The following is a 144,179-nucleotide window of genomic DNA, read 5'->3' on the forward strand; positions in this document are numbered from 1 at the left end:
ACTGTGAGACAGTAAATTCCTGCTGTTTAAGTCAACTAGTCTGTGGTACTTTGCTGCAGCAGCCCTGGAATGCTAAGACAAAAGCCCTTCCAGATCTCGCTGCAACTGTCTTCTATAAATTCATTTGCTTCCACTCCCCTTCCTGCACCCAGTGCTCCAAGCCAATTAAATGACTCTGTCTTCCCCATACAAGCCTCATACTGCCCTACTCTGTGCCTTTGCACACGCTGGTCCTGCGGTGTTTCGGTGTTTTGGAATGCTCCCTCTTCTTTACCCCAACATGCCCCCAAACTTTGCATTCTTTCATGCTTAATAAAAGAGCCCCACTTGCTCCATCAAGCCAACCCCTCTACCTTCCATCTCCGTGCCACTTCTTCCTCTTCTGAATCCTGTAATATTTTATCTGTCCCTTTCTCATGACAAACCCTTACTCCTTTTTTTTTTGCCTTTTTTTTTTATTAAATTCAGTTTTATTGAAATACATTCACGCACCATACAATCATCCATGGTATACAATCCACTGTCCACAGTATGATAACATAGTTATGCGTTCATCACCACAATCTCTCTCTGAATATTTTCCTTACATCAGAAAGAACCAGAACAAGAATAAAAAATAAAAGTGCAAAAAGAACATCCAAATCATCCCCCCATCCCACCCCATTTGTCCTTTAGTTTTTATCCCCATTTTTCTACTCATCCATACACTAGATAAAGGGGGTGTGATCCACAAGGTCTTCACAATCACACTGTCACCCCTTGTAATCTACATTATTATATCATTGTCTTCAGGAGTCCAGACTGCTGGGTTGGAGTTTGGTAGTTTCAGGTATTTACTTCTAGCTATTCCAATACGTTAAAACCTAAGAGGTGTTATCTATATAGTGCATAAGAATGTCCACCAGAGTGACTGCTCGACTCCATTTGAAATCTGTCAGCCACTGAAACTATTTCGTCTCATTTTGCATCCCCCTTCTGGTCAAGAAGATACTCTCAGTCCCACGATGCCGGGTCCAGATTCATCCCTGGGACCTTACTCCCTTTGAGTAGTTATTTATGTTCATGTCTCAGTTCTCTTGCTAGACAGTGAGTTCCTTGTAGGCAGGGGCTCCTATGAAATTCATCTGCCCCTCTAGGGCATCCACAGAGCAGGAGCCCAGTCATTGTTTGTCAGCTAAATGACTTAACTCAGCATGGATCAAAAGCTGTAGAGTTTAATGCTCTTGGAGTAGTGTTTAATGAAGTGTGTTCCAAGGATCATTTACTCGGAATTGGAACAGGAGATTGTGGAAAATGCAGATTCACGTACCCTGCTAAGACCTACCTGGCCAGTTTGTGGGAGGTGAGGCCTGAGGATGTGTGTTTTAAGTAAGATTCCTGTAGGATTCTGAACTTTGAGTGCCTCTAAGGATTAATACAATAAATAAATTTGGCCCAGTTGGGGATTGGCTCCTTACGGTAGGAACCCAGAGAGTGAGGTATGATGGGGGGGATTTTTATTCCACTGATGCTACCAGACAGTTCATCTGTATCAGCTTGAGAGTTGGAAAAGGTAATTTGATATAATTTGGAGGGAGCCCATCATCTAATGCAGAAAAGCCTCCTAAGTCAGGGAGAAAAATGCACCCTGGGGCAGACAGGGTTAATTTGTGTGTTCCCATCACCTCAAGGTGCTGCCAAGGATAGAGTCTGGGTTAGGAGGAGACTATGTTAGAAAATTCAAAGGTCATAGGTTTACTTCACAGCTGGCAGTTCACTTATTAGTAAAAAATTTATTTTAAGTGAGTAAAGCAATCGGGCAAATTTAGCCAAGTCTTAGAGCCAGGATGAAAAAGCATCTCTGCTGGGATGCAAAAGAAAGCACACAGCATTCAAGCAAATATTTTAAATGCTTATAAATTTTTTAATAAATATTGGAAATGAATTTCTGTGGACTTAAGTTAAAATAGCCATTGGATAACTAAGGAAATACTCTTTATTCTTCCAAACTTACTCTTCCAGGTGATTTTAACCAAGTAAAAAAACCACCAAGAAATAAAAAGTAACAGCCCTAACTTCAAATAAAATGAAAACTACTTTGTCCTTTACATAAAAAGTCTTTCCCTGAAGGAAAGTGACATGGTGTTTGGGGATGTCAAAAAAAAAAAAAAAAAAAAAAAAAAAAAAGGCAAAGGGGTCCTTAACCAAAAGGGGGAAAATAAATAAAACAAAATAAAGTTTCAGTGGCTGAGAGATTTCAAATAGAATCAAGAGGTCATTCTGGAAGTTATTCTTATGCATTATATAGATATTCCTTTTTAGTTTCTAGTGTTTTAGAATAGCTGGAAGGAAATACTTGAACCTGTTGAATGGTAATCCAGTAGACTTGATTCTTGATGATGATTGTATAACTTCTGTATAACTTTATAACTTTTATCATGTGACCATGTGATTGTGAAAACCTTGTGACAGACACTCCCTTTAGCCAGTATATGGACAAATGAGTAATAAAATAAAAATATATAACTAATAGGGGGATAACGGGTATGAGATATTTTGGGTGCTCTTTTCTATTTCTGTTTTTATTTTTTCTTTATTTTGGAGTAATGAAAATGTCCTAAAATTGATTGAGGTGATGAATGCACAACTATATGATAATACCATGAGTCATTAAATGTATATTTTGGATGGTTTATATGGTATATGAATATATCTCAAAAAAATTGCACTAAAAAAAGGCAAAGGGAGACAAATACTTTTGAAAGGGTTTAACTGGGCTGCTGCTAATATTTAGAAAGACAGAGAATTATGAGTTGAGCTGCAAAGAAAATGGCTCAAGGTTCTATTTTCAGCCTTTCAACAGGTCACAGTCAGTTAATCAGGGCTGGTAGCAGGAGGTAGCTCATCCTCCAGCTGAACTCATTGTCCCAGGTTGTTGCACTAAACAGGAGGCTCCAGGAATCTTCCTGGGGTTTAAGTAGCAGGTAAAATGGTCTCTAGGGCCCGTTTTTCTAAACACTATACTCTTTTTATTTTCTCCTTTTAATTTTCAACGTGGTGTCCACTAGGAGAAAATTTACCCGGCTGGGTCACTTAGAGTCACTGAGTTTCCATCTGGCCAAGGGCTGTGCATCTTCCAGACATGCAAAAAGCTCCCTTTTAACTCTGAGCACTAAGAGGGCCACTGCAGACTTATGTTTGCCAAGAGTCCCAGGAACCCTTTCAAGTCTTCTTTCTATATGGTAGAACAGGAAAAGTGGTTGGAGTTTCCCTAAAGGTTTCACTGACTTGGACGGCCTAACTATAATGTTTACTTGTGTGTGTGTGTGTGTGTGTGTGTGTGTGTGTGTGTGTGTATGTGCATGGCTCCCGGGATATGTTGTATTTATTTTCTCTCCCTCTCACATCCTGGGCCAATTTGCTGTATCCAGATTAATTGCATGTTGTCTTTGTTATTAATCTGGAAATTGGGCCACCCCGGCAGTCTCAGATAGAGTAGTTCAGCTCTGGTTTGTTGTGTGAATGTTTTGATCAGGGGCACAAAGTCATCTTCCTTCTGAGGCTTTCCAATTGAACATGCTTGCAGGACTGACAAATTCAGGTTTTTCCTGCTGTCTTCAGGACTGGGCCATTCATCTTGGAAAAGCAAGCTGCATGACACACATTATGCATGGCTAACAAGACTGCTAGATTCCCTTTGGGTCCCTATCCCTTGTTCCCTGGTGGGGCTGGGTGCCTGATGGTATGTGGAACTGAGGGCCCCATTTGATGTCACCTCTCTAGCACTGAGATCAGCAACCATAGCTTAGTACTTGCACAAAGTCAATGCCGTCCTGTGATGGTTAGGTTCATGTGTCAACTTGGCTAGGTGATGGTACCCAGGTGTCTGGTCAAGCAAGCACTGGCCTAACCACTACTGCAAGGACATTTGTGGCTGGTTAATAAACCAGAAGGCTGGTTTATTAAATCATCAGTCATTTGGCTGCAACTGTGACTGATTACGTCAACGAAAGGCGTGTCTTCCACAATGAGAGAATGGAATCAGCTGGATTTAATCCAACCAGTTGAAGACTTTTAAGCGAGACAGATAGAGGACCTTCACTTCTTTGGCGAAGCGTTTCCTGAGGAGTTCATCGAAGTTGCCAGTTCGTTTCCTGAGGAGTTCATCAAACATCTTCATTGGAGTTGCCAGTCTTCTGCCTGCCCTATGGAATTTGGACTCTTGCACACCTACAGTTGCACGAGACACTTTTATAAATCTTATATTTATAGATATCTCTTGTTGATTCTGTTTCCCTAGAGAACTTTAACTAATATACCTCCTTTGATCAGCCTCCTCTGGGAAGGATTCAAACCAGTTCCTATTTCTGAAGAACTTGCATGTATAGCCTGGCAGTGTCACATTGACTAATAACTGTTAAAACAGAAATAAGAACACTGGATAATCTCCCATGAAGAGCTCTTCAGGAAAAAAAATATACACAACACCCAGTAATGACTTTTATAGTCGCTTAGTCTCACCTAAGTCCTTGGGGCTTTCAAATTTATGCCAACCTGCATTAATGTCTATCAGCTTCATTGAGTATTATAGCACAATGAATGCTATAATACTCACTCCTCCTTCCAGCCAAGAACACTAAGCAAAAGTCTTGCCTTCCCTCTTCCCCATCTTACTTCCTCCTGCTTGGCTCCAGCTCTCAATCTTGTCTTGACTGCTGTTTGTTATTTGCTGATGGTAAGGTCATTGGATCAGGATATTGGCTGGTTTAGTGTCTGGAAAATAATTTACCAAAGTAATACCACAAAGGTTATTTTCTGTTTGGAAGGATCAAGCCAGCGGGCCATCTTAGCATCACTAACAACAGTGTTATGTGTCTCCTGACATAGTATGGTGTGAACTATACAACATCCCCTCTGATGAGTCCAGAAAAGAAATGTTTAACTTGAATCTAGTTAAACTTTTGGATCATATTTCTAGTTTACAGGTGATAAGGTGATAGGAGAACAAGCTGAATGACAGACCACCTAATGAAGCAACAAGGCAAATAAACCCAGAAGATGGGACCTCAGCCAGACTGCTGGCCTGCTCTCTCCAAGCACTCAGTGATGTGCAATAAGAGAGTGCTCTCGACTGAAAGAGACCTATGAACATAACAACCAGTTACCATGTGTGGTCCTGGATTTGGATCCTGGTTTGGCTAAACTAGCAACAGCAGACATTTCAGGGACAAGGGGGTAATTTGGAAGGTATTAGATGAGAAGAAAATTGATTGACATGGAAAGCTGACTCAAAAAGACAGGTACAAAAGAATATACAGAATGATCTCATTTTGGTAAGAAAATACATATGTATATCTGTGTTATATGTGTTATCTATATTTATGCAAGCTATACATGCAGAGGGAAAGTGTGGAAGGACAGACACATAGGTTTTAACTATGGTCATCTCTTGGGGATATGAACATGAGGTTTTAATTTTCTTTCGTTTTTTCTTATTGACATTTGCTAAATTTATAACACTGAAAGATACTGCTTTTGAAATCACAAAAGTTTTTTTGAAAAACAACAATAACAACAACAAACAAACAAGAAATGCCTTTCCAGGCTGCAGTGATAAAAAGGGACCTTAAAGTCTGGTCAGCTCAGCTGCTTGTGGGCCAGCAGGAAGGATGTGCAAAAACCTCCCGGCCATCCCCAAGCCTTGTCAGAGACCATAATTCTACAGCCACATAGTCCTACTTTTTTTTCATTTTGAGGAGCAGGTGAACGATTTAAAATTCATCACAATATAATTGACTGTTATTTTGGTTTGCTAAAGCTGCTGGAATGTAATATATCAGAAATGGACTGGCTTTTAACAATGAGGATTTATTAGCTTACAAATTTAAAGTTTTAAGGCTGTGAAAATAATGAAATTGAGGCTTCAACAGGATGATACCTTCTCTGAAGAAAGGCTGCTGGCATCTGGGATACCTCTGTCACAGGGAAAGGCACATGGCTGGCATCTGCTGGTCCTTTGCTCCTGGGTTTCATTGCTTCCAGCTTCTTGTTCCAGCAGCTTCCTCTCTGAGCTTCTGTGCATCCTCTCTTAGCTCTCTGGGCTTTTTTTTTTTTTTTTTTTTTGTCTTTTATATCTCATAAAGGACTCTGGTAAAAGGATTAAGACCCACCTTGAATGGGCTGGGTCACATCTCAGTTGAAACAACCTAATCAAAAGTTCCCACCCACAATAGGTCTGCACCCGCAGCAATGGATTGAAAGAACATGGCCTTTTCTGGGGTACATAACAGCTTCAAACCAGCACAACCGTGCAGAGTGATTTCCCACTGATGGTGATTTTTGGAAAGGAGCGAGGAAGGGGGTGGGAACTTTTGGGATGGAGGTGCAGGATGTTCACAGGGAGAGCTTGGCTCTACAGCCCATTTCCTGCTCAGGCTGAGATGATGATTGATGGGTTCTGGAAGGGAAGCCCTGGCCCTGCAGGCCTCTTCTCCCAGAATCTTGAAGGCTTTGCTCTCCACCTGGCAAATTCCTTGGGGCCAAATTTATCAGTGCTGATTTTCCTTGGTTGGGAGGCATACCACTATGTAAGAGGCAAATAGATCTCACACAGCTTTTCTAGACCCACCCAGACATTACATATTTTATGCTGAAACAGTAACCAGAGGGTTCTAGGAGCTAACCAATGAGTCCGTTCTCCCAGGCAGGTTAGTGACACTGATTGACACTAATTGACAGTTTCTGCATATTCAAATGAATGTTAACACAGGTGTGCAGTGAGGAGGAGGCAGGGAGGGCAGAAATGGTGCAAGAGTGTTGGCAGTGGCCTCCTCTCTATTGAGTCTTGATGGCAAATGTAGGATAAAGACAAATCCGAACAGGAAGAGAAGAACTAGAGTGGAAAGGAGGCTGGCAGTACACGAGCTTTAACCATGGTTTGCCGGGTGATATCTGCCTGGTAGGAGGGAGGGGGAAAGGCTGCAGGTTGACTCTGTGCCTCAGTGGAATCGCCTGGGCACACTGCCCTCCACCAGATCACCTGGCCTGCCCGCTGAATCCCGGGAGCTTGAGGGACCAGTGGCAAACCTGCTTCCATTTAGATTCCAGTGTAGATTATCGCCATTATCTACTTGGCGTAAGACTGATGTTTCTTACAGAAGAGCCCTCTTTGTGAAAGGCTGTTTGTTGTGTTTGATGGGCCTTTTTTTTTTTATTTTTTTAATCCTCAAGAAGTGTAAGTTTAAATTACATGGTTAAAAAAAAAACCTAAATGCATTCAAAAGTCAAACTATCAAGGGAGAAGACTCATGTTTATCCCTGATGAGTTTGTTCAGCATCATGTGCTGGATCATTCTCTGGCAATACAATATTCACCCTGATTATTATCTGTCTCAGCACAGCGATATTAGCTAACACTGTTGAATTCCTTTTGGCCACCGTGCTAAGATATCAAGATGTCGAATATGTTAGTTTGAACCGTATAATTTTGGTAGATCAAAAATGGCCAGATGGTGGCAAATTCTTGTGGTTCAACGAAATAAGTGGCCCTTTGCCCTAGAGAAACTTAGGCATGAGTGGGGAGACAGAAGAAGAGGAATTTATCAATAAATACAAAATTATTAAGAACTAGAATTAAGAAGTTTTATTTTGAAGTCAATAATGTAAGTGGTAGTAATCTTTTAAGGCTTTTCCTGATGCAGTGAATCTTTTCCACCAGACGCACCATATGGCATAATTTCTAAGCCACAGGGGAAAATCAGCCCAGTTACTAAAACTCAGCTCAGTTTTACCCCCAAATACTATTATCTGCCTTGACTATCCACCTTTATCCTAAAAGATGACTCTGTACGAATCTTTGGAGGTTTTCCAGAAACAAATTCATCCTCACAAGACCAAGATTTACACCCATGGTAGATATTTAGAAGAACATGCTGAAACACTGAAGCGACCCCCAAAGAATAATTAACATGTGAGTTGCTACAGCTCTGGAAGAAGTATGCAGCTTCCCAAAGTGACTGCTTTGGAGACACAGGGCTCAGTTACCTGCATGAGTTCTGGTTGTGTTTCTTTTAAAATAAGACACATTACTTTATAATCACACCCGTGAGAGAGGATGGGGGTCTCTGGGGTCCCTGGAGAGGCATTTTGTTCCTTCTGCTTGAATTTTCTTCAATTGCATGACCCAGTTGAGCAGCTGTGACCAGGCAGATTCTTTTTCAGGTTCCAGAGAGACTTACCCCTCACTCATCCTTTAGGTTATCTTATTATTATTATTATTTTCAATTTTCAGGATTTCACTGCTGTAGAAATCATGATGCGTCTCGGTTTTTGTTCGAACTGCTGTTGTTTTTCTAGCATAGAACAAAGCTGAACTGCTGAACTGGATTCTGTCCCTCCTTGCCAGTGGTTTTCTACTCTATCGAGTCAAGGAAAATCATGATTTTCTTGGCACAATTAAATAAAAGATCAAAAATAGTCCACACTATCCTGAGAGTCAGATGACAATAGTTTGGGTCTCAGTTCTGAACTCACGTGCTGAGTTATATTGGGCAAGTTAATTAACCTCTCCTAACACCTCTGGAAAATGAGGGCATTAAAGTAGATAAAAAGAAAATTGTGGCTCTAAAACAGTAAGAGTGTATATAAAAATCTCAAGTATAGTTAGGTTATTACTTAAATACATATATATGTGTATATATATGTATATATATCCTTAAACATTCATTTTTCTTTTCTGAAGGGTAAAAGAGAATATAGCTTGGAAATGGTTAGGGTGATAGTAAAATCCAGATTTTAAAATGTTTGTGGTGGTTGAGTTCTGTAGAAATAATTTAGATTTGACTATACTTTCTGAGATGTTTTCATCCTTTTAAGAACATATTATAGTAAAAGGTTTCTGGGGCTCCTGGAAGGTTGCTGCCAGCACCTAAAATTTCTCAGTTTAAGAATATTTGAGAATTGGGATTCATGCAAACAGATAGCTGTTTGTGTTGGAATAACTTCATGGCCACCTTGAGATTCCTTTTTGTATGTGAAGATTGATGAGGTGTCTTCAATGAGAGTTGAGCGAGGAGGTAGAAGAATGGTATTCGCAGAACTTTTGGCACTGGCTTAGGTCTAGACTGATGTTAATGGAACATTTTGCTTTGTCTTCTTGGGCATCAGACCTCTGTCAGTGCCCTGGCCTGGGCCAGAATGAGGAGATTTGCTGTGGAGTGAAGGATGGGCTTGCGTGTCCTCAATGAGGGTATCTCGCCACCTTGTGGCCAGCTGAGGACTTCACATTGTGCATTGTCCCCCACAGTGTACCTTAGGCTGAAGGCAGCCAGAGAAGCAGGATGCAACAAGCATTTCCAGGGCTTGGATAGTCAAAGCACAATTCTTCTGGCTCTGTTCTCTTCTGTTGATCACGGAATATTTTCCTGCTCCCCAGCCTCAAAGGAGAGGCAGTATTCCTTCCACTCTTTAAGAACCCTCATATAGCAGATGAGACGGCAGAAATGAAGCACTTGGGTAAGAGAGCTTAAGTGTGGGAAATGTCCAACCTTGGTTCTGCTCCTAAATTGATCCTGGCGAGCCTCAGATCTGGGGTTGAGAGGCAGGTTCTCCCTGGTTCTGCAGATTAAACTGCTCATTCTTGGGAAGACTAACCTAACTCATCTGACCCTTGCTTCCTTACCCATAATTACTGATGGTTATAGAGTTTTACCAGGTACCCTTTGGGATTGATCAGCATCCCGGTGTGGTAGGTATGACATTTATCCTCATTTTACAGATTTACTGAGTTTTGGAGACTTTAAGTAATGTTTCCAAGGTCATATCGGTGGTAAACGGTAGAGCTGAGACCCAAAACTAAGTAACCTAATTCCAGCGTCCCTACTCTTAAACCCTCTGCCCTGGGACTGCAAAATGAAGTAAAAATACCTACCCTACTGCACACAGAGGCAGGTCTAAAGATGAAAGTGTTTTGTAATGGAAAATATCTACACAAATGTTGGTTGACATTTTATCATCATCATTACCTTTATTATGCCTGCCACTGAGATTATTGCTGATGGCAGGCAAAAAATTTATATTCCCTAAATGGAAGAGAAGAGGAACTTCTTGGAGGGAAATAAACAGAATTGATTAAAAGGTTATTTGCAATTGCTATTAATGATATTCTCTAATCCTCTCATTTTCCCATTTGCTGCACAGTTTCAAATGAAGCTGATCTTAATTAGAGATTCCATTTGTGGGGGAAAAAGACTTTGTTATGAATTCAGCATATAAATGGAAAGGTGCTTTGAACCATTGGGGAGTTAACAGCTAGACTTGTGTGATAAAACGTTCGAGATTATAACCTGTAGCTGACTGGCTGAATTGGGCAACAAATTTAGATTAAAGGGGGGGTGGGATGGAAGGTTCAGAAATCCTCTCTGATGGATAAAGAGGCCTTCATGTTGTTTTCTGTTTGGGTGGGATTCAAGTTACTTGGACTGAATAGATATCCTGCAGCTACCCACCCATCACTCTACGTTACCAATGTAACATGCAGTATTTGCACGGCAAAAATAAGTAATGCTTGGGGCAACAAACAGCCCCCAGTGTACCTTTCTTTTCTCAAAGCCAATGCTGGGTTATAGGAAAGAATACCTTAACAAAACCGAGCCACACTGAGAGATTTCAAATGGAGTCAAGAGGTCATTCTGGAGGCAATTCTTATGTGATATATAGATATCCCTTTTTAGTTTTTAGTGTATTGGAATAGCTAGAAGGAAATACCTGAAACTGTTGAACTGCAACCCAGTAGCCTTGATTCTTGAAGGCAACTGTATAACTATGTAGCTTTACATGGTGTGACTGTGCGATTGTGAAAACCTTGTGGCTCACACCCCCTTTATCCAGTGTATGGACAGATGAGGAGAAAAATGGGGACAAAAAGAAATGAATAATTGGGGGGGGGAGAAAGGGTATGAGATATTTTTACTTTTATTTTTATTCTTATTTTAATTTTAATTTTTGTAGTAATGAAAATGTTCAAAAATTGTACAATTTTTGATGAATGCACAACTATATAATGATACTATGAACAGTTAATTGTACACTTCAGATGGTTGTATGGTATGTCAATATATCTCAATAAAATTGCATTTAAAAAAACACAACCTAGCCACAAGGTATAAATCTGATTTGGGTAGCACGTACCACTCATTTCTATCACCGCGCCCTAACAAACCTCCTTCCTCAGGCTAAGGTGAGATGACAAGAGACCCAGGAGTGACTAGCAGGTCTTTTGAGGGCAAGATCCTCAAAATGCTGTAGAAGCAATGGACCAGGGATGGGGGTCCATTAGTACGCATCTCACTAGAGATCTTGAAAATTTATCCCTGAGGCGCCAGGGACGCCTGTCTTGCTGTCCCCGGCAAAAGTAAAAGTATTGGTGTGTTGGAAATGACTTTGGTTCCCCTTTATGAGAGGTAGACGGCTGATATTCACTATTTTATATTCATAATGGGACACACAACCTGTAATTTAAATATTTACATTTTTGGTCCCTGTGTTTTATGTATAAATGTGTGCTCTGCATAGCCAGATTTTGTTCTTTCTCTGTCTTACATATTCAGAAATACGCAGGAACTACGAGTGGGAAAATCACACAGTGAACTCCTCCCCCTTCTACACATACACACTTTTTAAAAACTAGGTTTTAAGTAACCTATAAAATTTAACTTTAAATAGCATCAAGGGTGCATTGAAGGAGAAGATTAGTCACAAAAAGGAAGCCTGAATGGGACATGTAGAAGGGGGGACATGCCCATTTCTCATTGTTGGTAGTGGGGCTGAAACGGACATGGGTTGATTGCATAAATATTTGGCTTTTTAAATCATCTTATCCTCCCACTGATTACCTCTCTAAGTCACTACCCAGCTAGTGTTCATGAGAGATGGGGCGGGGGGCGGGGGGTGGGGGGTGAGGAGGGTAGACAATCTAGTTTACCACAGGGCAATTTCAAATTATCTACACTTTGATTCTCCCCCAAAAACATCATGAAACATGTTTCCACTGTAAGGAAGCTGTTGTGGTTGTTCTTAATTACATGATGGGTGTCTTCTTGATGAAGACTTGGGATAAAAATTAATTAAAAAAAAGAAACCTTATGGAAACAGAATTGTGTCCTTACAAGTTTTATTTTCACGTTAACCACCAGAAGGCTTGAAATCCAAATTGCAACCCATTTACTTATGGTGTAAAATGCTGTCCTCCTGCCCTTCTCCACTGTCTTCTGGGAAGTGGCCCTCAGACCCAGTGTACACAATTTAACATGTGCCTCAGTGATAATGATTTGATGTGGGGCTCTAAGCACTTGCAATTTCGGCCACCTGACATGCCAGGCACCAATGGGCATGGAGAAAGCATTCCTAGTTCCCTCCTCACCATGGCAACCAGTGCATACTGCCCTGCAGCTCTCAGTTTCCAGGCTGACAACTCTACAGAGTCGCCTGTGTCATAGTAACCGAAAGCCACAGTTGTCTTTGGCTTCCCTCGCACCCTGGAAACACAGCTTTCAATCCCAGGTCTTGGCTTCTTCCTCTCTGCACTTTCCTGGATGCAAAGCTCTTTGGATGCTGGGAATTGGCTGGCAGGAGAGAAACGGGATTGGGGGGCACGGGGTACCGTGAAGGAAGGATTCTGAGGCACGTAGTGGTGGGAGATGTTTGTAAATTGGAGCTGTCAGCTGGATCAGCAGGAAATAAGTATGAATCTTAGGGGAAGGGAGTGCATCATATTCACAAAGACAGTTTAAAAAATAGACCAGGAGGTGGACTGCAAGCTCTTCACTCTACGTGCAATATCAGGACACAAAGAAAATCAATCATCCATTGCCATTGCGTGATTTTGGGGGTTTATTGTGAAGTTAGAACTAGAGGGAGAGAAGGATGGTAGCCTTGATCCCCCCCCCAACATTTTACTATATAAAAAACATTCAAGTACAGCAAACCTGAAAGATTTTTAGAGTGAAACATACTACCTATATTCTACATTTAACATTTTAAGACAGCATTTATCAAACAGTACAGGCTAACTTGTTATATCTTCCAAGTAGATAAAATCTCAGATACTTCACGTTTCTCGACACATTTTATGGTACATAAAAATAACGTCAAGGTAGAGTAATAAAACTGAGAAAGATTGCTTAATCACATTTGCAATTTTTAAAAAGATACTAAACAGTGTTGCTTAGAGCATTATGCCACTTCTAAGAATATATTTCAAGGAAAAATACCCATAAATTTCTGCACAGACTTGACCACAAGTGTTTATTGCAGATTTGTTGAGAATCATGAAAAATGAGAAAAATGGGAGACATCCAAAATTTCCAATTAATAGAGTATGGGTTAAATTATGGTCCAGCCATATAATGGAACACTCAATAGCCCTTTTTAAATGATGATGGGGAAGAATATATAACAACATGGAAATATATAACAACATGATATGTTAAGGGGGAAAAAAAGCTAACCTCGAAATAAATCACAGTAGTGATCTCATTAAAAAAAAATTATGCCCCCCCCAATGGCTGTACAGCACAGATTATTACCACTCATATTTTTTGTGATGGGTTATGGATAGAGTTTTAATTTTCTTCATAAGAGTATGAGTATTTTTGTATGACAAAATGCAATATAATTCCTTTTGCAATAAAGCACCATATCAAAGCTATTATGTAAAGGTGTACAGACCATGACCCCTTTCCTGAGTCCCTTCCAATCCAGTTGCCACGGTCCTTCATGGGATGCTGGGGGTGCTGCCTCCAGAATGAAATCTGCCCACACAGTTTCTCAGCCAGGTCCCGGGGAAGCTGTCTGGATCGTCCCTCTTCCTCACTATTGCTGTGTTGGATCTGTGCCACCCATACACCTGAGCTGAGGCACTTAACAACCAAAGTCTTTTTTTAAAAAAATTGTAAAAGCCCGTAAGTTGAATAAAATTCTCCGCGGGCATATTCTTCCCTCTAATGCCAGGGAGAAGAAAGCATTTAAGGAACTCATTTCATCCTCATGTCATTTAGGAGGTCAGAAAAGAGCATCCCCCTGCCAATATTAAGTTGATCGAATTCTTTTCGAATACTTCAGGAGACTTTGAGAAAATAAAAAAAACTTTCTTATGTATCCAGCTGCAACCCCCAGTGAGCACATTGCGTTCTGCACATCATGCTCCTTGGAGGACTCTGAAGTCTGTTGCTATGGAAACAATATTCAAGGCAGGCTGTGACAGAAGGACCTCTCCCGAGTCCCCAAGAACATATTGTTTCCTTCTGTTTGGTTCTGTTTGGTTTAAGTAGATGCAGAAGCCCTCATTTTCTGAATAACCTGTTTTCTGTCTCCAGGCATCGATGCATGAAAGGCCAAAGAGAGCAAATAATTTTCTACTGCCTGAGATGTCCCTCTCAGAATGGGTGGCAGGTTGACTTTCGTTGGGTGGATTTTAATGAAAATTAGGGTCTTTGTTTAGCACAAGTGCTTTTAAGAACTGGCCAACCTTTCCCATAAATGGCATTAAATTGATATGGCTCCTAAGTAATAAAATTTTTCAGCTGATGGCTGCTTCTGTACCTTTCAAGCTGCTGGGACAAAAGTCTATTATGGGATGATTATAGTTCACCCTGCAGGTGCATCAGGCTTTCATATAATACTTTTCAAGGTACCACATGCTTTTTGCATTTCTCTTGTTTTCATTTCCCTGTGCTATAGCACTGTGAGGTCAAATGCTAGTGTAACTCTTGGCTTTTCTAAGTCTCCAATATTGATTTTTCATAAAATGCCATACAGTGAAAGTGCCATTATTTAGTGTGTTGAGGAACCAGCTAATCAACTTCCCATTCAACCAAGTGTTGCCTTACGGAGCTCTGGCTTCCCTGTTATTCCTTCTGAGGTCCAGTCATCACTAATCTTCCAGTTTGTGGCCCGAAGCCAACGATCTTGGAAATTCTTGTAAAGAATAAGATAAATGAAGAGATTCCGCAAAACGATGAGGGAGAGAAAGGGCAAGAAGGAGCAAACCACATGCAGGTAAACAACATGGTCTTCACATCTCCACATTCCAACTCCTATTTCCTAAACTTAAAAAATTGGGAAACACTTAAAGAACATGTGGCAAATAGAAGTTTCTCTCAAAAGCATGTATTGTACAAAAACTAAAAACTTAAATGTCCATCAAAAGGAGAATATAGATAAACAAATTTTGGTATATTTATTATAATGGAATTCTGCTCAGCTATAAAACAGAATGAACTACCAAATAAGAGTCAAATACATTAAGTTTAATGAGAAAAGCCAGACACAAAAGACCACATACTATATGAAATTCTTTGTGAACCATTTATCAGAACTAATCTATGGGGGAAGAAGAATCACACTTTTCTGAGGGTATGGGGTTTGAGACTGACTGGGAAGGGGCACCTGGCAACTTTCTGAGTTAATGGAAATGTTCTACATTTTAATTTGAGTGATAGGCACATTCGGGTACCCATTTGTCAAAACTCATTAACCTGTACACTTAAAATCTGCACATTTACAGAACATAAATTATACCTCAATAAAAAATTTATAGCCATTCTCCTAGAGGCATTCTTCTGAGTACTTTACATGAATTGACTTACTTGTCAAAACAGTATGGAGGGACTTGGGCAAGATGGCGGCATAGAGAGAAGTGGAAGCTAAGTAGTCCCCCTGGAACAACTACAAAAAACCAGAAACAACTAGTAAATAATCCAGAATAACTGTGGGGGGACACACGAGACCATCCATTCATCATACACCAACCTGAATTGGGAGGAATGCCCGAGAACACAGCATAAAATCTGTAAGTAAAACCTGCGGAACCAGGTCGGGAGACCCCCTCCCCCATAGCCTGAGCTGCAAAGCCTCGTGGTGCCACAGAGAAGCTCTTTCCCAGCAAGCGAATACAGCTCAGCTGAGCTCCAACTGGGGATTTAAGTAGCGAGTGTGAACTGCTCACTACAGGTACGCAGCCCCAAAAAACTGACAGAGGCTTTGGGTGACGACTGACCTGGGAGAGCCAGAGGGTCACCTTGGACTGGGTCTGAAGGGGACTGTTTCTTTTTTGGCTCAGTGGAGAAAGCCCCAGTCATTTTCAGCTTCCAGGGCTGTGACTCGGGGAAGGGCGGAGACAGCACAAGCAGAGAGAGAGACCATTGAAATGCTAATGACCTCCACCTGAGGGGTCTGTCTTCTCTAGGAGGAAAGGGGTGGGGCCCTTCCATTCAGAACCAGACCCCAGAGCCTGGGGGAACACGGCCATACCTCCTCACACCAGTCAAGAATTATAGGCTAACAGGCATCACCTGCTGGGCAGAAAAGCACAGTGACCTGAGGCATCACAGGGTGGAGCAATTTTCTAAGACACACTGGCAGGGAAACCAGATACTGAATATTTCTTCCCTCTGGGACCTGAGCCTGTTCTGGTCCGGGAAAACCTGATTTGGATAACCAAGGAAACCATGCCTAGACAACAGAAAATTACAACCTACACTAAGAAAAACAAAGTTATGGCCCAGCCAAAGGAACAAATGTACACTTCAACTGAGATACAGGAATTTAAACAACTAATGCTAAATCAATTCAAAAAGTTTAGAGAAGATATTGCAAAGGAGATAGAGGCTGTAAAGGAAGCACTGGACATGTATACGGCAAAAATCAAAAGTTCAAAAAACCTACTAGTAGAATCTATGGAAATGAAAGGCACAACACAAGAGATGAAAGACACAATGGAAACATACAACAGCAGATCTCAAGAGGCAGAAGAAAACACTCAGGAACTGGAGAACAAAACACCTGAAAGCCTACACGCAAAGGAGCAGATGGAGAAAAGAATGAAAAAATATGAGCAACGTCTCCGGGAACTCAAGGATGAAACAAAGTACAATAATGTACATATCATTGGTGTCCCAGAAGGAGAAGAGAAGAGAAAGGGGGCAGAAGCAATAATAGAGGAAATAATTAATGAAAATTTCCCGTCTCTTATGAAAGACATAAAATTACAGATCCAAGAAGCGCAGCGTACTCCAAACAGAAGAGATCTGAATAGGCCTACGCCAAGACACTTAATAATCAGATTATCAAATGTCAAAGACAAAGAGAGAATCCTGAAAGCAGCAAGAGAAAAGCAATCCATCACATACAAAGGAAGCTTGATAAGACTATGTGCAGATCTCTCAGCAGAAACCATGGAGGCAAGAAGGAAGTGGTGTGATATATTTAAGATACTGAAAGAGAAACTGCCAACCAAGAATCCTGTATCCAGCAAAGCTGTCCTTCAAATATGAGGGAGAGCTCAAAATATTTTCTGACAAACAGACAATGAGAGACTTTGTGAACAAGACACCTGCCCTACAGGAAATACTAACGGGAGCACTACAGGGTGATAGAAGACAGGAGTGTGTGGTTTGGAACACAATTTTGGGAGATGGTAGCACAACAATGTAAGTACACTGAACAAAGGTAACTATGAATACGGTTGAGAGAGGAAGATGGGGAGCATATGAGACACCACAAGAAAGGAGGAAAGATAACGACTGGGACTGTGTAACTTGGTGAAATCTAGAGTATTCAACAATTGTGATAAAATGTACAAATACATTCTTTTACGAGGGAGAACAAGCAAATGTCAACCTTGCAAGGTGTTAAAAATGGGGAGGCATTGGGGGAGGGATGCAATCAGCATAAACTAGAGACTGTAACTAATAGAATCATTGTATTATGCTTCCTTTAATGTAACAAAGGTGATATACCAAGGTGAATGCAGATAAGAGTGGGGGATAGGGGAGGCATGTTAGACACTTGACATTGGTGGTATTGTCTGATTCTTTATTCTACTTTGATTTAAGGTTATTTTTCCTTTTGCTGCTTCCTAGCTGTCATTTTTTTGTTTCCTCTTTCTTTTGCCTCTCTACCTTCTTTGACTCTCCCTCCTGCCTTGTGGAAGAAATGTAGATGCTCTTGCTTAGTATGAGCAGAATGTTCCATTAGGATGAACTTAAATGTTTGGAAATGAACAAGGGTGTTGGTAGCAAGATGTGAGAATAACTAACAGTGCCGAATGGTTTGTGAATGAGGTGGAAAGGGGAAGCTCAGAGTCATATATGTCGCCAGAAGGAAAGTTGGAGGTCAAAAGATGGAAATGTATAAAACTGAATCCTATGGTGGGCAATGTCCATGATCAACTGTACAAATACTAGAAATCGCTTCATGAACCAGAACAAATGTATGAGAATACAATTAGAAGTTAATAATAGAGGGGCATATAGGGAAGAACTATATACCTATTACAAACTATATACTACAGTTAGTAGTATTTCAACATTTTTTCCTAAACAGTAACAAACGTACTATATCAAAACTAGGAGTCAACAATTGAGGGGGGTTGGTTAGGGATAGGGGAGGTTTAGAGTTTCCTTTTCTTTTTTTCTTTTTTCATCTTTCACTTTATTTCTTGTCTGGAGTAATGAAAAGTTTCTAAAAATTGAACAAAAATTAAGTGTGATGGATGCACAGCTGTATGAGGGTACCCAGGGGCAAGTGATTGTACACTTTGGATCTTTGGATAATTGTATGGTATCTGAACACTCTCAATAAAAATGAAAAAAAAAAAAACCAGTATGGAGGAGGAGGTGTTATATTTGCATTTTACAGATGGGGAAACTGAGGCAGATTTCCAAGGAAAATTGGAGCTAGTGACTAGTGGAGCCAGGATTTGAACACTGGCAGTTTAGTTCAAAACTCAGCTCTTAGCTGCTGAAGTTTATTTCCATTCCTGTGAGAAGTGGCAACCAGCTTATTCTCCATTTCCTAGAAAAGCTTTTCCAAACGTGATAGCACAAGGCTATATCAGCAGAGAGAACCTGGCTCCCTGAAAAAATCCTTATTCATGTTGGGTTTTGGGATGCTTTGTGATTCCAGTTAGCCTCAATGTTGTCTCTGCTACTAAATTGCAGATGATCAAGAAGGCCGATCTCCTGAATTTTCCATTTGTTAATTATTGTACAGCATAGTTAATGTTATAGTAAGGATGAGAAAAATTATGTATTGCCAAGAAATAGAAGGTCAAAGTGCTTCAAGCATTGGCTTGAAAGGAGAGCCGCCCACTCAACTCTGATAGCTAACTTACTGTATTATCACATATAGAGAAAAATTAACAGATACGAAACTGCGGACTGTGACTAACTATGGGACATGAGATTGGGGTGGGAGGAATATTTCCCCTTTCTCATGTATGCATTTGCATATCATTTGCAATTTTTATGGGTATGTATTTTTGATAAGACATTTAAATTTTTTTTTAACAAGTGATCAAATTAACTGTTCCTGCTTATTTGAAGGTTAGTTATTTTGCAGCATGCATGCATTCATTCATTCACTCATTCATGGAATAAACAAATATTTACTGAGTGTCTACTAGAGGCCAGGTACTAAGTTGTGAGGATACATAGGAACTACGGTAGCCTGGTGGTCAGACGGACATTTGGCAAACCATTATGGAATGAGATAGGTTCCCTGAAGTTGAAGAGATTTCGATTAGACTAGAGGGGATCATACCAACTCTGCTTTTAGCTGTAGTAACCTATTGGCTTGGTGGCTCTACATGGCAGGAGGTGGGAAGAGAGGAAGCTTTTCTGAATGACCTAGGGTTCTTCAATCCTATTATTTTATGACTATTCCTGGAAGCATGCTCAGTATATAAAAGATGTAGGACTTTCTGCATATATGATATGTTTTGTAAGACATCACTTTTTTTCCTAATCCTGTATCTTATGGGAGTTGCGAGAGCTAAATTTCAAGGTGGTCATTTGGGTATTTTCTCTGTTTTCTGGCTACCAGCTGTAACCCTGATACTATTTACTGTCTTCCTGTTTTGTAAAAGGCTTAATGTGTGAGAGGGGCTGGCTCCATGCAGATTCATTGTTGAAATTCTAATCTCTTGAAATGAAAATGCAAAGTAGTCCACTAAGGACCAGTGTTGAAAGTAAACACTGTACACATCCAGGGGCAGTCAGTTTGCCTTTGTTATATAAAGGAAAACATAATTATGATCACAAGCTTGTGCTGTTTTTAGAGCCAGATAGATAAAGAGTGGTGCATGTAGACCTTTCTTCCTGTTTGAGCTTGAAACAAAAATTTTTATTAAGCCACAGGCTGTAGAAAGTAGCTTTTCTCATGTTCCTTATGGTTCCTTACCATATGGTTCCTTAGCACCGTATTGTACACCTGTACCAGACACATTTGGACCTTGAGTCCTGTATTCCTGTCTGTTTAAAATGTGAATGGCCACCTCTGCTTCCCCCACTCCAGTATTTTCGGGGTAGCTTAATCCTTCCTAGCACACTGTGTCCTTTCTGGCCTTCAAACCTTCTTTATAAAGCATGTCTGGTTTGGGAATTGTTCTGTAATTGAAAGTCAGCCTTCACTGGGTGAGTCGTAAGCTCTTCCTGGTGTCCTACCCACGTCATTAAACTGTAAAAGTATAAAAGCAATTAGTTGGAAGCATTTGCAAAACGAATGCATGTGAGTAATCTGCATTGTTACAAAGACCTTGCCACTTACACCTACCTGCTTGGATTTGTTGATTTTACCAATGGGAAAAAGGAAAAGAAAAGAAAAGAAAATTCTCCATACCCCATACTCTATTCTTGGCTGAGAATTTGTTTATAGCCAGTTTCTGGTTTAAGAAGAAAAGTGCCATTTCAGCCTCTTGTCTCCTTTTGGAAACCAATGGAAAGCCACAAGGAGAAGTGGCAAAGAAAACTTCATCTTCATTGAAATTAAGAAACACTCTTATCTGGAACCATAATACTGTGTTTGAAAAAGGTGAAAACTGTACCAGTGTGATGGTAGATGCAGAGAAGTTAGGGGACTTGGAATTTCATGGGCAGGCTAGATAGACTGCAGGATTCTCCAGAGCCGATGTCACAGCCATGTCTTGAAAGAAGGTCAGAATGCGTAGACTGATAGCAACATGCTCCAGAACTCAAGCGTGTCAGGACTGAGTGATCTCAGACAACTGAGGAAACACACATGCCACTGCCGCCATCTTTGCAGACTATGGGTGGGTGGGTGAAGGGTACACTGTGTATGTGGGAGGACCATAAACAGTCCTCTAGTTTGTCAGCTAAAAGCGAGTAAATTCATCACCATGGACCAAAAATCTCCATCAAGTGGGTTTGCTGGGAGGAGGGACCCTTCCAGCTAGCCCACAGCCGCCATGACAGGATATTGATGAAAAGTTTTCAGGAGACAAGCCAAAAGTGCTCATTAGCCTGGACCTTACCCTTACTATCCTTTCTCCTATAACTCAGGAATAATACCCCCCTCCTCAATTCAAAGATGGACAGTATTCAAAAAAAAAAAAAAGGAATCAGCATAGGACTTAAGTAAACACGTTGTATCACACATACACTGGTAGTTGAACAAAACACACTGGAAAGATTATGCCACGGAGCAAGTGAAAATGAAGACAACACAGTTCTCCAAGAAGCAATCTGGCAGCATACGAGTACCAGAAACATTTCCACACTTCCATTCATCTGGGTAGTCATCCTGTAGTCTGCCATTAGTACTTGAGATATAGCTTGAGCAACTGAGGAACTAAATTTTTTTAATTAAATTAAAAAGTGACACTTTATTTAGCTATCGGAAACTTTTAAGTATGTTTGGAACAACTTAAGTATGTGAATCTACTTTTTAACTGAAAATTTTAGGAAATTTAAATATACATGGAGCATCTCCAATGAAAATTTACTCTGATAAAATACACACTAGATTTTTGAAGACTTAGTTTGATGGAAAAAATGTAAACTATCTCAATGAAATGACGATATTTCATACATGTTGGGTTAAATATATTATTAAAAATGTTACTATTTTACCTGCTATTGTTGCTATTAGAAAATTTAAAATTACTTTTAATATATATTTATATATATTATATATATTTAATATATAGTGACTTGCACTATATTTCTATTAGACAGTATTTCTCTAGAAAATAAAAGCACCAGTGTGTAAAGATATGTGCAAGCATTGTTCAAAATTGCAAAAATATGAAAACAAAGTGAATACTTGTCCATAGGGGAAGAATCAATACATTGATACATGATACATCATAGGCCTTTATGAAACCTTTAAGAATGGATTGAAATTGCCAGTGGACTTGAAGAAGGAATAACTGGATAATATTGCTGTTGAAAAGTAAGTTGCATGGAAATGTGAATCCCTGTTTTGTAAAACTACCACCCCAATCCTTAATAGCTGTATATGTTTGTACAATGTGATATGAATATGGGGAAAAGCACAAAAGGCCACACATCAGATTATTAACCCAAGTGAACTGTGTGTGATGGGCAGGGAACAAGGAAGGGAAGACTCTAAACCCCTCTCTCCCCCATTATGTATATTATCTCATTTATATAGAATTGTATACACCCACACACAGCATGGGAAGGGGAAGGATAAAGATAAAACTATATCCAGTGACTTACAGGAATGTCCATTGCCAAGTGAAAAAAAAACAAGTTGAAGGTGATATTTAAATAGACTCACTTTATTTGAATATGAACAAATTCCCTACATTCTTATGTTTGCAAGGAGAGAGGTAGAGACGCTAGTCAATTAACATTGATAATCTCAGGGGTACAGGACTGGAAAGAGAGATGGTGTGACCAGGGTGGGGAGAAAGAGTTTTCACTTTTAATATATATGTGTAATCATCATCTTTTATAACCAACAGCTATTATGTCTCATAATTTGAAAAACCTCAAAAGGAAAAAACAAAAACAAGACCACAATTAAGTTTTCCTTGAAATAAAAAAGATGAGCTCAGAAAACAGCTACCCACATTCAAGAGTAGTGATGAAAAAAACAGGCAGACTCTAGAAATCAGTTGGCCCAAAATTTAGACTAGAAACAGCAAAAACAGAGTCTCTTGGAAACAATCAGGGATATGGAAGACAGACTTCAAAAGATTAAGCAAAATTGAAAGAAAAAAAGCAAAGAGTTAAAAAGGAATAGATGGGGAAAAATAGCCATAGCAGACAAAGGAGAACCAACACATGCAAAATTGACAAGAACAAGGGGGAAAAGACCTGCAAATATATTTTCTTAAAATAAAATCTAAAGACTTGTGTTCCAAGAAAAATTTATATGAATAATATTTAGAAATATCTTAGCATAGTGTACTTCAGTGATAAAGACTCCTTTGGGTATCTGTCTAACCCTCTCCTTCACCACCACCACCACCACGCAAAAAATATTTACCCAAATATTTAAAAAAATTACTCTCACACATGCACAAAAAGGAAAATATAAAGAAAATAATTTACTTAAGATATTTCAAAACCTTTTTCACACTCAGAATTCCTTGTGACTCATTTTTTGACTCTTGAGTCAATGGTGTTTATATTTTCTCACACAATGTTGTTCTTATGTGCTATCAAAAGCTTTGGTGATGAGCATTTCATTAAAAAAGCAGTCCACCATCGTCTCTGGAATTTTCTTTTGTGCTGCTGATACCCATTAAGCCAGTTTGATGCTGATGCTTTCCTGGTATCAGCAGAAGGTTTTTGGCTCTCAACCAGGATGTAATTTCTTCTTCAAATGGTCCTTTCATGGCTTTTTGACCAAAACATCGAAAGGTAGCCATTCTCCAGTCCTGTCACCAGGAATATAACCTAATTTGCATATGCATAGACCATGGCAATTATGCTGCATAAGAGGTTGACTCCTTGAAGGGAGATATGGATATCATGTACCCTTGTGATAGATCACATTATTTCTTCCAAATATTCATTATCTCCCACACCCCCAGCCTGTGAGAGGATGATTTAAACACCGTTGAACTTATGCTTGTCATTAGGACTTGTTTTGGCCAATGGAATATAGTGGAAGCAGAGGGTGCCACTTCCTAGCAGAAGCTTTGGCAGCCAGGTAGGTGGTTCCCCACCTTTTTTTTCTCCCTGCCATTAGACCAACATGCCTCACCTAGGCACTGCTCCTTTAACCTGGGTCCTGTAAATGAAGAAAACATGGAGCACAGCCAAAACCAACCCTCAATAAACCTGTAATGCGAGTGAAAAATGATCTTTGCTAATATGCCACCAAGATTTTGGAGTTGTTTGTTACTGTGGCAAAACTTAGCTTGAACTGACTAAGAGAACTCTGTAAGCTCAAGGGATCTAAAACCTGACTTGGGTATGGCCAGTGCTCTACTGAAGGACTCCTGAATTCTGCAGGTCTTCCCAAAGGCAGGCATGAGTAGGTGACTGATGACTGGTCTTCCTCCATGTGAGATTAAAGTTCAGTCTATTTCGGGCCAGCCAAGCTGAATACAGAATGAGCTCACCTGAGACATGTTTAAAACGGGCCACTCTGGACTGCTAAGATACTCATTCAGCACACTAAGTTGGTGTGGCTGAGTCATAGTGAAGTTGTTGGGAGTTGTCATCTATATCTGTGTTCTGGTAAAATGCCCTGAAATTCCAGAGCTGGAAAACATTGCTGGGACTGGAGAGGACACTTCACTTTGGGACATCATAGTAGTTCCCAGTGGGGAAAGGATGGGAGGGAAGGGGAGAAGGTGCTGTTGATCTGAAGGATCCATTCCTGTTTTTCTTGTTTCCTTCCAGTTGAAGATGATTCCATGATGGAGTTATCAATCTATGGAGAAATAGCTTTTCTTCTCCCCAAAGCAAGAAAACTCTGCATCTGTACTCAGAGTTTCACTGGAGAAGAGGCTGAACTCAAACTCTATTAGGGATCCAACTGCAGTTAAATGTTGATGGATTCAACAATTTGCAGCAGCCCTTCAAAGAATACAGGCTGTGGTTTTCTCCTGGGATGACTGCACTGGGACCCTTGGCAACAGTGCTGGTGGAAAAGCAGAATGAAGCAGTCAGTTGATTGAGCCTTAGGTGAGGGAAATGGTAGATAAAACATGACACATAAAAACCAACACAGGGCAGGAAGCTGATTTTTTCCCTCATATTCTGGTTAGGGTGGCTCAAGGACAGAGACACCAGGGAGTTAGTTTTGCCTTTCCAATTCTGGATGGCCTCAAGGACTTCCCCTTATTCCCTTCTGATTAAGCACTGAATGGAAGCATTGAATCAATCTTAATAAAAATACTTTCACATTGAGGAGGGCAGATGGGGTGGGATATATTCATTTTGCAAATCAAACTCTACCTGGTGGAAGTGGCCAGTATGGGTTACAGGTGGCCCCTCATCTAATCCAGCCCATCGCCATACTGTCAGGATGAGCTACATGGCCAGATCCCCTTGAAACGGAGGAGTAGAGGGCGAGGGTCGTGGTGAAGGGCGTGGGCTGCGGACAGACAGACCTGAATTTTGTATCTCGATTCTGCTTGCACTAATGTGTGACTTTAAGCCACACATTAAGCCACACATTTAAGCTAAACCACATTTTAGCCCCCTAAACCTTGGTTTCATCAAATGCAAAAATGTAATAATGCCTAACTTATAAGGTGGTTGCAAGTTGAAGCGTGCCAACTCATACCAGGTGCTCAACACACGGCTGGGCATGTAGTAAATGCCAAGCAACGCTCGTTAGAATTGTGGTTCCTAGTCTTATGTGAGGAAATTAAAAATGAAAGGTGCTTAGAAATGGCATGCAAGTTCTGGCTTTATTTAGAAATGATAAAAACAGGTGTGCAGAGTCTCTATGTCTGATTTTTTTTTTAACAATGGAGTATCATTGAAATAAAAAAAATTCAATACCTGCTCAGCAGACTTTGGCAGCAAGACACTATTTCGGTTGTGTTTCTAGGTAAACTGGAGTTGAAGGCAGTGCCTAAAACATAATGGCAGTTGTCCACAGGAGTGCTGGTAAGCATGCCTAGAAATGGAACAGAATGCCATTTATTAATTAACACAGTCACTGAACTCCCCTTTCTGTCCTTAGAATCTCCACCACACCACACTCCATCCGTTTAACTTCACAGGATGCGTAACAGCAGATCTGACTCTCAGCTTTCTGAAGCATCATATGCTGCATGTGTAGGTTGGAGGCATCAGCCCCTGAAAGCTGTGGGCATGTGGAGACAGGATGCAAAGGATGGGTTGCAGTACCTGCAATGCAGGCTGTCATGAAGCAGGCGATGGTCCCCGCAATCAGAGCTCTCATTGCCCCTGAGGCGATGTCCCGCTTTCTGGAAGGAGCCAGGGATGCTAGAAAACACGGAGGTATGAGAGGACTGCTGAGGCTATTGATTAGGAGTCCAAATTCCCTGCTCCCTGCCTCTGAAATTGTTCTGGGGCTGTGGTCTCAGGTGAGTTTACTTTATTTCATTTTATTTTTATTTTTAAGCTTAGCTGGAACATTCATGATCCAAGAGCTCAGTGATGAGCTCCACATCCAGAGAGGCTCTCTTTGGCATGGGAGGAAGGAAGAGGGTTTTTCACACCAAAAGGCCAGAGGCTTCCATTCTCCACAGACGAGACAAATCCTAAGTTTCATCCTAAGCACATGATAAGGCATGACAAGGCAGATGAGTGCAAGGATGGATCCCAAATATCCGCAACTCATCTGTCACCATCTACTTCTTTGCCCATGGTAAATACTAATTGATCACAGTATTTTTCCCTTGAACTTCCATTGGACCTCAGACTCCTTCTCCAGGTGGCCATGAAAAATCTATTGGCATGCAAGGGGGAACCTATGTGTTATCCCAGTAGAGCAAATTCTTCCCGAGGTTAGCTTGGGTGTTGATAGGAAAACTGTATTGCAGAACAGGGATAAAAAAAGAAAAGACCCAAAAGGACTTGCTGCTGTTGCAACTCCTTTTTTCCTGACATGACTAAAATGACAGAGCAAGATGGAGATCTGAGGTATTTTTAAGTCATATCTGTTGTTAAAGAGCATTCTTTTCACTTACTGAGTCCGCCGATCACTATTCCGAGGGAACCAAAATTGGAAAAACCACAGAGGGCATACGTGGCAATTGTCTCAGAACGAATCTGTAAGCAAGCACAGACCAACAGATGTATACATGATCTGACCCAGCTTAATAAATTCAACATCCTTATTGGTTCCCATATGCTGACAACAGAATTAATGTTAACAAATAAATGCACAGTGCTTGGTGTCAAATATCTGTTTCTCCTTAGACTCTTTTTTTCCCATCTCCCCTTGAATTTTGAGGGTGGGTGGAAAGGGTCAGTGGGTGGATTCCGAGAATTCTTATACAAAGGACTTGGAATTGGTAGCCTTGGTATGTACAAATGCTAATTTTTGCTCAATGATAACTTCTAATATTCAATACAACCCGGCCAACTGCTAAATTAATGTTCTAGGCACTGTCCTACTAGGTGCTGGAGATACAAAACTGGTCCCAGAAAGTATTCACATTACATTAATTTGGCAAGTGACTTATTCAGAATATAAAGAACTGTTATAACTCAATAATAAGAAGGCAAAACACTCAATAAAAAATGGATAAAAGATTTGGATACTTCACAAAAGATGAAACTAGCCAATAGGCACATGGAAAGATGTTAAACATCATTAGTCACCAGGGAAATGCAAATTAAAACCATGATGAGTTATCACTGCACACCTACTAGAATAGCTAAAATTTTCAACAACCGACAATACCAATCCCATGGGTGAGGATATGGAACAACTGGGACCCTTACACATTGCTGATGGGAATGTGAAGTGACACAGCCTCTTTGTAAATCAGTTAAGTTGGTTTCTCATCAAGTTAACATACATTGCCTGTGTGACCCAGGAATCCCACTCTTATGTATTTGCCCAGGAGAAATAAAATAAAATCTATCTGTCTATCTATCTATCTATCTATATATATATACATATATGTAAAAGACTTGTACATGAATATTTATAGCAACTTTATTCATATAGCCCTGTGCCAGTTTGAATGAATTATGTCCCCCAAATGCCATTAACTTTGATGCAATCTTGTGTGGGCAGACGTATTAGTGTTGATTAGATTGTGATTCTTTGATTGAGTGTTTCCAAGGAGATGTGACCCACCCAAATGTAGGTGATAACTCTGATTAGATAATTTCCATGGAGGTATGGCCCCGCCCATTCAGCCTTGATTAGTTTACTAGAGCACTATGTAAGCTCAGACAGGAGTGAGCTTGCTACAGCCAAGAGGGATGCTTTGAAGAATGCACAGAAGCTGAGAGAGTAGGTGCAGATGAGAGACAGTTTGAAGACAGCTGTTGAAAGCACACTCTTGCTATGGAGAAGCTAAGAGAGGACGAACGCCCCAAGAGCAACTGAGAGTGAAGTTTTGAGGAGCTGCTGCAGCCTAGAGAGGAACATCCTCGGAGAAAATCATTTTGAAACCAGAACTCTGGAGCAGGTGCCAGCCACATGCCTTCCCAGCTAACAGAGGTTTTCCGGATGCCATTGGCCATCCTCCAGTGAAGGTACCCAATTACTGATGTGTTACCTTGGATACTTTATGGCCTTAAGAATGTAACTGTGTAACCAAATAAACCCCCTTTTATAAAAGCCAATCCATTTCTGGTATTTTGCATCCCAGCAGCATTAGCAAACTGGAACAAGCCCCAACTGGGATGCAACCCGGATATCCCTCAAGAGGTAAATGGATAAACAAATTGTGGAATCCATAAAATGGAATACTAGTCATAATAAAAAGGAAAAAAAAAACTCATTAATATATGCAACAATATGGTTGCGAAGTGATTCCATTTATATGAATTTCTAGAATAGGCAAATGTAATCTACAGCAAAAGAAAGCAGCTCATTGATTTCCTGGGACTGGGTTAGGGAGGGGCATTTAATAAAATGGGACATGAGGGAATTTTTAAAGGATGCTGTAAATGTTCTCTATCTGGACTGTGATAGTGGTTACACAGGTGACATATTTGTACATCTAAAAGGTACATCTAAAATGGGTGCATTTTTATATCTACATTACATCTCAGTAAAAAGGATATAATTCAAAAGGAATTATATTAGTAAAAAAGAAACTCATAGATATCAAAAGAGCTTTCTTGCAATCTGGCTGTGGTGCATGCTTGCCTTTCTCTGTCCCAGCTCTGTTACCACCCCATAGGAATATTAGTACTCCTACTTGGGAGTGGGAGAATGAATAGCCCTTTCTCTGGACAGTGAGATGATGGAAGGCAGAGCTCATAAAAGTGTGAGCCTGGCCAGCTGGCTCTATTTCAATAGTCAGGAAGCACTGCTCAGGCCAGATTGTTCTTTCTCAGGTAACTTGCAAAGGTACCCACCCAATGAGGGCAATCATTCTTTTTCCCGACATCCTGAATCTATGATTTGGCTCAAAGAACAAATGAGGCAAACAGAGGACCTCTCTACATTCTAAAGTAGATGTGGTTTTTTGTTTTTTTTTTCCCTTTTGCTAGCTACATTTTTTTAAAGCTCACATGCAAGACTCAAATGGTCATGGTAAGTTTTTTGTTGATTATAAGGCCCCTCTTCTTTTTTCAATGTTTCTGAGAACTCCTTTGTTGATATTTTCAATTGTGCATAGAGCGGGCAGGAAAAAACGAATTCAAGTACTTGTGCCGTCTCCTGTACTTGGAAAAGCAATTGCTTCCCTCTGCTCATCCCCAGCTCACTCTAGTGCTTTTCATTTCGTTCAATTGGCTTCAAAAGCAGTTCAGCTTATTAAGGGACTGTGGGCAGAGGGATGGCAGGGAAGGCTGACATTCCGTTTCCTCTTTCTGAGGATCTTTGAGAAGGGGATGCACAGATGTGGCCATGGACGGTTTTGTAAGAACAAGAAGAAGAAAAGGAGGTTGAAATGAGGACTTCGCCCGTAAATATGCAAGAGGGCATGATAGAAAGAGATGCACTGCACTAGAAAATTAATACATCCCACAGCTCTCCTTGCACCTGAGCAAAGATGCCAGATGCACAAGAATAGTCACTGTGGTAGTACTTAACAATAGCAAAAGATTGCTCACCAACATGAGAGGTTAAAATAAATTATGGTACCATTCATAAAATAGATTCCTTACAAAGAATATATCAGAGGATATGCAAAGACATAGAGACAGAAAGTAGAGTGCAGGTTACTAGGGGCGGGGTGCAGGAACAATGGGGAGTTAATGCAAAATGATTGTAAGGTTTCAGTTTGGGATAACAGGAAATCCTAGTAATGGATGGTTGTGAGGGTTCTGCAACATTGTACATGTGATTAATCCCACTAAATGGTATGCTTGGGAGGGGTTGGGATGGGAAAATTTATGTTGTGTGCACATTTCCACTATTAATAAGAAAGAGATACTGGAAAAAAAAAGAAAAAAAGAAGAACCCTATGCCATAGGCACTGATCTGGAAGGGCATCCAAGATATGTTATTAAGAGAAAAGAGTAAGGTGAAGAACGGTGAGCATAATAGGCTCCAAGGAGAGGAATAGGGTGGAGAGAAATGGGGAGGACATTTCCCTCCATAATTTTTTGTATCTTTCTATACCATGGTAGGTATGACATGCAAACAAACAAAACAAAATATTACCTTTACCCTAAGGAGAAGATAGAGTAGTAATGGGCTTATCCCAGTTTCATGCTCCATATATAGTCTGACCTCTTATCTTAGATTTCCAGTGGAGCTCAGCAATGGACATAGTTTAGTGGATATCAGTGGGGTTTTTGCCTCATGACCCAAATCTTACACTTCAGTCATGTGGCACTTTTCCCAGGAGAATTCCGGGACATGCACGCCACATCCTAGTGGGGAAAGCAGAAATTGCAGGGACTCACCCCCACCTTGCGTATAGGAAATCACGAATCTGGAGAAAGAAAACGCTTTTCTGATTGTCACTCAGTAACAGCAAGCCATTGAAATCCGATTTCAAAATGTCCTCTGTACACCTGCCTTGGGTTGGGCTCACCCCAAACCTTAATCAGCGCTACACTTCTTTCTCTACCCTCTTAAAAACCTTTTCACACAACAGCTTAGCTCTGCCAGAACTGCGAGCTTGCATTCGCTCATTAACAAAATGGTTTTCTCCTGGCAAGCAGCAGCAGGGGACAGAAAACATTTCATTTAATTTAGCCTATTGTTTACTTTTGGCAGGGAAGCTAACCAGTCTGTGGTGGCATCCAAACAATCCCCACAGGGTGGTGAGTTGAAAAATGAGTCCCTGTTCATATCGTATGTGTGGGACAAAATGCCCCCAACCATGTAGTAACCAGGACCCTCGTGGAGCACACTATGTTATATGTGTGCAATACGTGGGAGTAAATTTGGAGGTTTGATTTTTGAGAGGTTGGGAATGATGATGGTGAGCTGTCTCAGAACCTTGAACAGCATACTTTTCCTGCCCTTTCCTTTTAACATGGAATTAGTGCCTGGGACATTGATTCCAAATGGATTATTTCAGTGAGTAATGGTGGTGATCAGAAATGTTTACCATCTCTCTAAGAGTTTCCATGTGTGCCATTTCTGTCCTTCATAAAAAGTTGGAGACTCGGCTGCAAATTTGGCCTAAATGTGGCCTTTCATTTTTTTCCCCTTGTCCCATCAAAGCCCTGGTGTGCATGAGAACCGACTTGAAAGCTGTGACCCTGAAGTCCTGACCAAAGTCTAGGGTGCCAATTTTCCGACCACAGACCCTGAGCTTTGTCTTTACCTCCTCTGCTTGGAGAGGAGCTGTTGTGCCTCATTCCTTCAAGATGTCCTGGCACCCTGTTGTATTTGGGCAGATTCTCAGTGTTCACAGCATGCCTTTGGGTGGAAGGAGGATAACTACACGATCATTAGACTGTGAGCCCCATGAGGGCAGGAGCCTCGTGGATTTGTCAATACCATGACCTCAGAGTCTAGCATACGGCACAGAGGAGGCAGTTGAAAAATACTTGCTTCTTGACCGATTCCAGTCCCAGCTTCATATGATTCTGCCTGTGTTCACAGTGCTCAAAAGCAAATGATCACAGGGGTAAGGATGGACTGGGTGTCTACACATGGATGGACACGCATGGATACACATATGGGCACATGTATGGATGCACGTGGGCATACAGATGGACACGGGGAGACACACATGGACACAGACACATACACAGATACGTTCATGGACACACAAAATAATTCCATTTAACTGAAAATTCTGAGGTGCTACACACAATGAGTTATGCTCTTGGAACAATGAACTCCATGAGACCAGGGATTTGGGGTCTGTTTTGTTCTCTGATACATTCCAGCTACCTAGCATAGCACCTGACACAGAGTGGCAACAACTATTTGATGAACGTCTGTACACAATGGTATATGAAAAATCAAAATAGTTACTCACCGATAAATATTGCTGTTCACCATTCACAAATTTGGGTCCAGCTGCTTCCCTCAAATTGATCAATTTTGAGAGGTGCTCATAAGCCACAAATTCATTGAAGAATGTCTTATAACCTATGAGTTTGGCAACCATAAAGCTGTCTTGAGAGTCCACTCCCATCATGAATGAAAAGGGCATGAAGATGTAGGAGCATATTATCTACAAAAACCAGAAATGCATACTTTATTAGCTGTATGGAGATTTGCTTCCAATGTTTCTGTTTCATCCCAGCTACAAGATTGTTCTTGCCTTGTCATGTCCTTTTTAGGCACAAAAATCCCTTCACATTCTCTTCCCATCTGTATTGATCAGGAGTCAAGGTTAGAACTGGGTCATTTGGAGTAAACTGGAAGCTTGGGGATGGGGTCAGGAAAGAATGAATGGGTATGGGGTGGGGTTGGGGGACAGGGAAGGAGTTGATAGGAGGCAGAGAGAAGAGGGTGGGAAGATGGGAGGTTGTTATATAGTAAGTTTGGACAATGTGTAAGAGTGCCTAGGTAGTTAGGGAAGGCTGTTCACAAACCTATTTTATTTTTAAACAAAGATAAGACAGAAGCAAAATGGATGGCAAAAAAAGTAATAGAATTATACCTCAAAACTCAGCTGTGGGTAGTCAAACATGCTGCCAAACCAGGACAGGGCTGAATTGACAAAAGACAGCAGAGCCAGGAAGGCAATCAGATTCACAGCGATGTTTGCCACCAGACCAATGGATGAAGACGCTCCCTGCGTTGCAGCTTCTAGGAGATTTCTTGAATCACTTTATTGAAAAAGAGTAGTTCCAGAATCACCAAGGAGTTATCAGTGGATGGACATCACAGGTGCAGATGCGGGATAATCAGAGCTCAATCAGAGGAGAGACAAGCTCTCAGGCCAATGACTTGGTCAATTACTCACTGAAATTCCGTGCAATCATGATGGGGTTTGCAACTGTTGAATTTAGGGGGTGGTGGGCATATGGGTGTCTGTTGTATTACTATTTTAATCTGGGGTAATTTATAATTTTAAGAATTTGGGAGAAGAAAAAAATGTTCTAAGTTTTAACATTATTTTTATTAAATATTAAATATCATATACATTAACAGAACAAGAAAGGCCTGGTATCCATCGCCTAATTGAGGAAATGAAATGCCATCACTACATGTGGGTCTGCCTACCGGCTCTTCCTTAATCCCAGCCCTTCCTTCTAATTTCAGAGGTAGCTGCCTCCCCAGAATTTGTTTCGTACACCCTTTCTTTCACAATTTTCCTACATTTTGTATCCCTAAATAATCTATTGTGTAATTTCACATATTTTTAACTTTACAAGGGGAATCACACTATATATATATTCTTTGGCAATTTGCTTTTTCACCCATTGAATATTATATGACAATGAAAATGAATGAAGTCCACCCACACTCAAACAGGTGATGAATCTCAGAAACACTTTGCTTGATGAATTCTGTTATTTAATGAAATCCCTTTGAACAACCTAAGTCTCTTAGTCTTTTCTACCTTTTTTCTTTATTTTCCAGAGAGAAAAATAAAAGAACCAAAAAGTGGTTAAGGATATCTATATCACACCCTCTCTTCTCTGAAAAATAGGTTCCTGGACTTCTTTTCACCCTATTGTATCAGAAGCCTCCAAAAATGGATATTCCCTGGCTTTGCAACAGTCTTAAACCAACGCTCAATGAACACTATGCTGTATTTACAATGAACTTTCTTTACAATGAACAGTCAAGGAAATGTGCTGATATAATGCCTTCCAGGTAACAGAAAGATTTTCCTCAGGGATTGAAACAAGAATTTTTTTGGTGACATCTAAATAATTATCACAGGGAAATTAAATTTGCTTTAATACTACTCTCCACTCTGCTTTCTTTGAATTTATACCGCTTCCCCTCAGCCCAGATGGTCATTAAGCAGGTGAACATACCCCACTCACCCATTTTCCATTTTCATGGCATTCTTGACGGTTATTTTAGGAGTTTCTGTCTCAGGCCAAAAGAGTTTAGCAATAGCCAGGGATGCAGGTGCTGACATAACTGAGGCGGTTAACAAGTGGGAAGCTGAGACCTGGAATTTTGGAAGAAAGAAAACAAACTTAGGCTTAAGCTATTCTGTTGTTTTCAGAAGGATATGGCCCAAAAGTCTTACAGGAGGAGAGGTGGGGCAGGAATTGATTCTACACCAGAGAATACAGTTTCTTGGAAGGTTTGGCCAAGAAGCAAGCATAATCTGGGGAGTCAGAGGGATAAGGGAGGAATTTGTATTTATTGACCCTATCCTTCAGGGAGAAGCACAAAGCCAAAATCTGATTATTTCAGAATAGAATTAATCCTGCATTGTAGGAACCTTTAATGAAGACTCCTCACTCTCTCTGTTGTCCTTCTGAATGCTCAAGTCATCCCTAAAGGCCATATTTCATGACCTCATTGCTATCTGGGGGTGGGGTGGGGACTGGGGTGAGACCTCATGGTCTGCCTGCTGGCATGGACAGACTTCTTTCCTTCCCTCTTCCTACAGATTCAAGGCCAGGAGTGAAGTCCTGGGATGAAGCCCACCTATCTTATAAGAAATCCTTATCCCCTGAGTCACAATGAGTGCCCTGGGTTATTAAACTTCTCTACTGGGGGTTATATTTAGGTGTGACTTATGAGCTAAGTGCTTGGGGGCATGCACTAGTCATTACACCAGAGAGCACCAGCTCCCACATTTGGCTGTACATTGGAATCTAAAGAGTTTTTAAAAATACTGATGCCTGGGTCTTACCCAAAGAGATCCTTACTTAATTACTCTGGGGGGTTGCTAGGCATTGGAATTTTTAAAAAATTCCCCCACATTTTTCCAATGTACAGCAAAGTTTGAGAACTACTGCTCTAGATCAGGGGTTGGCAAACTTTTCCTGCATAGGGCCAGACAGTAAATATTTTTGGCCTTGCAGACCACAGCTGCTCAACTTTGTAGCACCAAAGTCAGTATAGATCAAAGAAATAGGAATGGCTGTGTTCCAATAAAACTTTAAAAATAACAGGGGGTGTATGGTATGTGAATAAATCTCAATAAAACTGCTTTTTAAAAAGAAAAAAGGAAAAAAAAAAAAGGGTGATCCAGATTTGGCCTATGAGCCATGGCTTACCCACCCTTGGTCTGGATTGTCTTTATTCATGTCAGGAGTTTTTGTTTACATATTTAAATGTTCTACCAGAGTAACCTCATCACATGATTTCAATCTGCTATGGTTGGCTATATCTCACATTCAGATGGCAGTGGTATAAAAGTGAAGCCCAGAAGCTCCTCGGGGCCACTAAATTCAAACACCAAAGCAACTATGACCAACTGTAGAGGAAAAGGGACACTCTCTCTTGGCTCCCCTTTCCTCCAGAAATAGGAAAAAAAAAAAAAAAGAAATAACAATAGCAGAGAAAGAAGAGGTTGAGTTATCCATATGTTAACTCCAAAACATCCTTACCCCAAAAGAAATATATGCTCCTAAGACGCTTCCGGCAATGGTGGAGAACCCGGCGGTCATGATGGCATGGAGCTCGGACTTGGTGACGTATGGTAAGTAGGGACGGACCAACAGTGGAGACTCAGTCTGGAGACAAAGAAGGGCAATTAGATTAAAATCTTCACTTTTAAATCTGAGGGTATGTGTGCCAGTTTGTATAATTATGTCCCCCAGAAAAAGCCATATTCTTTAATGCATTCTTGTGGGGGCAGACGTATTAGTGTGGATTGGGTTGGAACCTATTGGTTCTGTTTCCATGGAGATGTGACCACCCAATTGTGGGTGATGACTCTGATTGGAAATTTCCATGGAGGCGTGGCCCTGCCCATTCAGCAAGGGCCTTGATTAGTTTACTGGAGCAGTATATAAACTCAGACAGAAGGAGCAAGCTTGCTACAGCCAAGAGAGACACTAAAGAATGCACAGGAGCTGAGAGAGGAGCTACAGCTTACACAGACATTTTGAAGACGGCTGTTGGAAGCTGATGCAGACATTTTGGAGAACGCCATTTTGAAAAGCAATCTGGGAGCAAGCAGATGCCAGCCACATGCTTTCCCAGCTAACAGAGGTTTTCTGGATGCCAATGGCCTTTCTCCATTGAAGGTACCCTTTGTTGATGGACACTTTATGGCCTTAAGACTGTAACTGTAACCAAATAAACCTCCTTTTATAAAGGCCAATCCATTTCTGGTATTTTGCATCCCGGCAGCATTAGCAAACTGCAACAGTATGTCTGGCTCCTGTTCAGAATTCCATTTCCTAAAGCAGTGGTTCTAAGTGTGGTTCTTGAACCAGCACCATCAGCATCAACTGGAAACTTGTTAGAAATGTAAATTCTCAGACTTACTGTATCAGAACCCCTGGGGGTGGGGCCCTGCAATCTGAGTTTTAACAAGCCCTCCAGGTGATTCTGATGCATGCTCAAGTTTGAAAATCCATCCTATTGATGTGTGAGGATAAAGGGAAATCAGGGACTTTAGTGTTTAAAAAATACCAGCAATAACAAATACAGGGGCCCAGAGGCTCTTTTCTGATTGAGAACCAGACCCCTCTCTTCCCCTCTGTCGGGGAAGGAACTAGAGAAAGTGTAGTTATAGAGGCTTGAATCCCATTATGGGGCACAGGCAGTCTGCAGTGTGGGCCTCTCCATAAATAATAGCTGTACTTTTAGCATATTAATCACGAAATTGAGTACCACAGAAGCGTGTGTGCAATTTTACAATTTTCCCCTCATTATTTATAATTGTTCTATAAGATTGAAAGTGTTGAGCCTCGATTTATGGACTCAATAGAAACCCAGTCCACGAGCCCTCTTACTCCACAGGTAGAAGTAATCAACTCAAGATGGTGCCCTAATTAGTCCTGAGAGATTTTATGACTGTAATTATAAAGATTTCAACTTGGAAGAAGTATGGGCCCTGCTCTAAAGACTTATGCTCGAATCTAGTGAACAGAGCAGGGCTTGCCAGCAAGGCTTAGCTCGCCTGGAACAGTTGTAAAACTGGGATTTGAGGCCACATATTTTTTTGGGTGACTTCATTTTTGCTTTGCATCCAATTGCAAGTATTTGCAATTGGTTTCCCAGGGGTGTGACTCCATTCTGACCAAAACTACATATCCTGAGTGATGTGTACCTTACTGCCACTTCTTACTTATCAAACCCCTAGAAATGTTGCTATTTTGAGGAACCCACTTTGGCATCATATCTCTTTATTTAAATGGGGTTCAGGTAAAAGGGCATTATTCCACGTGATGGATTAGAGAGGTGAAAATCACAACCTAAAATCTCTTGAGAGTTTACCTTTAGGCTTAGTAAAGTCACACCTTTGGCCAGTTCAGTAAATTGAGAATGAGCATTGAGTATTTGTCTAGCAGGGGTGTTGGTGGAAAGCCATTCTTGGTCTCCTCCACTGCCACAAACCAAATTCTAGGTCAGCATTACACTACAGAATGTGAAGCTGCCTGTGGCATGTTGGCAGCTTCAAAATAAATGGTGAACTAACTCCATTTGTGTGGAAGTGCTCCTAACTCTGGAGGGTTGTCAGAGACCAGCTTTTGGCTTGCTTAGGGAAGTGGGAATGGTAGAGTGGATTTATAATCCAAGACCTGCTCACCTGCCCTAGGAGGGTTCAGAGGACACAGCTTTCACCATGATTGTGAGAAATAAGTTCCATAAATTCAGAAAAGCTTTGTTGAGAATCTACACATGAGAAGCCCTATGCTTGGATAAGAATATTCAGCCCCCTTCTTTCTTTCAAAATTTTCAAGAACCCAAATTCCAGAGCAGCACACTGAGGCTCTTAGAAGGGATGTCTCTGTCTGATCAGGACATTGCCAATATTGGGGCTCCTTATTTTGACACATTCATCTCTACATTAAAAGAAATGGCAACACCCTCTCTCTCTCTAAGCCACCTTGGCAGGTGATCTCACTGCCCTCCCCGCTACATGGGATCTGACTCCCAGGGGTGTAAATCTCCCTGGCAATGCAGGACATGACTCCCGGGGATGAATCTGGACCCGGCATCGTGAGATGGAGAACATCTTCTTGACCAAAAGGGAGATGCAAAATGAAATGAAATAAAGCTTCAGTGGCTGAGAGATTTCAAATGGAGTTGAGAGGTCACTCTGGTGGACATTCTTATGCACTATATAGATGCCACTTTTTAGGTTTTAATGTATTGGAATAGCTAGAAGTAAATACCTGAAACTATCAAACTGCAACCCAGTAGTCTTGACTCTTGAAGATGATTGTATAACAATGTAGATTACAAGGGGTGACAGTGTGATTGTGAAAACCCTGTGGATCACACTCCCTTTATCCAGTGTATGGATGGATGAGTAGAAAAATGGGGACAAAAACTAAATGAAAAATAGGGTGGGATGGGGGGGATGATTTGGGTGTTCTTTTTTACTTTTATTTTTTATTCTTATTTTGATTCTTTCTAGTGTAAGGAAAATGTTCAAAAATAGATTGGGGTGAGGAATGCACAACTATATGATGGTACTGTGAACAGTTGATTGTACACCATGGATGATTGTATGGTATGTGAATATATTTCAATAAAACTGAATTTAATTAAAAAAAAAAAAAGAAATGGCAACACCATAATATATTCTTATTCTACTTTCTAGAAAGAAATGATCAATTTCAGTGGGTGTTTTCTGTTTTTTGATATTACGACTCACCTGTCCGATAAATATATTGCCAGCAGCAACTACAGATTCAATAGGAGATGATCCCATAGTAACTAGCATTACCCATCCAACCTAAAAGGAAAAAGGGGCAAAGTCAGTGATGAACAATTTGGATAACCAAACTGCAAAGCAGGGATAAAAACAAAAACAAATATTTAGTGAAATATTGAGGCTTTCAACAATTGTTGACAGGCCAGTAATGGTGCTAAGTGTAAGTATATCTTACCTAGTTATAGAGTGGGCCCATCAAATTTTCCCATTTGAGCTGTAAGTCTGAGTTATCATATGGATTCTGAACATTATACAAATGCATTTCTATAAATATATTGTATACAGGTAATACATACTAACTGCTAACAATCAGTACAGGTTTTACTGCATCTCAAGCACTATTCTAAGCCACCAACCCAAATTAACCCATTTCATCCTTATAATAACCCTTTCAGGGAGATCTTATAATTATACACATTTTACAGGAGAGGAAACTGAGGCACAGAAAAATTTTTGCCCAAGGCCACTCAGCTATTAAGTAGTGGCTGAGCTGTAATACAGCTGAGATTGGCCTTTTCTACTGAATTTGCAAGAACGAGGTTTATGGTCCCACTTTGGCACCAGCCTTCGAAGGCCTCTCCTTTCTTTTTGCACTTACATGTGGGTGTATTGTTCTGGAGGTAGAAACTGACAGCACATTTTGTGTCCTGGGGTCTCTTTCTGGAATTCTGAATTCTGCTAGTATTCTGATTCTCTCTCTCTGTTTATACATTTTCATTTATTCACAAGAATCAAAGGAGGGTTGTGGCTGCGCCGAAGCCCTTCGTGCATTGCCCTGCTCTCGTTTGCATACACAGTAGCTTACAAATTTTCTAGTTTTCTCATCTAACTTTTAAGCACAGGGCTGACAGCTAACATGAGTCAATAAATACCTCCTTTTTTAAAATTTTTATTATTTTTTTAAATTGCATGCTTCTAAAACTCCCTCAGGAGTACCTCCCAGTGCTGTACCTTTCTAATGATCCACTGCATCAATCCAAGGTAGTACAGCATTGACATTACAGTGCTGAAGAAAACCACAATCGGCAGGACCTGGAAGTGGTGGGGGCGAGGGAGGGGGTGGGGGTGAGGTACAGAAGGAATCGGGGGTTAATGTTCGCCCATTTCTGGAGAGAGATGTTTCAGCAGGTTCAGATTGGGTCTCCTTCTGCCTGCCTCCCCTTGTCCCTCTAAAATGCCGTAAGAATACTCAATGACACTTTCATCATTAGGCAACATCCTCATTGATAGTCTCTAGTTCTTAACTGTTCTGGATAAGCTTGAATATATTGCATAGTAAATGGCATATATGTGTGTATATGTTTTCCCTCTCTCTTGGCTATAATAAACTTTTCCTACTGTAGTGCCTCGCAGAAAGAATGAAGCTTTGGGGGAATCTGATAAGTAGGTCAACAAACTGTTCTGATACTAAACAAATGCGGCCTTCAGCATAATTAGCAGGATAACCTTGGTCAAGATTAATTGTGAGCCTGCCCTCCCCACTATGTGGGACCTGACTCTCAGGGGTGTAAATCTCCCTGGCAATGCAGGATATGACTCCCGAGGATGAATCTGGACCCTGCCTCGTGGGATTGAGAATATCTTCTTGACCAAAAGGGGGAAGAGAAATGAAACAAAATAAATCGGTGGCTGAGAGATTTCAAATGGTGTTGAGCGGTCACTCTGGAGGGCATTCTTATGTACTATATAGGTATCCATTTTTAGTTTTTAGTGTGTTGGAATAGCTAGAAGGAAATATCTGAAACTGTTGAACTGCAACCCAGTATCCTTGATTCTTGAAGATAATTGCATAACAATATAGCTTACGTGGTGTGAATGTGTAATTGTGAAAACCTTGACTAATATGAGTGAATGGGGGTATGGGATGTTTTGTGTATTCTTTTTTACTTTCACTTTTATTTTATTCTTATTTTAATTTTTTTGGAGTAATGAATATGTTTAAGGGATGATTGTGATGAATGCAGAACTATATGATGATACTGTGAACAATTGATTGTACGCTGTGGATGATTGTATGCTATATGAATATATCTCAATAAAACTGCTTTAAAACAAAACAAAACAAAAATTAATCGTGAGCAACCTCAGATCCTTATCTGCCACAGGGAGAGATTCCTGGGAACTGCCTGGATCAGATAAAGCAAAGCCTGTCAGGTGTTTCTTACACACTGCCTCCTGCAGAGTAAACCTTCATTCTTTCATCTGTAAAGATAATTACTATTTTACCTGTAGATTTCTGAATCACTGAAAAAGTGGTTACATTTTGGAAATTGCTTTAGCTCCATGCTAACAAAAATTGTCTTTTTCCAGATCCTATTTCCTGATGCTCTTTGGGGGCCTTCAGAGCAGCCTGTGTTTCTGCAGGGAGCAGTTTCCAGCTGCCATGGATCACATGGAGCTATGACTTGGGTCCCTCCCCACCCCCAGCCCAGTGCCCCCCACTTACTCATTGTTCCCTAGGTGTATCTCAGAGACAGATGCCTCCAGAGGCACAGAAGGACCAAGGATGATTTGTGCAGGATCTAATTTAGAAAAGCCCATTTAAAAAACATGGATGTATTAAAAGAGATTTTGTGTCATCATTCAGAGCTTACTCATGTGCCTTTTATTGACTTTAATGGGCAGAGTCTCCCTGAAAGGTTGCAGGAGTGATAGGGGCTCATCTCTTGGATTTACCACAGGGATCCTGCTTTGGCATGAAAGGAAGGAGGCCACTGTTCTGGGGAGGGGAGCCTGGGGACAAGAGGGGCCCAGCGCAAGGCCCTCGAACACCGGTACAGTCTGGATAGTGAGTTACTGCTTTCTCATGACTTTGGTGTTTCCAATTCTGAATTCAGTTCATGACATGAGCTCATTTTGATCTCAGTGTAAAACCCTTGACCTTTCAGTGATGGCTTAATTATTTCAGCATTAAGGTATCAAATCAGCAGTTTTAAAAAAAATGATTCAGCATAAAAGTTGGCCTAAGTGAAGCTGGGGTAATTCAGGTAAATGTGGAGTCCCTAAGAAATGTAGAAGTGTAGGGACAATAACACATCACAAAAAGGAAAATTGAAGACAAACCCAAATGCAACTTTCAGACTCGTGGGCAGGTATTTGTAGGGACTTCCCAGAGGAGGGCGAGCTTCCCAGGGACTGTGGGAGCCGCGGGAAGGAATCAACCCTGCTCAGGCAGGAGGCCAGGTAGCTTTTTCTCTGCAAGATAAGGTCCCTCCTTTGATTAGGAGAGGGGCCTGCCTCCAGGCCTGCCAGGCAAAGGCTGTGCTGAAGCAAAGATGGGAAAGGGGCAGAACACTTGGGAAGGTTTAGCACAGATGATTCTGGAAGAACAGAGGTTTGTGGGGTGGGGGTCGGGGGCCATCACCACAATGAGTAGAGAAGTGCTTCTGACACCTTCATTTTGCTTGTCTGTCAGTTAAGTAATGTCCGTTTTTGCAGTTGCTTGAATTCTTGAGTATTTATGGAAGACAGTGACTTCCAACAACAGGAAGAAAACTTGCTCCATTTCTCTACTTAGAGATTCAGGGGAGCAACTTGGAGGTACCTTGTAGAAAGTTTTGGATTTGAATCGGCAGGACTTATTCTAGCGCAGCTATTCTCAAACTTTGAGTCTTAGGATACTTCTATGCTTTAAAAAATTACTGAGGAACCCAACAAACTTTTGTTTATATGGGTTAAACTTATGGATATTTACTGTATTATAAACTAAAAATAAGACACATCTAAAACATAAGAATTCACAGTACGTATTTTATTAGCTCTCAGAACAATGATGCCATAGAGCTTCTGGAAAATTCTACGGTACACTCATGAGAGAAGAAGTAACATCTTACGGTTGTCGTGAAATAGTTTCGACCTCAGAGACCCCTAAAAGAATCTTGGGAACCCTCCTGGTCTCCCTGGGACACACTTTGAGAACTGCTGATCTAACTGTCTCTTTGCCAACTGTCTCCCAACTACCTTAATAGGATCATTTAAAGATAAATAAACAAGTCAAAATGATTGCTCTGAAACTTACAAAGAAAATTCCCCCATGTTCATTATCCTTTTTAATGTAAAAAAAATCTATAAAAATAGTTATGGTAACTGATCACATGGCTTTCACATATCCAGTTGATTTTTTTAAGCAGTTTTATTGGGATATATTCACGTACCATACAATCCATCCAAAGCCAGTAGATTTTTAATTGTGTATTTGACTGGTTGATCTTTTCACCCAATTATTTGAGTGGTGTCGAGCTGCGTCTCTGACATCTGAATGCACCCCCACATACACCATCTCTGCCTCATTCGCCATCTCTGTCGCTCTCCCATCAAAATCTCATAGACACAGGCCTGTTTGTCTAACCAAATCACCACTTTCAACTCATGAGGAACAGAAAACGAGTTCCTGGATTTTCCACCTAAGGCTTTGTTACTTAGGCCAACCAGACAGAAATTACAGGCCTTTCTCCCTGGGTGATTTCAGGTCCCTGTCAGGCAGTGCTAGATGGATGGAGGGAGGCACTCAGACCTGAGCACCCCTGGGGTTAGGGTGACCAGATGTCCAGGTTGCCTGGGACTGAGGGGTTTCCCAGGTGCAGGACTACCATTGCTTGTGAACCTGGAAGACCCTGGCAGCCATATGTTTATTCATTGCCAGGTACACAATTTTCTTTTCCTTGACCTTGCTGACACTATCACACCATAGCCAGTGTTTCCCCTTAGAGCCTTTCCTGATGAGGTGATTTTTCTTAAGTAGCTCATGTCCCCTGAAAAGTATTTGAAAAATTTTTGACCTTTCTATATTTCTCCTAATGCTATAGTAACCAAGTTAAATTTTGAAATGCCAGGCAATTAGTTATATGCCTGGTTGTTGGTCAGTTAAGATCTACCTGAACATCTAAAGAGACTGAGAAGCTGCTGAGAAGGCAGTGACTACAGAGGAAAGGGGTTGGTGTTACCTTAAATGCAAAGAAGTGGTCTGTATATTTCTCACCAAAAACAAATGAAGCGCCAGCATCAGTGAACCCCAGGAAAATCTGAGTTAAAGAAAGAAAAAGAGCAGGACACTAAAATCATTCAATCTTACAGTCCACAGGATACCCTAGGCTCAGCAAAGGGTAGGGACCCAGAAGACTTGTGGGAAAGACTTGAGTTAATTTTCTCAGTTTGACCCCTCCAGTCAATGGAAGGGAAGTGTATTTTTAACTTTACCTGCATTCAGATTTTCTGTTGTTTCTGACATTTAGTTTGACTCCAGGATGCTTAGGAATAAGCCAGTGTAGTAATTTGTACCAGCAAGTTATCGATGGCACATGGGTAGCAATAGTTACCACAAGATGCAAAGAAAGCCTATTTCTCTGTTTGGAGGAGCAGTTTAGAAGTGTGACATTGAAAAGCTTTGGGTGGGATAAAGGGGAAAATAGTGATAGGGGAGTGATGTAGCAGATGATAGCAGTAAGGGGTGGAAGTGATATTGATAAACTAATCAGATTAACATATTCCAACTAAACAAAATTATTTGTCTAACTCACACTATAGGATTAAAATTTGGATCAACTAATGGAGACAAATAAACCTATTTCTAACATGTACTGAGAATTACATCCAAATGTTGAAAGCATTATAAAAGCAAAGCGTTCTTTTGAACCAAACTTACCTGAACTTGTCTGCCCAACCAATCGAAAGCCATAAATCCAAGTTTAGTCCTCAGAATTAAGAGCCCAAAAAGAAACTGTAAACCAATTCCCCAAAAGATAGGTCTCCAGTAAACCTATGCAGAAAAATTAAGAGATCCTATATTAGAACAGTAATGCTGAACTTGGAATAAATGCTCAGAGGATCACTGTTTCCTTGGAAGCAAATGCATGGCCTAGAGAGCCTTCTTGAATGTCTCCTGTGATCCGTTTGTGGGGAAGCCAAGGAAGTCATGAGCAGAGAATCCCATGACATATCCCACCTCAAAAACTCAGCATTGTATGCCCTCTTCATAAACCTGAATTTGAAGCCTTTAGACCCATCAAAGTATATATTAAAAATCAAGAGTAAGTAGTATAAGAAAAGCCATAAAGTTGGAAGGAACTGGTCTTCCTGGTTGACCTTATAAATTATTTTCCGTTTGCATCCAGGGTTTGTTGATCTGACCATTTGTAAATGAATTAGGTGTTCAACCCTGTTCAGGGGCTCTCATTTCACTTTAAAAGGAATCAATGAACTCGAATGCAGATCTTGGAGTACAGCAGTAATGGCCCATTATCTCCTTTCATTTTTGGACCTGAGATGAGTGGCCTGTAAAGGACTATGGGAAGGAGGCACAAAAAACAGAGGTGTCCCACCCAACACAATTTGGATCATATTAGGTCTTGGATCAATGTTTTTTTCTTAGGTCAACCTTTCAGCCAGTAAAATCTTCTAGAGTGTGCTATTGTGAGTTGCGTATGGAAGCTCAATGTCTCAGAATTCTTGCCCATTTAGTGGGTTACAGCTTGACAGAACAAGGATGAGAATCCGGTTCAGTATGAACAAAGCGGTTTAATGATATTGAGGACAGAGTTTTGGGGTACACAAGTCCAAATTGCAAAGTAGAAATTTGATAAACTGCAGAATCCAATGATAGAATACTAGATTATTTTCTGGTCTGGGGGAATCTGGAATAAAATAGACGAGTTTCCTTTGTATGTGTGTTTGACGGGGCATACTGTGTACATGAATAGAAAGAAGGCTTGACAGGGGAGGAAAATCCTACTGGTTGGGTAACTGGAAAATTATTGAGAGTGAAAAATGTGAGAGTAGCAGATAGTATTCTGAAAGTTCGGCAAGAAGGCTACCCTAGCCACTTAAAATATCCTAACAAGGTAAGAAATTATATTGAATAATAGTTAAATTCTCTCACAATCATTTTTTCAAGCAGTTTACACAAGGGAAGAAAAGAAAGAAAAAAAGATTGATGTCATACTTACTCTGGTTGGATGCTTGGAAAATAGAAATACCAGGACAATGTACATTATAAGCCCACCAAAAGACACCAGCTGCTGTTGGCCCAATTTGGCCGTGTCAAGGATCAGCCAGAGAATAACCCACAGGATTAGTGAGATCCAAATCACCCTAAGAGAATGGGAAATGATGCATTGTCATCATTTCTTGTGCTAGCTTGAAAACCATAATCAAACTTAATCTAACAAACAAATGATATTAACAAGAGTAACACACTCCCACACTAGGAAGTTGTGCTTCCAGAAATTGCAACAGACCCTCTTTGGTTGTGGCTATAAAAGCCAGCAGTCAAAGAATTAAGCAACATACCCCCCTTAATCCACCATTTGATTTTTTCCTTTTCTAAGAACAAGGGAAAGAAGATCCATTAATTTTTATACATAATCCTCCTACCTTGTGTGGACTACTTCAAGCACAGAATAGCTGTGCTCACTTTCTAACTGTTCTGGGTTTGAGGTCTTGGCCATTTAGCACAAAGGCAAGTCAATTCATATTTTACATATTTTCCCTACAGGATGCTTTGTTGTATATAGACTTTTATGCTTGAAAACCATGGAATAAATCATAAAAGAGATAAGTAGATCTGATTGCATTAAAGAAGTCTTGGGCATGTCAAAAAACTTCACAAACAAATTGCTAAAAATGCAAGAAAGAGGATGGGGCATTCCCAACTGCAGCTAGTAATGAGCGATGCCCTGGTGTAGATTCACAGGTAGATGGCCCCTGAGATTGACCCTGGGCCAGGGTCAAGGATACATCATGAGGTCAGAGAGGAGAAAAGGTATTCAGAGAGGGAAGGCAGTGGGGAGATTTCTTGGAGAGCTACTGGGAGTCCTTACCTCCATTTTGGGGCTGGGTGAGGTATTACCTTCTTCCCAAGCCTAATGAGAAATGCTCTAAGGGAAAACTTGAAATATATTCTCTACACTCGGAGAACCTTATCTGAGCCTAAGAGAGCTAAATTGGACTTTAAACTGGGGTCTAACTCCTCTTGGGGATTTTAGTAGACTTGCTGCTTTAATGGCAGAGACAGAGAAGGTGCTGTGCTTGGAACTGTACTTCCTGAGTTTACCAGGGCCAAGGATGTGTGAGGATTCCTGACGGAGCCCAAGTGGACCACACTGGGGAGAACTGGTTCTGGGTCTTACCCAACAGGACCTCCTGGTGGAAGAGACGGGCTCACAGAAAGACGCTGAGGGAAAAGCCCCAAGCAGCTACTTGCAGGAAATGGGGATCTGGTAGGAAAAAGTCTGCTTTACTAATTCACAGGTCCATCCTCCCAAGGAGACCAGCCTCACACCCAGAGGGCCTGACTTCTCTCCTGGCTTTGAATCTGGTGGAGGAACAGGTAACAGAGAGAAGGGAGAAAGCAAGCTTCCTCCTGAGAGCAGAACTAAGCTGGAGAGGAATTATGGAACATTTAATCAAGTTCACAGTTTTCATTATTATATGAGACTGGTCTACCTAAATATTAAAAGCATGTCACCAATTAACTAAGAGTGAGCAGAAAGGTCATGGGCTTCTAACATTTTTATACAAATGGAAGTAGATAGCTCCCACTGGATGAGATAGAAAGAATGATGGGTGGGGAAAAAAATGCAGTTGTACTTTGAACACAGTCCTTGATCATGATTTTTCAACATACTGGTTGCACAAAAAAGTGTTAGTGTTCCTCAACATCAAAGCAATTTTTAAAGCCATGCAAAAGTCAGGGACAGAAAGTGGGGGTGGGGGTGGGGGGAGAAAGGTTTATGTACAGAGATGTTCATCACAACATTTTAAATAATAAAAAAACTTAAATAAAATAAACGGTCAACCATAGACGAACTATCAATTTAAAAAGTAAATCCAAGGTTGACTATATTCCATGATTCCCATTTTGAAAAAAAATTTTCAAGAATATGTATAACTTGTATGAGAAAAAAAAGGATGTTGTAAAAAAAGTGGTTGATCTTTACAGACATGTTGCCAGCAATTTCCATCCTTTGTCCTTCCAATTTCGTAGCTAACTTTCCTAGTGAGTTAGAACTGAGTCTTTATAAACAGGTTTTGAGATTAAGTGGCATTTGGGCTACTGTTCCCCATCCTATGCCAGCACAGACATTATCTGTTGCTCATAATCATTGTCTTTACACTGACACATTGGAAAGCTATAAAGCCATTCCTGCTTATTACTTAACAATTGCTTCTACTTTTTAAATATTTTTATTTAGCACTTGTAGGTTTACTGAAACCTCATGCAGGAAATACAAACTTCCCATATATCCCCCTCCCTCACATGTACTTTTCCCTCTTAATAACATTTTGCATTAGTGTTAATGCCTACTTCTTGATATATGGGTGCATAGCTTTCTCTCCATTTTTGGGTAATATTTTATCATTTGCTAGCACTTGAAATCCAGGTAGTCTATAGGGACAATGGAACACATTGCCTTATTGCCTTGGCTTCCTGTTAGTAAAACAAAGGCATTATTACAGATTATTTGCTAGGTTATAAAAAAGGCATTATAACAGATAATTCCCAGATTATTCCTCATATGCCCTAAATGAGCAACCAAGTTCAGAACAAGTTTTGGAACAGGTGTTAGAAAAGACTAACATCCCTCTCAAATGGAATAAAAGAACCAACTGTTTTTACCACTTTAGCCAGAACCAATGGCCGTCAAGAAGCCTTTTACTGGGCGACAGGAATGCATCAATTCGGTCTTCATATTTGGCCATCAGGTAATCCCAGATAACAAAGAAGATGATAATCATGGTGATCACAAAAAGAGGAAGGGCTCTGTGGAAGTCCAGCACACAAGCTGCAATCACCACACTCAGGTAGCCTGTCCAGGAAACAAATGCAAAACTGAGCATCACCAATGCTTGGCTGGAGACCAGTTGGCAGCCATCGATCTGGCTCATGCAAGGGGAGGTTTAATCAAGAAACTACTGAATGCAGGATGATCTTGATGTGGGCATTGCCCTAATATTCTCACCATGAAAGCTAAGAGGGCAGAGGGCTAGGTCTTTCCTCTTACAGATCTTTCTGTGTTCTTGAATCTTGATGCTTGGCCACTGAGCCACTCACTTCTTACTAATCATTTTTTTCCCTAGCATTCAGGCTGTCAGAGAAAGGTTGCTTAAGCAACCCCTGGCAAAGAAGAATTGTTCTCCTGATTTGCAGCTCAGATTCAGCTTAAACTTGAGTAGAAAAATGAACCCACCAAAGGACTTTCTCTAAAGATTGTCGCTTTCTGAATTTGTATTCAACAATTCACCCTGTTACATTCTACCTTAGCCGTGAAACAAAATGCCTCAAAAAAAATTAGCCACTGGATCATAAATAGGACAGAGGATGTAGGTGTCCCATCACAACCCAAGCTCAGAAGCTTCTCAATTACTTCTCTGACTCTCTAGATGATTCAGTGCAATCCAGGGGAAGGGGAGATCTATTTTCTTTCCACAGAAAACCCATACTTGGGGGACCCCCAAAAAGAGATATTTGTTATTCACCTGCTAATAAAATGCCCCAGATGATATACCGAAGGGTGGTTTTATGTTTCCTAAAAAAATCACAAACCTCATCGTACTTCTTTTCCAGGTATCTGTAACAACACAAAAGCATAAAGGCAGACAGAAATAAATATCAAAAACATGAAATTGAATGGTATGCTAAGGCTGGATTCCGTGGCTGCCTTGATGAAACAAACAACAAAGCACTAAGCCCTGGGGTTTATGTCCTATGGAGAAGAATGGGAAACATCATTTCATTTTATACTGAAACCAGCCGTGGCCTGGATCAGTGTCTACTGGTTGCGTATGCTAAGTCCTGAGGGGTTATAGAGATGCAGAAAACACACAGAACAGGGGAGACGGATGACTCACCAGAAGAAGAAACAAATCACTGGAGGAGAGTGTTTCTAGCTAGTCTATAAAGGCCTCCAGTAGTTTTCAGCCAGTGGTTATTAAAAGATAAAAATTCACCCAACTCTGTGATCCCCCCTTGTTCCATTAAGTTCTAGCAAGTTGGTGGTTCCCTATCGGTGATTACCATCCTCCTTCATCTGAGACTGACAGACGTCACTGGGTATTTGAAATGTAAAGTAGAATTCCTTGGATTTGTAATGGATTGTACCAATGATTGTAATCGGTTTCTTTCTAGAAGTTCTGGAATCGTTGGCATGTTTTTGTTTCAGTTCTGGGCTCTGTTATACGGTAGGCGGGTAACGTGTGAGCAAAGTGTGTGTCTGATCATGTCTTCTGGAGGGGATGGTGTCCCCTGCCCCCAGGGGTGAGTCTGGAAGGGCCATAGGGCTGAGCCCATAACCACTGTCCTCTGCGTCTCCCGGGAAGCACCTGGTCTTCTCTGTGTCTGAACTGAATCCCGGCTTCCGGGCAGGTGCATTTTCCCTTAATGCTGCTTCTAATGGAGGCCTCTCCTCTCTGTTTTCACTCGAGGCTTGGTGCAAGGGATTCACTTGCATATTTAGTCGTTGCCATTTCGTGGCCATTGGTCAGCATTTCTAAAGCAAATGCTTTTCATTACATGCAAATGATTCCCAAACTTCAGGCACCTTTCCTACTTAATTGCTTAGCTGGGAGACCTCTTTTCCCTTTGGTTAGTGCCCCCCATTCCCTTCCTCTCCGGACATGCCCACATGTTCAAGTTGGAGACTACTTCAGCTTTGGGGCACAGCTCAAGCCCCAGCTTCCATAAAGCCTTCTTAGATCTCCTCAGGCAAAGGCATCCTGCTGTGCTTTATCCTTCCTGTCTCCTCTCTGATTGTATTTGCTATGGACCCATGACTGACTAAACCTCCTGGAGAACAGATGTCTGTGAACCTTACAGCAAAAGTATTAAGACTTTGGAAATTACGGGCACTCAACAGGCATTTACTGAATTAATAAGATAGATGAGATGGGAGTACATATTGCTTAGCTGGAAGAGTATTTTACAACCATGGGTTGGGATCCAGTAGTGAGTTGTGAAGTCCACACAGTGCAACATAACCATCATTTTGGGGAAAAAAAAGCAACTATTAGTGTGCATCCCACATAGTAATGATAGGTATTATTTCATGAAACTTTTGCTTTAATATACGTGTATGTGTGAATATGTATACTGAGAATTAAAAACACTGCTCTAGAAGATACTGAGGGCATAAAGTGCAGTGAAGGCTAACTTTTTCATGGTCTAACTTTAGGAAAGGCTAATGATGCTTTTATCCTCAGTGTTGAAAGTAGCAGGGGTAGAGGGTGACGTTTAATAGGGCACTTCTGTCTACTTCGGGTTAGATTTATCAGCTTTTTAAATTGCAGGGGATGTGTATAGCCCATTACAGCAATCAGACTCTGCATAAAGTAGCTGGAAATAGCCCATTTGGTTTTCTAGACTGCAGGACTCACCTCCTGGTGGTGGTTTCAGTTCCATTAACATTAAGTGTAAACTGAGTACGTCTGGCCACCCAAGGGAATTTCTCAGCCCACAGGGTTGGAGACTCATAAAGTAAAATGAGGGATGAAACTAAACTCAGGTTTCTGAGATGGTAAATATTCTTGATGATGTATATGTGACAAGAGCTCCCAATCCTAATTTTGACCAATTGCAGAGATGTTTTCTAATACATCAAAATAAAGTGTCCCAGAGACACAGAAATTTAAATCAAATTTAAATAGGAGTTTAGAAAATGGACAAATACTGTTGTGTTATGGTAGAGTACCAGACAATCTGGGATTAGGAATCAGAATCAGAAATTTTGGCCTGACTCTATTCCTCTCTAGTTGACTGGGCTTTTTTCGGATAAGTCACTTCTCTGAGCTTCATTTCCCTTGCCTGAAAAATAATAATCTTGCCTCTCCTGCTTCATGGGGCTATAGTGGAATACCTTCAGGTATGCTGGAATTTAAAGTACATTGAGTTTTGAGAGACCAGTTGCTTACTGCTTGACACTCAGAAGGTGAGCTAACTTATCTTTGAATGGACTGGAAAAATTGGTTGGTAATTTATGTCTTTAATTAGAAGACTGTCATGGGTGAATTCAAATCTAGCAAATTGGGTTCCCAGGACAGCAGCAGTTTGAATTTGCCACATTGATTATCCTCTAGATCGATCAATTTTCCAAAAATGGCATTCGGTAGGTAGCGGGGAGGGGGATTGGTGGTGGTGACAATCTCCAATACATCATAATAAATGTTAAAAATTATATGAGAGTAAGACAAAGTAGCAGACCCAAACAGGAGGCAGATGTGGTTATTTCTCTGGTTTAAAAATGGTACCCCTTTTGATGTGTGTCTTGGTCGTCCTCCGTGTCTTCTCTATTTTTTGGAGGTTCCTGCTCAATGGCAATGGTACATTCTTCTCCCTGGAAATCAAACATAGGAACAGAGATGGAATGACAGCCATCCAGGGTATAATACACCCTGATTTCTTCTGCTCAGAATCTTGGCAAAGAACTTTCAAAAATTCCTTCTAAATGATTATGAAAGAAGATGGCTTCTATTATCTATTGCACAGACACTTTTCCCCCCTTACAAATCATAATGCATTCAGGGTCCCACTTTTCATCTCCTTCTAAAGGAGTCATTGGTATTTCTCCTTTTCTTGGAGAAGCAGGCTCATATTTTACTTTCTGCTCCTGCTCTGCCATCATCATTCAACTCTGGCTCTGTTTTCAGGCAAGTGCTAGATGAAGTTAAGACCACAGGCTTCATAAATCTCTCTTTTGACTCTGCCAGCACCAGTTTTGGAAGGACGGAGATCAAAGCTGTTTTTATTTTCCTGGCTTGGTCTGCAGATGTGAACACTAACTCAGCACCATCAAGGACTGAAGAACATCCCCTTGGGACCTAGGGTCCTTCCATCAGTTGGGCTAAAGTGGAATATTTCCCTTACTCAGCTAACCCCAACTCTCATTAACTGAGTGACTTATATACTCGGACCATGTTTCGCGGGCAATCCGTCCTTCTAGGTGCAGTTTGAGCTCTCAAATATCATGACCCGTCCTGTTCCCAGGGTTTCTTATCTCCCTCCATTTTGCAATAACGTCTCAAGAAATAGGTCCAGCTATTGTAAGCAGTAGCAAGGGAAGAGGAAAGTGTGCAGATGTGTATCTGCTTGGAACATATGCTAAGAGGGATAATGCCAAATCTCAGCTTCTGTTTCCTGTCATACCCTGCAAGGTCTCTGATTCTCTTTACTTTTAAAAAAATAAAAGATCATAGAAATAAATCATGGACATATCTCCACTTATAGTCCATTAATGCCAATCTCCATTATACTTCTTCCACTCAGACTATCTTCATTTTCTGGGGCTGGACCCCAAGAATGAGGAAGGCAAGCGAGACCAGTTGGGAGAGACAATAGCTGAGCCCATGCTGCAGGTGTGACGATGAGCCTTATTCATCTTCTCTGTCTAACACAAGCTTGGCCAATAGTCAAACATCGCTAAATATGGGGGTTAAATGGTCATAGTTATTTTCTTGCACTGACACTGCCCCCCAAATTATCTGCTATTTGTGGAATATCCAGCATTCCTATTGTTTTCTTTTTTGTTTGTTGAAGAAAATTGAGTGACATGAATAGTTTTACAATACATTAAGTGAAATAGATAGATGCCAAATAATATGCATAGCATGATTCCAAGATAGGTGACTCATGCATGTAGATGTATGTTTGCATAAAAAAAAAATAGTGGAAGGCTATATTCCAAGATTTTAGGCACTTTTTTTTTTTTCTGGAATTACAGATCTTTTTAAAATTTTCCAAATTATACTGTGATAATTTTCCAAATTTTCTACTTTAAACAAAATCTTGCTTTTATAATGAGAAAATTCCTCACACTAAATGGCACCATAATAGGCACCCAGAATTACTTTTAAAGGATGATCTATGCGGGTGATTTGCTCACGTTTTAGCAGCAGAAGGTTTTCTTCAAATGAAATCCTACCCACATGTTCAATATATAAAAGGAATAAAAGTAGCATTGTGACATTGGGGGTAGGCAGGGGAGCAGAGACCCTTCAATCTTATTCGTAGGTTTCATGAAGGAGCCCTCAGTTATGATGGAATCCAGTTTAGAAACACATCTTAGAGCCCTTCTTTCTTGTCTTAAAATTCAGATGTATTTGTTTAAGCCAGTGCTTTTTGCCTTGGGGAGCTTGGGAATCCATAATAATGAAGTGCTAGAGAAAGCCTTGGTTCTGAACCCGTGAGGGAACGTGCAGGACAGATGCATAAAAACAAAATGTCTTTGTTTGGGCATATGTGTTTTCTTCATGACTCTGCTTTGCAAACTCATAATTACCATTTAATTCATTGCTCAGAGCGCCAGCTGAGAGCCATGCTTCTATTCCTACCATTTTCAGGTACCTTGTTGCCCAGCGGTTACCATAGTTACAGCTTTATGTGGCAGTGGCCCAGCCATACCTGCTTGGTGTTTTCTTGCTCTCTGTTTTGCACAACTCTACTCCTTAGTGAGCTGTTGTTTACTGAGGTGTTCTTGTTTTCAAGAAAGTCTTCATCATCCTAAAGAAAAAGTACAGATTGGAAAAATAAAATGTTAGAGCAAAAAACTGAGAATGTTCCATCAATGAAAGATGGATTTTTTGAGGGATATGAGGTACGAGTGTCCCTGAGTCATCTGATTCAGGTAATAACCAATGAATTCTTTTGTTTTGTTCTGATAGGAAAGCTCTGTGTGGTCCAACTTGAAGAAGAGAAGAGAGGACAACTGAACTTGCCTAGTCTGTGTAACTTTCCATGAGCAGAGCTGGATATGCTATCATGTGGGATCCAATCTCCTTTCTACATCACATATCAATTTGTAAAGCAAAATGTAGTAAACAGGCTGGATGACTTTATTCTTAGAGATTGGATTTATGAACTTTTCAGAATGAGTTTCCTCTGGTTTGAAGCACTATCTGGTATTCCTAAGCATAAGGAAAATGCCTTCTTTCGTGAGTCTAACTTGGTTTTACTTGAAGGGACTGAGTGTGGTTTGCTTCTGCAGGAGTGTCTGGAGTTCCAAACTTCCAGATGAGAAACACACCCAGCTCATTTCCCTTCTATTGTTTTTGGGGGGCCTAACTTTTCTCCCATTTCATTCCAACTAGCCTTTTTACAGGGTACTAAAGTGCAAATAAATCAACTCATAAAGGCTGTCAGGCAGGTTTCTACACCTTTTCAGGAAATGTCCCTTGCTCTCCCTATCACCTGAGAACTTGACTGTCTTTAGAAAAAGAACAAGTGTATGACTTTCATTTTAAATTTAAATGAAATGCTGGTCCCAAGCATCTCAAAAAACAATTCCAACTTTTAGTTCATTCTCCATTTATTGAAACATCACAACAGTGTATGAATATGAATAAAATGTTACTGACAGCACACCCAGAGTAGAAGTATTGATGTTACAATTACCACTTTCCCTGTTGTGTTACAGTTGCTTACATATTACCTTATAGTGCCTTGCACATAGCAGACACTAAAACTTAGCTGTTGAATCAATGACTTACAATGATTTTAATGTTGCACTAGTGATACACAGTAACCAGCAACACAGTATCTATGGGTACTTGTACAAATATACTAAGGGGAAAAATTTTACACAGAGACACAGAGATGGAGAATGGAAGATAGCAAAATGTTGCTCATTGCTGAAGTTGGCTGATGGGTACTTGGGAATTCATTTTACTATTCTCCCAGTTTTATGGATGCTGACATTTTCTACAATACATAGTTAAAAATGAAATTCAGCAGTTGGTGAAAAACAGGGTGGGGGTGGGGATGTAGTCCTTAGGGCCCCTGATAACATGTGTGACCTTGATCACAGTGTCCTAAGCCACTGTCCCCCATCTTTAAATGCAGTGTTGATTAGGTGTTCCTGTGGTTCCTTCCAGAACCCTGTTTTTTTAGTTCCATTATGAGCTCCAGCATCTAAGTGCTGATTATTCCTGCCATCTGCTGGCAGGAGCCGAAACTTACCTGTGGAACACAAGGACAGCTTCTGCCTTTTTAAAGTTAATAAAATTAGAATCAGGGGAAGAGGGGTGTGTGTGTGCATGCGCTGGGTCTGGGGATGGAGTGAGGGTGGTTCCTTTGAATTGCAGCAGGAGCACCTGTGGGTGTATTTTGCATTGCAAAATGGGATTATTTTGCCTCCTGCAGAGTACAGGCCTTGATCTTTGGACATTTTCAGGAAGGACAATGTCTCCCTTTTGAAAATTTCCAACAGAAATAATGGGCATGTTGTGGGTGTTGTTTGGTGCCTGAACGTGACCCTTACTCCACACTTGTTTATCTGTTTCTTTTCAGTTTGGAGTCATGCACTGTAAGGAGGCCTGCTACTTCTTCTTAGCCCATTGTTTCTTTCCATTTATTTAGCAATTCAGATCACTAGATATCTTTGTATACCTAATGCCTTTAACCATGACTGTGTTCTAAATGCAAAACCTGTCACTCCACTGAATGGGTAAGAAAGTTGTGGGTGTTGTATATGAGTCTTGCTAAGCAATTTACAGCACTTCACTTTTCTCCAGTTAGCTTTTGCTGCTAAGGGTACTAAAGGGTGATGATCTTGGTGTCCTGTTTTGAAACTGTAATGGACCGCAGAAGAGACATGATCTTTTTTTTTTTTTTCATTTTCTCCCAAAACTTTATTATGATAGTCTATAAACATTTGGAAATTGAGAGGATTGTACAGTGAACACCCATTTGCCTACCACCTAGATTCTTTACTCTTAAAATTTTGCTATATTTGCTTTATCAGATATCTACTTATCTAGCCATCTATCCATCCACACATCCGTCAACCATCTTATTTTTGGATGCTTTTCAAAGTAAGTTGCAGACAGCAGTACCCTTCACCTTTAAACACTTAAACATGAGCATCTTTAACTAGAGTTCAATACAAACATACAGACATATTTTAAGGTTAAGTTTACATACTGTGAAATGCACAAATCTATTGAATGTATTTTTGTATTTTTCTAAAAGTGCCCCCCCTTCCACCTAATATTTGGAGAATTTTCCATTTCTTCTAGTGGTGGGGTCTGCCCTTATTTAAAAAAAAAAATCAGTTTTATTGAGATATATTCACATACCATACAATCATCCATGGTTTACAATCAACTGTTCACAGTACCATCATATAGTTGTGCATTCATCACTCCAATCAATTTTTGAACATTTTCCTTACACCACAAAGAACAAAAATAAGAATAAAAAATAAAAGTAAAAAAGAACACACAAATCATTCTATCCCCCCCACCCCACCCTATTTTTCATTTAGCTTTTGTCCCCATTTTCCTACTCATCCATCTATACACTGGATAAAGGGAGTATGAGCCACAAGGTTTTCACAACCACACAGTCACACCATGTAAGCTACATAGTTACACAACTGTCTTCAAGAATCAAGGCTGGAGGCAAGATGGCAGACTGGTGAGCTGTATGTTTTAGTTACTCCTCCAGGAAAGTAGGTAAAAAGCCAGGAACTGCGTGGACTGGACACCACAGAGCAATCTGTCTTTGGGCATACTTCATACAACACTCATGAAAACGTGGAACTGCTGAGATCAGCGAAATCTGTAAGTTTTTGCGGCCAGGGGACCTGCGCCCCTCCCTGCCAGGCTGTCCCGGGGGAGGAGGGGCTGTCAGCTCCGGGAAGGAGAAGGGAGAATTGCAGTGGCTGCTCTTATCGGAAACTCATTCTACTGATTCAAACTCCAACCATAGATAGACTGAGACCAGACACCAGAGACTCGGAGAGCAGCCAGCCCAGCAGAGAGGAGACAGGCATAGAAAAAAAAACAACACGAAAAACTCCAAAATAAAAGCAGAGGATTTTTGGAGTTCTGGTGAACACAGAAAGGGGAAGGGCGGAGATCAGGCCTTGAGGCGCATATGCAAATCCCGAAGCAAAGCTGATCTCTCTGCCCTGTGCACCTTTCCTTAATGGCCCTGGTTGCTTTGTCTATTAGCATTTCAATAACCCATTAGATCTCTGAGGAGGGCCGTTTTTTTTTTTTGTTTTTTTTTTTTTTTAAATCCTTTTTGCTTTTTCTAAAACAATTACTCTAAGACGCTCAATACAGAAAGCTTCAAAGAATTGAAATTTGGGCACGTCAAGTCAAGAGCAGAACTAAGAGAGCTCTGAGACAAAAGGCAATAATCCAGTGGCTGAGAAAATTCACTAAACAACACAACTTCCCAAGAAAAGGGGGGTGTCCGCTCACAGCCACCATCCTGGTGGACAGGAAACACTCCTGCCCATCGCCAGCCCCATAGCCCAGAGCTGCCCCAGACAACCCAGTGTGACGGAAGTGCTTCAAATAACAGGCACACACCACAAAACTGGGCGTGGACAATAGCCTTCCCTGCAACCTCAGCTGAATGTCCCAGAGCTGGGAAGGGGGAGCAGTGTGAATTAACAGAGCCCCATTCAGCCATCATTTGAGCAGACTGGGAGCCTCCCAACACAGCCCAGCAGCCCAGAACTGCCCTGGGGGGACGGCACTCACCTGTGACATAGCACAGTCATCCCTCAACAGAGGACCCGGGGTGCACAGCCTGGAAGAGGGGCCCACTTGCAAGTCTCAGGAGCCATACGCCAATACCAAGGACTTGTGGGTCAGTGGCAGAGACAAACTGTGGCAGGACTGAACTGAAGGATTAGACTATTGCAGCAGCTTTAAAACTCTAGGATCATCAGGGAGATTTGATTGTTAGGGCCACCCCCCCTCCCCGACTGCCCAGAAACATGCCCCACATACAGGGCAGGCAACACCAACTACACACGCAAGCTTGGTACACCAATTGGGCCCCACAAGACTCACTCCCCCACTCACCAAAAAGGCTAAGCAGGGGAGATCTGGCTTGTGGAGAACAGGTGGCTCGTGGACGCCACCTGCTGGTTAGTTAGAGAAAGTGTACTCCACGAAGCTGTAGATCTGATAAATTAGAGATAAGGACTTCAACTGGTCTACAAACCCTAAAAGAACCCTATCAAGTTCAGCAAATGCCACGAGGCCAAAAACAACAGAAAATTATAAAGCATATGAAAAAACCAGACGATATGGATAACCCAAGCCCAAGCACCCAAATCAAAAGACCAGAAGAGACACAGCACCTAGAGCAGCTACTCAAAGAACTAAAGATGAACAATGAGACCATAGTACGGGATATGAAGGAAATCAAGAAGACCCTAGAAGAGCATAAAGAAGACATTGCAAGACTAAATAAAAAAATGGATGATCTTATGGAAATTAAAGAAACTGTTGACCAAATTAAAAAGATTCTGGATACTCATAGTACAAGACTAGAGGAAGTTGAACAACGAATCAGTGACCTGGAAGATGACAGAATGGAAAATGAAAGCATAAAAGAAAGAATGGGGAAAAAAATTGAAAAAACTCGAAATGGACCTCAGGGATATGATAGATAATATGAAACATCCGAATATAAGACTCATTGGTGTCCCAGAAGGGGAAGAAAAGGGTAAAGGTCTAGGAAGAGTATTCAAAGAAATTGTTGGGGAAAACTTCCCAAATCTTCTAAACAACATAAATACACAAATCATAAATGCTCAGCGAACTCCAAATAGAATAAATCCAAAAAAACCCACTCCGAGACATATACTGATCACACTGTCAAACATAGAAGAGAAGGAGCAAGTTCTGAAAGCAGCAAGAGAAAAGCAATTCACCACATACAAAGGAAACAGCATAAGACTAAGTAGTGACTACTCAGCAGCCACCATGGAGGCAAGAAGGCAGTGGCACGATATATTTAAAATTCTGAGTGAGAGGAATTTCCAGCCAAGAATACTTTATCCAGCAAAGCTCTCCTTCAAATTTGAGGGAGAGCTTAAATTTTTCACAGACAAAGAAATGCTGAGAGAATTTGCTAACAAGAGACCTGCCCTACTGGAGATACTAAAGGGAGCCCTACAGACAGAGAAACAAAGACAGGACAGAGAGACCTGGAGAAAGGTTCAGTACTAAAGAGATTCGGTATGGGTACAATAAAGGATATTAATAGAGAGAGGGAAAAATATGGCAAACATAATCCAAAGGATAAGATGGCCGATTCAAGAAATGCCTTCACGGTTTTAACGTTGAATGTAAATGGATTAAACTCCCCAATTAAAAGATATAGATTCGCAGAATGGATCAAAAAAAATGAACCATCAATATGTTGCATACAAGAGACTCATCTTAGACACAGGGACACAAAGAAACTGAAAGTGAAAGGATGGAAAAAATATTTCATGCAAGCTACAGCCAAAAGAAAGCAGGTGTAGCAATATTAATCTCAGATAAAATAGACTTCAAATGCAGGGATGTTTTGAGAGACAAAGAAGGCCACTACATACTAATAAAAGGGGCAATTCAGCAAGAAGAGATAACAATCGTAAATGTCTACGCACCCAATCAAGGTGCCACAAAATACATGAGAGAAACATTGGCAAAACTAAAGGAAGCAATTGATGTTTCCACAATAATTGTGGGAGACTTCAACACATCACTCTCTCCTATAGATAGATCAACCAGACAGAAGACCAATAAGGAAATTGAAAACCTAAACAATCTGATAAATGAATTAGATTTAACAGACATCTACAGGACATTACATCCCAAATCACCAGGATACACATACTTTTCTAGTGCTCACGGAACTTTCTCCAGAATAGATCATATGCTGGGACATAAAACAAGCCTCAATAAATTTAAAAAGATTGAAATTATTCAAAGCACATTCTCTGACCACAATGGAATACAATTAGAAGTCAATAACCATCAGAGACTTAGAAAATTCACAAATACCTGGAGGTTAAACAACACACTCCTAAACAATCAGTGGGTTAAAGAAGAAATAGCAAGAGAAATTGCTAAATATATAGAGACGAATGAAAATGAGAACACAACATACCAAAACCTATGGGATGCAGCAAAAGCAGTGCTAAGGGGGAAATTTATAGCACTAAACGCATATATTAAAAAGGAAGAAAGAGCCAAAATCAAAGAACTAATGGATCAACTGAAGAAGCTAGAAAATGAACAGCAAACCAATCCTAAACCAAGTACAAGAAAAGAAATAACAAGGATTAAAGCAGAAATAAATGACATAGAGAACAAAAAAACAATAGAGAGGATAAATATCACCAAAAGTTGGTTCTTTGAGAAGATCAACAAGATTGACAAGCCCCTAGCTAGACTGACAAAATCAAAAAGAGAGAAGACCCATATAAACAAAATAATGAATGAAAAAGGTGACATAACTGCAGATCCTGAAGAAATTAACAAAATTATAAGAGGATATTATGAACAACTGTATGGCAACAAACTGGATAATGTAGAAGAAATGGACAATTTCCTGGAAACATATGAACAACCTAGACTGACCAGAGAAGAAATAGAAGACCTCAACCAACCCATCACAAGCAAAGAGATCCAATCAGTCATCAAAAATCTTCCCACAAATAAATGCCCAGGGCCAGATGGCTTCACAGGGGAATTCTACCAAACTTTCCAGAAAGAACTGACACCAATCTTACTCAAACTCTTTCAAAACATTGAAAAAAATGGAACACTACCTAACTCATTTTATGAAGCTAACATCAATCTAATACCAAAACCAGGCAAAGATGCTACAAAAAAGGAAAACTACCGGCCAATCTCCCTAATGAATATAGATGCAAAAATCCTCAACAAAATACTTGCAAATCGAATCCAAAGACACATTAAAAAAATCATACACCATGACCAAGTGGGGTTCATTCCAGGCATGCAAGGATGGTTCAACATAAGAAAAACAATCAATGTATTACAACACATTAAAAACTCGAAAGGGAAAAATCAATTGATCATCTCAATAGATGCTGAAAAAGCATTTGACAAAATCCAACATCCCTTTTTGATAAAAACACTTCAAAAGGTAGGAATTGAAGGAAACTTCCTCAACATCATAAAGAGCATATATGAAAAACCCACAGCCAGCACAGTACTCAATGGTGAGAGACTGAAAGCCTTCCCTCTAAGATCAGGAACAAGACAAGGATGCCCGCTGTCACCACTGTTATTCAACATTGTGCTGGAAGTGCTAGCCAGGGCAATCCGGCAAGACAAAGAAATAAAAGGCATCCAAATTGGAAAAGAAGAAGTAAAACTGTCATTGTTTGCAGATGATATGATCTTATATCTAGAAAACCCTGAGAAATCAACGATACACCTACTAGAGCTAATAAACAAATTTAGCAAAGTAGCGGGATACAAGATTAATGCACATAAGTCAGTAATGTTTCTATATGCTAGAAATGAACAAACTGAAGAGACACTCAAGAAAAAGATACCATTTTCAATAGCAACTAAAAAAATCAAGTACCTAGGAATAAACTTAACCAAAGATGTAAAAGATCTATACAAAGAAAACTACATAACTCTACTAAAAGAAATAGAAGGGGACCTTAAAAGATGGAAAAATATTCCATGTTCATGGATAGGAAGGCTAAATGTCATTAAGATGTCAATTCTACCCAAACTCATCTACAGATTCAATGCAATCCCAATCAAAATTCCAACAACCTACTTTGCAGACTTGGAAAAGCTAGTTATCAAATTTATTTGGAAAGGGAAGATGCCTCGAATTGCTAAAGACACTCTAAAAAAGAAAAACAAAGTGGGAGGACTTACACTCCCTGACTTTGAAGCTTATTATAAAGCCACAGTTGCCAAAACAGCATGGTACTGGCACAAAGATAGACATATAGATCAATGGAATCGAATTGAGAATTCAGAGATAGACCCTCAGATCTATGGCCGACTGATCTTTGATAAGGCCCCCAAAGTCACCGAACTGAGCCATAATGGTCTTTTCAACAAATGGGGCTGGGAGGGTTGGATATCCATATCCAAAAGAATGAAAGAGGACCCCTACCTCACCCCCTACACAAAAATTAACTCAAAATGGACCAAAGATCTCAATATAAAAGAAAGTACCATAAAACTCCTAGAAGATAATGTAGGAAAACATCTTCAAGACCTTGTATTAGGAGGCCACTTCCTAGACTTTACACCCAAAGCACAAGCAACAAAAGAGAAAATAGATAAATGGGAACTCCTCAAGCTTAGAAGTTTCTGCACCTCAAAGGAATTTCTCAAAAAGGTAAAGAGGCAGCCAACTCAATGGGAAAAAATTTTTGGAAACCATGTATCTGACAAAAGACTGATATCTTGCATATACAAAGAAATCCTACAACTCAATGACAGTAGTACAGACAGCCCAATTATAAAATGGGCAAAAGATATGAAAAGACAGTTCTCTGAAGAGGAAATACAAATGGCCAAGAAACACATGAAAAAATGTTCAGCTTCACTAGCTATTAGAGAGATGCAAATTAAGACCACAATGAGATACCATCTAACACCGGTTAGAATGGCTGCCATTAAACAAACAGGAAACTACAAATGCTGGAGGGGATGTGGAGAAATTGGAACTCTTATTCATTGTTGGTGGGACTGTATAATGGTTCAGCCACTCTGGAAGTCAGTCTGGCAGTTCCTTAGAAAACTAGATATAGAGCTACCATTCGATCCAGCGATTGCACTTCTCGGTATATACCCGGAAGATCGGAAAGCAGTGACACGAACAGATATCTGCACGCCAATGTTCATAGCAGCATTATTCACAATTGCCAAGAGATGGAAACAACCCAAATGTCCTTCAACAGATGAGTGGATAAATAAAATGTGGTATATACACACGATGGAATACTACGCGGCAGTAAGAAGGAACGATCTCGTGAAACATATGACAACATGGATGAACCTTGAAGACATAATGCTGAGCGAAATAAGCCAGGCACAAAAAGAGAAATATTATATGCTACCACTAATGTGAACTTTGAAAAATGTAAAACAAATGGTTTATAATGTAGAATGTAGGGGAACTAGCAGTAGAGAGCAATTAAGGAAGGGGGAACAATAATCCAAGAAGAACAGATAAGCTATTTAACGTTCTGGGGATGCCCAGAAATGACTATGGTCTGTTAATTTCTGATGGATGTAGTAGGAACAAGTTCACTGAAATGTTGCTATATTATGTAACTTTCTTGGGGTAAAGTAGGAACATGTTGGAAGTTAAGCAGTTATCTTAGGTTAGTTGTCTTTTTCTTACTCCCTTGTTATGGTCTCTTTGAAATGTTCTTTTATTATATGTTTGTTTTCTTTTTAACTTTTTTTTTCATACAGTTGATTTAAAAAAGAAGGGAAAGTTAAAAAAAAAAAAAAAAGAAAAAAGACAAACAAGGAAAAAAAAAAAAAGATGTAGTGCCCCCTTGAGGAGCCTGTGGAGAATGCAGGGATATTCGCCTACCCCACCTCCATGGTTGCTAACATGACCACAGACATAGGGGACTGGTGGTTTGATGGGTTGAGCCCTCTACCATAAGTTTTACCCTTGGGAAGACGGTTGCTGCAAAGGAGAGGCTAGGCCTCCCTGTATTTGTGCCTAAGAGTCTCCTCCTGAATGCCTCTTTGTTGCTCAGATGTGGCCCTCTCTCTCTGGCTAAGCCAACTTGAAAGGTGAAATCACTGCCCTCCCCCCTACGTGGGATCAGACACCCAGGGAAGTGAATCTCCCTGGCAACGTGGAATATGACTCCCGGGGAGGAATGTAGACCCGGCATCGTGGGATGGAGAACATCTTCTTGACCAAAAGGGGGATGTGAAAGGAAATGAAATAAGCTTCAGTGGCAGAGAGATTCCAAAACGAGCCGAGAGATCACTCTGGTGGGCACTCTTACGCACACTTTAGACAACCTTTTTTAGGTTCTAAAGAATTGGGGTAGCTGGTGGTGGATACCTGAAACTATTAAACTACAACCCAGAACCCATGAATCTCGAAGACAGTTGTATAAAAATGTAGCTTATGAGGGGTGACAGTGGGATTGGGAATGCCATAAGGACCAAACTCCACTTTGTCTAGTTTATGGATGGATGTGTAGAAAAGTAGGGGAAGCAAACAAACAGACAAAGGTACCCAGTGTTCTTTTTTACTTCAATTGCTCTTTTTCACTCTAATTAATATTCTTGTTATTTTTGTGTGTGTGCTAATGAGGGTGTCGGGGATTGATTTAGGTGATGAATGTACAACTATGTAATGGTACTGTAAACAATCGAAAGTACAATTTGTTTTGTATGACTGCGTGGTATGTGAATATATCTCAATAAAATGATGATTAAAAAAAAAAAAAAAAAAAAAAGAATCAAGGCTGGAGAACCTAAGATGGCGGCTAGGTGAGACAGGGCAAAAAAACGCCTCCATGAAAAATACTAGATAAAAACCAGAAAGTGATGCAGAACACCACTTCCAGCGATGCACCAGCTGGACAAGGTCTGCTAAATCCACAGGGAATGTGTATTTGGTGAAACCAGGAGCCTGCATTCTGAAACGAGTGAGTGAGTCAGCTGAAAGTTCTGCAGCTGCACTGCAGTGTGGGGAAATGGTGGGCTGGCATTTGGAGACAGACTAGTTCTTTAAAAAAAAAAGCCCAGGAGTGGCTGCAGATACGATGGGGAGAGCTGTACAGTGAAGTACGGCGGGAGTGGGCTGGGCTAATACCTCAGTGTTTGGCGTGGAGGCTACCCCTTCCCACACCTGCTGCTGATTGTCTAGAGACCAGAAGAGCAGAGGGGAGCCAAAATGAGAAAAAAAAAACACACTCCTTGCAGCCATCTCCTCAGGGGGGCAAGGACGCTCCTGCCCGGGGCCAGACCCACAGCCCAGAGCCACGCCAAGAAACCTAGCATGATGGGGAATCTTTCCCGCAGCACAACACACAAACTACAATATCGGCCATGGACAGTGGCCTTTAATACACCCATGGCTGATTGTCCCAGAGCTGGGAGGGCAGAGATGTGCGAAAAGGGGGAAGTTAACGTATCCCATTCAACCGTCTTGGAAGCGGGCTGGGAGGGCCCCTGCATCACCCAGCATCCCAGGGCTTCCCTGGAGGCCAGTGCACACTTGTGACGTGGTGCAGCCCTCCCTCAGCTGAGGTCCTGGAAGAGCACAACTGGGAAGGGGGAACTGCTTGGAAATCCCAGGGAACCTATGCGAATACCAAGGACTTGTGGGTCAGTGGCAGAGACAATCGGTGGAAAGACTGAAATGAAGGCTTAGGCTCCTGCAACAGCCTTAAATCTCTGGGAACACCTGGGAGGTTTGATTATTAAAGCTGCCCTACCTTCCCAACCACCCAGCCACACGCCCCACATTCAGGGCAGACAGCACCAGCAACACACCCAAACTTGGTGCACCAATTGGACCCCATAAAATCAGACCCCCACACACCACAAAGACAAAGTGGGGGAGAACTCACTTGAGGGGAACAGGTGACTCACAGATGTCATCTGCTGGTTAGTTAGAGAAAGCGTATGCCACCAAGCTGCAGTTCTGTCAAATTAGGGATCAAGTAAAGCAAATGCCAAGAAGCCAAAAACAACAGAAAATCTTAAAGCATATGATAAAACCAGACGATATGGGGAACCCAAACCCAAACACCCAAATCAAATGATCGGAAGACACACAGTACTTGGCACAATTAATCAAAGAATTACAGAAAGGCAACAAGAACATGGCTCAGGATATAAAAGACATGAAGAAGAGCATGGCACAGGATATAAAGGACATAGAGAAGACCCTAGAAGAGCATAAAGAAGAAATTGCAAGAGTAAATAAAAAAATAGAAGATCTTATGGAAATAAAAGAAACTGTTGGCCAAATTAAAAAGACTCTGGATACTCATAATACAAGATTAGAGGAAGCTGAACAACAACTCAGCCTCCTCGAGGACCACAGAACAGAAAATGAAAGAACAAAAGAAAGAATGGGGAAAAAAATAAAAAAAATCGAAACGGATCTCAGGGATATGATAGATAAAATAAAACATCCAAATTTAAGACTCACTGGTGTCCCAGAAGGGGAAGAGAAGGGTGAAGGTCTAGAAAGAGAATTCAAAGAAATTGTTGGGGAAAACTTCCCAAACCTTCTACACAATATAAATACACAAAGCATAAATGCCCAGCAAACTCCAAATAGAATAAATCCAAATAAACCCACTCCAAGACATAGTCTGATCATACTGTCAAATACTCAAGAGAAGGAGCAAGTTCTGAAAACAGCAAGAGAAAAGCAATTCACCACATACAAAGGAAACAACATAAGACTAAGTAGTGACTACTCAGCGGCCACCAAGGAGGCGAGAAGGCAGTGGCATGACATATTTAAAATCCTGAGAGAGAAAAGTTTCCAACCAAGAATACTTTATCCAGCAAAACTCTCCTTCAAATTTGAGGGAGAGCTTAAATTTTTCACAGACAAACAAATGCTGAGAGATTTTGCTAATAAAAGACCTGCCCTACTTCAGATATTAAAGGGAGCCCTACTGACAGAGAAAAAAGCTGAGGGACTTCATCACCAGTAGATCAGTCCTATAAGAAATGATAAAGGGAATTGTGTAGGCTGAAAGGAAGGGACACTAAACAATTGACTGAAACTACATGAAGAAATAAAGGATACCACTAAAGATCACATGGTAAATATAAATACCAAAACTACTCTATTTTTGATTTGTAACTCCACTATTTACTTCCTACAAGATCTAAAATACGTAAACTGTAATGATAAATCAGTGGTTTTGGACTCAATGTAAAATATGTAATTTTTGACAAGAACTACATAAAAGTGGGGGAATGAGGGAGTATAGGAACATAGTTTATGTGTCATATTGAAGTTAAGTTGGTATCAAAGAAAAACAAGATTGTTATAGATTTAAGATGTTAAATTTAAGCCCCACAGTAAACACAAAGAAAGTATCAGAGAATATGACAGTAGAGATGAAAAGTACAGTAGGGGTTTCGAGAAGTGGGGTAAGGGGCAATGGGAAGTTAAGAAATGAGTGTAGGGTTTCTGTTTGGGGTGAAGGGAAACTTCTAGAAAGGGATGGTGGGAAGGTGACAGCATTGCAACATTTTAAATGTGATTAATCCCACTAATGGAATGCTAGGGAAGGGGTGAAATGGGAAGATTTAGGCTGTGTATATGTTTCTACAATTGAAAAAAAAAAAAAGACAGTCTAAATAGATGACAATTAAATGCCAAGGATGACCCTGGATGGGATCTGAGGATGGAGGAGAGGAGGCTCAAAGGGACACAGATGGGACATAAGGAAAAAAAAAAAAACAGAAATATAGAATGTAAGCTTGGTATCAAGGTTGAATTTCTTGAACTTCTTAGCTGCGTTTAATGGGATTGCATAAAAGAATGTTCTTATTCATGGGAAATGTATACGTGAATTATATTGTTTTTTCAAGATGTGTGCAGCTTGCTCTTATATGTTCAAGAAGACAGAGCAATAGATGATGGATGATAGGGAGGGAGGGAGGGAAAGAAAGAAAGAAATGGTGGTGTGACAGAATGTTAAAGGTCGAGGTATCGGGGGAGGGGGGTTGGAGTATGCTGGAGTTCTATGTATGGGGTCTGTACTGTTTTTGCAACTGTTCCTGTAAGTTTTTTTTTTTTTTTTTTTTTTTAATCTTCATTTTCCTGTAAGTTTGAATTTATCTCAAAATAAAATATCTTATTAAAAAAAAAAAGAATCAAGGCTACTGGGTTGCAGTTTGATAGTTTCAGGTATTTCCTTCTAGCTATTCCAATACACTAAAACCTAAAAAAGGATATCTATATAGTGCATGAGAATAACCTCCAGAGTGGCCTCTCGACTCCATTTGAAATCTCTCAGTTACTGAAATCTTATTTTTTTTCATTTAGCTTCCCCCTTTTGGTCAAGAAGGTTTTTTCAATCCCACAATGTCAGGTCCAGTCTCAAATCTGGGAGTCATATCCTGTATTGCCAGGGAGATTTACACCCCTGGGAGTCAGGTCCCACATAGGGAGGAGGGCAGTGAGATCACCCACCGAGCTGGCTTAGCTAGAGAGAGAGGCCACATCTAGCAACAAAAAGGCTCTCTGGGGGAGACTCTTAGGCACAATTATAAGTAAGCTTAGCCTCTTCTTTGCTGTAACAAGCCTCATAAGGGCAAGCCCCAAGATCGAGAGCCTAGCATACCAAATTGTCAGTCCTCAATGTTTGTGAGAATATCAGCAATAACCCAGGTGGGGACGTCCAACATTTCCACATTTTCCCCCAGCTCCTCAGGGGAAATATATAACCTGCTAACATATTTTTTATTCTCTGTCCAAATTACTTTGGGCTGTACTGGTTTTTCACACTAACCTGTACAAACCTACCAGATCTCACTTCCTATTTAAAGTTCCAAGAGCCATGATCTCTTAATCCAATCTTGTGGGGTGGAATTTTTTGACTGAATGTTTCCATGGAGATGTGACCCACTCAACTGTGAGTGAGAACTCTGACTGAATTATGGAGGTATGGGCCTCACCCATTCAGGATGGGTCTTGATTAGTTCCCTGGACTACTTAAGAGAGCTCAAGAGCTGACACAGATGCTGATGCTCAGAGATGCTTGGAGATGCAGACAGAAGGATGTTTGGAGATGCTAAGCTAAGGGATGAAGCCCAGAGTTTGCCCCAGAGAAGCTAAGAGAGGACCCCCAGATGCTTAGAGAGAAACACCCTGGGAAAAAGAAGCAAGGATGCACAGGAGCTGAGTGAAAGGAGCAAAGACAGAATCCCAGAGACATTTTGGAGAAAACCATTTTGAAACAAAACCCGGGAGCAAATGACCAGCAAACAACAGCCACGTGCCTTCCCAGCTGACAGTGGTGTTCCAGATGCCATTGGCCTTCCTTTAGTGAGGGTATCCTCTTGTTAATGCCTTAGTTTGACACTTTTATGGGCTTGGAACTTAGGTTATTTATAACCTAATAAATTCCCTTTATAAAAGCCAATCCATGTCTGTTATTTTGCATAACGTCAGCTTTAGCAAACTGAAACACGTGGATTGAGCTCTGTTTGAAGGGCAGAGCTTGGAGCCAGGAGCCAATTGTGCCTGGAGTGTGTTTCCTACCCATCTTTTTTATCTTTCACTTTCTTTTTTTTTTTTTAAATGTATTTTTTTATTGTGAACTTTAAAATATATACATGACAGTGATAACTTTCAAAGTACAATTTAACAAGAAATTAGAGAGCAAATTTCAAAGAATATCACGGGTCACAGTTCCACAACTTCAGCTATTCCCATTATTGTAAAATATAACATATATACAGAAAGGTGTTAACTTTCAATGTACAGCTCAATAAGCAGTTATACGGGTAATTTCAAAAATTGTTATGGGTTATAGTTCCACATTTTCAGTTCTTTCCTTATTATGCAATATAGGGTATATACAGAAAGGTGAAGACTTTCAAAGCACAATTCAATGAATAGCTATAGAGCAAATTTCAAAGGATGTTATAGGTTACAGTTTCATGATGTCATTTATCTCCTTCCAGCTATTCCAACACCCCAGCATCTAAAAATATATATCTATTTATATAAAGTTTCAGTATTTGTAGACCTTTGTTCAATCTTATCTTGTTTGTTACTACCCCTTCCTCTCACTTAAGCTCTTTCTCCATCTTCAGGGGTGTCTAGGCAGTGAGTACCCTAACTTGTTCATATTGAAAGGGAGTGTCGACAGTAGGGGAAAGGGGTTTGCATCTGATTGTTGTTCTTAAAGAGGCTGTTGCCTCTGGGTTTTAGGACTTGTCTGGCATAGGAACACTCTGGTGGATTTAAGTTTGTGAGAGAGACACTTAGCGAGTGAATATTTTATAGAATCTCAGATAGACACCTAGGTATTTGGGGACTACTTTTGGTAAGGGCATGGCATCCTATGGCTATTTGAGATGTCTAGCTGGAGCTGGCATAAGAGAAACCTCCAGGATAGCCTCTCAGAGAATTTCTCAGCCACTGTGACTTCAGCTTGTTACCTTTCTTTTTTTTTTTCCCCTTTTGGTCAAGTAGGCATTTTCAATAACAATCAGTTTGGAATTATTGACAACCCTCCTCTACCTTTTTTATTTTTAAAATTTTATAATTTACAGATGTATAATTCTTTATGGTCATTTCTCTCCCATGTCATCCTCTGAATCACATGGATTTTGCCCCAAAATAATTGTATTGGGGAAGACGATATTCTGGAAGCCTTTGATTTTTACCTATGCTTCCTGACCTTTTTGGCTCATGGAACCTTCTGGTTCAAGCCTTGGGCTCGTGGGATCGTCAGTGTGAGTTAATAGGCACTAGGTGGATGGCAGCAGCTGGTCATTGCTCTGTGGTGCACTTTTTCTTGTGTGGCTGTGTTTCCAGGCTGGCTACTGGACAGCAGCGCTTATGGGAAAACATGTCCAGCCCGGGGCTCGCCACACTTCCTCACACAACTTTTTGTCACCTCTGCCTGCAGAGGGAGCTTTGAACTGGTGCACAGTCAGGCCTCTGAGTGATACAGGGAGTAGCAATAACACTAGCAATTCCTATGGCTCCCAAACACTGGCAAAATTCTCTCTTTGTGACCTTTTTGAGCAGGACAGAGGGAGCTCTTAAGTACAGGAATGTAAGGTAAAGGGTAGAGAGGCAGAGTTGTGTACCTGATGTAGAAAAATTAAAGTTTGTGATCATTAGCTTAAAAATATAAGTTTAAATGTACAAGTGCTCAAAGAACAGAAGCCACGTAATGACAAGGGAGAACTTCAGCCAAACAAATGATAAATGGAGAAATTGGCAAAATGAATGATAATAAACTTTGAACCTATTTAAGTAATTAAAGTCCCAAACAACTCGTGATTATGATTCCAGAACAAATTAGGAATATTATCCCTGAAAATATAAAAAACATAATCTGAACAATGCTTGAAGGGTAAGGAGGAGGGAAGGTAGAAGGTAGTACAAGTAGGTTGATAGAAAGGTAAATGCTAAACAAATATCCTCAGCAAAAAAAAAAAATCAGGTGATAGAGAGATAAAGAAAGGAATGGAAGGTGGGAAGTAAACTAATTTTCTAATTATTCTTAGTCATAAGCTAGGAACCATTAAAACAAAAAATATGTCTTTAGAAGAAACCAAACAAAGAACATACAGACCACTCAAACAAAAGACTTTTTTTAAAAGCACTACATAAAATATGATGATGGAAACTAAGAACAAATATGTCTGGCAAATCAATCAATGGACTGGATTAGCCTATTTTAACAGAGGATTGGCTAACAAACCAAACACAATCATATACTGAAAATGATACGGTGACTCAGAAAGTTTAAAAAGAAACACATAAAAACAATAAGAATGGTCATGCTCTTAGACTAAGGCTGAATTCCAAAAAACAAGCAATTAATGTGTTCAGAAAAAGCAATGGTCAGGGTGGTAGGTTGATTTATGTGCCCCAACAAACACATGTTCTTAATCTTAATTGGCATCTGTGTGGGTGTGAGCCCATTGTAAACAGGGCCTTTTGAAGACGTTTTTTTTAAATTAAGTTATGGCCAGCTGAGCAGGGTGGGACTTCATCTGGATCACTGGACCCGGAAGTCCCAAGAGTGAAAAAGGAGAGGACGTTGCCAGGTGATGGGAAAGCCAGGGAACCCCGAAGACCGCTGGCAGCCAGCTCTAGATGGCCATGGACCCCTGGGCAAAACCATAGCCTTGCTGATGCTGTGATTTTGACTTCTAGCCTCTGAAACCATGAGATAATAACCTCCTGTTGTTAAAAGCAAAACCAGTTTGTGGTCTTTGCAGTAGCAGCTCTGGCTATCTCACGCACTAAGCAGCATGGCTATATAGGTGCAAATAGCGTAGAGTGACATAAAGGAAATAGAAGGAGAAATAGGTAGAAACACTTGTTGAAAGAACCTTTCATTCTACGACAGAGCAAGGGGGCAAAAAGAAGAATAAAGAAGACCAAAATAACAATAATGTGACTCTAATTTATATCTATTGAATTATATAAGGAGAAAAGAGATTATATTGGCTGTTAGTTGTCCTCAATATATATTTTCCTTAAGAAATAGAACTCTGAATTTTAGCAGGGTTTAAGATTGTCCAGAATAAAAGTCCCCCTTCCTAACTTCCCTTGAATCTGGGTGAGGCTGTATGAGTTAGTTCTGGCAATGGGAAGGTGTGTGTAACTTCTAAAGCAAGACAGTAGGTGAAGCTTATTGGGAATGTTTTGAAGTACATAATATCAAATGTATAGGATTCAAAGGAAATCAAGTATGTTGAAATAGTTATTAAAATATTAAAACAAGCTTGTGATAGAATAATATATGTACATCTCTATTAGCACATTAAAAGACAAGGAAAAGGACCTTGCATCACGTGATTGAGAAAATCTTGACCAAAAGTGGGAAGCGAAATGAAACAAAGTTTCAGTGGCTGAGAGATTTCAAATGGAGTCAAGAGGTCACTCTGGAGGGCATTCTTTTGCGCTATATAGATATCCCTTTTTAGTTTGTAATGTATTGGAATTGCTAGAAGGAAATATCTGAAACTGTGGAAATGCAACCCAGTAGCCTTGATTCTGAAAAGTGATTGCATAGCTACATAGCTTACAAGGTGTGACTGTGTGATTGTAAAAACCTTGTGGCTCACACTACATTTATCCAGTGTATGGACAGATGAGTAGAAAAATGGGGACAAAAACTAAATGAAAAATAGGGTGGGATGGGGGGAGGGAATGCTTTGGGTGTTCTTTTTTACTTTTATTTTTATTCTAATTTTCATTCTTTTTGGAGTAAGGAAAAATGTTGAAAAATTGATTGTGGTGATGAATGTACAACTATATGATGGTACTGTGAACAGCTGATTGTACACTGTGGATGATTGTATGGTATGTGAATCTATCTCAATAAAACTGAATTTTAAAAAAATCAAAGTCAAAAACAAACAGGAAAAGCTGCAACCTAAAATTAAAGAAAAAAGACCAATGTCCTTAATATGTAGAGAACATCTAAACTAATAACACATTTGAAGAATGGTCAAAGATTATGAACAACCAGTTTACCAAAAAGTGGATAGTAATATTTCTTATATGAAAAAGGGTCAACCTCACTTAGAAGAGAAATGCAAACTACAACTAAGGGTACCTCTTTTCATCTACTGTATTGTCAACATAAAAATATTGGATATAAACTAGTGGAAAAACAGGCACTTCAATACATTGCTTGTGGGAGAGTAAATTGGCGGGCAGTTTGGCCGTGTTTTCCCAAATCTGGTTCAGAATTCTATTTCTAGAAATTTATCTTACAGATTTTACACATGTGGGAAATGATGTGTATACAAGGGTATTTCTTGCAACTTGTTTTAAGTAAATAAATTTAAGAAACCCAACAAAACTTGAAAAGTGCCTACGTGTTCCCATGGACAAGTACGTTATGGTATTCGCACTATAGAATACCACAGTCAGGTACTTGTGCTGATAGGGCAAGCTTTGCAGAACATGTTAAGCCGTAAACAGGTCCAAGGCTCTGTAATAATGTGATTCCATTTGTGTAAGTATAAGAGGTGTGCAACACATGGAAAGCATCTGGAAGGATGGATACCTCTGGGAAGTAGGCCTGTCAGGCAGGGGGAGGAGGAAAAGGAAGTCTTTTGTTTGTTTGTTTTAATCTCTCTTTACTATGTGACTTGTTTTACCTTTTACTACTCACACGTATTAATATAATGTAGCAAGGGTGTTTTTCTGTCTTTCACATCCATTTCACACAATTGGTTCTGACTCCTTTTGGTGTTCTTGAATGGAATGAGCCGCTCTCTCCACCAAGCCCATTAGAGGGCTTCCCTCACTCATCTCCCACTTGCTGTATGGATATATCTGAGAAAATATGGACCTTACTGAAAACCTGCCTTAGCACCATGTTCATTTCCAATGTGCTCATAGAGATTCTTAATAAAATGACAGTGAATCAATGATGTTTAAGCATCTTGCTTAACTGTCTATAATGCTAATGCCATGTTATTTTTTTTTCTAGAAGTGGTCATTTAGACCATCAGAATGCATCAGGGTCCCTGGCTTATATTTGGAAGATGAAATACATATTAGCTCCCAATGTAATTCCCGCACTAGACAAGCCAGGCTCATGAGGACTGAGAGGCTGTTGCACGCCGAGTCCACTTGGTGGCGCTGCTTTCCCAAGCCTACTAGAAAAGGCCTTGGACCCAACCATTGAAAAATGTCATCAACAGTGAAGGAAGAAACAGTGCTATAGACGGAATTGTTTAGACTAAAAGCGATGCAACCCAACGGCTTCTTTTAAAAAGCTGTGAATGATTTGGGGGACAATTGGGAAATTGAAACCTGAGCTATACTGGACGATATTGAATCAATGTTAATTTTCTTGGTTGTAATATGGAAGAATTGGCCCGTTTTTGAAGATGAATCCAAAAGGAACTCCAGAGTGGTGCATTAACAAGAGCAAAATTGTGTGTGTGGGTATGTGTGCATGTGTGGACTATAGTGTGGTCTACTCTTATTTCACAGTAGTTCACCAAATCTGGGGATAAGACCAAAAGACCAAAAGCCCAGAGTTAAATTTCTCAAAAAGCCCTTAAAAAATAAATTCTTTTTTACATAGAGTTTCCAGAGCCTTGAGCTAGCTAAAAGTCATATAAACATAGAATTTCCCACTATGTCTCCCACAACTCTTATCAGTTCCTTTGCTGCTGCTGCTGGGTTGTTTTTTACTCTCATTGTAGCTTTTGATATTTGTGTGCGAGAGGTGTAATTATTTCAGCCTGGTTTTAATCACCTGTTATTGTTTCTTGCCTCTGACTTTGACTGATTTTGTGCAAAGGAAGACACTCCCTTACGAACTTCTACTCATTTGGGAGGGAGAGGATCAGAGAAGTCTAAAGAAACCCACGGAGAAGCCAACCCTGAATCCAATGCAATGTGTCAATGGCTTGGACTCCTTAAAAAGCACAGATGTCTGTGCTTTCCCACACTATATGACTTACCCCCTTCTTCCCTTGATTCTACAATATTTGCACCTTTATCAAAGCCTAGAATTCATAGGTAAGCATTCTTTCTCTCTCCTCTCATTAATAACTAATTATCTTGAAAGAGCTACCTGCAAGTACTGGCTCTATTTCCTTGTCTCAATGTCACATCTTCAATCCATTTCTATCAGCTTCCATTCCTACCGCTCCATGGAAATCACCCTTGCCAAGGTCATAAATGGTCATGAATGTCCCCAAATCCAGTATTCATCATATCCAGCAGAATACTTTCTCCCTAAAATATTCTGTCCTGACTTCCGGAATACCATACTTGGCTAGTTTCCTCCTACTCCCCAACTGCCATATCATATTTTTCTACTCAACCTTAATGATAAGTACAGCTCTCTGAGGTTCTGTTCTCATTTTTATTCATCCCTCCAACAAACTCTCTCATTGCCTACTATGGGCTATATCCCATGCTGGTTACTGGGATTGTCTATATGCTCCCTGCTGTCATGGTGCATAGAAGAAAACAAGCTGTCAGCAGCAAATTATACAATTGATTATTTACAGTTGTAATAAGAGGCTATTAAACATTTCCAGGTGCTACTTCTACATGTTAACTGGAACGAAACTAGTTGTGTCTGAAATTCCAAACATGTGACCCATTTTGTCATGTGGGAACTGGAAATGTTCTAGCAAAACTTCCTACAGTTGAGAAAAAGTAAACAAGGATATAATCCCTTTGACTCTATCGATTGAAACTAAGATCCTTCATAGTCACATGTCCTTCTCTGAGCTGTTTCTAATAAGCAAATACCTAGTATGTCTGAAGGGATCAACATTCAGACTGCAAGCTGATTATAGATTGTTTGTTTTTAAATATTTTCTCCCTGGGTCCTCTAGGCCAGGGCAGTAGTGAGGCAGTTAGATAGGGAAGGAGAGGGGGAGGAAGTGACCCTAAAACCCAGAACAAGTTCTTTCTGGCACGTGCACACCTGGCCCTCACTCAGGTTGGCCCGAAAAGAATCAATGATGGTTGCTGATGTCCTCACAGATATGTGGGACTGGTGGTTTGATAGGCTGAGCCATCTACTACGGGAGTTGCCCTTGGGAAGACTGTGGCTGCAAAGGAGAGGCTAGGCCTCCCTATAATTGTGCCTAAGAGCCTCCTCCCGAATGCCTCTTTGTTGCTCAGATGTGGCCCTCTCTCTCTAGCTAAGCCAACTAGGCAGGTGAAATCACTGCCCTCCCTGCTACATGGGATCGGACACCCAAGGGAGTAAATATCCCTGGCAATGTGGAATATGACTCCTGGGAGGAATGTAGACCTGGCATCGTGGGATGGAGAACATCTTCTTGACCAAAAAGGGGATGTGAAATGAAATGAAATAAGTTTCAGTGGCTGAGAGATTCCAAAAGGAGCTGAGAGTCACTCTGGTGGGCACTCTTACGCACAATATAGACAACCCTTTTTAGGCTCTCATGAATCGGAATAGCTAGCAGTAAATACCTGAAACTATCAAACTACAACCCAGATCCCATGAATCTTGAAGACAATTGCATAAAAATGTAGCTTATGAGGGGTGACAACGTGATTGGGAAAGCCATATGGACCACACTCCTGTTTGTCCAGTGTATGGATGGATGAGTAGAAAAATAGGGGCAAAAAAAAAAAAAAGGCACTCAGTGTTCTTTTTCGCTTTAATTGTTCTTTTTCACTTCAATTTTTATTCTTATTATTTTTATGTGTGTGGTAATGAAAATGTTCAAAAATTAATTTTGGTGATGAACGCACAACTATATAATGGTGCTGTGAACAACTGATTGTACGCTTTGTATGACTGCATGGTATGGGAATATAGCTCAATAAAATTGAATTAAAAAAAAAAAGAATCAATGAAAAGTGCAGCACATCAATCCCTTATTAGCCCACCCAGAGGGGGAAGGGCCCCTCCAAGTCCCTTTAATGCAACGATCCTGACCTCAGAGGGCTTCCCCTCCTTTGGAGAACACCCAGACTCACTCCCTTTGAGCGTGTACTTTTGCTGTGCATTAAACTTTTTGGCTATACACACTGACTTGCCCTTGGATTCTTTGACTGTACACACTGACTAGTCCTTGAATCTTTTCCTGCAGCTGAATCAAGAACCTCACAGTGCCAGCCCCTGGTTGAGGTCTTGACCTCTCCAAGAACTCCCGGGGCTCTCCGGCATCAGTAGGAAGCCATTTTTATTTTTTTATTTTTTTCTGTAGGACTCCTGATCCTCAGTCAAAATCTGCGGGATTAAGAAACATTATCTACGATATAGTATTTATAGCTTACAATGGATGTCATTAATGATACCTTCATCTTATAACGTCATCTTGGAATATCTCCACTAGGCCCTAAGCTATTCAAAATCATGTTTTGCTTTTGCAGTCTCTGGTTTATACAGCGGATACCACAACTTGGGACCTTCTTTGGCAAGTCCAGTGAAGTGGGCCTGTGCTTTAGCCATTCTCCAGCCCTGCTTATGCAAAGGCATATTTTATGCCACAGTCTGAGTCACTTGCAGGATGAGGCCCTGGTCAGCAGTGCTCTTTTGGAGAGTTATGGTCACTTCCTCCTAAGTGCTCCCCTGCTCTTGATTAGATTGTGAGAGGGCAGTTGTTAATGAGGCATTAAAAGAGGTAACCGTATATGATGATACTATGAACAACTGATTGTACACTTTGGAGGATTGTATGTTATGTGAATATATCTCAATAAAATTGCATAAAAAAAGAGAGGCAACTGTGCTATAGAACAGGCATTTGGATTTCATTTCGGGGAGAAAAACTGTCGAAGGTCACCGTGGCCACCAAGCCCTCTTTCCAAAGAGTACTGACTAAATAAACATAAATTAATTAGAAATGCATGGCATAAATTTGCAGCATTTACAATTTTTAAAATGCAGTTGATTAAACCAGAAATGGATTGGAATGAACCAAAATGTCTGAAAATGGCTTTCAAGTCCTTTGATGAAACATAAGCCATTGAAAGCAGGGGTCTCCCCCACTTCTGGCAGGCACCTAAGGGCTTCAAGGTTTCCATTTCACTGACATGATGATGACTCAAACCTGTGTGTCAGCAACCCCAGGTCCTCTTCCCTAAGTTTTACATCAGTGGATTCCAGTACTTGCTGTAGGAAGAGGCCAGTTTCACACCTGTGTTTCAAAATTTGGTTGGGCCTGCACCAAACTAACATCCCTAGTTAAAGGATTTAATTAATAATAGTTGATATTTGAGCATTTGCAAGGAGTCAGTGATTCATGTGGCTTTTTTCACACCTGTTTTATGATATAGGGTATTAGCATTCCTATTTTTGCATGAGGGAACAGGAGCCAAGGGGTTAGGCAATCTGACTGAAAGCCTTAACTTTTAACCTGAAGAATCTGTTTTGCCTTCCTCGTAATGACTCAAGTATAAAGCCTTAGCTGGACACTCCACGTCTTGCTGCCAGAGACCCCCAGCTGGCCTCTTTCAGAAGCTCAACGCTTTCCTCCCTCTCCCATTTCCTCCTTAACAGGGGACTACTTGTTCTCTCCAGCCAAGGTCTAGGTCACATACAGTGCAGTCTGCACTTGGAGCAGTACAGGCCTCCTCGGCTATTGCACTTCTTTCCCTTCCTTCTTCTCTGAGCTAAAGACCTTATGCTCTGCGGGGGAACAAGGAAGTGGCAATGCAGGCCAGCAGGAAGCCTAACCTATTTTTGTTGGCAGTGTGGGCTCCTTTGTCTCTATCTCCCTGCCTTGCTGGGCCCAACATGCCTTTGCTACCCACCCTCTTTATCTGTGTGGATCTGGCCCTCAATTAAGCAATTTTTTAGTTTCAAACCTCCTTGGCTGCTGCACACATAAGGATGACCGCTCTCTAGCCAACTTCCTTCTTGCAAATGTTACTGAGCCAACGGGCTCTCTGGTAGATGGGAAACTCAGGGCTCAGTAACTTGAATTAGGAGGAAAAAAAAAAAAAAAAAAAAAAAAAAAAAAAAAATATATATATATATATGCAGAGCTGTAAAGGGATATAATTGAAAGGAGGGACATTGGCAGGGAAGCAGGACCCATTGGTGTTTGTACATTGCATATGTGCTTCCTTCCATTGGATTGTTAGCTTCTGGAGAATAGAACAGGGTCCTGTTCCTCTTTGCAGCGTTTATTAATTTAACACACAAGTATAGATGGAACTAACTGCAGACACACTCGCTTCCTGTCATTGGGAGGGGAAGTCTTGCTGAAGCTGTAGGGTATAAAGCTGAGATCCCGGGAGTAGGTGGGTTCCCTGGTAACAGGAAGGTGTGTGTAGATTGTGTTGCTGGGAGCTTCTGGGATGCTCCCAAAATTGGGCAGGTCAGGAAAGTAAAGCCACTGGATAGTCCCCAAAGGGAGCTGATACGTCTTCCTAGGCCCCCTGTGGGGTGGCTTTCTGTAGCCGGGCATTTTGGTGGAAAGAGCCTGTGCCTGACATGAGTTGTCTTCTGACCATGTGTGCTGGTTTGGATGTATTATGTCTCCCAAAATGCCATTATCTTTGATGCAGTCTTGCGTGGGCAGGAAACACATAGGTGTTGATTAGATCGTAATTCTTTGATTGAGTGTTTCCATGGAGATGTGACCCACACAACTGTAGGTGATAACTCTGATTAGATCATTTCCAAGGAGGCGTGGCTCTGCCCATTCAGCATGGGCCTTGATTAGTTTACCTGCACACTATATAAGCTCAGACAGAAGGAGCAAGCTTGCTACAGCCAAGAGGGACACTTTGAAGAATGCATAGGAGCTGAGAGAGGAGCTGCAGATGAGGAACAATTTGAAGACAGCTGTTGAAAGCAGATTTTTGCTCTGGAGAAGCTAAGAGAGGACAAACGCCCCAAGAGCAACTGGGAGTGACATTTTGGAGAGAAGCTGCAGCCTAGAGAGGACTGTCCTGGGAGAAAGCCATTTTGAAACCAGAACTTGGAGCAGATGCCAGCCACGTGCCTTCCCAGCTAACAGAGGTTTTCTGGACACCATTGGCCATCCTCCAGTGAAGGTAACCAATTGTTGATGCATTACCTTGGACACTTTATGGCCTTAACACTATAACTTTGTAACCAAATATACCCTCTTTTATAAAAGCCAATCCATTTCTGGTGTTTTGTATTCTGGCAGCACTAGCCAACTAGAACACCATGTTTCAAGGTTGAATTTATACGATTAATTTGAGTCACAACCCCTTACAATCTGGCTGGCAATTTTATTCTGGAATGTTCCTGAGGGTATAAAGATTTGATTTTAAATTTAATTTTTTTTTTTATTGGTTTTGGGTTCCTGAGACCAAGGTTCTGCAATCAGCAGAGGGCCTTGGAGTGAATTGTGAGAACTGTCCTCTCTTCCTATCTGTTTTTCTGTCTTCCTGATCACGCTTCTCGAACTTTCTCCAGGCCTTGACTCCCCCACATGATGTAATACAGAAAAAATAATAGTTCTTGACGTGGTAGCTTGGAGGAATTGCATCCATTGTACCCTACTGAATGGTTTCCTTCAACCTAGCACAGAGCAGGTGTTCGATATATTTATTGAATGAGTAAAAGAATGAGAGCCTATAAATGTTCATCTGGGATATTTGGAAGATGCTCCCCAAACCCCAGTCTAGGTGAGATCACCTTTTTATGTGAAGGGTAGCACTTTCCGCACACTGTGCTGTGCTAGTTTGCCATTGTTTAATTATCCTCACTGATCAAATGGTAGCTTTCTACTTCAAGCTCTTAGCTTATGCCTGGCACAACATCAGAGACTCAGTACATTTTTGTGGAATCAATTAATGGCTCTAGGAGGAAAAGAAGCAAACAAACTCCAGACTTACAGAACCAGAAGATAGAAAAGCACCTCAAGGAGTCTTGCCCTGCTTCCTGACTAAGCTGTTTCTGGTAATCATCTACTTTTTTCCTGGACACCCTTAACCAGGTGATTCATTCTTATCAAAGTCAGTATTTTTGTAACAAGCCTCTAACTTTATTTACTTCCAAAGAACAAAAAACATGCATATCATCTTTTTCCTTTTTAACTTCCTTTCAAAGGGGAAAAATTTAAACACACACACACACACACACACACACACACACACACCTGTAATTAGTCATGGCAAGGCTGTAAGTGACATTACCCAGCCTGTGTATGGAGTGGAATTAAATACCACCAAGGACCCATAATCCTGGCTTTGAGTGAAAATCATGATGCATTACATCTGCCTAAATCTGCAATCTGAAGACAGCATTTCAAACTTCTGTAGAAATCTAGAGACTTGGGGTCGTGCCCACAATAATCCTCTACACAAAACTCCAGACAACCCCACCTTTTCCCCCCAATTTGACAACTAACTGTTAGGCAAGCATCCAGAACCAGCTTCTCCATTCAACATCAACAGTGTCTGGATGGGGTGGGTCAGCAGGTACCACCAACCTCAATTTAAATTAAGGGACACTAGAGTAGAGGCTTTTGTAGTCAGTTGTGAAAATGAAACTAGAGCCTGGCCACCACTCTTGCCCTGTCTTCACTGAGACAAGAGCATTTTTCTGAAAACTTCTGCAGCACTTCCCTACCCCATGCTCCTGACAGTTGGCATGTGCTTGCAGGAATACACTGCCTTATGACCCAGTTGAAGCTGGTGGTCCCATGGATGACCCTGGGTTTCCGGTTATTACTGACATGACATCTGCACGGCAACCAGTTGGGCTTAGAGATGGATGAGAAACCAGGTCTTTCTCCATGCAGTTAATGTGTACAGCCACAGAAGAAACCTCATCGAGTCAGGTTGTCTCTTTGGGGACAGTCATTGTAGAAAAAGGGTATCCGTTCTCCCTCTTCTCCTTTCCTTTTCCTGAGACCATTAGATGTCTGAATTCTTTCCAAGTTTTGGTAAAAGGCCATAGTGATGTCTACAAGCCCTTGCTCTACTCCTGACTGATGACCCGGTATGTTTCACCCCAGGCCACTCTCACTCCTCGGAAACCAAAAATGTGGCCAGTGCCATTCATCATTTGATCACATAAATTCCCTTGTAACATGTCTAACTTTGCTGTTTAAATCCAAGGTTGTTAGTGATGTCAGCAGAAGTGAGAGAGTAAAGACAGCAACACTGACAAAATTGTCCAGAAACATTGTCAGAACTCTGGACATTAACTAAAGGCTTGCAGCAATCCAGGGAATGTTTATTCAAGAAGAATGGCTGAATCTCAGTAACAATGGTGAGCTTTGTGTGTTTTAAATTCCCCTAGTTCCACCCCCCTCTCCCAGAACCGTGATAGCCTCAAGGAAAACAAACAAACAAAAAACTCCCAAAAATCCCCCACAAAAAAACAGCCCCATAATCACAGTGAAAACCAGCAGGGGAGCACCTTTGGGAAGGGGAAGAAAGAGGTTGGAGCTCCTCCAAAGTCCAAACTCCATTATTTGAACAGTCTAGAAAATCCCATTCACAGGGCTTGTTATCTGACCTACTCAGAGCTAACCAAGTGCTTTTTCCCTGGGGGTTTGTTGAAAATAATCACAGTTGCCTGAGGTGGTTGAGGAAAACACGAAGCCAACAACCAAAAAAATTCAGGGGCTTGGTAAAGCTCTTGACATTCCCTGAAATTTAAAAGGCCACACACATGCCCAGGGCTGAGCTTATGCCCAGGAAAGACCTGAGGAGGCTGTAAACTCTCACATCTGGTTGACCTTAAGGCTCAAAAGAAGCAGGAAGTGAAGGCTAAACAGAGTTGCAATCTGCCTGCCTGAGAACCGAGCATGCCCCAAAATACATTCAGAGCCCCTCAGCAAAGACTGGTAGACTTACCGGTTTCAGGAATTCAAGGAAATCTCTGTCCAATCATTAGCTGACTACTAAACTAGTCAAATAGAGACTTCAGTGGTCACATATGAGAAGGAATACAATTAATTCAGGATAGTCACTAAGCAAACAGCAACATCAACAACAACAATAAGCAGAAACGACAAACCCTGGGAAAGGGGGATTATTTAAAATGTCCAATTTTCAACCAAAACTTATGAGACATGCAGGCAAAAAAAGCAGTCAATAGAAACTGTCCCTGGGGAAGTCTAGGTATTAAATTTACTAGACAAAGATTTTAAATCAGCTATTTTAAACATGTTCAAAGAACTGAAGGAAACAGTGCCTAAAGAACTAAAGGAAAGTATGAGAATGATATCTCACCAAATAAATAAATTAATATTATAAAAAGGAAAATAGAAATTCTGGCATTGAAAAGGACAACAATGAAATGAAAATTCACTAGAACTCAACAGCAGTTTTGAGCTGGCATAAGAATCAGTGAACTTGAAAAATAGGCCAATTGAGATTATGCAGTCTAAGGGACAGAGAAAAATAATGATGAATAACAGTGTCTAAGGACTGATGGGGCACCATAAATTATACCACATTATGTGTAATGGGGTTCCCAGAAGGAGAGGAAAGAAAGGAGCAAAAGAATATTTGATGAAATTGTGGCTGAACACAAGGAGACAAAATGGTAGTAGACATTTGCCAATCTTTTAACAGACAAAGGGCTTGTATCCTCAACTCTTAAAGAGCCCCTTCATATCTAAAGGGAAGTGTCAAAATTCAGTAGAGAAAATGGGCAAGACTTAACAGGTTTTTCATAAAATAGGCATCGAATGGACAAGAAACACATGAAAAGTTGCTTAAGCAACTTTTTTTTTAATAATCAGGAAAATGCAAATTGAAACCTCAATGATATACCACTATACACTCACTAGAATGGCTGAAATTAAAAGGACAGATAAATATTGGTGAGGATATGAAGCAACAGGAACTCACAATCTGCTGATGGGAGTATAAATTGGTAAAACCATTTAGGAAACCAGTATGGCATTATTACTAAAGTTGAAAACAAATATGTACATCCAGTGACCTAGCAATTCCACTCTTAAGTATAACTCCAGGATAAATTAATTCCCTGTGCACCAGGAGGCATGCACAGGAGAATTCAAAGTAGAAGCCCCAACAGCGACAAAGCAAATGTAAAGTGGATACATTGCAGAGTATTTATACTGTACATCAATGAAATTGAATGAACTCCAGTTACATCCCATAACATGGCTGAATCTTAGAAATATAAAGTTGAACAAAATAATTTGTGCAGCCTAATTCCTTATAAAAATTTTAAAATGAGCAAAGAATTCATATTATATCTATTTATAGAAAGTTAAAAAACAAGTGAAAGTGGTGCTTGGTGATTCATACTTAGTTAGTAAAGAATTAAGAAAAGCAAGGAGGTAATGCATAAGGTTAGGACAGTGGTTACCTGTGGGGAGGGAGGTAGTTGTGACCTAGAATGTGTAGGGTTAGGGGTTCTGGGGGAAGGGCAATGTCCTATTTCTTGACTGGGGTGGCAGTTGTATGTGTTCACATTATAATAAGTTGGACATTTGGCTTTATGTGTTTTTTTGTATATTTCACAATGAAAACGATTTTCATTTTCGATGTAAAAAAATCACACTCCCTGCCTCAACCTTGACTTCGCCTCTTCCGAGTACTTCTTTTAGCCCCTCTCCTCCCTGCCATAGGAATGTTCATTCTGTCCGCATTTTCTCCAGTCTCTTAACTTCCATTCATAACACAAACTTCTCCCTGCCCACCCACTCCGCCCCCAGGGTCAGTGATCATGGCAAATCAGACGAACTCATGGTCCTCTTAGATGGGCTTCTTTGTAGTCTTTCCTCTGACCCTGTAGCCTTTTCTCCTTGGCTTCTCCAGACCCTTCCCTCTCCTGGTTCTGCTCCTCTTTCTCTAGCTGTGACCCTCTGACTCCTCTACCTCTCCAGGCCTCCAACCCTAGTGTTTCCCAGTTTTCATACCATGGTGATCCTACCCAGGCCCCGGCTCATCTCTGTATTAATCCCCAAATTTATGAACCTCTTCTACTTTCCAGCTACAGCTATGCTACAAGCTTCCTACTTCATCTCTACCTTTATTAAGATGTTTGGAATCACCTTACCTTCCACAAGTTCAGACTGAACTCATCCTCTTCCTTGCTCTTAGCCTAATCCTAGTTTCCCATCTAGGTAAATGGAAATCACTATCAAGCCAATATCCGAAGCTAGAGACACTGAATCCCCAATCTCCTTAACCTGCCCCAGCACCAAGAGCTACCATTATTATGTTCCTACTGTGTGTCAGGCACTTTTTCCCCTGGATATATTAGCTCATTTAATTCTCCTAACAACCCCAGGTAGGTACTCTTATCATCTTCTCTTGAGGAAGAGAACACTGAGGCATCAAGTCACCCAGATGGGCTAGACTCTTACATACTCCCACTCTGAGGTCCTGCCAATTCTTCTGCAGAGATACCTCCACACCGGACACATCACCACTAGCCTAGTCCCAATTATTATACTAACCTCCCAACTGATGGTCCACCCATACCCAAATCTCTCCATGTTAGTCTACCTTCAATGGGGCCACCCAAGTGATCTTAAATTTTAAGACTAATCATTTGACAGTCACTCTACATTCTGATTCCTTCTCAAATGCCCCTTCATATACAGGAAAGCCACATGACCTGGGCTAGCACAACTCCTTTCCCTACAACCTCTGTCAGGGCACAGAGTTCTCTTTGTCTGCAATGCTCAGCTTCACCCCTCCCCTGCTCTGACTTGAAAACCCTGCTCATAATTGTGCCTAGGAGCCTCCTCCTGAATGCCTCTTTGTTGCTCAGATGTGGCCCTCTCTCTCTAGCTAAGCCAACTTGAAAGGTGAAATCACTGCCCTCCCCACTACGTGGGATCTGACACCCAGGGGAGTGAATCTCCCTGGCAACGTGGAATATGACTCCCGGGGAGGAATGTAGACCTGGCATCGTGGGACGGAGAACATCTTCTTGACCAAAAGGGGGATGTGAAATGAAATGAAATAAGCTTCAGTGACAGAGAGATTCCAAAAGGAGCCGAGAGTTCACTCTGGTGGGCACTCTTATGCACAATATAGACAAAGCTTTTTAGGTTCTAATGAATTGGGGTAGCTGGTGGTGGATACCTGAAACTATCAAACTACAACCCAGAACCCATTAATCTTGAAGACGATTGTATAAAAATGTAGCTTATGAGGGGTGACAATGTGATTGGGAAAGCCATATGGACCACACTCCCGTTTGTCCAGTGTATGTATGGATGAGTAGAAAAATGGGGGGAAAAAAAAAGGCACCCAGTGTTCTTTTTTACTTTAATTGTTCTTTTCCACCTTAATTTTTATTCTTATTATTTTTGTGTGTGTGGTAATGAAAATGTTCAAAAATTAATTTTGGTGATGAATGCACAACTATATAATGGTACTGTAAACAATTGAATGTACACTTTGTTTTGTATGACTGCATGGTATGTGAATATATCTCAATAAAATGAATTAAAGAAAAAAAGAATATACAGAAAAGGACAGGAAAATCAGCCATGTTCATGGTGGAGGGCCTGCAATATGGAAAAGGTAAAGATTAAGAGAACTGAGGTTTGAATATGTGCCTCCCCTCTTGGAGCAAAGACAAATAAAGCCATTCCACAGTGGCCAGCTACAGGGCTGGGCCAAGTTGCCACGATTGTACTTCTGCCAATCAGATGTTCAAATGCTGACTCTGAAGCATGTGGGTGCTTGAAACCTACCTAATGGCGGGCATGATTTGATTGTGCGTTATCTAATTGCCAGCTGCTGAGTGGGTTTTTATAATAGACAACAATAATTACCTCAGTTAGTTTTCATTTTTATTTTTTATTTTTAGCATAACTGCTCTTGCTGCTAATTGTTAAAGATGAAATTGGCACTTTACTAGGGTGTCTTTCACAGTACAATAGTTACTACAGGTCAAAAGCATTGGGCTTGTGTTGACTCTTTCAGATTTTGCTTTTTTTGCCAGCGTCAGAATACCACAAAGAAAGGAAATTTCATGGAGGTTTCCCCAAAAGAATTATGATTTGCAGTAGCACCAATTTATCATCCAAGAGACCAGTTCATAAAATAAAAATGTAATAAAACTTAATGGGGAATGATTGTTTCTCATCCCTCCACACAGCTCTTATTAACATTAATGGGAATTGTACATGCGTTTGGAAAAGGGAGGATGCCCCATATTTCCAAAGGCTCTATATTTAGAACAATTCAATGAGAGGGTCTCTTATGCTTTATCCAAGCGCAGTATGGAATAAAGGGAGAGACACAGGGCCCCATTTTAGAGAGTGCTTTGGTTTTTGTTGAGCTAATTTGATTTCATTCCTGTTCATAAATGTGAAGATCTAGCAGGGGAGCCGTGAGTCACAGAGAGGAGGGTGCTGTTCTACTACTAAAGCCTAATGCACTCTAAATAAGTTCACTTATAAGAACAATTTCAAAATACAGCCTTGTTCTCCCTATAATTGTGCCTAAGAGCCTCCTCCTGAATGCCTCTTTGTTGCTCAGATGTGGCCCTCTCTCTCTAGCTAAGCCAACTTGAAAGGTGAAATCACTGCCCTCCCCACTATGTGGGATCAGACACCAGGGGAGTGAATCTCCCTGGCAACGTGGAATATGACTCCCGGGGAGGAATGTAGACCTGGCATCGTGGGATGGAGAACATCTTCTTGACCAAAGGGGGGATGTGAAAGGAAATGAAATAAGCTTCAGTGGCAGAGAGAATCCAAAAGGAGCCGAGAGGTCACTCTGGTGGGCACTCTTACGCACACTTTAGACAACCCTTTTTAGGTTCTAAAGAATTGGGGTAGCTGGTGGTGGATACCTGAAACTATGAAACTACAACCCAGAACCCATGAATCTCGAAGACAATTGTATAAAAACGTAGCTTATGAGGGGTGACAATGGGATTGGGAAAGCCATAAGGACCACACTCCATTTTGTCTAGTTTATGGATGGATGAGTAGAAAAACAGGGGAAGGAAACAAATAAACAAACAGACAAAGGTACCCAGTGTTCTTTTTTACTTCAATTGCTCTTTTTCACTTTAATTATTATTCTTGTTATTTTTGTGTGCGTGCTAATGAAGGTGTCAGGGATTGATTTAGGTGATGAATGTACAACTATGTAATGGTACTGTGAACAATCGAATGTACGATTTGTTTTGTATGACTGCGTGGTATGTGAATATATCTCAATAAAATGAAGATTGAAAAAAAAAATACAGCCTTGTAAAATGAATCTTATTTCTTCTTAATTTAGTATTCCACATGGTCTATTTTACTCTATGCCCAACTCTGACAATACTGAAAAACATCTCAGAGGGGAAAAAAAGTAATGATTTTTTTGCTAATTGAATCAGACTTAAGTCTCTCTGGAAGTGTTGCAATTGCCCTGAGCAACTGCTTTTCCTCACTTTATGTGTGTTGTCCATAAGGTTGTATGTGTTGAACATGTAACACACTTAAGTGTATTTTTTCTAATTAAAAAATATATATATATCTCAAAAAAAAAAAGAAAACCCTGCTCATCTTTTACGCCCTAACTCAAGTTCCCTCTGCCTTCACAGGTTCCCGAGTCGACCCTGCTCAATCTACACATTTATTTGCACCGTACTTGGTGCAAACATCCATGAGTTCGTTTTTTTTTACAACCCAATATATTGTAATAGCCTGTTTGTTTCTGCCTGCTCTGCTCCTTGAGGTGAAGAACAGGGTTTTATTCCTTCTTGAATTAATGTCAGTTCCTAGCAGTGCCTTTATCTGTGAGGCAGTTAATGATTTTGTTGAGTAAATAAATGTCGCTGGAAATTGTTAGAATGCACATCTCGGAAGGTATCACCCGGCTGCCCCTCGTTGGTGTTGGGGTGTGGTATTTTGCTGGTTTTGAGTCACGCTGCTTGATGATTGAGGCCTGGGGATGCTGTTGTTTTGATAGATGTGAAAGGGGGTCCCCAAAAGGGCTGTCAGTGGAATTGTGTCCTCCTCACTTCCCTCAAGCAGCCAGTGGCTGTGACACGGGCTCTTCTCCATTGCACCCCTTTATCTTGCTGTTATATTCATTTTGACTCTTTATCCAGTCCCATTTCTTCCATTCCTGGAATAATAGAGCCTTTACACTCCTTCCCTTCATTTAATCCTTAAAGCCCATGAGATGGTATGGTTTGTGAATACATCTCAGTAAAACTGAATTTAATTAAAACAAAAACAAAAACAAACCCACGAGATGGGTATCACTGATCGCTGTACAGACAACTCAACTGAGGCAAGAAAAGCCATAAGTCACTCGTGAGTGGGAGAGTCACGATTTGTGCCAAAGCCCCTTTACTTTCTTCGCCAGCACCTAACTCTTTTGTTTCCCAGAAGCCCGAGAGGTTGCTGACACGTGCACACGCAGCCTCTGCATCTTCTCCTGAGACCCCACACTGAGTGTCAGAGAAGCTAACACACCCAGGAATAGCCCTAAAGCCCCCTTGCAGACCCCCTCAGAACAGCCTGTGGTATTTGCCCAGCAACAGGCTTCCTTCCAGCTCGGCGGCACCCAGCCCTGGGCTGAGCAGCACTAATTACTCAGTGAAATTGGATTGATGATGACACGAGACTGGTTTGTATGACCCAGATGCTCTGGGCAGTCTCCCGGGTCAGGCTCCAAGGGCGTCAGACCCGGGATTGGGAGCGAGGAACCCCGGGGAGCTAACTCCATCTAGGATCTGGATTCTTCAGTTTCCCCCCTCTCCTTTTCCTCTCACTAGTTCTTTGGAAAGGTGCCCACAGGTAAATGCTGTACCCCACAATAAGCCCAAAACAAAAGGAAAAGGAAAAGCCAGTCGTGTTTCTAAGTGACGGGGCCAAGTCAGGAGCAAAACACGTTGGATTCAAAGAGACTTTTCAGGTTTGTCAACCCAAGAAGAGCCCAAGGAGGAAAAATAGGCTTAAGGCATGCCACTAAAAGTCCTATTATGTCCCAACAGCCCTACTGCTTTCATTCTGAAAGCTGCCAAGAGAGTGAGGAAAAGGCATTATTTCCATTCACTTGGTCTTAACAGAAAAATTAGATGAAACTCTGGCTCACCTGGAAAACACTGTTGCTGTGGCCCTCAGCTCCAGATGCTGTGACACTTGTCAGCTCCACGAGCTCCTGGCTTCTGGCTGGGCTCATGTTCACTCTCGATTCTTTTCAGATGTCTGGTCTAGAGGTCCCCTGTGCCTGTGAAAAAGAACACAGCCTCTGCTGATGTCAGAATGCCACCTGCCGTTGAAAGGAATGAGGAAGGAGAAGCTTCAGTCTGGAAGTTTCAACAACAAACTACTGAAGGATTTGGGCAGACACCTGGCTGGGGCAGGGCAGGTGAGGTGGGCAAGCAGGGTGGAGACTTCTAGTTACTTATGGCCCACTCCGGTCAGGTTCACCCACCTCATTCATTTTTCTCAAGAGTCCCCATTTTTGGCTTCCCATTTTCACTCATCAGGAGAACACAGAAAAGGACACTTTCTCTATATTCCTCAGTGAGATATATTTGTATATTTCCTTTGTGTGGCTGGGAATGGTGGTGGTGGTAGGGTCCGTGGCTGCTAAATATCCACCTACTGTGTGCCAGGTACATGCTAGCTACTTCATATATGATGGTCTTGTTTAGCTTCAAAACAGCCCTTATAGGGAAAATGGTGGTGGAAGAAAGTTAACGAATTGCTTCCAGAATCATTTAGCTAATAAAGGAAGAAGACGAGGTCAAATTTAGGTTTAACCCACCCATTAGGATGGCTACAATTAAAAATACCGATAATAACAAGTGTGGATGAGGATGTGGAGAAATTGGAACCCTCTTGCATAGCTTATGGGAGCGTAAAATGGTGTAGCCCCCTGTGGAAAACAGTTTGGCTGTTCCTCAAAAGGTTGAGCATAAAATTACCACATGACCCAGCAATCCCACTTCTAGGTGTATCCTCAAAAGAACTGAATGCAGGTATTCAAACAATTTCTTATATGCTGATGTTCATAGCAGCTCTAGTCACAATAGCCAAAAGGTGAAAACAACTCAAATGTCCATCAACTCATGGATCAACAAAATGCAATATATATATACAAAGGAATACTATTTAGTAATGAAAAGGAATTGAATTACTGATACATGCTACAACATGGATGAACTTTGAAAACATTATGCTAAGTGAAAGAAGAAGGACACAAAAGACTACAAATTGTATGATTCCATTTATCTAAAATGTCCAGAATAAGCAAATTCATAAAGACAGAGAGTAGATTAGTGGTTTGCCTGGGGCTAGGAGAGGAGGGAATGATGAGTGACCATTAATGGACATGGAGTTTCTTTTTTGAGTGATGAAAATGATCTGAAATTACATAGTGGTGATGGTTGTACAATGATGTGAATATATTAAAAAACACTGAATTGTACACTATGAAAGGGTGAATTTTATGGCATATAAATTATACCTTAAACTGTTCGTATTTTAAGGTTAGGTTTGATTGATTCCGAATCTTTTTCCTAACCTCCTTATCTACACACTGGGCTGCTTTTAAAAATCCAACCCAGAGAAATGAAGACATGCAGCAGATAAAGGGGAGGTGAACAACTGTTCTCTTAATAAAAAGATTGCTCACATTATGAAATTACTAGCTGTAGGATTCTTTAAAATAGGGAATTTCCCTAGTATATTTCAACTGAAGTATTATGTATCTATTAACATTATAACTTTGTGGCCTGTGTAGAAGCATGGAAAATGCTTATAAGAGAAAAGTTAGAATTAAAAAATTGAACATTGCACAGAGTGCACAAAAAACTGAAAGAAAATACCAAATATTACTAGTGGTTATTTCTGGGTTGTGGCTTTTATGGGTGCTTGTTATTTTCTCCTTCATACTTTTCTGGATTTTCTATAGAGCATGATTTACTTTTATTACCATGATATAGGCTGTATAGATATGATGATTCAGAGCCCACTGGAACCATTCTGCCTGGGTTCAAATGCTGGCTCTACCACTTGCTACAGGAGTCAGCAAACTACAACTTGGCAGCCAAATCCAGCCTGTCGCCCATTTTTATATGGCCCATGAGTGAAGAATGCTTTTTACATTTTTAAGCAGTTGAAAAAGTTAAAAGAATGTTTCATGACATGTGGAAGTTATACGAAATTCAAATTTCAGCGTCTGTCAGTGAAGTCTTATTGGAACACAGCTACGCCCATTCATGGCCTATTCCTTTATGTATTGTCTATGGCTCCTTTTGTGCTACAATGGTAGAGCTGAGTAATTGCAAGACGGCATGGCACAAAGCCGAAAACATTCACTGTGTGGCCCTTTTCTAAAAGTGTGCTGATCCCTGACTTGCTAGACATGTGAATTGGGGTGTTAATCTATTCTCTGTTCCTTAGATTCTTTATCTGCAGAGAGAGGATAATAGTACCCATTTTACAGGTTACTGAGATGATAAAATGAATTTATATATATATATATTTTAGGTACACACTTTCTACCTAAACCCAGGTACACCCATGGTTGAGCCCATAAGTGGCACATACAAAGGAAGGCATAAGCGCCCTTGTTTGACAGTGGATAAGGGAGACCCTCCCCAAATCTCCACCATATTGGCACTGTGGGAAAAACTCTCTCTGACCTGTCATTTACTTTGTGTTCCCAGACCCCTACTCCAAATCTTCACTACTTGCTTCCTTTATGCTCTAGCTGCTTAGTGATTTTTCCTGATGAAGAGACATGGGAATTTTCATTAGTTCTTCCCCATCAGTGCACCATGCTATAATAAGTAGTCACTGTGCGAGCAAAGGCAAACTATCTGATGAGATGCGATCAGAAGGGGTACAGATAAATGGAAAGCAGATAACGTGGGGAACTTAATGTAAAATTGTTGGAGGAAGAAACCCATTGCTGCAGGTAGATATAACCTTTATGAAGTCAAGACTCAATCTAGTTTAAGGGTATGGAGTTATCCTTAGCTTTCTGGAGGAAAAGACAAAAATCTTCAAGCTACCATTTCTGGTTATACTGGCAGAAACTTGACTCCAATGCCTGATTTCCTTGTGAATACTGTTATATGAACCTTTTAAAATGCAGAAGCCCAGTGTGTTTTCTCCCCCTTGGGTATGGACAGAGAAAAGTTTGGGACTCTGTATGGTGCGGATTAAAAGACAGTGACCTGCACCTTCCGCTTTTCAACTACACCAGCTGAAAGGACAATTTGAAACTTAATTAGAATAAATTGCACATGAGATCATGACACCAAAATACAAAATACAATTCTCTCATATCCAGAGAAGTTTTAACTTAAAACGCTATGTATTTGAAGCCTATGGTTAAGAGCTTTCAGAATTCACGAACATTTAGACTCTCTGATTGCAACATCAGAATTAATTTGATTTATGGGACTACCACTTAAAAAGATAGTACCTTGGTGGTAGTAATGGCTCATTTTGCCCAATTTGGAAATAGAAACTGTGATCAGAAAATGAGGTGAAAGGCCCCTTCGACTTTACAAGACTACACTGTAAATCATCTTCCAGTTGTATAAAATCATCATGTGGAAGGAATAGCTTCTGCCATTGTAGGGTCCCTCAAACTCAACTTTAACTTCAACATCGTGTGTAGTAACCAAATCACCCAGGCTTTTAAAGAGTTATAAAGACTGACAACCCAGAGACTGTAATGCACAACCTCATTAAATTAAAAAAAAAAAAAAAAATGAAAGCCCTCTACATTTCTAAAAATACAAAGGTAAAACAAATTTAATTGTATGGTTTTTCTTCCCTTCTGCATGTAGTACTATAGTGAGGCTACTATTTCTTTGGGTGACATTGTTTCCAAAAGAAGTAAAATGATTTTTTAAAAATTAAAAAAAAAAAGATGTCCTAGGTTGACCATGAAGTGGTATATATTGCAACACAACTTTTATCTGCTCCCTGCTATCCTTCCTCCACCCCCAAGAACATTTCACGTATTAACATTTGTCTATACATCTTGAAGTAGTTTAACAAATGAAAAATGTAATCCTATCGTTTACAAGGCTTCGTCTAATTAACTCCAGGTATTCAGGTTATCCAAGAGGCAAAAGCAATGAAAGTGTGTTCTTGACCTAGGAAATAGTTGGGTATTTGCTTTTCCAACTGAGTCACTCCTGCAGTTAATTTTACTTTTCAACTCCCCCAGTGCATGTCAGCTCCTAGGAAAGGCTAGCCAGAACACGGACAGGAACCACAGACTGGCCATAGAACCTGCCACCTGGGTAATAGCTAACTATGATAAAAACATTGTTTGGCCATCTCTATCACTTTAGTAAGAATTCTGGGAAGGATGATCTTGGCAACATGGGTATACCAATAAAGAAAGAAGGGAAGACCCCTAGTATCTGTTGAGCAATGCCATGTCAACAACTCTACAAATGAGGTATTAATATCCCCATTTCACAGATGAAAGGAGGCCAAGTGAGTTTTCCAAGAACACAACTAATGAGTGACAAAGCCACAATTTGAATCCATGCCTCTGAAACCTAGCCCTGCCAAGAGCCAAGTTCTGGAAAGAAATAAAGCCCAGAGAAAGCACAACTCAGTCAGTATCCCTCGGTGCTCATTCTATTAGTGGGGAGAGTTGGAACCTGAAACAGACCACAAGCAAGATAAGTGCATCAAAGGTTAATTAATAAAGAGGAAAATCCAGTGAGATGTCAGGAAAGTAGAGTTTAACTGATCCATATACTTTGAAATCCTCAAAATATTTGCAAATCCGTGTTTACTTGAGGTAACTCTTAAGAAGGCATGGACATCAGCATGCCATGCTGATTCCATTAAAAATGAATGCTTTAGAACTGCAAGCTACAGGAGAGTAACCACCTTAGCCTATGTTCTCTCCCCAGTGCTCGGTAAACAGGAAGAAAACTGAAATCTCTACTTACCCAGATGTCCCAGGAAACATGTGTGAGCTCCAAAACAAGTTGCTAGAGAGCAGACGTTCTCAAGAACCAGCTCTCTGCAGAACCAGGGCCTAGAGTGAAGCAACCAAAGAGCTTAGGATGCAAATTTTAAGGAGGCACTTGTTCACAGTGTTGCGGAAGTACAGGATCAGCCCCTGAGAGTGAGCACCTCCTTAAATTTTTCACCCTGGATGCCTATCTAGCTCATCCTACTCATGGGCCCAGCTAAGAAAAAATTCTTTGGGTTTGTTTCAGATGAGTATAACCAAGCAGTTAAGAGGGTGGGCCCTGGACTTTGCCAAGATTTTCCAATCCAGGCTTTGTCTCTTACTAACGAGCTGGAACCTTCAGCAAGTTGCTTACCTGTAACCTCTCTAAATGTCTGTGCTGGTCTGCAAGATGAGATGCTGTACTTATCTTAAGGCCCTGCTGTGGTAATACAGGGAGTGTCTGCAGCCATACATTCCAGACTATGGAAACTTGCTAGCAGATGCAAATTTAGAAAAGTCCTTGACAACGCTAGGGCTACATGTCTGGTAAGGTATGTTGCCACTGTACCTGGTCAGGGAAGGCTAACTAAAGGAGTAAAGAACATTGATTTGGGCTGGATTATAGTAATGGCAATATAATACTTGTGGATGAATAGACTTTCCAGGAAGCCCATTTTAGGGTCTGGGAAGCTATGCTTTCCAGACATAAAGATCCCCCCTTTGAATAGCAATGTGCAAAGAAAATGACTTATCTGAGTGGACAGCAGAAACCAGCGTTTCATACCTGCCTAGAACTATGTAGAAAGTTTCCCCAATTTGTATCAATAATGGAGCTAATAATAGCATTTGTGTGTGTGTGGGGGGGGGGGGGAGTTCCTTTGGTGGATCAGGTGGAGTTAATCTTGTATAATTTAAAGGTTCGTGAACTCAGCCTAAGACCTGAATACTTCAGGCTTCATTTCCTAAGCAACACAGTGCTGGCCATTTTGTAGTGGGAAACACTCTGTCCCTTTTCGGATGAGAAAACAGGATACAATTCATGAGAGATTAGTGAGTAGCTTTTGATAATCAGCTAAATAAGTCTGCTGTTGGGAAAAAGGACTGCAATCATGGGAAAGGAAAACACTCAGAAATATGTTTTCTTCACTATTTTGCAACTGTGGTGGCAAAAATGAGGAATGAAGGCTAAAACTAGTGGCTGAAGAAATTCGAAGAGGACAAGACCATTTGTGTAGCCTCTCAGAGTCCTCCCACAGATTACATATTAATAAAAGAAAGAAATAATAAGCACTTTATGTTGGAGAAATTTGGAAGACACTATCTTATCCCAATGATCACCCAAAAATGAGACAAAGTGACATCAATGTGCATCCTGATATGAAACACTGAGAAGAATACAACATCACTTCTGTGGCTTTTTGCCCAAAATGTATAACTTGAATTTAATCATGGAAATATTAGACCCAACTGAGGGATAGTTTTCGAAACAACCATCCTGCACTCTTCAAAATTATTAAGGACATGAAAGACAAAGAAGGTAGAGAGATGGCTCCTTATTAAAGGACATTAAAGATACATGACAAATAAATATAATGCATCATCTTGGACTGGATCCTAGACCAAGGGAAAAGTTTCTTAGAAAGGACAGTGTAGTCGTCCTATTAATAAAATTTGAGTTTTGGCAAAAGCAATAGTAATGTATAAATGTGAAATTTCCTGTTCTTGATAGTTGTATTGCGGTTACGTAAGAGAATATTCTTATGAAATTGGAGTATTCAGGGATAGAGGAGCATAATGTTTGCAATATACTCCAAAGTTGTTCAGAAAAAATATAATGCATGTGTGCAAGAGAAAACCAATAAAACAAATGGGGCAAAATGTTAATGGTTCTGTGAATATATCTCAATAATTTGCATTAAAAAGAGTAAATGGGAGCTTTTGTACTCTTCTTGCATATCAAATTGTATCAAAAGAAGAAGTTGCAAAAACAGATGTTTTCTGAGCTATTTGTATATGCAAATGTGTACATTTAGCATCTTTATCAATTATATATAGGGATAGTGAAATGGTTAATTTCATTAACCATGAATAGTGAACTGGTTAATTCTCTGAAATTATCTATTATCTCACATACTTTCCCCTATGTGGTTAAATGCAGATTCCATACAAATTTTATTATTTCAGTTCAGAATTGGCATGGATTTATTTAACAACAACAAAAACAAAAACTGCTATTGATGAGGGTTAAAATTTTGGTATAGAGGTTTCCTCTTATGTAACATATCTGTAAATGGGTAGTATTTGCCATGACTAGGTCAAGCCATATTGCTCAGAATTACAAAAATGCCAAGTAATTATCATTAACATAAAATTTAAAGACCTTAGGGATGCGCCCCAAATATCAGTTGTCCTTAATATTTGCTGAAGTCTAAAAGTAAATGTTTCAATCCCATCTTGAACACACTTATATTTCCAGCCTGAACTATCTCTACTCAGTTATTTCATTTTGGTTTCTATCAGAGGCAGCTTGTTGCAGTGTTGTGGCTCTCAAGCCAGGTGGTAGAAAATCTGGGAGTCACAGTATTATTTGGGATCAATGGGAAATGATGATATATTTAATTCTGTTCAATGCTTTTTGCTAAAAACAATTCAGTAGTAGAAAAGGAGTATGTCTCACTTAGGCACTGTAGCAACCACAATCACAAATACACAAATCCACATAATATCAAGCAAGGAAAACCCAGTTTCTGAGATTTTTCTGTTAATTTCATTTTGCTATCTATCATTTGCTTTGTTAGCATTCATTAGCATGATTCAAAACCAATAATTCTATACTTCCATTCAGTACAAATTTTAATTACTAAAATAAAAAAATAAAGAAACTCTATCCCCTGGCTTCCTCTTAGGGGGACTGTGTGTACTGAGATAGCGCCATCTTGTCCTTCTTGGAGGAACATGGCAGATCATCTGGCCCCCACCTCACCTTGTTAGTCTACTCTCTTCCTGGCTCACAAATCTTCCAGGCCCTCTGGACTCTGTTCTGGCCTCAGGACATTTTCACTGGACCTTGGTCCAGCCTGAACTGGTTCTTTCTCATTGCTCAGGGGCCTATTGTGTACACCATAGAATCCCTGTGCGGGGAGCTGTGCTTGGCACGGAGGCAGCCCAGTGTACCTAAGAGGTCTGAATGTTCAGATCTCATCTTCTAAATACCATCCCCTCTGCAAGGAACTGGTACAAGTTGTGCCTAGGACTTCTTGTGCTAGAAACAAGGAGGCTTTTGAACATGAGGTTGAGCCTAAAGACATTTGTTCTACCTAAAAGACATGTGTTGTGCTTAAAATACATAGGAGTGATCTGGAAAAGGCTAACAAAGTCAAAGTTGAGACAGTTTTAACATCAAAGAGAACAATGGATTGAAACATATCTATGAAAATTCATGAGTTCGTAATGATTCTTAAAAACGAAAAAGCTAGAAAAATAAAAACCTTGTACCTGACATCATTTCAGGTGGTTTAATTCCTTACTGTGAAAGTTACTAATGATAAAGGAAAAAGCAAGCATTTATACTGTCCAGAAGGTATTGTATTTTTCAGGGTAATCAAATAGCCACAGTTAATGAAAAGAAGCTATCCTTTATCTAATAATGTCAGAAGCAGAGTTAGAACTAATGATAAAATTAGAAAAGCATCATTTTCAGATCACTTGAGCAAGGATTATCATCAATTGGAGCTAAATCCTTATGTGGGCTCTGGATTTTGTATAGAGACAAAGTCACACCACACAGATGAGATGCTGGCACAAGGGTGAAAGTGGAACAGAACAATGGAGACATCAGGCCAATCCTAATGCAAAAAGGCAATTTGCTTTAAGTGGGTCCATCAGATAGCATGCATTTCTGCTGTGGCACAATATGAAGTACTTATTAACAGCTCTGATAGTCTAGCCAAAATATGTTTAACATGAATCCATCAAGCCTTTAGATCTATCTTCCAATTCATAAAAAATACAGGAGACATATATGGGCAAACTGGAGCATACCATGAAGAAGCCACAAGGCTCATCTAGAAGGTTCAGCCTCCTTACCGAGCCAGGGCCTTTTATGAAAAAGGGGACAATTTCTAAATGTAAAGAGAACTAAGAAACATACCTAAATGTAAGCATACATGGCCTTAGATTTATGGAGCAACCAACCAGCTGTCAAGGACTTTTTGATAAATAGAATTGGGGGAATTTTAATATGGACTGTCATTACATAAGATGAAGACTTACTGAACGTGGAAAAGTTGAGATCCTTGACTGAAAAAGTCAGATTAAGTACATTACACATAGTATGAGCTTATTTTGGTTAAAAAAAAAAAAGCCAAAAAAAGTACATACACATATGTATGTATACACACACATGCCCTTGGGGAATGATCTGGAAGGATATTTAACTAAGGTGTCAGCAGTGGGAATCCCAAGGTAATGGGAATATGTTTTTATTTTCTTACTTTTAATGTATATTTTCTGATTTTCTAAAGTGTGCAAGGATTGAATCATGTTCAAGTCTTAATCTATTTTCCTGTGGGTGTGAACCCATTTGTATAAAGGACCTTTGAGGATGTTATTAACTAAGGTGGGGCTTATTAGTGAACAGTATCTTCAAAGGTGCTATTTAGATGAGGCCAATTTGAATCAGGCTGGGCCTTAATCTCTATGTCCAGAGTCCTTATAAGGAGAGGAAATCTAGACAGAGATGCAGACAATAGAGCAGGAGGAGTAGAGACCAGAAGGAGAAGCCATGCAATGGAGTTAGAGATGCAAGCCAAGGAACCCCAAGGATGGCGGCACACCAACACCAGAACCACAGATGCTGGGAGAAAGCATGGTCTAGCCAGACCTTATTTTGGACTTCCAGCTCCCCAAACCACAAGCCAATAAATTCCCATTGTTTAAGCCAACCCACTGTGTGGTGTTTGTCATAGCAGTCCTGGCAAACTAAGATGGTCTGCATATATTGGTTGTGTGTGTGTATGTGTGTGTATGTGTGTGTGTGTGTGTGTGCATATTTTTTTTCCTTAAGAGCTGTGAAGTCAGACTGCCTGGCTCTCATCCTAATCCCCCCACTTCCAGCTGTAGGACCTTGAACAGTTTACTTAACCTCTCAGAGCCTCCACTTTTAGACGTCTCAGGATTTTGTTTGAATCTCATGAGAATACTTGTGAAATTGTTGGAACCAGGCCTGGCACTTAGACTGCTTAATAAATTAGCTATTATTATTATTGTAAATACTCAACTATTTCCTGAATAAATGAAGACTATATAGCACTATTTATATGCCCCATCCCAGTCCAGCTCATGGGACTCTAGCCTTCTAGCAGGAGATCATTTGAGAAATGGCCAAGGGTCAGGACCCAGTCAGGTCCCAGGTTCTAGGTTCTCCCATCACTACTCCATCTGCAGGACTGAGCAAGTCACTTAAGGGCTCCTACCCTCAGTTAACATTTTGTCAACTTGGAGGAGAGGTGGCCAGAGTAGGGGGTGCCTCAAACGTGTGGCACACGGGGAAGAAAGATGATACAGACCTGGGTCAGAATGTATTATTCAGCATGGCTATAACGATCTGGGGGCACCATGTAGATAAGATGTAACTTAATAGTTCCCTACTCAATGGGCAACACGCTGACCCTATTTTTCTTAAATTTACCAAAATAAAACTGAGAGCTACTTTTTCAAGCATTTAGTGAACAAATTCTATCACTGAATCATTTAAATATTTATGATTACAATTCTTATTCTAGAGTAAAAATTCCATAGCATTTATCACTGCATAAAATACTACAAGATAGGATTTAACAAAGGATTACAAATATTGAATCTTTATATGTATATATATTGTTCCGGTTTGCTAATGCTGTCTTTTTGCAAAACACCAGAAGTGGATTGGCTTTTAAAAAGGAGGTTTATTTGGTTACAAAGTTACAGTCTTATGGCCATAAAGTGTCCATCAACAAAGGGTACCTTCACTGGAGAAAGGCCATTGGCATCTGGAAAACCTCTGTTAGCTGGGAAGGCATGTGGCTGGCATCTGCTTGCTCCCAGTTGCATTTCAAAATGGTGTTCTCCAAAATGTCTGCATCAGCTTCCAACGGCCATCTTCAAAACGTCTGTCTCAGCTACCGCTCGTCTCTCAGCTTCCGTGAGTTCTTCAAAGTGTCCCTCTTGGCTGTAGCAAGCTTGCTCCTTCTGTCTGAGCTTATATAGTGCTCTAGTAAACTAATCAAGGCCCATGCTGAATGGACGGGGCCACAGCTCCATGGAAATTATCCAACCAGAGTCATCACCCACAGTTGGGTGGGGCACATTTCCATGGAAACAACCCAATCCAAACATCCCAACCTAATGAACGCCAGCAATCTGCCCCCATAAGACTGCACCAAAGAACCTGGCTTTTTCTGGGGGACACAATACATACAAACTAGCATATATATATATATATATATATATATATATATATATATATATATGCTAGGGTATTAGAATAGCTAGAAGGAAATAACTGAAATGGTGGAACTGTAACCCATAACATTCTTTGAAATTTGCTCTCTACTTGTTAAATTGTACTTTGAAAGTTATCACTGTTCTGTATATATGTTTATTTCACAATAAATATGTATTAAAAATTAAAATAGTACAATGTACTTATTTACTGAATTTATTGTCTGTCTTCCCTGCTAGAATGTAAGCTCCATGAGGGCAGGGATCTTTGTTTGATTCATTGATGTATCCCTAGTGCCTAGAACAGTGCCGCCTAGAACATAGTAAGTGTTTGATTGGATCAATTGTTCAAAAATCCTAAGTTATCAGCTTGGATATTGAATTCTAGTTGTTGCTCTTGATTCCATGATCTTGATACAAAGTAAAATATGGGGCTTGGGTGTGCAGCCTTTATAATGGGTATATTCACTTGTCTCCATCTAAGACTCTGTTGAAATTTGTTTCTAGCTGTTGGAAAGATCAAAACTGTTTAAGAGCTTGAGTGAGAGGTCCGATGGAAGTCTATGTAAGATGTGTCACCTATATAGCAAGATTGGGTTTCCCCATAACTCTCCCTCTGCTTGCATTAGTCACAGGAAATGAGCAGGAAGCCTGATTCCCAGCTCTGCCTCTTTATTTCCTCTAATGGGCTTGGCTGATCACAAAGGAGCCAACCAAGGCTGAGAACCACAAGTCCCCCAGAATGGGGCGGGGAAGGGATACAGGAGTTGAAACCATGCTTAGTGTAGCCTTGGCAAGAGGTAGGGTAGCTCCAGGAGGCTGCCTAATTAAAAGCATCTTCAGAGCATCTCCCCTGACGAAGCCCCAAATAGCCACAAGGTTCAGAAGTTCTACCATGTACCCTGGGCCAGAGAGCTACCACCTGTTGGAGTCAGACAACCTAACCCAGGGCTGTCTTAGAAATGTGGATTTTTTCTGCCACAACCCTAGCTCCCTTTGGCATCTTCAGTCCCTAAAGAAATATTTCTTGAGGTCCTATTATGAGTCAGGCACCTAGGAGTCATTAAGGAGCCAAAGGAAGATCCCTGTCCTGACGGGTGGATGGTGGAGTTCTAGAGAAAAGGATGAAGGCCCCGTCAAAGATTATTGGCCTGAACATATGGATGGAGGTGCCACTGCCTGAGATGGGGGAGTCTGCGGCTGAGGAGGCTTTGGGGGCACACATGAGAAGTCCAGCTCTGCAAGCATGTGTAGAAGTACCCCTTGTTTCTTCTCTTCTGCCAAGATATTCTTCTGTAAAGTTCTGCCTCAGCATTAAACTTGTTCTTCAGAATGGATCCCTATCAGTCCTGGCCCATCAGCATGTATTGTCTCTAGGGCTTTAAACATTATTTCATTCTGGGGTTCAAGGGCTGTAAGCAAGTGCAGGAAATTTTTTTCTGTAAGGCAGGTGGATATGAGCTTCGGGAATGTGGATGCAGAAGAGTGGACTACTTTACTTGTAAGTGATCATGGCATAACTAAAGAATGATATCCACTTGTGTGTGTGTGTGTGTGTGAAAAATAAAATGTGACCAACCAGACTGGAAAAATATGAATTGAATATCTAACAGTGAAGAGCAAGAGAAGGAGGGTAGATGGGTGGTCAAGGGGCACTTGATGACAGTTTTTATCTGTGCTTACTCTTGATTCTTTTTTAAGAAATGACGTGAGGCGAATTAGATTAAATGATAATTGTCAATTTTGGCTGGTGGGAACATGATTGTTTCTGATTTTACTCTCTGTACTTTCTGTGTGTGAGCATATAGGTTAGTACAAGGTGGTAATGGTGACGTGCAGACCAGGGTTCGATTCCTGGTTCTGCCACTTACTAGCTGTGTGACTCAGTCACCCTCTTTTCTCGTGTTGTAAGGATTGAATGAGTTTATATGGAACTATCGAAGGGTTAGCTGCTTTTGCTTTTCTTCTCTTGGGGTGTCTTTAGCAGGCTTTGGTATCAGATGATGCTGTCCTCATGGAACGTGTTAGGAAATTTTCCCTCGTCCTCAGTTTTTTGGAAGTTTGAGAAAAATCGTTAGTTGTTCTTCAAATGTTTGGTAGAATTCATCAGCAAACCCATCTAGCCCTGGACTTGTCTTTGTTAGGAAGGTTTTTATTGACTGATTTAATCTTTTTACTTGTTATCAGTGCTGTTGAGAGGCTGCTATTGGTTTTATAACCAATAATGCAATTACAACTAATTGTAAATGAACAAAAAGAATCATAAAATTTTAGAACTACAGGAAATCCTGCCTTGGTGAAATCACTTGCCCTCCACGCTATGTGGGATCTGATAGCCAGGGGAATAAATCTCCCTGGCAACATGGAATATGACTCCCGGGGAGGAATCTAGACCCAGCATTGTGGGATGGAGAACATCTTCTTGACCAAAAGGGGAACGTGAAAGGAAATGAAATAAGCTTCAGTGGCAGAGAGATTCCAAAAGGCGCCCAGAGGTCATTCTGGTGGGCACTCTTACGCACACTTTAGACAACCCTTTTTAGGTTCTGTCAAACTACAACCCAGAACCCTTGAATCTTGAAGACAATTGTATAAAAATGTAGCTTATGAGGGGTGACAATGTGATTGGGAAAGCCTTATGGACCACACTCCCCTTTGTCCAGTGTGTGGATAAATGAGTAGAAAAACGGGGGGCAAAAAAAAAAAAAATGCACCCAGTGTTTTTTTTTACTTTAATTGTTCTTTTTCACTTTAATTTTTATTCTTATTACTTTTGTGTGTGTGGTAATGAAAATGTTCAAAAATTAATTTTGGTGATGCACGCACAACTATATGGTGGTACTGTGAACAACTGATTGTACGCTTTGTATGGCTGCACGGCATGTGAATGTATCTCAGTAAAATTGAATTATTAAAAAAAAAAAAAAAAGAAATCCTGCCTTCTCAGTCAAATGAGTCCTGATAAGTAAGGTCCGGAGACTTCCTGGAAGCAGGGCTGGCAGCTTTTCCCTAAGAGCTGTTGGCTCACTGGGAAGATCTGGAACGTGGACGCCCAGTTCAATCACAGTGACACCCACAGACAAAAGGGGTTCCTTCCATGTGGTTCCAGAAAGAACAGATTATTTATATACAGGGAGCAGGAATCCCAAGAAGTAAGACGCAAGGCTGTTTTCACACCCTTTAGTACAATCGGGGTTCTTTCCGTTGTTCCTTTGCTGCTCTTACCATCCTCTTTCACTGTAACCCTTGCTACCTGCAGGCACTGTGGATCAGCCGTGCTATTGACATGGATTATTTAAATGTGTGTACATCTTGAAAGTTGAGCAATAGTTTCTTTCTCCTTTAATTTGTCTATGTAAATCAAATGCATTTCTTAACTGCTGTCTTTGCTGAGAGGAAATGATCTCATTTGTATATTGCTACTAAGGAAAATACCCCCCCAACAAGTTTATTTCTAGTTTCACATGTAAAATAGGAAAACAAATAACTCAGCTTCTAGTCTTTAACAAAAAAAAATTTCACAGAATCCATATAGGCATAAAAGTCCTAATTTCTCGTTGTAACTCGGATATCTCTGCACTTTTTATTTTTCTTCTCCATTTCCCTCTCAGATATCCTCACCCCTTCTCCAGAGTATTCTTAGTCTTAAAGCCGACTTTTGTTTTTAAAGGGACTTTAACACCTCAATACATACTGGTTACCGGATTGGTTATTTGTAACTGGTTGAAGCAGTTAGGGTGTGTGGAGGGAACAAAGATTGCACAGCCAGTGGGACCCGACACTTACTGAGAGAAGAAGTTCACTTGCAGAGTCCACTTCCCCACCTGTGATCTATACCTCAGCTCCTCGGATCAGTCACTCCTCCTTGTTGCCAACCCAGTAAACGCCGGGCCGTCCTATCTGACGTTCAGTCCTCCCTTGGCTGCAGTTACCCCACACTCTGCCATCCTTTCCTGCAGCTCCAGCTCCAGCTCCCCCTCTCCGGCTACTCCTTCTTAGCTCTCCCCACCCTTGAAGCATTAGTGCTCCCCACGGCTTTCGGGATCACCCTCCTCTTACCCAAGGCGGGGGGTGGGGGGCTGTGACTTAGAACCCATCAATAGGTCCATGAATGGAACCCTCTGAAATCATCCAAATGAGAATGAGTGTTGAGCTTTCATCATCATTCTTAAGAATCCATGACCCCGTAACAACCAGTGGAGAGAGAGGGGAGGAGAAAACGAGAAGAGACAAATGAAGCCACGTTTGTAGGTGGCCGTCACACCCCTGCTCTGTGTCCTCGTCAACAGCCAAAGCAGCCAGATGCTGATGGCTCCTAATTCCCTCCCGCTTGGTCCTGAGATCCACACCCTTATTTGGAAACGGCCCGTTGGACTTCTCCACCTGGATGTCCTACAGGTATCTCCAACTCAATGTGGCTCAACTGAATGAAATCAATCCCCCCAAACCGGTTTTCATTCCTGTTCTCTTTCTTCTGTAAAAGGCATTGCCTTTCACTCTGCAGAGTCAGGACCTTGGGGGAGAGTCTTGCTTGTTAGTTTACTCTCTTGTCTCACACCCAACCAGTCACCAGTTTTTCCCTCCTCTTCCCTGGCCCCCCTCTCCATTCCCCCTTCAGTGCCTGCCCAGTCCAGGCAGTCATCTTCTTTCACCTAAACTCCTGCCAGAGTTTCCTTGCCAACTTCTTGTCTCCTGTTCTGTCATTCTCCTGCTCAATGTTCTTCAATGGTTCTCTGTCACCCAGAGAAAAGAAATCTAAGCCAGGTATATAAGGCATTCGTCTTCTCCCACTTGGACCCGGCATTCTCCAACATGATTTGCTCAGCAATGCTCAAGTCCTTGTGGTCTCTAGATCAGATCAGGCTTTCCCACATGCCTTTGCACGTGCTGTTTCTCTGTCTGGAGCATCACCCCACAACCGCACCTCCCCTTCGCTATCGACATCAGTCCACCGTGCAAACCATCACTCCCCCTTCAAGTCTCTCCCCTCTAGAGCTGCCTCCTCTGTGATGCCCTCCCTGCTTCCCCAGTGACATGGGCCAGGCTCCCGGGACCTGCTTTACCTCCCAGGTACATCCCACCTAGACACAACTCCCAGATCCACACCCCCATTCACTGCATTTTCATTTTACATGGAAGCAAGTCTCTGAATCCCTAAATGGTTACCCAAGACAGTGCACTTGCTCCACATGTAGAGTCTATGCTAGACTAACATAAGGTAAACTTCCAAAATCTTCCCAAACACAAGGAGAGCGAAGGGGATGTATGGAGAATTCCAAAACTCACATGAAGTGTTCACTCCATCTGACGTTATTTTTATCATCTACTCCCTATTGCATGCTGAGATTTATTTGTGGTTGTGAGGGTGAAACAAGCTAGCAACTGGCATTGTACTGAGTTTGATGCACTTTATAGGAATGATCAATCTACTTGTCTTATATCCTCTGCTTGAAAGCAAAGACCATGTCTTTTCAAATTTTTCTCCTAAGAGCCTAGCACTGAGGAGACAATTACATAAGTTTGCAATCAGTGTGAGGTAGTACTACCTTTTGTTGCTGTTAAGAGTGCAATACATTTTTTAAATGTATGTGCAAAATAACAAACTAGAAAGAAAACATTTTCTAATAATTCTTATCAAGGTAATGCATGCCTTTGAGTGAAAACTTACCAAGTGACAACCATGTCCTAGATACTCTTGGGACCTCTGGGGAGAGAATGGTGAATAATATCAAACACTTCCATGGCGCTGCCCGGGAACCAGGTACTGTTCTAAATTACCTACTTAGTCATTGTAATAGTCTAGAGTACTATCCATTATTCCCATTTTGTAGAGGAGGCAGCTGAATGGATTAGGTAGCTTGCAAGTCCTGGAGTCTGAGCTCTTCACTTCCGGACAACCCTGCCTCTCTCCTCCCAGCCCTGCCTTCCACAAGCTCCCAACGTGTATTACCTCATCTAATCTTTACAACAACCCTGAGGTAGGTACTATTATCATCCCTCTTTACAGACAAGGAGACAGGCTCAGGGCTGTCACGCCGGTTAGGCAAGTGGTGAAGCCAAAAGTTGAGCCCAAGCAGACAGACTCCAGAGTCCAAACTCTAATCCATATCTCTTTTCTCCTGGCCCACTCAGCCAAACCAAAGTACCATAATTGGCAAGACTAACACCCTGATGCAATAGCAAGTGAGTAAACCAGTCAGGGATTCTAGGTGAGCCTGGCTTACAGGTCTGCTGAGATGATTCCTTTAGTCCTGGGGACTGGGGGGCAGGGCTTGGATGGGTGGGGCTTGGGTGTTACCTGGAAAAATCTAGGAGGCACCAGATACCCCATAAACCCTTCATAGGTGATGGCAAGGACCAGCCAACTCAAATGCTTTGGGAGTGCTGAAGTTCAGATTCTTTTGAACTAGTTCAGGGAGCTTCCTGTGTGCTCTGGGGTCCTAACACATCTTTAGGGGAATTTGATAAGATTTCAGAGCAGGCCACTCTACTAAGACCCTCCTTGCCAAATGCAGGCATCTTTCCTCGGGGCTCTTTCTCTTTAATTCCCCAGGCCCCTGGCACTGCTGGAGCCCCCCCTCTCCTAGACACTCCCTGCCCTGGTTCCTTCCATGCCTCCAAGGGCTCCTCTTTCCTCCACTGTGGTTGTTCCTCTAGATCTAATCCTACAACCCGAACAATTACCTCTCCAGAGTTTCCAAATCCATCTCTAGCCCCATCCTCTCATACTAGCCCCATTTTGATTTCTGGTTGCCATTTGGGCATTATGTTCAATGCTTTTTCCCCTTGATTCAAAGCACATTGGAGCAGATGTCCTCAATGACCTCATCCAGCTCTACAACTTAGGATGGGGCAACCAGACAAATCCGAGGAACATTTTAAAATGCACATTTCATATGATCCAACGTTCCACCTCTAGAAATCTATTCTACAGAAATACACAAATTCTCAGAGACTCATGCAGAGATGATCATTGCACATTAATAAAAGCAAAAGTGCTAGAATGGCTTATTGGGGAGATGGTGAATTATGGAACATCATACCACATGGGACTAAGCAACTGTTAGTAAGAATTGCAGCATATCTGTAAGAACGAACATAAAAGGATTCTGCGAAATATGTTAAAAAGAAAAAAAGTAAGTTTCCAAACAATATTTATATTGTTATTCCATTCACAGTGTATTTCGGAAGAAGTATGTAGATGAATATAAATCAAGGCTTAAAACAGAGTTGCTAAATTGTCTTTGGGACTAAGTCGAAAGCTAAAAAATAGCTAAGGCAGGGATGAGAGCCCAAGAACAGATAACAGGGCCTCATTTTAAAGTATTAAATTGCTCAAAAGTTAAAAAACTAATCTCAGGTTAAATCTGCGTAGGTCAGATTGTGACCCTGAAGTGGGAGGGAACTTGGCATCTTGCTTTGGTGGCTAGAGGGCAGAAATCACAGCAGAATAATCCTGCGTCCTCTTACAGCATTTTATTCCAAGTACTGGAAGCCACTGAGCAGTTTTAAGCAAAGGAGAATGGGTATCAGCCAAGAGCCAGACTGAAAGCTGAGAGACAGTGAGGAAGACTTCATAGGAGCCCAGGCCAGTGAGTTTAGTGAGTGGCAGGGTGGCAAGGCCGAAAAGGAAATAGAGAACCATTGGGGATCATTTTGTGTCATTTACTGAGATAAGGATTTAACATTAGAGGTTTAGGGCTAAAATTAGAGATTAGCAGTTTGGTTGCCTGGCAGGAAATAGTTGAGGTTTTCCTGGGACTTCAAAGTGGAGAAATCAAAGAGGAAGTTTGAGCTGGCTCTGCAAATGTGGCCTACACAAGACAAGCTGGAGATAGAAATGTGCTGAGTGGACAACACGTAGGCATTCAGAGCAAGGGGAGAAGATAGCCCAGGATTCATTCCAACAATGTCAACATGGCATTAGGGGGATCAAAGGAGATTGTGCCTTTAAATTACCCAACCCAGCGCCTGGCCTATAGTAGGCACTCAATAAATGCTCATTTCCTTCCTTTTAAGAAACCCTCATTCAAGGAGCTGATTACCAACAATTAGTCCCAAACCAGGCTGACCTTGAAGGATAAACATGCAAACAGGGCCACAGGGCTATTTCCAAACACAAGCCATCATGCGTTTGCAGAGTCACACAACGAAAACCATTTCGGAAGAGGAAATTCTGTTCTCTGTACCCACTGTTTCTGCCGCAGATGGTCTCCAGGAATCCTCGGCCTCCTTCCTGATGTGTCCAACGGAGGTAGAATTCCAGCCTTGCTCACCTGCTCACCCACCAGGACGCCTTTTACCCCGGGAGGCCTGTAAGCCCTTCCGGCCTGGGCGGGGACACAACTTCCTTTAAAGAATTTGTTTGCTTTTTTCCATCCCCCACTGGTTCCCACTTCATCCTGATCAGTCCTACCCTTAGGTAAACACCAATAGGATAGACAAATATGAACTTCTGGATTTTTAGCTCCTGGAGGAAAAAGAGTTAATCTCTAATAACTGCTAAGGGGCATTTCTGTTTTGGCTGCAATATTTATCATGGAAATATGCTAAAGTGGGGCATTCCTGTTTTACTCTGTATCTTTCTTCCCCACCCCTGTGCCCTCGGGATATCCCTCATCTTCCCAGATGTAAGTGCCCATTCATCTCTGCAGTGGCTATGGAAATTTTTGGAGAAATAGCAAATCAGAAAAGAATTACTTCTCTTTTTTTCTGTCTTATAATTCACAGTATTTTAGGGATCCCTAAATTTTTTTTCTTTATTTTCCCCAAAGCTTATTTGTTTTTGCAAAGAGAATACAAGTAATAGGTGTTTGCTGTAGAAGATACAGATTCACAATGAAAAATAGATGAAAATCACCCAGAGTGCTATCACTCTGAAATAAACAGTTAACATTTAGATTTATATTTTTCCAATTTTTCTCAGTGTACATGTAAACTTTATTTTTTCATGAAAATGGTAAGAAATTGTATAGATCAATTTGTAATATATTTGCCTCACTTAACAAATATTTAATTAAAAAAATGTATTGGTTTCATTTATATGAGCATCTTTTTATGTCATTAAATATATTTCTAGTACATAGTTTTCCTAATATTTAATGACTTTAGACTTGTTTATTGTGTGATGTTTACAAAGTGTTTTCCACAGGGGGCCTGACAAATATCATTCAATGTTTAAATAAGTTGAGTTTCTATGCCATAGCAGTAGGCAGAAGCCCCAGACTTGTTTGACCGTAAAAGCATCCTTTCTCAGGCAACATGCTGTGTGACCACTTGGGCAGTGCTGATGCTGTAATTTATTTAACAAATATCCGATTGTTGAGCATTTTGCTCACCTCTGAAATTATGCTATCCCAGATATCGCTCTGAGGTCTTCCCATCACATCTTCAATAAAATCCTAACTCCTCCTGTCCTACCTCCTCTCCTGCCCTCTTCCCTACCCCGAAGCCCCCGTCACACTGGCCAGGCCAACCTCGCTAACCAGGTCAGCCTCGGCTCAACCTCCACCCAGCTGCTCCCTCCGCCCAGCTGCTCCCTCCACCCAGCTGCTCCCTCTGCCCAGCTGCTCCCTCCACCCCTGCTGTTCCCTCTACCCAGAGGCTCCTTGGGATCTTCATTTGAAGTAGCCACATAGTCTCCTCCTATTGCATTGCCCTGTTCTCATGCTATATGGACCATTTATCACCACCAGACCCTCTGCTTCATCTGCTAACTTGTTCCTTGTCTCAATGGCCCTAGCACTCCCTCCCCTTTGCATCCCCACCCCTGGTGATGCTGATCAAAAGCTGTAGGCTCTCTGCCTGATGTGCTCAAATGATCACCAGGGTTTCAAAGAAAGAAAGCATTTATTGCTAAGTGCAAAGCAGATCAGATGGTCTAGGGGCCTAAACATCTGTCTCCCTGACCTGCAGTAACTGATAGTTTTATAGTTTCACAGATGGGCAGGTTTTAGGATAATGAGTGCAATGACTCGAGATGATGAAGTTAGATCTGATCTAATTATTGACATGCGCAGATTGATTACATGCTCAGTCACAGAACGTATGTCAGAAAATGGCAGCCTTAATATGATGATGGGTGTGATTTTTAGTATTATAATGAAGTAAAGTTTAAGCTTTAAACTTTAAAGCATGTCTGGCAGACAAACTTTGGGTAGATCCAGCTTTGTCTATTAAGAGAGCCGAAGAATCGAGTAGGTTTAGTTCTGGGCCGATTCAAGGCCCTTCATTAATAAACATTAGGGGCTGTCTTCAGTGATCATAGGACTCTAAAGTTGAAAAACAGGATAAGAGGGTACAAGTGGGAGTCAGTCACAAGGGTTTTACAGTCATAAGATAAAGGCTAGATAGTCATTATCAAAGATCAAGGCAGCTGGATACAGTTTAGTAATTTCAGGTATTTCCCTTTGGCTATTCCAACATACTGGAAAGTCAAAAGAAATATCGATATAATGATTCAGTATATATAATCATGCCCTAAATCCTAAATTCTCGGTCACACCAGTAGGTGCTCTGAGCTGAAAGAGTGAAAATATAGACATTTTGAAGGATAAATCCCTGTTCACATCTATGACTATTTTCTTTCAGAAAAATGTTGTTACATGAGATGTGCATATACTTATGATTCCATTTATATGAAGTTCAAAAACAGGCAAAACTAAATCATGTTGATAGAAATCAGAATACTCTCTCCCCGGGGTGAGAGTGGTGGATACTGACATGGAAAGACATGAGGCTGCCTTCTGTGATGTCAGACGTGTTCTTTTTCTTAATCTGGGTGGTGGTGTTAAAATAAATTTTAACTTAAAATTTAAAATAAAATAGATTTTAAACCTTTACTTATATTCATGGACATATGTATTTCCTTCCAAGTATAAAAATTAATCATTATATATTTAATATACGTGTACTATAGATATGTTATACCTCGCTAAAGAGATTTTCAAAATGCCCCAAGTGGGATCTCTGAATCTTGGCTTTTTTTTTTTTTTTAACATTTTTAATAAATTTTAATTGTAATTATGTTTTTCTGATGGCAAAGGTAAGATGTAAAAGAAACAATTGTATTATTAATGGTAGTCCAACATTTACAGTAAGGTTCTTTGTGTTGTACATTCCAGTGTTTTTTTTTTTTTTAATTTTATTCTAGTACATATATATGGCCTAAAATTTCCCCTTTTAATCACATTCACATATATAATTCAGTGCTGTTAATTACTGAATCTTGGCTTTTGATTGCATCTCAAAGCTGCCCTCCCAAAAGGCTTTTCCAACTTATGACCCTGCCTATCATGCAGTTAAGGTGCTAAATTGCAACCTCTGCTAATTTAAATGAATTTTTAGGGTCAATCTTCCTTTTCCAGGTGAGACCTGGCTTGCAGGTTTTTTTTTCATGTTACTGAAGCTTATGAACTGAAGAATTTCGGACGATGCTCTGAACATAAATGAAACTGGAGTGTAGTAAAATGGTCCTAGAGTTTGGGCTTTCACAGGTGGGTCCCTGTACCGTTTACTGAGCAGGGGAGACAGGGAGAGGAGAGGAGCAAGTGTAGAGAAAGAGACCCAGAAGGGTGTTTGTAAGGCATTATAATAGCAAGATGCCTATTGGACATGCAGGTGGTGACGTCCAGGAAGCTAGAGGTAGGGTGCGGCCAGAGCTGGAAATAGAAATGTAGGACACATTGTTATTATTTAGATAAAGGAAGATTAGTATTTTTATGCCATGGACTTCTTGGGTGGTCTTGTGAAGCTTATAGAATAATGCTTTTAAATGCGTAAAATAAAATCCATAAGATTACAAAGGAAATCATATTAAAATATAAATATTAAAAAATTATGATATAATAACATATATGCTCCAGTAATGAATACATTAACAGATCTAGTAGGTCTAATAATTCCCATAATGTTCACATAGTGAAAAGAATAAATGATATTTTTTGATATCTGGAACAACTGTAACGTAATATGACAATGCTTGTGATTTCTATTGGCGACAAAGTCACAGTTACTAGTTCCATGCTGCTGCTGCTTAGAGTCCTTCATTTGTAAATGAAAGATGCTAAATTTCAGTTACTGCTTGGTGAGAATAAGATATTTTTCCTCATCCACATTCGTGAATCTCCTGAACTGTATTTAAAGCTATAGAACACAATGATTATCGGCCAGTAAATAGATAAAGAAGAACAAGAGTTCTTAGGACTAAAGTTTGGGACATTCTGACAGTTGGAGGTTGAGCAAAGGAGGAGCTCAAAAGAGACTGAGAAGGCACAGTCAGGGAGGTAGGAGGGAAATCAAGAGATGAGTCATGAAACTAAGAGAAGAAACGGTCTCTGTGGGAGGGTCCAGGAATCTGCATTATTTGTAATCTCTCCAGGGATTTATTTATGTCCATCAGTGTTTTAGATTCGCCTCTACATGACCATTTCCACTGTTCATTCATTCAACTAATATTTTTTCAACTACAGCAATATACCCAGCCAAGTGTTCTAGGGCCAGGATACAGAAATAATTGTTGCTTACTTTGGGCCAGGCCCTCAACTAAGGATTTTACATCTATTCACAATTTAATACTCACAACAAACCACTCGTCACTCTACTATTATTACTCTCACTCAGTGGATTAAATTGAGGCACAGAGAGGTTAAATAACTTACCTAAAGTCACACAGCCAGGCAGGGATGGAGCCTGATTTGTACCTGAGTCCTAGATCTGAACCACTACACTAAAAATAAAGGTGCTGCTGTTGAGGGGCTTATTTGCTAGTGGGTCAGTGTATCAGTGAATCCTCTAGGATGTCAGTTCTTTAACATATAAAAATAAAAACAAACCCCCAATTCTCCCTTGACCCAACACCTCCCCTACGTCTCCATTTCAACCCCATTCCTCTGCTTCATTTCACAGCTCAATGTTTAAAAAATTATTGCCATTGTCTCCTCTTTCTCCCCTCCTTCTCTTCCTCATCCCTCTCCAAACATCCTTCGACTCCACCATTTTCAGAAGCTGCTCTTTTTAAATCCTCGATGATCTCCCTGGGCTAAATCCAGTGGCCGCTTCCCTGCTTTTATTTTGCAATATCCACTCCCTCCCTGTTACACTCTCTTCTCTTGGCTTCTGTGACTTGTCACTTTCCGGATTTTGCCTTCCTACCTCACTGCTCCTTCTTGGTCTCCTGTGGCCGATAAGAAAAAATGATTTTCGATCTTTGGGCTGTATCGGGATTTTCCAAGTGTTTTATTAACAACGAAATAATAATAATAAATATGATTGAGTCGTGAAACATATGACAACATGGATGAACCTTGAAGACATAATGCTGAGTGAAATAAGCCAGACACAAAAGGAGAGATATTGTATGTTACCACTAATGCGAACTCTGTGAAAATGTAAAATAAGTGTCTTACATTTTAGAATATAGGGGACCTAGAGATAGACAGCAACTAGTGAAGGGGGAACAATAATCTAATAAGAACAGATAAGATATTGAGGGTAATCTTAACAATATGGGAATGCTCAGGAATGACTACAGTTTGTTAATTTTCTTGGAGTATGGTAGGAACATTTTGGAAGCCATGTAGTTATTTTAGGATATTTGTTTTTCTTATTCCTTTGTTTTGTTTTGATTGAAATGTTTGTTTTTTTATTTTTCAATAAAGTTAAAAAAAAATTAATGCAAGTTAAAGCACCTGGCACATAAGTCCGTAAATGCTTATGACCCCAGCTAAGGTGTTAGGTTTTGTCAACAGGAAAAGCCAAAGATTAAATCAGGAGTTAATGCTTAATGGGTACAGAGTTTCTGTTTGGGGTGATGGGAAAGTGTTGGTAACGGATGGTGGAGATGCTAGCACATCCTTGTGAATGTGATTAACAACTCTGAATTGTCTACTTAGAAGTGGGCAAAATGGGAAATGTTAAGTTGTATGTATGTTATCACAGTAAAGTATTTTTTAAAGAAAAGCAAAAAAAATAAAAAAATAAAAAAATGGCTTGGGCCTCACCCCAGACACCCTGAGTCTGAATGGGTAGGCGGTTTGCTCTGTGTTTTAAATTAATCATACAAGTGATTTGGTATAGACCAAAGTTGGACACCTACCACCACCATCCAGAATTTTAAAAATTCCTATTTTAAGATTCATTGTAAGAAAATCAACAAAGTAATCCTTTCACATAGAATTGGATGCTCTAATAATCCCATTTCCAAAATGGGATTATTTCTGGGATTTTAGTCAGTCATCAGGATGCAGGAATATACAGACTTTAAAGGAATAATAATAAAGACAAATTCTTCATTTCCATCATATGCCTAAAAGAAGTAGCCGCAGCACACTGGATCTGGGGTCAGAAGACCCAAGTTCAAGTCCATTTCCCAGAGGTCATTTTCCAGTCTTGGTCAAGTCATTTAGCCTTTTAGTCCTCAGTTTCTCTATCCACAAAATGAGGATTGTTATAACCCTCCTCATGCGCCTACATGATTCATTGCTACAGGCCTTCTCCTCACTTAGAGCCATTTGTTGTTTCCAGGTTCTAGAATCACTGCCTATTTAGAACTAAATATGCTTCATCAGTCTCTGTCCCTGAAGGGTTTAGCGTGGCCAAGACTGTGCTTTGGCGACAGCGCTTGTGTGGCATAAACATTTGAATATGTTGAAAGATTATTTTTATAAAAGGCAGAAACTAGCTCAAACTTCCATTGCTCTGGGCACAGGCTTTTGCAAGGCTAGATGAAGAAGAGATAAAGTTTCAAAAAAAAAAAAAAAAAAACGACATGAAAGAAAAGCAAGATGCAGTATAGTTTTTCAGTATAATGTCTGATAATCTTGAAAATGCCTTTGCTTGTCTCCCTTTGTTCTGTGTTTCTTTATGTATAAAACAATTTCTGCAGGATCCAGAAGACTGATTGTGGTGTGGGGTGTGAATGCATGGAAGCAGGTGGATAGTTAGTAAACCTGTTTCTACAAACGGGGAAAAAACTGCCCCACAGGACAGATCTGGTAGGAATGAGTTGTTATTTATTTTTGTTTTTGATTTTGTTTTTTTTTTTTAATTTTTTCCTTTCAATCTATAATACAAACATCAATTAGCAAGCAGCTGTAAACACACTCATACAACTTGTCTGGTAACCTTGGTGAAGTAAGTCGGGGCTCTCTGTCCTTTTAAGGGCTTTGACCGTGGACTAGGGTGGAAGGTTCACTCAAGGCAGATCAGATAATATTCTTGAGCTACGTCATCATCCTATGGGGTAGCCTCTAGCAACATGTGGCTATTTGGATATAAATTTAATTAAATTAAACAAAAAATTCACTTTCTCCATCACATTAACCACACTTTAAGTGTCAATAAGGCACATATGGCCAGAGGCTACAGAATTCCACAGGGCAGTTATTCATTTCCATCATCACAGGAAGTTCTGTTGGACAGCCGTGCTCTGGTGCGATTTTTTGGGGGGTAGGGGGTGCATTTGGCAATGTCTGGAGATGTTTTTGATTGTCAAACATAGAGGGAGGGTGCTACTGGCATCTAGTGGGTAGAGGCCACGGATATTGCTAAACATCCTGCAGTGCACAATACTGCTGAGGCTGAGAAACCTTACTCTAGGGGAAGGTTCTGTGAGGTTGATGGCTGCATCAGGCGACCAGAACACTCTGAAATCTTTGGGGTGACTGCTTAAGATTTAGCCCAGGGCATTAGCCCTAGATCTGCAGGTGACAGACTCTCTTGTTTGTGCAAGGGTTGGGTAGAGTCTCTAAAATATTTGAACCAGTCTACATATCTTCAATACTATTAATTTTTCCAAATCAGAACTCATTTCTAGCATCTCTTGTGCTGGTCAATAAGCCTACTAATTTCACGAAGGAACACCCATTTGTGTCATTCATTACGTTAATCAGCCAAGCCTCTGGTGCTGATGGAGATCTGGAGAGCTGAATGGGAATGGGGCCTTTCTGATAAAAGTCTGCTTGCCCCTGATTACTGCCCTAGACCAGTGGTTCTCAACTCTGGCTGCCCAGGTTTTTAAATAACTCCACTTTGATCTCCTATCTCTAACTCTCATCTTGAAAAAACAAGCCATAACATAGCCTTGGCAAAACCTGCCATCTCAAATTATAATTATTTTGCAGAAGATTCAAATCATGTATATCACACACACATACACACACACAAAAGAAAACAAAATTCAAGGAATGTTGGAGTGTGCAACTTTCTGACGCTTCTTTTTCTTCATGACCTCAACACCCAATGCCCCCGTTCCTTAAGCACACAGAAATAGCCCACCAGCATGGATAATTTCGCTGTGCAGTGCTATCTACAATGAGTATTGTGCCTTATTTAACGTGCCCCAAGGCAAAGTATGTGTGCATTGCATTCTCTCTATGGCCCTGCAGCTTCCCACACAGCTGGTGCCTGCACACCTGACGTGTGTCCTTCTGGCTCTCTCACAATGAGAACCGTGACACCCTTGATTTTGGGGCCTTACTTCCTTTATCTATAAAATGTAAGTGGTCTACTTGAGAATCCTGTGGTTCTCCTCAGTCACCACATTCTAAAATTCTCTATACTACTCAATCTTGTAGCAAGTTATCATTTACACCAGACTCAAAGAAGGCGAAGTGATTTTGCTGTCTCCTTAAACTCGGTGTCATGGATTATAATGCAACAAAGAATTTAGAGGTGAAGTCTTGATTTTAACAACTGGTTCTCAAATGGAGAATTAGAGAAAGAACACACAGAGAGAAGCAGCAAATGTGAATCTAGATGAAGGGTTTATAAGTGTTAATTGTACCTTTCTTGCCTCTTTTCTGAAGGGTGACTTTCCTTTAAATTAAAAAATATAGAGAGAATAAAAAAGAATGGATTCTAATTATCAGTGTGGTTGTCCAAAGGGATGTTTTTTGCTCTCTGTTAAACCTAAATTCAGAAATTTCCCAAGTGTCCTAAGAAATGGGATCTTCCTTTACAGAAAGGCTGTTGACACCTGTGAATAAAAAGACCAGGGCAAAATGCCTCTTCAGTGACCTCAAAAAGTGCCATGGTCCAACTCTTTGACTCTTCCTTTTGAGAGACAAATAAGAAAAGACATTTATCTCCTCCCCTAAGCCCCCCAAAACTTGGAGAAATGAACACAAGACTTTTAAAACATGTTGAACTATAGTTTTGAACATGATGAAAACACATTAGGGTTTAAATTTGTTTCTTATTTAGACAAAACTGTTACCAATTTAAATGTCTAAGTCATTGACTCATTCCATATATATTTATTGAGCACCTACTATGTGCTAGGCGCTATTCTGGGGAGGAAGCCAGTGAAGCAATGATCTCTGTCCTTGTGAGGTGGAGATGGGAAAAGGAACAACAAACATAACAAAAAGAAGTTCATTATATTATGCTAGAAAGTGATAAGTGTTATGGAAAAAAGGAAAAATTTGAGCAGAAGAAAGAACTCTGGGGTTCCATGGGACAGAAAGCTGATTCTGGTTTTCACTGGGAGGCCTCCAATTCCACTCCTAGGCATAGACCCCAAAGAATTGAAAGCAGGGACTCAGATATTTGTATGTAAGTGCTCACAGCAACATTATTCACAGTTGCCAAAAGGTGGAAACAACCCAAGTGGCCATCAACAGATGAATGGGTGAACAAAATGTGGTACATACATACTGTTCAGTTTGCTAATGCTGCTGGAATGCAAAACTCCAGAAATGGCTTGGCTTTTATAAAAGGGGGTTTATTTGGTTACACAGTTACAGTCTTAAGGCCATAAAGTGTCTAAGGTAACACATCAGCAATAGGGTACTTTCACTGGAGGATGGCCAATGGTGTCTGGAAAACCTCTGTTAACTGGGAAGGCACGTGGCTGGTGTCTGCTTGCTCCCAGGTTGCGTTTCAAAATGGCGTTCTCCAAAATGTCTGTATCAGCTTCCAATGGCCGTCTTCAAAATGTCTGCTCAGCTACAGCTCCTCTCTCAGCTCCTGTGCATTCTTCAAAGGGTCCCTCTTGGCTGTGGCAAGATTACTCCTTCTGCCTGAGCTTATATAGTGCTCCAGTGAACTAATCAAGGTCCACGCTGAATAAGTGTGGCTATATCTCCATGGAAATACTGAACCAACTGGTTCCAACCTCATCCACACTAATACATCTGCCCCCACAAGATTGCATTAAAGAATGTGGCTTTTTTCTGGGGGGCATAATATATACAAACCAGCACACATACTGTGGAATATAACTGAGCTGGAAAAAAGAAACTAAGTTCTGATACTCATGACAAAGTGGACAGACTTTGAAGACATCATGCTATCATAAGCCAGACACAAAAGGACAAATTGTATATGATTCTTGTTATTTAATGTACCTGGAATAGGCAAATTCATAGAGACAGAAAGAAGACTTATTACCAGGGGCTGGGGAAGGAGAGAAAAGGGAGTTGCTGCTTAGTGGGTATAGAGTTTCTATTTGGGATGATGAGAATGTTCTGGTAATAGAGAGTAGTAAAAGTCACACAACATTATCAATGCACTTAATGTCACTGAATTGTAACTTGAAAATGGCTAGAATGGTTTTCTGGTATGTATATTTTACCACAATAAAAGCAAACAAAACAATTGCCAAGTGACCAGGGTGATAGAGTCCAGGAGAGGGCAGAAGACAAGATGAGAAAGTGAAGAGAGGGCCCTGTAGGGCCTGATGTGGTCTGATTTACATCTTAGAAGGACCACTGCAGCTGCCCAATGGAAAGGAGACTAAGAGAGAGGATCTTCTCTGAGTAGACCTGCTTCTGGGGCCACCTTCTGCTTTTGATTAGGTTAAGCAAACCTAATGAATTCTAAATATTGGCCCTGTGTTAACTGGTTATAGGTGATGTTAGATCTATATTCTTCCCCAGTAGCTCCCAATTATCTGTATTCTTGCCCACATCACCCTCTGCTTTAAATTACTGGTGTGTACCAGTTACGGTCGGTTGTTTTCAGAAAAGTTTTCATTCTAATTAGTTGCAGTACATCTGTTTCTTGTTAAAAATGAACTTTATACCCTTTCCAATCTTTGAAAACATGGCTTCCCCCCATGTTTGTTCTCTGTCACACCTACAAGCCTGATAAATGCCTTAGAAAAACTGCATCTTGACAGCATAATTAAAACATAATTGATTGCATTTTCTTAACCTCTGTCACTCAAAAAGGAAGCAAAATACAATTTATGTGGCTGGAAAAAGCAAGGGGGTGGTGATTTATTTACTATGTCAGATTGGAAAGCATATTAGTATTTATTGAAATCAAATGTAAAGAGGGTAAGTGGTTTTTCCGGTTTGCTAATGCTGTCAGAATACAAAACACCAGAAATGGACTGGCTTTTATAAAAGGGGATTTATTTGGTTACACAGTTGCAGTCTTAAGGCCATAAAGTGTCCACGGTAACGCATCAACAATCAGGTACCTTCACTGGAGGATGGCCAATGGCATCCAGAAAACCTCTGTTAGCTGGGAAGGCATGTGACTGGTGTCTGCTTACTCCCAGGTTGCGATTCAAAATGTTGTTCTCCAAAATGTCTGCATCAGCTTCCAATGGCCATCTTCAAAATGTCTCTCACAGCTCTAGCTAGCTATGAGCTCCTTCTGTATGAGCTTTTATAGAGCTCCAGTGAACTAATCAACGCCCACTCTGAATGGGCGTGGTCAGACCTCCATGGAAATTATCTAATCAGAGTCATCACCCACAATTGGATGGGTCACATCTCCATGGACACAACCTAATCCAAAGGTTCCAACTTAACACTGATATGTCTGCCCCTACAAGAATGCATTAAGGAATATGGCTTTTTCTGGGGGACACAATATATGCAAACTGGCACAGTGATTTTCTCAGCAGAATTTGGTTAGCATCATCCTTTTGGAAAGGTAGAGTAGAGGCTGGTAGAATCCTGGAGACTCCTCTTGTTTCAAATCTGAGGGATCAAGTGTCAGTGGAAAATGAGTATGTTAGAAAAAGAGAATGCTTGAACTTATTCAGAAAAGTCTATTCTGGCTGCCTAGCTCTGACTGGATCTAGCAGCAAATGCTGCCACAATGGAATCATGGCCAAATTCTTAATCAAGCCCCTTTTTGTCCCCTCCCCATCTTTGCAGACTGATCTCAGAAGGCACCTTACTCTTCTGGCACCTTGGACACTTTGAAATTCCCTAAACCTGCCTCTGTACTTTCTCCAAATTGCCAATTTTACTTGAATTCAGTCTCCGTTTTTGTGAAGCCTACTCATCCAAGAGGGCCCACCATGTAAAGAATTGGGATGTGTATGGACAGAGGATTGGTAGAAGGTGAAATTGGGACAAAAGTAGAGGAGAGAGGAAATGAGAGAATTCAGATAAATTATCTGAAGAAAAACAGAAGTTCAAGAAGCCAAGTTTAGAGGGCATCTCCTTTTCGGTCCAAAAGTGAAGCCAGTTGAATGTTGAAAGTGATCAGGTCTCAGGTGCAAATATGAGAAGAAGAAATAAAGCTTGAAACAATGTCAGGAGGAATATTTCAGGAAATGACTACATGAAGAATAAAAGTTGGCACAACAAGAAGAAAAACTCAACTGGGAAATTTTCTCCCCTCCTTCCCTCCCATCTTCCCTCCCTTCCTTCCTTCCTTCTGCAAATACTTGTTGAGCACTTAGCATGTGTCAGATGCTGAGCAAGATGTTGGGAATGCAAAGATAAATAAGAAAATGATCCCTATCCTGAAAAGGGATGGGAGAAGTCGATGCACAAAAGAGATAACTGCAGTGAAGCAAAAGCAGTCCTCAGAGGGAAATTTGTAAACCACAATAGAAGGAGGCTAGAAATCAATAACAGGTAGTGTTTCAGTTTGCTAAAGCTCCTGAAATGCAATATACCAGAAATGGATTGGCTTTTATAAAGGGGATTTATTAGGTTACAGATTTACAGTTCTAAGGCTATGACAATGTGTGGTCATGAAAATGCCATGAAAATTGGTTCCTTACCAATTAAAGCCCCAATAGGATGATACCGTCTCTGAAGAAAGGCCAATGGCATCTGGGTTTCCTCTGTCACATGGGAAAGCACATGACCACAGTCTGCTGGGCCTCTCCTGGTATTAGCTTCTCATTTTCATTGTTTTTTTCCAAAATGTCTCTGGGCTTCTGTCTTAGCTTCTCTGTGACAGCTCCTGTGCATTCGTGCTTGTTTCTCCCAGGGTGTTTCTCTCTAAGCATCTGGGGGTCCTTTCTTAGCTTCTCCAGGGCAAACTCTGGGCTTCATCACTTAGTGTAGTGTCTCCATACATATTTCTGCCTGCATCTCTAAGTGCCTGGGTCTCTGTTGCCTCTGAGCTCTCTTTCTCCCAGAGCTCTCTTAAGGACTCCAGTAAATGAATTAAGACCCACTTTGGATGGGCAGAGTCACATCTCCTTAGAAATAATCTAATCAAAAGGTCCCACCCACATTTGGGTGGTTCACATCTCCAGGGAAACAACCTATTCTAAAGGTCTCACCCACAATAGGTCTACCCCCATGAGAGTGGATTAATAGAACACAGTCTTTTATGGGGTACATAACAGATTCAAAAAGCACAGGCAGAGAACTGGAAAACCCACACATATATGGAAGTTAAAGAGGTGATTGCAATAAAGTACAGTAAGTGCTAAAACAAGGGTTAAAAATGCCAAGAAAGGCAGCTATGAATGTCAGTATTACACCATATGGCAACAATTGAAAAAGCTGAAAAAGAATTCAGACTTTAATTAGAGATATGAACAAAGAGGATCTGGTTAGGACTAAGGCAAATCAAGCCCAAGGGTAAAGGATGATACTGACTGGGTTTTAAAATTACAACTAATGTGTGAGACAAAGGGAGGAGAAGTTTATTGGTTCAGGATCTCTATTTTCTGTAGCACACTAGATAATTTAACTTGTACGAACAGTTTGTTTGAACACCATAGGTGCATGGAGCTTTGAATGGGAAGTGGGATTTGATGAGTTTGTATAGCCTGGGGTGAAATCCGGATACATCCCAGCATGATATGGGCAGAGAGTATAATTGTATTTGCAGGGCCCCCTGAGGAACTGGGGAGAAATGCAGAAGTGTTGGACTTCCCTACCTGGTTGATTGCTGATTTTCCTGCAAACATTGAGGACTGCCAATTTAGTGGGCTGAGCCCTCTATCTGGGGGCTTTCCCTTGTGAGGCTAGTCACTGCAAGGGAGAGGCTAAGCCCACTTATAATTGTGCCTAGGAGTCCCCAGCAGAGAGCCTCTTTGTTGCTCAGATGTGGCCTCTCTCTCTAACTAAGCCACATTGGCAGGTGACTCACTGCCCTCCCCACTACATGGTACAGGACACCTAGAGGTGTCCCCCTGGCAACGTGGGAAATGACTCCTGGAGATGAGCCTGGATCCAGCACTGTGTGATTGAGAGGATCTTCTTGACCAAATGGGGGAAGATAGATGAAGCAAAGTAGGGTTCCAGTGGCTGAGAGATTTCAAATAGTTAAGAGGTCACTCTGGAGGGTATTCTTATGCGCTATATAGATATCACCTTTTAGTCTTTAGTGTGCTGGAATGGCTAGAGGGAAATATTTGAAGCTGTTAAATTGCAACGCAGTGATCTTGATTCTTGAAGACAATTGTTAAACTATGTAGATTGCATAGTGTGGCTGTGTGACTGTGAAAACCTTGTGGCTCATACTCCCTTTATCCAGTGTATGGACAGATGAGTGGAAAAATGGGGACAAAAACTAGATGAAGAATAGGGTGGGATGGAGGGGATGGAAAGTTTTGGGTGTTCTTTTTTGCTTTTATTTTTATTTTGGAGTAAGGAAAAAGTTCAAAAATTGATTCTGGTGATGAATGCAAATATATGATGGTGCTGTGAATAATTGATTGTACACTGTGGATGACTGTAGGGTGTGCGAGTATATCTCAGCTAAACTGTATTAAAAGAAGTAAATGAACAATGAGGGGAGGAGGGGAATGGGATGTTTTGGATGTTCTTTTTAATTTTAATTTTAATTTTATTTTTTTGAGTAATGAAAATGTTCAAAGCTTAATTGTGGTGATGAAAGCACAACTATAGGACAATATTGTGAAGAACTGATTGTACACTTTGAATGATTGTATGCTATGTGATTATATCTTAATAAAATTCAATAAAAAAAAAAGATTCAAAAAAATGCCAAGAAAGCAACTAATTGTTTGTGTGGGATAATCAGAGATGTTTTTGCAGACACCTTCTCCACCCCCCCATTACTTTTATTTCATTCATTCAACAATCTTTATTGTGTAACCTCCTATAGACCAGGTACAAGGCACAAGACAGACAGTTCTTGCTCTTAGAGAACCCATTTTCTAATAGGAAGAGATAGACAATGCAACCATCAGCCAACAAGTGAACAAGAAAACTGTCAGGTGATGATAAGAGCTGGGTATAAAACTGACACAGGAAGGGAAGGCCTTTCTGAAGGGACATCGCAGCTGACATCTCAGTGGCAATTAGGAACCCCCTGGAGAAATATGAAATATGGGGGTGAGAGTGGGGAAAACATTCTAGGCCAAAGTAACAGCTAATGCAGACACAGAGGACTGAGCCTGGCCTGGAGGAAGACAAACGCTGGAGCTCGGTGGGGCAGGGAAAGTCTGCCAGGAAGTGGAAGGAGGGTCAGCTCCTGTGTGTTTTGAAAGCCGGGTGAAATACTTTTATTTTATTCAATGTGATGGGAGCCTACTAGAGGATTTTAAGGTGGAGTGTGGACATGCTTTGGTTTATATTAGAAAAATAACCTTCTGGCTGCTCTGTAGAGAATGGATAGTGGTGGAAGCAGGAAAACCAGTAGTCTAGTGTCAAGTCCAAGAGACTGGGGCAGAGCAGAGTAGACCGAAAAATCTGGTTAGTTGTGGTGGAATAGATAGGACCTGCTACTGGAGCAGAGGTGGGCTGGGAGTAAAAGAGAAGAATCCAAGAAAACCAGTCAGTCCCAAAGCTTGTCCCAACCTACCTTATAAATACTTCCTGAATTTCTCCATGTTCATTCCTCTGCCTCAGATCTTATCTCTCTCATCTTGACCACTGTAAGCAACTGCCAACAAATTAATCTTGGGCCTCAAGCCTGGCTCTCCTTGTAGGGGACCCTGACCCCGTTTTTTATACCCCATCACCATCACTTTCCAAAGCAGCTCCCTCCCTGACTAAATGGTAAAAGTTTCCGTTTCTCTTTTCTCTGATCTTGGAAACCCCCACCCATATACCTCATAGAGAATTTCTCGTTTTTAACAGCTCCAGCTAGACTAGCCTTAATTGGCATTAACTGCCAAGGTCTGCACAACTAAAAAGAAAGTTAACCTAAAAGAAAACTTTGCCTAATTATAATAACAAAATTCACACTCACGGAACTGTAACCAGTTGTTTTGTTTCGCTGACACTGTGCTTTGAAACTGCACCCTGTAACCAAAACAACTCCTGATTGACCTCCTTGTATCCCCTTATCTTGTTTTGCAACCCTAAACTTGGGTGTCCTTGCACTTTGCCCCCTATTGATTAATATAAATCAGCCCAGAACTAAACACCCCAGATTCCCAAACTGTCTTGCTGAACCAAGCCAGTCCTAATCAAAATTAGTAGCCAAACTATGTAATTAATTGCTCTAGGCATATTCAGCAATTAGACTCTGTCTGAACAGCTTTGCTTATTATTCTAAGCCTGCCTGCCTTTGTTGGAATATTACAAAACGCTAAAACTTTCTCCTGTTCAGGGGGACAGATTTGAGGAAGCTGTCCTGTCTTCCAGAGGCTAACCTTTGCTAAATAAACTTTTTCTCTTCTCAAAATCTCAGTGCTTACTGATTGAGTCTGTGTACATCGAGTGAGGACTCACTTTTGAGCTGTGACATCCTCATCCTCAATCATCTCCACATAGCTGACAAAATGAGTTTTTTGATGATACAAAGCTAATCACATCCCTCCCTCTTACAATTCTTAAGTGAGTCCCCAAATTGTCTTTAGACTGAAGCCCAAATTGCTTAGGAGAGGAAAAGGCATTATAATGTTAGCTACTCCTATCTACATCTAATCCTCATTTAATCCCTCCCAGAATCTCAGGAGGAAGTGATTATCCCCACTGTATAGGTAAAAAACTGAGGTTAGGAGGAAGGACTGGTTTCAGGTCACAAGGTATTACAGATATTGCATAGCAGGGCCCCACTTCACAGAAGCCAGAGGTTTCCAAACTTGCTGGACAGGGCACTAACACCCTTCCCCCACCCCCCACCCAGGGCAATGATATGTGAATATCCTCTGGAGGCACCTGAATTTCTTTTTTGACTTAAATTTTTTTTTTTTTTTAATTGGAAGCTATATTTTTAACAACTGCCCAGGGAGATTCTGAAGATCTGTTAGTTTGGAGGAACTGATAAGAGCTCTGAGATAGGAACATTCCTACATTTCTGAGTCCATTCCAACTTCGCCACCAAGAGGGCTTTGCCAGTACCCAGGGTTGGGCTTACACACGGAAGAGATTTCAGTTTCGATCCCGGAATGATCTCCTCAGCCAGCGGGGACAGCAGGGGCTGTGTTCTAGCACCCACACGAATTAAATGTGACCATGTGGGGCAAGTCCGTTGACTTCTTTTTAGCCCAGTTGTCCTATCTGTAAGACGGGAAAGGGTCATAATGTCTGCTCCTGCAATTGAACAGATAACTGATAGATAATGAAAAAATGTAAAGAGATGGTTACCTGCAGGCCTAAGGCGAGGGAGGGAGCCCAGAGTCCTTCGGTGCCTCCCAGTTTGGGTTCTGTGGTCACACCCTCCCGAGAAGCTATGGGGTTGTTCCACATGGAGGGCCAAGCGCTCTCCTTTTTCTCTTCCTAATTGCATGGGGTCCACTCATCCTGGACTTGATGAGCTCATCTGAGGTGAAGACTCCAGCAAACAAATGCTGGTGCCAAACCTCTTCCCTTTAAGGGATTCCCTCGTGAGTTTCAGCAAGTTGCTGAAGTAATTAGTGATGTCCGAGAGCACGAACTCTGATCACCGCTTGGTGTGGCGTGTTAAGGGACTGTGTTCAATACAAGTTGGTCAAAAACAGCCCAGGAAATAGTTCTAGAACTCGTGGTTGTGGTGGTTCCAAGGCAGAGCAAAAGGGAGCAGAAGAGAGGCAATGAGTTGAAAACAATTGTAGAATTTAAAAGCATCATTAGGTGTATGTGTTCTGCTCTTTCCAGAGCCAGAAAGAACAGCGAACCCTTCCTTTTAAGGAGAGAGACTCTCTTATACCTAATTTAAGGCCATCCCAGGACCCAACCTTCCCAACCCCCTGCCAGGGGCTGATTGTTTATCGGGATGAAGTAATCCTATGTGGTTCTTTCCAATGAGGGTGGGGAACTGTGATTTAGCCAAATCCATACAGTGTGTCTAGTTTTTAGTAACAGGCCTTAAAAATTGCTTAATTGAATATTACTTTGGGAAAATGTCAGGAAATTGAAACATTGGTGTACAGGATTAAGCTTTGGGGTTGGGGGTTCCAAGTGGCTTGTACCATACCAATCACCCCCAGGGCTGTCAAGGCACCAGAGGTCATGACCCAGGAGCCATGCAAAGGAGGCAGCCCCTTGACTCCCCACTCTTTGGATCTCAAAGCCATGGAAAATCAAATAATACATGTGAATTGTGCTTTTTTCCCTTTATTAGAGAAATTGTGGGTTTGCGGAACAATCATGCATAAAATATAGGATTCCCATATACCACCCTATTATTAACTGTGCTTTTAGAGACACCAGGGTTTTTTCAACCTTGGCACTAATTTCGGGACAGATAATCCTTTGTTGTGGGGCTGTTATTTGCAGTGTAGGAGGTTCAGCAGCAAGCCTGGCCTCTGCCCATTAGATGTCGGTAGCACCCTACCCCTAGTTGTGACACCCCAAAATGTCTCCAGACACTGCCAAATATCCTCTGGGGGATAAAATTACCCCCGGTTGAGACTCACTGCTGCAAACAGACAAATAAACAAAAACAAGCTGCAATTGCAGCTTACAAAATTTTATTTTTATTTGTGTTATGAGGAAGACAGTGGAGCATCTGGCAGCTACTGGAGCAGAAACTGGGCTGAGAGGAGAGGAACGTAAGCTGAGCTGGGCTGTGAAATAGTCCTTGGAGATCACTGGTTAAACCTACATTTACAGATGAGAAAACTGAGGGTTAAAAAAGGGGGGAGGGGCATTTGCCAGGGCAGAGCTTGTGATTTGGAAGGCCCCGGAAAAGCTCCATTGGTCAAGTTCTAGGATCTGCTTCCCAGCATCTAGATTTTTCCTTTTTCAAGGACTAAATCCTCTTGAAGAGCTAAAGAGGAAATCCTGTTAAATGAGCCTTTTGAAGACAGCATTTTATTTTCTCTCTCACGGTCTTGGCAATACAACGCCACAGCTCTGAAAAACATAAGGAAAGTAGTGTTTTATGTAAAGCCTTCTGTTCAACTGTGGTGGGAAATATGTTCTCCTCAGCTCAATGTAATATTCACCTATTGAGGGCTAATGAACATACCAGGCATACTAAGATTTAAGCTTAGTGCATCATTTACTCTTTACAACAACATAGCGAGGGAGACGCTCTTATCACCCTCATTTTAAAGATAAGGAAATTGTTATCTTTAAGATAAGCTTATTGCTTAGTGAGGTTGAGTTGCATAAGCAAAGCCATTTTTAAATGATGAACTTGGGGTACAAACGTGGTCAGTCATCTGTTTCCCAAAAGATACAAACTTTGACTTCAGGCTCCCAAGTTCACTCCTTTAGCCACCAGCCTCAGAGGCCTGTCAGGGGAAAGAAGAGCTTCCAACACTGAAACAGGCTGCTCAGAGGAAGGCTGGAATACTCCAAGCAGCAGGTTGGAATGGAGTCCAAAGAGGTTCTTGTACTGGGTGTAAAGTTTGTTTGTATTCAGAGGACTCCTCAAGCTTAACTGTCATAAGCTTTGCAGTGGGAGCCAATGAGAGAACTATTTAGGTGACAAGCCTGAGAGATGCACAATTTCAGTAAAAGGAGGAAGAGGCTGACAACATGTGCTTCCACCATAGGGAAAGTGTGCTGACAAGTTTGGTGTATCTTTGCGAATGTAATAAATCTATAAGAATAACTTCTCTTTGCTACAACCGATGACTCAGAAAACGTTGCTTTCTAAGACATCAGGAAGATTTTACTTCATTTGACCCCAGATAGTGGTTGTAATTTTACACTCATTATGTATTTTCTTTTGCTAATGCTCTGGTGGAAGATTCTACAGATTGTAGGAAATCCAATTTCAATTCCCACTTTGTTCTGGGAATGCACATAGTTTACTGGTGGGCTTCGAAGCCTCTCAAGAAGATTGAATTAAAGTGATCTGATTTAAATGGAATCTTACAGAAGACACAACTAGATTGCAAAAGCATTTGGATGACCCCTGAGTGTGAAAGACTAGAGAAGTAGGGAGAAAAAAAACCCAAATAAGGCTGACTTGAGGAACCTCGAATTGACTCCCTTTTCTTTTATTCCTTGTTTTAGCTTCTAACTTCAGGAAAAACCTCTTTTCCCCAAGTGCCTTTCGTGTCATTTAAATCTCCCAGCTTACCTTGCCAGCTAGGCTCTCACTCTCACCAATTTCCGGTTGGATAATTGATTTATGGACTGTTTGGAAATTTTGCCCCGCTTTTCTTTCTTAAACTTTTGAGGTCTAATTTCTGCTAAGGGAAAGAGCATCTACTTGACCTCTTGAGTATAAGAAAGAAGTCCTTTCCACACCCCTGCCTTCTGCCTGCCAATGCTATCCTGGAACTATTTTCAAGGCTTTCCCCTCCATCTCCAAACAAAGAGCCGTACCTGAGATGGCAGCACATTTATTTAAATTTGTTCCTGATAAGGTACCCACAGAGTGGCGCACTAGAATCTAGCAGGGCTAATTGTTCTTTGCTGCTATGTGAAGCCAGGGGCTTTCTGAATCCGGAGTAAGAAAACACGATAAAATTCAAGGGAAAAATCACATAACTTTTTTTTGTGCGTGTGTTGATATAAACAATGTTCTAAGTCCAAACTGACTTCTTTATTCAAATAAATATTAAATTTTGTATAGATTCTTTTACCCATTCCTTACCCTGATTCTACATTTTTTAATGCAGTGTTATTGAGACATATTCACATAACATACAATCATCCAAAGTGCACAATCAGTTGTTCACAGTATCGTCAGATAGTTGTAAATTCATTACCAAAATCAATCTTTGAACATTTTCATTACTCCAAAAACTAAAATTCAAATTAAACAAGAACATCCCAAACATCTCATTCCCCACCTCCCCCACATTGTTCATTTACTTTTTTAAAAATACAGCTTTGTTGAGATGTATTCACACACCCTACAGACATCCACAATGGACAATCAACTATTCACAGCGCCATCATACATTTGTGCATTCATCACCAGAATCAATTTTTGAACATTTTCCTTACTCCAAAATAAAAATAAAAGCAAAGAAGAACACCCAAAACTTTCCATCCCCTCCATCCCACCCTATTCTTCATCTAATTTTGTCTCCATTTTTTCCACTCATCTGTCCATACACTAGATAAAGGGAATGCAAACCACAAGGTTTTCACAATCACACAGTCACTGTGCAAGCTACAAATTTATACACTTGTCTTCAAGAATCAAGGTCACTGGGTTGCAATTTGACAGCTTCAGGTATTTGCCTCTAGCCATTCCAACACACTAAAAACTAAAAAGTGATAACTGTATAGTGCATAAGAATACCCTCCAGAGTGACCTCTGGACTCCATTTGAAATCTCTCAGCCACTGAAACCTTATTTTGTTTCATCTCTCTTCCCCCTTCTGGTCAAGAAGATTTTCTCAGTCCCACAGTGCTGGGTCCAAGCTCATCTCCAGGAGTCATTTGCCATGTTGCCAGGGGGATTTACACTACGTAGCGGGGAGGGTAGTGAGTTCACCTGCCGGGCTTAGGGAGACGGAGAGAGAGAGAGAGGGGACACATCTGAGCAACAAAGAAGCTCTCTGGGGGAGACTCTTAGGCACAATTATAAGTAGCTTAGCCTCTCCTTTGCAGCAACAAGTCGCACAAAGGAAATCCCCCACATGGAGGGCTCGGCTCACCAAATTGGCAGTCCTCAATGTTTGTGGGAAAATCAGCAATCACCCAGGTGGGGAAGTCCAACATTTCCACATTTCTCCCCAGTTCCTCGGGGAGTCCCGTAAATACCCTTTTACTCTCTGCCCATATCACTATGGATGTTATCAGGATTTCACCCCAGACTGTACAAACTCAAAAATCCCACTTCCCATTCAAAGCTCCTTGCACCTATGGTGTTCAAACAAACTGAATGTACATGCACACAACTTTTTAAAAACTTCAACTAAGTTCTATGAGGATTATCCTTGAGTCTATGAGTGAATCTCTGCCACTATCATTATCATTTTCCTCCTTTAGGTCTTCTAGTTGTTTTACAGTGTTTTGTTGTGGGAGAGAAATTGCTTCTCCCACAGGGAAGTCATCATTTAAAGGAGTCAAGGGAAGCACAAGCACAGGGGGTGGGCAACTGAGAGGCAAACTGGGGCCCCCAGTAAGCGCTTTACACTTTTAAGATGCACAGAGTTAAACAGAATTGAACTATTTACAATTAGCAATATTTTTTTAATTTAGTTTTATTGAGATATATTCACATATCATACAATCATCCATGGTGTACAATCAACTGTTCACAGAACCATCACATAGCTATGCATTCATCACCCCAATCTATTTTTGAACATTTTCCTTACACCAGAAATAATCAGAATAAGAATAAAAAGCAAAAATAAAAAAGAACACCCTAATCATCCCCCCCATCTCACCCTATTTTTCATTTAGTTTCTGTCCCCATTTTTCTACTCATACATCCATACACTGGATAAAGGGAGTGTGATCCACAAGGTTTTCACAATCACACTGTCACCCCTTGTAATCTACATTGTTATACAATTGTCTTCAAGAATCAACGCTACTGGGTTGCAGTTCGACAGTTTCAGGTATTTACTTCCAGCTATTCCAATACATTAAAACCTAGTTTTAATAGTGTGTTAAGAATGTCCACCAGAGTGACCGCTCAACTCCATTTGAAATCTCTCAGCCACTGGAGCTTTATTTAGTTTCATTTAGCGTCCCCCTTTTGGTCAAGAAGATGTTCTCAATCCCATGATGCCGGGTCCTGATTCATCCCTGGGAGTCATATCCTGTGTCAGCAATATTTTTAAGGGAAAGAAAAACAATAAATGAATATTAAAAAAAGAAAAGCTTAAAGACATCCTGCCCTGAAGGGCCAAAAAAACCCAATTAACCAACCAACCAACCAACCAACCAAACAAAAAACGCCCAAACCAAACAAAAACTTTGTAGTTTTTGGGCATGTGTGTATGCTTAGGGGGTGGAGTGGAGGTTAGAGCCTAATTACTTTGCCCAGACAAATGCATCTGGGATGAGTGATCGTCACACCTCATACCCCCAGCCCCACAGCAGCCTTATGAGACAGGAAGTGACTTACCCAAGGTGAAAAGCTGTGGGGTAGAGCTTAAACCCCTGTGCTCTAGCCCACAAGTTCTTAATGGGGCAATATTGACCCCAAGGGGGACAAAAACTTTGTTCTTAGAAGGTAAGCGGTGGTAAAAATTATCTTAGCTCTTACAACGATTTGTGGCTCCAAAGGGCAATAGTATATAAAGATATACAGTGTATCTGTTGTATTAAAGTTTCATGGGGAGGGGAGTGATTAGGGGGAAAAATATCTAAAATGGCACCTTGTGGAGGGTGATAATACAAGGAAATAAAAGGAGGTAGGGAAATACTTTGCAATTCACATTTCTTGGACAGCACTTTTTTGTCAAGGAGAAAATTATTTCAAACATATCATGTGAAATGATGAACCCCCTGGTGCTGATTCAGAGACTGATGTTTGAAGCCTTTGGTATGACCTCTTCTGGAGTGTTAAAAACATAACACTCATACAAACAGATAGCAACCACATGTTGACGTTTGATTTAATTCTTTAATGAGGGAGCCAGCGTGGAGACAAAAAAGCCAATTCAAGGAGGATTTGAAAAACAGGGATTTATACAGTCCTTTTGGGAAACAGATGCCCAATAAAATTGCCAGGTTAGACATAAGACTTTCACTTTCTACAGTGCAGGGAAACCACAGCTTCTTGGAGATTACTTTTCTACCAGGTCATAAAGTGAAAACAATTTACCAATTTCTGCAGGTTAACTTCTGACATTCCAGGATTAAAGACCACTTGCAATTTTATTGTGGATTGTTAGTCAGCTACACTGTGACATTCCCTCAGAGTCAGATGATGGTTAAGCAGGCTTATTAGAAAATGCTCTAGACTGATATAAAACATGCAGCCATCATCCTTTTGCCTTTCACAAGCTTAGTCTATAGATTTTCTTTAACAGGGGTTCAAGAAGTTCTGATCATTGTCAACTGAACACCTCTGGAATGTGGCTTCCTGATTAAGGTGCTTCAAATGATAGTCAACCTTTCTGGATGCAAAGAAATGGTGAAAAGGGGTCCAGAGGGAATTGAGTGAAGTGCCAACAATTCCAATCAGAATTGCACAAGAGTGCAATAAAGTTACAAGTGTGATTGGGACCAACTCTGCAGAATTCATTGCAAATGAGGGTGGAAGTTTGTTCTGTTTTGTTCACTGCTGAGTGCTCACTGCTTAGAACAGTGTGCCTGGCACATCACAGGGACGCTGTCTATATGTTGAATGAATGAATGAGAGAAAACAGGCAGAGCAGAAGGAGACAAAGCATCATTTTCATACGCTAAGCTCCTAATAGGCTTTTTAAAGCATCCAAAAACTGTGGGTAAGATACTATTGATTTTTCCTGGAGTCACGGAAACTTAAAATCTTGGCTGCTTCTTTCCACGTTGAACTTCCCTCCAGGATCTGTAGTCTGGTGGGCAGCAAGGCTTCCTCGGGGACCCTTCACTTCTCCTCTGTGTCCCTCCCCTCAACCTTTGCTGCAAACAGGAACTTTTGCAGGGCCATGTACAAGGATTAGATTCTTTTTCGGTAGGTAATGGTAGCCACCAGTAGTTCGAGATGGTTGAATATTAGTTAGGTAGACTCAGACCAAATTTTGTCCGATACATGCACATGGGCTCCTTGTTAGCACGCAGACACAAATCAGTTGATACAACTTTGTGAGCTCAATGAATCCTCAGCTCTCATACTCACCCTTTGCATGAAAGGTTCAGATGCACAGATGCAATAATATTCTAAAAGCAGGATTTGGTTAACTTTATACGCCTCATGCCACTAGCATCCTCTGACCAATGGCTGGATATAGTGCCATTTATGGAACAGGCTGCAGGTCTTCAGTCACCATTCCTAAAGGAGAGAGCCCACCATATCCTCACGCCCTGTCCATGCAAGGACTGGGGTGTCTCCATTCCAGCTAATTTGCTTATCTTCATCAATGAGAGCCCATTATGCTAGTTATCAAGCCTCCAATTTCACCAATGAAATGAAAGCTCATTTCTGTCATTCTTTATGTAATTAGTAGAACATCTGGAGTTGATCAGAGATAAAGAAAGCTGGAGAGCTTGCTGTGGTGACCACCTGGGGAGTGTGCCCCCTTTAAAAAAATTGTTTTAGAGAAGTTTTAGATTTACAGAAAAATGTAGAAAATGCAGTCTCCACCCCATTATTAACTCCTTGCATTAGTGTGGTACATTTGTTAATTTTTTACAATTGGTGAAGCAATATTATTATAATTATACTATTAAGGTTTATATTAGGGTTCACTGTGTTGTACAGTCCTATTTTTTTAAAATTTTTATTCTAGTAACATATATACACCCTAAAATTTCCCCTTTTAACTACATTCAAATCTATAATTCAGTAGTATTGCCAATTACGTCACAATGTTGTGCTACCATTACCATCATCCATTATCAAAACACTCCGTCTTCCCAAACAGAAACTCTGTACCAATTAAGCAGTAACACCCAATTCCCACCCCATCCCTGATGGCTCCTGGTAACCAGTATTCTAGTTTCTGACTGTATGAAGTCGCCTATTCTAATTATTTCATATCCAAAATATCATACAATGCTTGCCTTTTTGTGTATGGCTTATTGCATTCAACATGCTACTTTAAATTTCATCCATGTTGCTGCATGTGTCAGAACTTTCATTTCTATGGTTGAATAATATTCCATTTTGTTTGTTCATTCATCGATTGATGGACACTTGGGTTGCGTCCATCTTCTGGCAATTGTGAATAATGCTGCTATGAACATCGGTGTGCAAATATCTTTTTGAGTCCCTCTCATATATCTTTTGGGTATATATACCTAGAAGTTGGATTGCAGGTCATATGGTGGCTCTATAGTTAACTTTCTGAGGAACCACCAAACTATCTTCCACAGTGGCCGCACCACCTTACATTCTCACCAACAATGAACAAGTGTTCCTGTTTCTCCACATCTTCTCCAACACTTGTTATTCTCTCTCTCTCTCTCTCTCTCTCTCTCTCTCTCTCTCTCTCTGTGTGTGTGTGTGTGTGTTGATAGTAGCTGTTCCAGTGGCTGTGAAATGGTATCTCATTGTGGTTTTGATTTGTATTTCCCTAGTGGCTAATGATGTTGAGCATCTTTTCATGTGTTTTCTGGCCATTTGCACACCTTCTTTGGAGAAATGTCTATTCAAATCTTTTGCCCATTTTGTAATTAGATTGTTTGTTTTTTGTTGTTGAGTTGTAGGATTTATTTATATATTCTAAACTCTTACCAGATATGTGGTTTCAAAATATTTTCTCCCCTTCTGTACATTGTCTTTTTACTTTCATAATGAAGTCCTTTGATGCACAAAAGTTTTTAATTTTGATGAAGTCTCATTTATCTATTTTTTCTTTTGTTGTTTGTACTTTTGGTGTAAAAGCTAAGAAACTGTAGCCTAACACAGGGCTCTGAAGATGATTCCCTATGTTTTCTTCCAGGAGGTTTTTTTTAAATTCAATTTTATTGAGATATATTCAGATATCATAAAATCATCCAAAGTGTACAATCAATTGTTCACAGTGTCATCATATAGTTGTGCATTCATCACCCCAATCTATTTTTTGAACATTTTCCTTGTACCAAAAAAAGTGAAAATAAGAATAAAAAACCAAAAGTAAAAAAGAACACCCAAATCTTCCCCCCACCCTATTTTTCATTTAGTTTTTTGTTCCCATTTTTCTACTCATCCATCCATGCACTGAATAAAGGGAGTGTGAGCCACAAGGTTTTCACAGTCACACTGTCACCCCTTGTAAGTTACACTGTTATACAATCGTCTTCAAGAGTCAAGGCTAATGGGTTGGAGTTTGATAGCTTCAGGTATTTACTTCCAGCTATTCCAGTGCATTAAAACCTAAAAAGGGTTATCTATATAGTGCATGAGAATGCCCACCAGACTGACCTCTCGACTCCATTTGGAACCTCTCAGCCACTGAAACTTTATTTCGTTTCATTTCACATCCCCCTTTTGGTCAAGAAGATGTTCTCAATCCCATGATGTTGTTCCAGATTCATCTTTGGGAGTCATATCCTGCATTGTCAGGGAGATTTCCACCCCTGGGAGTCAGGTCCCATGTAGTGGGGAGGGCAGTGAGTTTACCCACCAAGTTGAGTTAGCTGGAGAGAGAGAGGCCACATCTGAGCAACAAAGAGACACTCAGGGGGACACTTTTAGTCTCAATTATAAGCAAGTGTAGCCTCTCCTTTGCAATTACAAGCTTCATAAGGGCAAGTCCCGTGAGAGGGCTCAGCACATCAAACTGCCAGTCCTCAATGTTTGCCAGAACATCAGCAACAATCCAGGTGAGGAAGCCCAACACCTCTGCATTTCCCCCCAGCTCCCCCTGAGGCCGGTTTTAAGGCCAAGAACAAAATGTTTTACCAGAACTCTTCTTGAGGAGCGTTCTGAAGCATTTACAAGAATTAGTTTGGTAAGACTCTTGGGGCAGAACATTTAAAAAATAACAGAAAGTGAAATGTTTTCTTAAGGAGGGTTGCTCAATGAACCATGAGGCTTTTCTTTCATGGAATTTGGGGTGTGACGGTGACATGCTTTGGGCAACAGAAAAGAGGCCGCCACCCTCAGGCTCCTTCTCTGCCCTTCTTGGGTTGAGGGCTCAGCCTCCTCCCTAAACAAATATTTACATATTTGCAATATCATTTACAATTATAACTCTTGTAAAAGGTGGAGAGAGAGAGCAGCAGCTGTGTGGAGAAAGGAGCCCAGGATGCCACGTGCTTTCATTGGAAGAAGTAGAGTCACATCTGTGGCATCTGGCTTTCTAAAGGCTGCTGTCTGGGTCAGCGTTTTTGCTTAAGCTGAGGGCTCCTGGGAGGAAAAGATTTGACTGTGGCTGGCAATGACCTCAGATAGAGCTGCCCTGCTGCAGAAAGAATAAGAAAGTTATCACTAATGGTAACGACGGCATTTCTATGGTCCTGACAATATACACGCTGATTCTGTCCTCACAGCGGAAGTAGTGAAGTAGGCAGGGCAAATTACTGCCCCTCCCACTCTCTACACCGGGGAGGGGCGGGCCGCCGTCCTTGCTGCAGGGCGCGGTGCTGGAGAGCGGCAGAACCAGTTCTCCCGCTCCTTCGCTGCGCACCCCGCCGTGCCACTCGGCGTTACACAAGAACAAACCCCGGGGGACTTTGTCACATCTCACCTGCAACTTGAATCTACGGCCGGGAGGAGATCGCCCGCGTTCCAGAGTGTGGAGGAGGCAGAGCAGGCACCCGGATTGGATTCTGAGCGGCATGGGGAGGGAGCCATGCGGATGGAGTGCGCCTCGGCTCGGGTCAGGTTCCTCCTGGACCTTGTCCTCCCTCCTCCCTTTGTTTCTCCACACTTCGTGCTATGCCTCCGCCTTAGACTTGGAGGCAGCTGATCTCTTTTGAACAGGGCAGATCAGGATGGAGACTCGATTTCTGCAAACGTTTGGAGTGTTCTCAGCTTTGGGCACAGGGTGTCCCCTCCTTTCCCTGGGCTGAGGGCTGTGGTCGCCCTGGCCTTCCCCAGGGCAGGACTCCACCTGCAGAGGCAGGGGGAACGTGGGCATCACCCTCCTGGAGCATCTGCCAGGCTGTGGGGACGTGCAGGCCACAGGAGCCCGAAGTCCCTTCTCCCACCCCTCTTCTCCTTCATCATGCCTGGGTCTCTTGCCCACAGATCCTCTTTTTTTAAAAAAAAAAAAAATAAATTTTATTTTTAGAACAGTTTTAGGTTTACAGAGAGTTCAGAGAGTTGTCATGTACCCCCTCCCCTCTCTATTCTTAATATCTTGCCTTAGTGTGGTTGGTACATTTGTTGCATTGATGAACCAACATTTTTATATATCATTAACTAAAGCCCATAATCTGCATGTGGTAGGCATGTCATGTGCCTACCATTGTGATGTCATAAAGGATACTTTCACTGCCCTAAAAATGCCCCACGCTCCACCTGTTCATCCTGCCCCGCTCTTCCAGCTGAATTTCTGGCAACCACTGATATTTTTAACATCTCTATAATTTTGCCTTTTCCACAATGTCATATAGCTGTAATTGACCAGTGTGTAGCCTTTTCAGACTGACTTTTGTCACTTAGCAATATGTCTTTGAGTTTTCTTTGTGTCTTTTCATGACTTGATAGATCATTCCTTTCTATGGCTGAATGATATTCCATTGTTTGCAGGGGCCGCGGTTTGTGTATCCACGCCCTTATTCAAGGACATCTTGGTTGCCTCCAATTTTTGGCAGTTATAAATAAAGCTGCCAAAACATCCTCCTGTGCAGGTTTCCCAAATATGCTTTTTTAGGTTGAATTTTATTATTGTTACGGAGCTAGAGAGACCTAGGTTCAAATTCAGGCTCCATCACCTCCGAGCTGTAGGAACCCCAGCTGGGATTTCCATTTCCTAATCTGTGAAATGGGGATAAGCATACTTTGAAGAGGATATGAGGATTGCAGATAATGCATGTGAAGTTGCCAGGAGAAAACCTGAGGATAGCACATAGTAGGTGCTTAGTGAAATGTATGCATCTACTTTACTTATGACTCCGTGGTAGGCTGCTGAGGGCCCACTGCATACAGCAGGTGCTCCATGCCCACTCAGACTTAACTGGAATCCGTCAGGGAAGTAAGCACCCAGCAGCAGCAGCTGCCATTTCTTGAAAACCCACTATGTGCCTGGAGCCATGCTTAGCACATCACATGGGGTGCTTGAGCCCCTACCTTCTGTTAAAGACAGGATGTCCAGACATCCAGTCTGTAGCCTCCAAGCCTCCAACACCGTCCCTGGTAGTGTCCATGGATGCCTGGGTGTTAGAGGGTCTTCAGGGCTGGTTTATCTTAATACCCAGGTGACTACAGCTGAGGAGCAGCAGGTTTGCATCTCCCTGCAGCAGTTGACTTGGGGATTCAGGAACAGGCAGAACTAGACTTTCCCCGGGGCAGTCGGCAGGTAAGGATGGGGCTTGAGGGTGACAAGGCCTGAGGCTGGGTCTGGAGCAGGAGGACTGCAATGAACATTTGCAAATACAGAAACATTTTAACCTGAACACATTTATTGGACCATCTGCAGGAGAACAGATTTGCTGTTTCTATTGATTAACAAAATCCCCACGACAAAAAGCTACCCTGAGCTCAGTCAGGCTTTATAATGCACTCGTATTTTATTCATCTCAACAACATCTGTTAAAATATCCTCCTCTTATAGTAGAGTCTACAAGCTGTTTACTAGGGTCTCACTTTCTCTTGTCCTGAGTACACAGCCAGACTATACCTTCTGGTGTAAATGAGCCTTAGCCGAGATATTGAGGGGGAGGTTGTGTACTGTCTGTGGAACTCAGCTTTTAAGAAGCAGACATCCCCCCTCCACCATTTCTTTTCCACTGTCTGGATGAGGATGTTGAAGTCCTAGGAGATGGTAGAGCCCAAGATGGAAGGAGCCTGGGTCCCTGAATCAGTCTGGAGCCTTGCTGCCACTGATCAGAAACCCCCTCTTTAGACTACAATATGAGGTGAGAAGTAAACTTTTGTTGTGTTAGGCCAATAACCTTTTGGGTCTATTTGTTACAGCACATGTGCCCATGCTAACCAATACACTCATTCATGAGTGAGCCCTGATATATTCTATCTAAAGACGACACTCTAGGTATCTATGGATTAAAATACTCTACACAAGAGCTTCTTAGCCCCTAGGGGCCCTGGTCCATGTGTAGGCACTACCAGCCCAGTGACTTTCTCTAGAGCCTGGATTTTCCTGTTCAGAGGGAGAGCAAGGAGAGGATGCACAAGTCTCTGTGAGCTGCTCATGTACATCTTCAGAGCAAAATATGATAACCTTCTCCATGGGCACTGGCAAGTGCATTCAAGCAAATATCCTGGAAGGTAGGGATGGTGGAGCAACGAAGAGGGGATGGAACCTGGGAGGAAAGTCGTTTCAAATGCAGAGTGAGAAGATCAGGCTATTCTCTCAGAGTTACTCTAGGAGGGTTTCCTTAAGCAGCAGGCCAGGAAGATGGTACCAGCCCCCATGCCCACCCTGCCCCAGGGAAGATTGAGATCACACTCATTCTGGCCAGGTGCTTACCAGGTACTGACATGACAGCTAGACTTTCTTAAGCAGAGGTTAAGCTCCTGATAAATCTCTTTGGCTGTCAGCAGGGAAGAGACGACACTGACCAATGGGGAGCTGGGGCCCCCTGAGTGGACTCCATCCCTGTCTTGGGAAGACCACATGGGCTCTGCCTCAGCTCTTCCCCTCTGATGGAGGCAGCTGTAACTCCCATGATGGACTCTCTTTCCACTGGACTGTATGGGTTTCTGAATGCATTTTCAAATAACTCCCAAGCAAGTTCTTGGGAAGGATGACTCTGCTGGCTGCAGAGAGCCTTGCTCCTCACCATCAATCTGAACCTGCTGGTGGGAAGGTGGAGCTGGGTCAGGAGGAGCATGACACCTGCAGCCCTACTGATGAGACACACAGAATGGGGCAGGCAGGGTGGTCCCCGCAGAAAATGAATGCAGGGAGGGTGTAGCTAGTTTCTGTTTGTTTGTTTTTTTTAAATTTAATTTGCATTAATTTATGATGAATTTATTCCCGAGCCATAAGTTTTTGTTTCTTTGGTTTCTTCTGGGGTATTTTTTTCTTCTGTGCAATCTCCTCTTCTGATTTAGGAGCAATTGTTGTTTCTCAGTAAGGATCATCTCAGTGTGGCAGGGGGAGCTCATGTATGGGTTAATCTGACCATGAGCACTGTATAAATATGGCAGTGCATCTTGGGGACTTTGTTCATCTAGATGTGCTCAATGACCAGATAATCTGCATCTAAACCCTTAAGTTCAGCATTACTTTCTGCATTTTTAATCATGTGCAACAAAAATTCAGCACTCTTTTTAGGCCACCCATCCTGCATCCAGTCCCACTTTTTGGCCAGGGCACACCTACCAACACCACTGTTGTAAGGATGGAATGGCACACACTGCTTCTGTAAAGTGACATCTTTCAGATACTTGGTGGCTTTTCGAATATGCATACCCTTGATGGCCTGAGCAGTTTCTTGGGTGTTCTTAAAGTGAACATGAAGATTTGAACCTCTTGATTTGCATGATTTTGTGGGGTTTTCTGGGTCAAGTGAATAGCAAACCATTTTCAGAGATCAGCTAGGGTGCTTACGGGAAGAAGAGGAAAGGTGCTTGCTGGGAGCTAGTTTCTGTTTTGAAGATGACGCAGATATGTGTGTGCTGACTCACACGTATTTAAAGTTTCATTTTATGGATTTGGGAGGGTTTTTGGAGAAATGGTTGCGTCATAGATGTCCTCTCATCCAATCTCTTCATTTTACTGATGAGGAAACCGAGGCTTAGAAAGAAGAGGTGAAGTAGCAAATTTCACAGTTGGGTAAGCACGGAGTGAGAATGAGAACCCAGAGACCCTGGGCTTTCAGACTGTTCACCCAGGACAGGGATTGTAGTGGAGTAGAAATATGAGTCGACAACCTCTTTAGCTCCCTGAGCTCTCTGTGCCTCAGTTTCCCCATCTTATAAAATAAGGGTGTGGTGTTAGAGTCTCATCTCTCAGACACCAGCACTAGCATTCCATGATCCTAGATTCCTTCCTGTAAACTCGTTCTGGCTTTTCCATTTTCAATTCCTCTCATTATTTTATTGACTCTTTAAAAATCAGATCTTGTCAACTAGTATTACTTCCATTCACACATCATTAAAAACAAAAGGATAATTCTTTGGTTGATTTCAAAATGATCTATTATATAACAAACACAAAAGTTAAAACTTTCAACACACTTGGTGAATTATGTAACTTATCAATTAAAAAACAAAGCGGCTGATATTTTAGTTCCTTTCTTCATGAAATGTAAATGTGAATATTTTGCCTGACAATCTTCAACTTAACATTATGTTAAGAGCAGTGCAAAGTGTGGCACATACAGTTTCATCTAAATAGGTGTGTGATATACCCATCGTCTATGAATTAGTAAAATGTTCGTAACAAAACACACACAGTCGATGCATGTTGGAAAGTGAGGTTCAAATGAAGGCTGCCCCCAGCCTCTCATGTTAATTAGGTTTTCCTGTTTTTTTTATGGCATTATGGATTCATTAGTATACATAGCATACTTTTATAATTTAAGATAATTGTAAAAATCTCCCAGAAGAGATTCTGTTTGTTCCCTTGGCTACCCATCCCAGAGGCACCACAGTTTTGCCATCAGAGGTCTACTTTGTGTCTGTCACAGG

General features: G+C 41.0%; 1 protein-coding gene, 1 long non-coding RNA gene and 1 pseudogene across 4 annotated transcripts; all 3 read right to left on the reverse strand.

The window, feature by feature from the left end:
- Positions 1-22,558: 22,558 nt before the first annotated feature.
- SLC28A3 (solute carrier family 28 member 3) lies at positions 22,559-95,966 on the reverse strand. Of its 3 annotated transcripts, XR_005210600.1 has the most exons (20): positions 95,878-95,966; positions 91,032-91,166; positions 54,483-54,581; positions 52,334-52,419; positions 49,571-49,662; positions 48,711-48,900; positions 46,039-46,183; positions 44,739-44,852; positions 44,041-44,118; positions 40,049-40,129; positions 39,038-39,118; positions 35,811-35,936; positions 34,284-34,414; positions 32,945-33,113; positions 32,315-32,512; positions 26,927-27,008; positions 26,121-26,219; positions 25,770-25,887; positions 25,218-25,356; positions 24,766-24,900 (listed from the first exon to the last, which is right to left on the reverse strand). XR_005210600.1 is itself a non-coding variant. In XM_037796851.1 (19 exons), exons 2-19 carry the CDS (start codon positions 91,116-91,118, stop codon positions 24,774-24,776), a joined length of 2,103 nt encoding a protein of 700 aa, XP_037652779.1. In that variant the 5' UTR covers positions 91,119-91,166; positions 95,878-95,966; the 3' UTR covers positions 22,559-24,773. The 3 variants fall into 3 exon arrangements, 2 of the variants coding, with proteins under 2 accessions (XP_037652779.1, XP_037652780.1); XM_037796851.1 differs by lacking the exon at positions 25,218-25,356 and having other exon boundaries at positions 22,559-24,900; XM_037796852.1 differs by lacking the exons at positions 25,218-25,356; positions 40,049-40,129 and having other exon boundaries at positions 22,559-24,900.
- A 26,134-nt stretch (positions 95,967-122,100) lies between these two features.
- On the reverse strand, positions 122,101-126,751 carry LOC119545545. Its single transcript, XR_005219110.1, has 3 exons — positions 126,738-126,751; positions 126,348-126,418; positions 122,101-122,299 (listed from the first exon to the last, which is right to left on the reverse strand). It is a non-coding gene; the product is annotated as an uncharacterized LOC119545545 (long non-coding RNA).
- A 15,764-nt stretch (positions 126,752-142,515) lies between these two features.
- On the reverse strand, positions 142,516-143,071 carry LOC119504969 (annotated as a pseudogene).
- Between the last annotated feature and the right edge of the window lie 1,108 nt (positions 143,072-144,179).

Source organism: Choloepus didactylus, chromosome 10, assembly GCF_015220235.1.
Source record: "Choloepus didactylus isolate mChoDid1 chromosome 10, mChoDid1.pri, whole genome shotgun sequence".
In the NCBI taxonomy this organism is placed as follows: Eukaryota; Metazoa; Chordata; class Mammalia; order Pilosa; family Megalonychidae; genus Choloepus; species Choloepus didactylus.

Bases quoted from the DNA above. Each gene is read 5' to 3' on its own strand.
- SLC28A3 (XM_037796851.1), bottom strand. From the start codon at position 91,118: ATGAGCCCAGCCAGAAGCCAGGAGCTCGTGGAGCTGACAAGTGTCACA. The intron at 33,114-34,283 runs GTGAGTGGGGTA...TTTTCAATAAAG, and splicing joins GCCATGAAAATGGAAAATGG to TGATTCAAGAAATCTCCTAG. The intron at 32,513-32,944 runs GTATAATTCTAT...TGGTTTTTGTAG, and splicing joins ACCCACAGCTGAGTTTTGAG to ATAATATGCTCCTACATCTT.